The sequence below is a fragment of the Eulemur rufifrons genome, chromosome 2 (assembly GCF_041146395.1).
Source record: "Eulemur rufifrons isolate Redbay chromosome 2, OSU_ERuf_1, whole genome shotgun sequence".
In the NCBI taxonomy this organism is placed as follows: Eukaryota; Metazoa; Chordata; class Mammalia; order Primates; family Lemuridae; genus Eulemur; species Eulemur rufifrons.
Window position 1 is genome coordinate 28,975,626 of NC_090984.1, and position 135,667 is coordinate 29,111,292.

General features: G+C 51.4%; 1 protein-coding gene and 1 pseudogene across 1 annotated transcript; both read right to left on the bottom strand.

Moving 5' to 3' along the window:
• Positions 1 to 20,615: 20,615 nt before the first annotated feature.
• On the bottom strand, positions 20,616 to 37,007 carry LOC138397859 (mitochondrial proton/calcium exchanger protein pseudogene; annotated as a pseudogene).
• A 9,011-nt stretch (positions 37,008 to 46,018) lies between these two features.
• Positions 46,019 to 120,302, bottom strand: SMAD6 (SMAD family member 6). Its single transcript, XM_069458570.1, has 4 exons — positions 118,467 to 120,302; positions 110,885 to 110,941; positions 107,015 to 107,095; positions 46,019 to 47,890 (listed from the first exon to the last, which is right to left on the bottom strand). The coding sequence occupies exons 1-4, from the start codon at positions 119,287 to 119,289 to the stop codon at positions 47,349 to 47,351; spliced, it is 1,503 nt and encodes a 500-aa protein (XP_069314671.1). The 5' UTR covers positions 119,290 to 120,302; the 3' UTR covers positions 46,019 to 47,348.
• Positions 120,303 to 135,667: the final 15,365 nt, after the last annotated feature.

Sequence of the window (135,667 nt, forward strand, 5' to 3'; positions counted from 1 at the left end):
TGTAGATAATGGGCTCAAGCTCAATCCTGGAAAATATAAGAGGTGCTAGATCACTGTCATTTCTTATAATTGAGTAATATTCCATTGTATACATACACCAAATTTTAGTAATCCACTCATGAATTGATGGGCACTGGGTTGTTGCCACATCCTTGCAATAGTGAATTGTGCTGCCATAAACATTCGGGTGCAGATGTCTTTATTATAGAATGACTTTTGCTCTTTGGTCTAGGGACCTCGGTCATGCCCTGATGACTTGGGCAGTGGAGCAGGCAATTCTGTTAACAGTGCAGGAAAGGTTTCTGATCATTCATTCCAAGCATAACCTAGTCCAAACCAAGACTACAGCAATCTTCCTAATCTAGTTCTTTCACTAGAGTTAACCACACCCCTACACCCTGTAAATTGCATCCTTGAGAGTGTCCACAACTATCATTTTCATGATCTGAGGGGTTGTCATCAGGGTAGTTATCAACTATTGATAGGGCTCTTTTAGCCTTGGGATGTGAACCAGATGCTCCCAGAGTTAGGGTTTTAATACTTGTGGTGGGGGCAACGACTTGACCCAGAAAGCAAATGCCTGCACTTTCCCAGGACCTGAGATAGGGGTTGGCAAATTTTCTGCTAAGGTAACTGCAGCCAAAAACATAGCTTGGAGGGGCATGCAATTGCCCTAAGAGTTTATGAAAATTCAAGGAGCTGTTTAAAGAGAGAGGGTACGTGGTCAAACCAAGTGCTAGTCTTAGGTAACAATGGAGTGGTGAGATGGAGCTCACAGGCTTGGGAAGCCATGGAAGAGGTACTGGCTGTCAGGACCTACAGGAATACTGAAGAAGGCGCTACAAAGGTCAATAGCTGAAAAGTATTGGCTTTCAGGGGCAACATTAGAGAGTAAGGTACAGGAGTCGGGAAGCACTGGGTGTCAAGGAATGACTATGCTAGTGACATCCCTAAGATCCTGCACAAATCGCCATCCCGTATGAGGATGCTGAGGGTGTCACAAGGGCTGGGGCAAGGGACAGCAAGTTTCTTTCATATAAAGTCGTCCATTATGGGTTGTATACCAGCCAGCGCCTCTGAATTTAGGATGTGTTACTTTAATGTTGGGGAGGGGCTTATTATGGTCTACCTGGATCTTGATCTGAGGTGCTGATGTGACCAACATTGGTGTTGGATTGTGCCCGAAGATGCTCAGGTAGCTCTTGGAGAGCCAGGTGGGTAGTGAGGCTAACTGAACAGATGGGAATTTGGGTAAAGGCTGTTTCTGTGGCGAAAGCTCCTGGTGAAGGTAACTCAAGCATTATTTCCCCTTTTTGGAAGAAGAAAATATGGGCTTGGTAGGTTTTTAAGAAGTCCCTTTCCAAGAGGTGTATGGGGCCAACAGGACAAGCAAAAAGCAATGACTGCCAGTCAATGGTCCTAGTTAGACAGGGATAGGTAAGGATTTAGGACCCATGATAGGTTAGTTGGCTACTCCAACCATCTGGATGAATTTAGAACCTTGGGGAGGGAACATTTAAGTGTGCCAGGGTTAAGGACAGACAGAGTAGCCCCAGTGTTGACCAACACTCTGACTAGTTCATCCCCAGTTCTGATATCTAATTCACCTGGTTGGTTAGTTTTAAGAAGGGGGACTCCCCTGAAGGTCCCCAGAGCATCCTTAGTCTTGACAGGGGGAAGAAAGCAGGCAGACTTTATCAGGATTTAGTTGTAACCAAATATTGGAGGAAATTCAGAGAATTCAGAATCTAGTCCAGTCTACTATAGGGAGATAACAAGGGCTTGAAAACAATGCACAGGACTGCAATCTAATAACAGGTGTACTTTCGTTTTCCCCAGAAGCATCACTTTTCCCCTCCACATCGATCACATAGGATAGTTCAGATGTGAGAACCTCTTGAGGCTAGGAAGCAAAACCAAGGCAGGCTTCAGATTTTACTTGGTCTTAGTCTTAAGATTCTTAAGCCTTCTAAGAAGCGACAGTTTTTACTTATTCACTGTAAGGCTGGGAACTCTTGAAGCCAGGCATTTCATTCACATTCTTAACTATGACATTTCAGTCAAAACCTTGGTAATATGACCAATATTTCCAATTGTATCATGCTTACAAAGAGAGAGCAGATTTTTACTGAACTTATATAAATAAAATAAGAATACTCATGAATAGTTTCTGCATTTAGGAGGAATCAAGTAGGGAGAAAAAGCAAATGCTTCTACCTTTGTTCACAAATGGATACTTTACCAAATTATCGTAAACTGTAGATAGCTTGGGAAAGAAAATTTCCTTGAATCTGGAAAACAAAATACTTAAGTAATGAACCAATAATGTTTTAAGTAAAAGTCATAAAAACATTATCCTTATCAATTACTTAATTTCATGTAATTAATTTTGTTTTGCTGAGTCTTGATTAGCAGTGCCATGGAAAGCAATTTTGGGCTTTAGCCAATTGCAAATGCTTCCAGAGAAGAATTTACAACAATAACTGTGGATGACAAAAACCCAGAACAGCCATAGTCAAAGATTTGATGAGAGATTGCAATTGAGAAGAAAATTTAAGTTTTTCTGTGGCATAAAACCATTTAACATAATCAACATAATCATGACTCATAACACAATACCACAACCCATCAGAATTTTAGGAATCTCATATAATTTTGGAACACATTTTAATAACACATTTACACAAATATAACTCCAAGAAAGTTAAACCCATTTCTTATTTGACAATGCTTCCTGCATGATTTACCAAGTAAGCCTAATTGCTTAATATCTCTACAAGATCAAAAAGACTTAATTTGGGATTTTGATCCTAGGGACACTTGCCAAAGATGTCAAATGTTTCAAAGTACTTGATTAAACAGAATCATAGGTCACAGTCTAATAATATTCACTTAACCAGAGTGAGTATCAAAAGACTTCAAAAATAATACAGAAAGTAACATGGATATAAAAACCTTAACCCCTTTAAAGCTCCGTTTTCCTAAGTAATCAAAAACCTAATAAAGACAACATGAAACATAGGAAATTATCTTGATGAAACCCAGAATCTTTGTTTCCTACGCCAGTTACCTAAAAGGCAAAGAAAAAAAAATCTATAGTGTGATTGCTTCTCCTTAAGGAAAGCTCATTTAGATAACCTGGAGGTTAAACCTGATTGAAAAGGGTACTTGAATTTAATCGGGCACAAGGACAGTGCATCCAGGGTTGGGAGTGTATACTATAATATAAAGGAACATAAACAGGAAAACTAGGACCTTGAGCAGGGGAATACACGGTTCTTAGTGACAACATAGTAAGTACTGGTGACACGGAACAATTCAGACACATGAAGAAAAGCCAAGAGTACAGAATCAAGCTGTACTGGAGTAAAACAGTACTTTTCTAGACCTCCAGGATAAACTTTAGTGTCAGGCCATTAACAGCAGAGTTAGAATGAGCAAAAGTTATAGGAGCTCACAGAAAGGTTGAAAGAGAGTCATTATCCCAGCCAAACAAAAAGATACACCTTTTTAAGGGTAGAAAGAAGGAGGCCTGAATTTCCAACCTAAAACCAGGGAAATTAGACAGTTCTCAGGTAGAAATGTGGCCTAAATAGAAATCATTTGTAGTACGGATGATGGCTGTTAATGAAGGAGGTTTCAGAATTAAAACAAAAGCCTCTTGCAATTTTACTACGAGCAAATCAATATTTTAAGAAAATCTTGTTGGGCCAGCCTCATGCCTGTAATGCTAGCACTCTGGGAGGTAGAGGCGAGAGGATCACTCGAGGTCAGGAGTTCGAAATCAGCCTGAGCAAGAACGAGACACAAGCTCTACTAAAAACAGAAAAATTAGCCAGGCGTGGTGGAAGACACCTGAAGTCCCAGGTACTCGGGAGGCTGAGGCAGGAGGATCGCTTGAGCCCAGGAGTTAGAGGTTGCAGTAAGCTATGATGACACCACTGCACCCCAGCCCAGGTGGCAGAGTGAGACACTGTCTTAAAAAAGAAAGAAACAAAAACAAAAACAAAAACAAAAAGAAAAGAAAAGAAATAGAAAAGGAAAAAAGAAAACCTTGTTCTAACACAGGGGAAGAAAATTTTAAGTTCTGTATCAGTATGTTTTTAACATCAAACAAAGTTCAATCCCTAGGAAGACATGTAACAATTTCCTTCCAGTTATAGCCAACCTGATCATACAGAAAATCCCTTTTTATAAATATTCTTTTCATAAACCTTATTGCGACTTATTTAGACCATTTATGAAATGCCTGGACTTTCTGCTTTGTCTTATACTTCCTCTTTCTTAAATAAGTGAATACTTCTTTACTCTAGGACAAAAATTTACCACACAAAATTCTTTCTCATACAAAATGATTACCTTTTCTTTTTGACTTTCCTTACCAACAAATCCTACCCTCCTCCTCACCCACTTGCAAACAGAACTGTCTTCCTCATCTTTAGTAATTTAATCACATACATTAATTACAGTGTTAACTCTTAGCAACCCCATTGTCAGTGGAAACCTAGGAGGCAATTGTTAACCATCAATCACGTACCAACTACCCATGAATACAAACTTTACAATTTCCAGAGACATAGGCCTTCTACCAGAACTCTTTAATATAGAACAGGACATTATTACTAACAGACCAAATCACTTTGGTTCCTCTGAAATAAGAAGCCAAAAGCCTAAACTCATATTCAGCAAAGTCTCAGCACGACATCTTATCTGGAAATGATCTAGACATTCAATGACTATCCATCATTTAATTTAGCTTAGCAAAACTCTAAGGGTATAATTACTAAAAAGATTTGAGAAACCTTCCCACGTAAACATATTATAAAACATAACCATTACTAATAGTTCATTTATAAACTTTTATCCTGTCCTCCTCCACCCAATCCATTCATTCTTAACAATTATGCCTGGAAAATTTCCTGAGACATCAGACGAATCTAGCCATCTTCCCAAGCTAAACTTTGTATCAACTGGTTTTATATTACTGGGGGCCAGGCAAGTATCATAAAGGTTATCTTAAAGTTATATACATGCCTATTTTGCTGATAATTCAGAAGACACAGCCATTCCCACCAAATCAACAATTTTAGAATAGCCCCATTCACCAAAAGATTATTAAGTCCCATGAACTTGAAAAGCATTTGGGCTTATTTGCTTAATTTATGAATACTCATTTATTTATAAGCCAACTGGGTACTGTAGACAATATATAAACAGACGTGTATACACATGTATACACAAAAATACAAACACAAATAAAAATCTTGCAGTTTTAATTTTAAAACTTTAACCATGAGTCAGGTATAACTCATTGGTTTAAAAGGACAGTAGGATTCAAACTGAGTCTCTGTAAACGGAACAGGCTGAAATTTATCTGTTCCACATGGCTGAATTACCAAATTTTAGAGAAAACCGAGTAGCCAATTTATATCTCAAGCACAGAGAGAATTCAAGCTTCTTCAAAAAGTAGTACAGGTGTTTTAGAGGAGGATCAAAAACGGATGCCAAGCCAACGCGAAATCACAGGGATTCACTGCAGGATTCTACAGGAAAACACACAGATGAGTCCAGAGAAAATGTAGAAACCTTTTCAAAATAATCAGGTGAAAGCGAAAGAGGAAGGAGGGAGTTAAGGGTAAAGCACAGGTGGCAAAAAAGGAGCAGACAGGCAGAGCAGCAAGAAAGAGGGGACAGTGGGAAAAGATTCTCCCAGAAAGGTTTTTGCAGCTTCGGTTTTAGTCTCACAGGCCCTAATTTCTCTTTCTGTTTCATTAAGGTGCTCGCTCATTTTGGAATTATTTTCTCTAAGAGAGGCAATGGTAGCCTCTTGATTCTGTTTAGAATTTTCAAAGAGCCAACTGAAAAAGGCTTCCCATGGTCTCTGGAAGGTTCAGTATTTTCTTTGTGTGCACAGGCAAGTTTTGGAATTTCAAAGGAGTGCCACTTTGGCCAAAAAAGTTGAAGATTATCCTGGGTAATTTTCATCCTGAGGTCTAGCCAATTACAACTCCCTGGACCATAATTTTTGCTCATGAAGCCAGCTAGAGTGACAGAAGGTGGCTGATCAGCAGAGAAAAACCTAAAACACGTGCTACCCATTGTACTGATCTGATGAAGGCTTCCCTGACCAGTTCAAATGGGAAGCGCCCCCCACCCCAAACCTGGGTCCAACTGGGAGGGTCCACTCTGGAGTCTGGATGGAGGAGGCCAAGTGGGAAAGCCCTCCCCAAACCCAGGGCCAACAGGGAATGTTCCTTCCAGGGTCTGGATGGAGGGAACCAAATGGGACTGGGAAGGACCCCGCCTCCCCGCCCCCGCCAACCTAGAGCTAACAAGAAATGTCCCCTCTGGGATCCAGATGGAGGGAACCAGCTGGAAGGACCCCCCCAAGCCTGCAGCAGAAAGGAAGGTCCCCTCTGGGGTCCAGACAGAGGGGCCTACAAGGAGGGAATAAAGTCTGCAGGACCTCAGTCAAAACACTGGGGGTCCGGATTGAAGAGGCTTTACCAGATCCCCCTCTCTAATGCTGCGTAGACAACTGAGCCCAAGGGGCTTCTTGTAGGGGCCAATGTGTTGGTTCAGGATAATGCTGGGAGGAGAGTTGGGGGTTGCTTTGAATCCCATTTCTGACACCAAGGATGTGAATAAAGGTTCTCAAAAAAGGAATTTGGAGGAAAAAAACTTTATTCCAGTGAAGTTTGCAAACAGGGGCAATGCACCTCTAGCGTAAAATGAAAGTGTGCTCCAGAGAACTAAGGGAAGGCTCAGGTTTTATAGCAAAAGTTCCCTCCCAAGTTCCCAATTAGGTCCATTTATGCAAATGAGATATTGAAACGTGCTTAGTTCTGATTGGCTGACAAGCTGAGTCCTGATTGGTTAGTTTGGGTAAGCTCTGAATGTCCCAAAGATGAAAAAGTGCCAATCTTGGAGGAACTTAGAGTACTTGTGTGACCCCCCAGTCAACAAATGGCTGCTTGGCTCTATTTTAAATGTAGGACCTGTTAGCCACTTGGGATCCATCTTGAAGGATTGGCTCTTTCAGGTCCACATTTGTTCACACTGTTATCTAATATACTGTCCATATGCAAATTTACTCAATTATCTCAATAATGTCCTTAATAGCGTCCTCATACTATCCAAGATCCAGTCAAGGATGACTCTGTATCCCTTTTAATCTAGACTAGTTTCCCAGACTTTTTCTTCAGTTCTTTCATGCCAAGGCCAGTGGCTTTGCAGAATGTCACTGTATTTGACTTGTCTGACACCCTCACAACTAGATTCGGGTTCAATATTTTGGCAGGAACCTTGGTGCTTTGTGCTTCTCAGACAGGTTCGCCCCATTACCAGTGATGTTAAATTTGAGCACTGGGTGGGGTCCACCAGATTTTTCTGTTGGAATAATAGATTAGGTTTTTAATGTTCACCTTCACTTCATTTTGCAGATGAATAACCTGAAACTTAGGGAGGTGAAGTGACCTGCCCTGGGCCACCCAGCTAGAATGCTACCCCATTCTGCCTGACGCTTAAACACTAGGCTATGCTGCCTCTTAGCAGGTAACACATAATAGCTGTTGAAAAATTAGAAAATACAGGCCGGGCGAGGTGGCTCACGCCTGTAATCCTAGCACTCTGGGAGGCCAAGGTGGGAGGATCGCTCAAGGTCAGGAGTTTGAGACCAGTCTGAGCAAGAGTGAGACCCCGTCTCTACTAAAAATAAAAACAAATTAGCTGGACAACTAAAAATATATAGAAAAAATTAGCCGGGCATGGTGGCGCATGCCTGTAGCCCCAGCTACTCAGGAGGCTGAGGCAGCAGGATTGCTTAAGCCCAGGAGTTTGAGGTTGCTGTGAGCTAGGCTGACGCCATGGCACTCACTCTAGCCCAGGCAACAAAGCGAGACTCTGTCTCAAAAAAAAAAAAAAAGAAAAGAAAAGAAAAATTAGAAAATACAGAAAAGTTAAAATTTAAAAAAGAAATCCACCAGGATTCCATTACCTGGAGATCACTTTTGTTAATATTTTGGAGTACTTTTCTAGATTATTCCTCATGTGAATATATACATATAAGTACATATTTATTTTTATAAAAATGGGATGACCTTGTTGTCCAATCTTCTGTTTTCATTTCATACAACACAGCCCAAGTAGGGAAAGCACCAGGATCATGTTTATCACCCGTTCTGCCTGTCACTCCCCTTCTAGCGTGCCCCAGAAGCATCAGACACTAAACATGTGCCTGAAAGACCCCAGGAGGGAGAGGACTGGGGAGGGTGAGCTTGTCCCAAAGGTGGCTCCCAGGAAGACTCAGGCCCACCAGCTGCAGCGGGTGGAGGGTCAGGAACACCAACGCCAGCTCCCCAAAGCCTCTATCTCGCCACGGCCCCAGGCACTTGGGCCTGGTGTCTTCCTCTCACTGGGGTCTCAGTCTGGTTACCCAAAGTCACAAATCAGCTAACTCTCCTCAGGCTTCCAGCAGCGCCTGGTGTCATGAGGGCAAAAACCAGGCTAAGATTTTACCTGGTGAGCTGGGTAGGGCTCTGCCAGGGTAGCAGAGACCTTGAACAAGTCAGGTGCCTCTGCCTTCCTGCAGTCAGGCCCTGGCTGGGCGCTGGAGAGTCCAGATGACCCAGTGATTGAAATCCAGGGGAAGTGCTGAGCTGGAGGCAGGGGAGGGTCCAGGGTGTGTGGGTCCGAAGCTTATACAATTTACAGGCTATTTGTACAAAAAAAGGATACCAAATTCTAGAGGCTGATGCGAATGAGGGGCCTTAAGGCTTAAACATCTTTGGCTTCAGGGTAAATTCACCTCTGGCAGGAAAGATTCCATAGAGAGGGGGGACTTTCCCCAGAAGCCACCAGGTGCCAGCTCCTGCCTAGCACCCCGCTGCATCCCACTGCACTGGGCCCCACTCACCTTCACTCTACCTGGGCCTCTAGCTGGGACAATGTGGAATCGTAACAGGGGAGCTAGACCCTGGAGCCTTGTCTGCCTCCAGACTTTAATGAGGATATTGTTACTATCTCTCTCCCTCTGTTTGCTGTTGGGCGTTGGTAAATATTTCTGACTGTTCTGGATTCCTTCATGCTGCTTTATCAGGAAGGGCTGCCAGTCTGCGTGTGAACACTTTCTACTCTCTGTTGAGAGAATGACTTGGTTTCCCTCCATCTCTCACTGTAAGGAGCACTGTTGGTGGAGTGCCCAGTGTTGGCCATCCTCACATTCCTGAAATAAACTCATATTGGGTCATGAGGTATTGGCCTTTGAATTCAGTGTAGTGCTACATTTCTTTTGCTAATATTTTACTTAGAATTCTTGCATCCAGATCAAAATGAAACCTGTCCTGAGTTTCCCTTGGGCTGTCCGTTGTATAGACTGTACATGGCTGTGTCTATGTCTGTGAGTCTTCCCTGAGCTGCTAGGTCCCCTGCGACCCATGGTTTCCCAGGGCCCAGCCAGTGCTGGGTCTCCTCTCCCATCCTGGAGTGGCCACGGGCCAAGGCCCGTCCAGTCCCAGTTTTGTCCTGCATGGCTCTTCAGCGGGAGAACCTAGCCAACGGCTCCAGAGTCCCAAGATGTGACCATGCCAAAGTCAGCATCAAGGAGAACAAAGGAAAGAAGGTCCCAGCCACCTGAGCCCTGAAATTCCTTCTGCAGGAGGTGGCCTTAGGCTCAGGGTCATGGGGAGGAATGCTTCTGTCCCAGGCCTCAGGGCCGGGGCAGGACGTGATGTCAGCCTCCTCAGCTGGCTGGCCTGGTTTGGAGTCGTGGCCAGGCCACGGGTGGGCTCCCCGTGGGGCCACCTCCAGCCCAGTGCTGAAATCGTAAAGCCTTGGCTCCTTCTCAAGATGTCCAAACCTACCAAGTAGAATAGAGTCAAATAACCCGGAGGATCACGGGCCGTGCACGAGGCCTGGCAGACACAAACCCTTCCAGCAGGGCAGGTGAGTCAAGGGAGGAGGCCCACAGTGGCCTCCAGAAGCAGCCAGCCCAGACGCAAATGCCTTGTCCACTGTGTGACTCTTCTCACGCTGCGCAACCTCTTTGGGCCTCAGTTTTCTCATCTGTCAGGCAAAGATGGTAACAGTACCTACCATCGTACAAACTTAAGGAAACCATGCGGCTGAAGCAGCTGGCTCAGTGCGTGGCAGCCACACAAAGCTAGGTCTCACCGTGCTTTTCTTTGCGCCAGGCAAGGTTGTTTCATTTGTATGCAACAGACACTCACCTCAACTAGCTATAGAAAGAAAAAGAAAAATGTTGGGGGGAGGGACACGGAAATTATTGAAAGGAGCCTGGGTATCTCCCGGAGTCCCAGACCAGCTGGGATCCCTCTCGCTCTCACCTGGCTTCTCCCTGCTGTCTCTTCATTCCCCTCGCACAGCCCCCAGCTGTGTCCCCTCGGCTGCTCAGCAGTGGCAAGCACGGCTGTGGACAGCGCTGGGGTTGACGCGGCCTCCAGACAGGGCAGCCAGGCTTAGCTGAGGCCGTTTGGCCCCGATTCCAAATTCTCTGCGGAAGGCACTGATTGGCTCAGCCCGGGTCAGGTGCTCACCACCTGGGCAGGGAGGGCGGCTTTGATCAGAGGAGGCAAATCCTGCTGGAAACCGGTGGCTGACGATGGCGGCGAGCAATTCCTGCAAAGGGACAATGCTGGGCAGACAACATAATAGGTGCCTCGTGCACGCACTGGGTCCCGCTCACCCAGTTAGACCCTGGACCCCCACCCCAGCCTCCGTCACAGAAGGGAGGCAGATAGGCCTTCTCCTCCCTTCCACGTTGGCTGATTTTATCTGTTTGCAAAAAAACATGTCCCTCCCCTCATCCCACCCCCAACACATACAGAGCAGACATTTGGGATTGGGGAAATAAAATGCCTCCAACTGGTAATTCTGCCTTTGAGTATGGCGCTTTGAGCCGAGTGTATTAAAACACTTCATTTGCATTGAGTGGATACACACTTCCCAGTCTGGCACAGGCTGCCCGCCCTGGAGGCTGCCATGCCCCTGGGCCACTTCACACATTGGTTGCGTCCTGGTCCCTGTGAGCGGTGGGTCCTGCCTGGGTGAATATTCACTGTGGCACTTGGGCTTGCTAGCCTTCCGGGTCACCTCAGCCCAAGTCTCCAGGATCATGAAGTGTTGGCCTGTTGCAGGGTCAGGGATGCTGACTAGAGTCAGCCCTGGGAGGGCTGTGCCTACCAGAGCACACTTTCCATAGTCTGAGGACCTCAAAGGCTGGGAGGTGTGGGCGGGGATGCACAGGTGGCCAAGGCGGCTCCCTGAACGGCTGAGGCCCCAGCTGCACCCTATAAGTGAGGCCAGACTGCCCTTGTCGAAAGCCCCGTCTGTGAGGATCTGAAGACAGGCCGCCCCGTGGAAGACCCTTCTGTGTGGGAGACCCTTCTGTGGGAAGCCTCTGTGGTGACAGGCATGTGCACAGCACCTGAGCTCTTGCAAAGTCCTTTCCCGTCAGTGATCTTGAGCCCTCCTTATGTCCTGGAGAAGCAGAGTGCCACTTTACAGATGGGAAAACTGAGGCTTCAAGTCGCCTAGCATGTCTGAAGTAGGACTGGAGTACCGTGCCAACGCCCTGTGCCGGGCACATCTCCCACCCTCCTGCCTCCAAGCCCAGAGTTGGGGCTGGGAGTGGCGGCTGTGCTTTCCACTGCCCACTCCAAGATCCCGTGAGGCATGAGCAGGAACCTCATTTTACAGATGAGAAAACTGAGGCACAGAGAGGTTAACTAACTTGCCCTAGGTTACACCGGTAGAAATTGGCAGAGCTGGGACTTAAATCCCAGGAGTCCGACCGCAGAGTCCGAGTTCTCAGCTTGTCATTCTTGTCATAGGAACGCCATTAACTAGTCCTAGGAGCTTCATCAAAATGGGATGTGGGGAACCACACAACTCTGTTTGCCTTGCCCAGTGAGGAGAGAGAACAAAACAGGAAGAAAGCCCTCGCCAGTTGCCTGGGAACCATGAAACCAGGGCTCAGGGCCTACGCCTGTTTCATCTGCCTGGAATGCCTGCTCACTTCTCCTTCAAGGTTCAGCTCTTGCGTTAACTAACTGTGCTATGATGCATTCCCTGTCCTCTTGGTTCCGAATTCATTGTTCCTCCCTTGCTTTGTGCCAGCCACCAGCAGAGCCCTTGTCACATGCTATCTGTAGTCAAATGTGATGCATACATGTCTGTATCTGTCATTGATCACCTTAATCATGTGGCACAACAAATAACCCCAAACTACAGTTTCAAACATTCATTTAGCACGTGTAGCATGTGTGGGGTGCAGCTGATCTGGGCTGGGGGTCTCTCATGTGTAGGTCAGCTAGTTGATCTATGATGGCTCAGCTGGGATGCCAGAGGGGACCTGTCCTTCAGCACGCTAGCCCAGCATGTTCTCGCGACAATGGAAGAAGAGAAAGAGCAAGAGGGGAAGCGTGCAAGTGCTGTCGTGAAGCCCCTGCTGTGCCAGGTCAGCTGCCACCCTATCCGCCCGAGCAAAGTGCAGAGCTGAGCCCAGAGACAAGGACTGGCAGAACAGCCCACCCAGGGCAGGAGCTACTCGGGAAAGGACGTGGTGACCGGGACGGGGAGGGATTCCAGGCCCCGAAGGCAACTGATCTACCACAACGTCTACCTTCTCCCCTAGACCATACACTCGTTCCCTAAGGGCTGACTTATCTTCGCTGGACTAATGCTGTCTCCGGTTCGTTGGATTTTGATGAGAGGAGCCATTTCCAATCTCTATGACCTTGAGAAAAACATTTGACTTCCTCTCCAGGTCTCAGTTTCCTCATTTGTGAAAAAGGAAGAGGGAAGCCTGCCCTCCTAAGTCACAGAATTACAGGGAACAGTTGAGATCTGGGCTCTGCCCTGGCCCTGGGAAGTGTGTGGCTGTGCCGGGTTAGCGATTCACCAAGGTTCCAGGCTCCCACCCCCAATCAGCCTCCCGCTCACTCAGGATGGACGCAGGCATCCCTCAAGGCCCTCGGGGCCCCACTCCTCCACCTTCCTCCTCTGTCTTCATCCATTCCCTCTTGCTCGCCTTTCCCTCCTGCCCGCGGGACCCAGGCCCAAGCTACTCCTAGTTCTCCCTTCCTCCTCTTCCTCTGGCCAACCCAGCTCATCTGCCAGGTCTCAGCACAAGGCCAGTCCTTCCAAGAGCTACTCTCAGTCTCCCACTCCCCAGGGCGGTGCAGCTTCTGGGTGAAGGGTTTGGGTTCCCGTGCCAGGCCACACCGCGGCTCCAGTCTCCTAGCTGTGGATCTCGAGCAAGTTTTTCCACTTCTTGAGCTTCACTTTCCTCATCTGTAAAGTGGAGAGAACCCGCCACGGGGGACGTGGTGAGGATGCAGCGAGTTACCATCAAGGCCCAGGGCACGGCCAGCCACAGAGTGCGAGCCGGCCTGCGGGAAGCTGGGCCCTCATTATTCACTCTCCTAATACCCCATTCTTTTCCTTCCCAGCACTGGTTACATTTGGTAATTTTGTATGATGTGTGTGGCTGTTTGTTTAAGGACTTCCTCCCCCATGTGGAGTGTAGGCTGCATGTAGGCAGGACCCATGCTCAGCAAAAACTGGATCCCCAGCGCCCGGCACATACAGGGTGCTTGAAAGTGTTCGCAGCATGAGTGAGGGCATGAATGAATGGCGGGTGAGAGGAAGGCTGGACTTTGGCTGGGGAGGGCACAGATGGAGACCCAGTTGGGGGTCTGGCAGGAGCAGAAAAGGCTTCATTATCTTTGGCTAGGGTGGCCTGACTATTACAAGGTGCGTTACCAAGTCTAATCTAGTCCCATCCACAAACCTTAAAGTAACAATAACTGGCTCCACCCTCCCCCAGACCCTGGGCCAGGGGATGTGCCTTTCCCCTGGGAGCTGATCACCCAGGCCAGCAGCCCGCTCTGCACCCCCCGTCCTCGGCACCCTGCAGGCTGAGGTCTCTCCCCACCACAGTGGGAAGGATCCCATAACCAAAGCCACTGTCCACGCTCCCTCCCCCTCACAGCAGCCTGCCAGAGAGCTAACATGGCTACTCTTCCCATTTTACCAGGAGGAAACTGAGGCTGCTAAGTGACTAAGTCAGTCCTGCCCTCCACAGAAATAGCTAAGTAACCAGCCCAGAGCACCCCAGGTGACTGGACGCTGAGCAGAAGGAAGCTTGAGGATCCACTGCCTTGCCGAGCCTTCACTCTGGAGAGTGCTGGGGAGAAAGAGCCTCAGGCTGGAAGGGCCGAAAGAGATGGGCTCAACTCTGACTCCACCCTTATGTGCCCCCATGATGGGTCCCCAGCATTCAGAGTCTCACCCCAACCATCACGCAAGCCCAGAGGGCCTGCACTCCCCAAGCAAGCCACCAGACTGCCGCTGCCTGGCCCCCAGCCACCCCTGGGGGGTATCTTGGCTATTTTTGCCAACCACAAGTGCTGATGGGCAGTTATGATGGTCTTGGATTATTTAGAAATCGGAAATGAGGATTTAATCATCAGTGTTATTCAGGAGTAGCGCCGACCTGCCGCGACCGAGGCTGTGCTGGGCCCCTTCCTTGCACATCTCATAGCCCCGTGGGGTAAGGCTCAGTGTTTCCATCAGGCAAACAGGAAATCTGAGGCTGGAGATATTAAATTGTTGGCCCAAAGTCACCCAACTAGGCAGCGATGGAAGTTGGGGTGTCTTAACTGTCAGTGACTTTAGAATCATTTTCCACTCGTCTGTGCAAATGTAGTTGCTTAGGTTGCCGTAGGGTGAGGGAGGGGTTCGTTCCCTTTCAACAAAATTTTTCTTCTTCAAGGATTAGTCTGGCAGATGTAACGCTCTCAAAATGCGAGCTCTCACTGGGGGGTAAGACAAGTGGTTCCGTGGTGGGTGTCCAGCCCCGGCACCAGGCTCAAGTCGCCTCTGTCAGGGCCCCTGACCTTTGTGCCCATGCTCGGGTGACAGAGATCCCGCCACCTCGGAGCTCACTCCATTCTGGCTGAGCACGCTGGGCTTGCCCTCCCTGGGGCTCCCACGCAGTGTCCCACTTGGGGAGGCAAAAGCGTTCGCCGCGGAGCCAGTGGCCTCGAACCTGTCTCTCATTTTCCGAGGCCAGTTCGCTGCTCTCGTCCCAGGGAGATCATATGTGCTCGAGTAATGGGGCTGTGGTTTCCACTCCAGCCTCTGAAGCCAAACTCCATGGAGTTTCAAATATCCCCAAGGCCTCCGAGGAGGAAGGCCGCTGAGCATGTCTGGGGAAAGGGCTGCATCTGGTCTGCGTTATCCAGTAGCTGCCGCTGCCTCAAACCCTGTCAGGGAATGGGGGCCCGGACCTCAAGGGGAGACCCAGAGGGAGAGGTCTCAGCTCCCTCCTAACCATCCTCCAGCTGTCCCAGCCCTTCCCTTAGGACCGCAAGCTGAGGAGGCCCTTTGCCGACATTGAGAGCAGACATTCCATTTCTCAGGGTGGACGCTGAAGTCGGAGGTGGCACCGGCAGCTTTGCAGCAGGACCATGAGGCATTCGGAGCTTCTAATGTGACACCAACCAAGAGTTCTTTCCACTGCCCCACGCCAGCTGCTTAAAACCTGGCAACTGCAAGGCAGGACCTCCTCTCTGGAGGGGGACGCTGCCTTGCAGCCTTCCCAGCAGCCACGCTGCCTCAAGATGGCACAGGCAGGCAGCTGCTGGAGGCCTGCCTGGGCGGAAGAAGAAATTGGCATTAGGGGTTTACATGACTTCAAGATGAGATGGGGGAAAAAAACACACCAGTGCTGCAAGAAGAAGAAGTGATTCACAGAAGCATGTACTTCCCAAGCCAAGAACAGAAAGGGTTTCTCAAAACACACGCTTTTTGACCTGCAAAAGCTCCTCTCCACCCCAGGCCCATCTTCACACACGGGGCTCAGCCCACACCTCCCGAGCTCCTGCCCAGCCTGGACGTCTCCGCCCCTAGTCCCGTGTTTCCTCCCAGTGGGTTTTCACAACAGCCCCATGTCACAGAAGAGGGAACCAAGGCCTCCCCTCTCTGGGCAGGGCCCCTGTGCCAGGCTGGGGAGCAGCATCACAGGCCTGGTCGTGGGGGGCTGGCTCCTTGCTTCCTTGCACTTCTGAGCCTACGCCAAGGCATGCAAAGAGCGCCCCTCCTGGGGTTTGCTGGCCTTGCTTCCTGGTGCCCCCAGACCTCGGTTCTGGGGCTCCATCCAGGGTCCGGCTGGGAGAGGAGCAGAGAGCAGAATGGTTATGACCTGATTTTGTTTGTGTGCTTGTTCTTTGGCCCCCAAGAAGCCTCCAGGACAAAGTTTTATACAAACAAGAGAGAAAAGGGGTGTATTTTGGGGAAATAAGTTTTCTAATACCTCCCTATCCACACCCAACAACCTAATGATTTAACCTTTTTCAAGTTCAAAAAATTGTGAGCCGTGCTGGAAAAACTTAAGCAATGCTCATTCAATTGTCCTCACTTTCTGGCAAAAAATAGAGGGAAAAAGGAAGAAAGAAAGAATGAAGAAAGAGAGAGGAAGACAGAAGGAAGAAAACAAAAACCAAATGAAAACTTCCTGAGACTCAGAATAGAGAACACAAGCATCAGGAAATGCTGGTGTTGTCCTGTTCAGGTGGCATCTTGGGGATACAGAATTGCGTGGGCTCCTGCTCCACTACAGCGTCCTCTAAGAAAGTGAAGTCAGAGCACATGGCCCAGCCTAGCATTAATTCTCTAAACCTTTGGCTATATATTTTTTATTTTTCCCTACTATGCTTCTGAAACAAAATTAGAAATACTTGAGAAAATTGGCAAAGTAAATTGCAAATATCCCTGCCGTCATATTACAATCGCACACACCATTCAGTGTATTTCTCCCTTCACTTAGTAACAGACCGACAGACCTCCCTTCAAATCCCAGCTCTGGGCAAGTGGCTTCACGCTGCTGTGCCTCAGTTTCCTCATCTATAAAGTGAGGGTAACAGTCATGCCATAAAGAGCATGTGAGAGTATGTGGGAAGAGCCTGGCCTGTAGTAAGTGGCGCATTACCGATTGCAATTATGAATGCTGTCGTCCTGGACGCTGCCTCTCCAGTGCCCCTTGTGAGCTCCAGGGGACTCAGATGACTCCCACACCCTTATTGATTCCATAGCCACCTAGAGGGTGTATGCCCTGGGCTGAGCTCTGCACTGGGTGGCAAGGGCACAGAAATGAATGTGACCAGGTCTTGCCCTCAGTCCAGAGGTCTCAGTCTGGGAAATAAGGTAGACACATAAACCAAAAAGTGACAACCTTGGGTGACAAGGGTGATATGATGGTGGCCACACAGGCAGGTGCTGTGGCCTGAGTCAGGGAGCTACTCAGACTGCAGAGGACACAATAGAGCATCCGGCTCAGGAAAGAAGAGAGAGAGGTTTGTAAAACAGACACATGGGAGGACACTTCAAACACAAGAAAGAGCAAATGTAAATGCCCAGAGGCCTCAGAGAACACGGCCCTTCCTGGGAACGGCAAATCCTTGACTCTGGCTATAGCAGATGATGTTGACAAGAAACAGGGCTGTGGAGTCTCAGGCTTGAATGACACATGGAGAGGTTTGGGGTTCATCTTCATACCAGCAAGAATGCTTTCAGCTGCAAAGAACAGAAAACTCTGATATAACTGGCTTAACAAATAAGTGGTGCAAGATCTCACATGTTAGTGAGAGGAGGGGGCATCCAGGATTGGTTAATTCAGCGGCTCAACCACATCTTCAAGGACCCAGTTAATTCCCTGCCTCTACTCTGCCATCTTCAGTGTGTCAGACAAGCCTCAGACTTGTTCCCTCATGGAACTAAGGTGGCCGCCATGGTTCTGACATCACATGCAGACACTACAATGTCCAGAGGTAGAGGAGTGGCTGTAGCCTGTTCCTTTGATCTCTCCTTTCCTCCCTCTTTCTTTCTCTTTTACAATCAAAAACTATTTCCATCCAGGCAGGAGAGCATTCACCTGTAGCCCCGGCTACTTGGAGGCTGAGGTGGGAGGACTGCTTGAGTCCAGGAGTTCTGGAATGTAGTGCACTATGCTGATCAGGTGTCCGAACTAAGTTTGGCATCAGTATGGTGACCTCTCAGGAGCAGGAAACCAGCAGGTTGCCTAAGAACGGGTGAGTGAAACAGCCCGGGTCAGAAATAGAGCAGATCAGAACTCCTGTGGTGATCAATAATGGGATCGTGTCTGTGAACAGCACTGCATTCCAGCCTGGACAACATAGCAAGACCCCATCTCTTGGGGAAAAAAAAAAAAAGGAAAAAACTGTTTTCAAAATTCTCCCAACTTCCCTCCATTTCTAATAGGCCAGGAGGCATCACAGGCCTGTACCTGAACCAATTTCTAGCAAGAAGAGTAGACTTTCATGATTGGCTGAAACCAGTGAAGTGTCTTCCCTGACACTGGCCCCTCCTAAAGCTCCAGCTGTGGGATAAGGGGGATAAGGGAACAGTGTTGCTGCTCTGCCAGCAGGAGAGCAATGCAGGGGGAACGTGGAAGAGGCAGTGAGCAGTGTTTGGGAAAATCCTGAATGCAATGGAGAGTCATTATTTTCTCTCTTTGTGCCTCAGTTTCCTCAACTATAAAATGGGAATAATAGTACCTACCTCAGGGTCATTTTGCGGATAAAATAACCCTTGTAAAGCCCCTAGAAATAGTGCTTAGCACATATTGACCCATTTGCAAATATCAGCTATCATTACCACCATCATTAAACTACCCTTCTCCTTTACCAAAACTCTCATTCTCCGAGTTTATTAGGTCCCAAGATGAAAACGAATCTAGCAGTGTGACAATTGGGAGGTCTCTTCCTTTCTCTCTGGGCCCCAGCTCCTCATCTCTAAAGTGAGATGATTGGGCCAAGTGACCTCTGCACCCTGCCCTTTCCAGCCTTGATTCTCTCTGGGGTCAATGATGTGCACCAGACCACTCACCAGTCCCGGAACAAACCATGCTTTAGCCACCCTCCAAGTCTTGCTCAGGCCATATTCTCAGCTGGACCCCATCTTTGGGGACCTATCTCTAATGCCCCATCTCAGAGTCCCTTCCCAGCCTCACCCCTCAGCTAAGCCTGCTTCACACTGCACTCCGTGTGCAGGGAGTCAGTGGCCTCTGCCCCACAAGGTTGGTAGATTGGTAAGTGTAAGAGTCTCTTAAACAATGAGCCCTGGAGGGGAACTGATGTTTGAGCTTCTGAGTCTCCACTAACCAGCAGGGGGTGCTGTAGAGCAAGGGCTCAGTACTGTGTTCATTATTCTTACTAATATGAGCAGGGAATGTTTATTGTGGCCTTACCTCTAGCCAGGGAGTATTCTGAGGCACTTTCCATGGAATGTCTTCAAATAAGAAATATCCTTCTAACACCCTACTCACAAGGCAGTTACCATTATTGTCTCTACAGATGAGGGACCTGAGGCTCAGAGAGGTCAAGTGACTGACCCAATGTCACACAGCAGGTGAGTGACGGAGTCAGGATTGTATTACATGTCTGTCAGGCTCCAGAGGCCCTGTTCCCCAAACAAGGACTTGATCTCTGGGGAAATAGGCACCAAAAGCCCACCCCCAGATGTTGCCCAGATGCCAAGTACAGGCTGTGGTCATTGTGTAAGGGAAGAGCTGCCTTGCTGTTTTTTTTTGTTGTTGTTGTTGTTTGTTTGTTTTGTTTGTTTTTAATGAATAGTCTTTATTCTTTAAGAACAGTTTGATTTAGAGAAAAATTAAGCTGAGAATACAGAGTTCCAACATAACTCCAGCCCCCAGTTTCCCCTATATTAACATCTTGCATCAGTGTGGTACATTTGCTGCAATCAATGAACCAATATTGATATATTATTATTAACTAAAGTCCATAGTTTACATTTTTTCTTTCATGGATCATACTTTCGATGTATCCAAAAACTCACTACCAAGCCAAAGTGATCTAGATTTTCTCCTAAGTTATCTTCTGGGAATTTTATACTTTTGTTTTATGTTTAGGTCTGTGATCTACTTTGAGTTAATTTTTATGAAAGATGTAAAGTTCTGTGCCTAGATTCATTTTTTGCATATGGGATGTCCAGTTGTTCCAGCACCATTTGTTGAAAAAGACTATCTTTTCTTTTCCACTGAATTGCTTTGCTGCTTTGTCAAAGATCAGTTGACTATATTTATGTGGGTCTATTTCTGGGTCCTCTGTTCCACTTCGTTGATCCATTTGTCTATTCTTTCATCAATACCACACCTTCTGATGACCATAGCTTTACAGTAAGTTTTGAAGTCGAGTAGTATCAGTTCTCCGACTTTGTTCTTTTTCAGTAATTGTGCTGGCTACTCTGTCCATATCCATGAAATAACTCACTGAAATTTTATTAATAATTGGGGTTGCATTGAATCTACAGAACAAGTTGGGAAGAATTGTTATCTTAACAATACTGAATTTTCCTATCCATGAACATGGAATATCTCTCCATTTCATTTTTTTCTTTTTTTAATGGAAGTTTCTGATTTATTCCAGACAAAATATTAGATTTGCCACCAAGAATCACCTCAAAGCAATCACTGTTGTGGTCATTACCACAGCAGCTGGTACAGTGGAGGCAGGCACGTGCAGGGCCATCAAAATGCCTGAGAGCCAGGGCCAGCCTTAATTCTTCACTTCTGCAGCCTCCTTTGCAACCTTTTCCTTAGCCTTCTCCTTCTTTTCCACCTTCTCCTCCTTCTCCAGCATTGCCACAATCTCAGCCACCTGGCTGGGAGAGATGTGAATGTCTTCTTTGTCCACCAGCTCAGTCATCTTGATGAGGCTGTTGATATTGATCTTGCCATCCTTATTTTTATCCAGTGTTGTGGCCAAGATGATCAGCTTGTTTTCTGGGATGTGTTTGATTTGCTTCATGACACTGATGAGGTCAGTGATCCTCATGAATTTCTCTTCAGCAGGTGAGCCCTCCGCTGGGCCCAGCTTGCCAGCCTTCTGATCCGTCTCCAGCCGCAAGATCAAGGTGTCTATCCGGGGAATCATCTGTTGCACTCTCTTTGTCGGTCTTTTGCTGGCTTTAGATCTTTCCACATATTTTTCCTTGCCGGTCTTTGAAAGTTCCTTCTTTATCTCTTGCAAGTCCTCACTGTAGTCCTGAACATCTTCCTTCAGTAGCTCCAGCTCCTCCTTCTCCTTGGTTAGGGACTTCTTTTGCTCTTTCAGTTTAGAACAGGCATCACTGAGTATGTCAATATCTTCCTTAGTTATTTCCTCTTCCTTCAAGACCTCCAGCACAGGGGCAGTGTCTTTCAGGGCTTCTGATGTCAGGATCACATCAGGCACGTCTGGCTGCTGATCGGCCACTGGCCTCCCAGGGGTGGCTTCTGCCATTTCCTTTGCTGCTTGAGAGAGCTTCTGCAGCTGCTTCTCCCGGTGCTCCTGCTGGATGGCTGCCTCCTCCTGCAGTGTGGCCTCCAACTTAATCTTGTTGTCCACCTGCTCACCCTCAATCTTGGACACATTCACCTGGGCTCCCTTGACCACGATCTCTGGAAGGGTCTTCAAGGTGGATTTGAGCTGGTCAGCAGGGGAGAGGGTGTCTGGGAGGTACATGGCTCGGGACAATAAAAGCAGTGATGTGGGGATCTCCTGATACAGGTGCAGGTCCAGCCACTGCTTCAGCTGCCCCTCAGACGGTCTTCTGTGACTCCAAGGGCCCGCCTGCCTCGAGCCCCACATGCAGACTGCAACTCCCTGACGCTCAGGCTGTCCACTCCTTCCTCAGCAATCAGTTTGTCGTCAGCCTTTATGGACCTCAGCCTCATGGTGAGCTGGAAGCGCAGGAAGTTGTCCACACCAATGGCCTGGAGATCCAACAGCTCACACAGTGCCACCAGCTGGGGCCGTGTTAGGTTATCCAGGGTCAGCTCATCCTCAAATAACTTGGAAAAACGCATGATTTCCTCATTGCTGGGTCTTTCTCCTGTCTCTCGGATGTTCTGGAAAAACGCAGAAAAATCTCTGGTGGCACTCCCCTCGGCTGCCTTGTTCTTCAAGGCCATCTCCTCGAGGGTGTCCTGGAGAAACTTGGCCATCTCCAGCTTCCCCCGCAGCTGCTTCCTCAGCCTCTCCCCATTGATGGACTGGGTTTCAAATGTGGATGGCAACATGGTGGGAAAGAGCTTCACCGCGATGGGCAACAGGAACTCCATGAATGGTACCACGATGAAGACAAGGAGGTGGACCAGGCGGAAGAGGTCAGCACAGACCCGGACAAACTGCCTGTGCTCTCGGCGGGTCAAGGTGTGTCCTCCGAGAATCCTCCTGAGCATGCGCGCGGCGATCTTGGTGTCTGTCCAGAGCAGGCGGAAGCCGTGGTCATAGTGCTTCAGCCCGTCCAGGACCCGCCGCCAGATCGGCCTCACCGGCACCGCCGCGGGGGCGCTGTACACGCGCCCTCCCTCCTCCAGCTTCTTGTTCTTGCCCTTGGGGGGCGTGGGGGGCTTCAGTACGGAGTCATCGCCAAGAGGGGACGAGGAGTGCCAGCAGCGCGCAGGAAGGCCCCGAGGTCCCGCGACAACCAAACATGGCACTGTGGCCACAGCGCACCAATGCTCGGGCCTCGGAGGCCAACCGCTGAGGCGACGGAAGGAAAGGCACACAGGGTGGACGGGAGCGCTGCCGCCAAATGGATCGTGCACACGGCTCACCAGCCTCACGATGTCGGTACAACGGAGACCAGGGCGGGCGCCTGGGCGTGACAACGCTGCAGCAAGACGGACGCCATGGCCGTGTGCCTCCGCCGCTGCTGCTTCCGCCGCCGCCGCTCCACAGCCTAGCGCCTCCGCGGGGCCAGCGCGGACGGTGGACAAACGCGGTTGGCCCTCGTCCAGCTCCAGGACCTGGTACCCGGGCTGCCGAGTCCAGGTGCAGGCTTCTGGGCGCGCACTTCCGGGCACGCACTTCCGGGCACACACTTCCGGCGAGGTGGCGGGAGGGCGGGGAGGAGGAGGGGCAGCCGGGCTGCCTGTCCCTTTGGGCACTTCCGTGCCTGCGCTTTCCGTTTCTTTAGAAATTTGTACCGTGCAACCTCGCTATAATCACTAGTTCCAGTAGGTTTTTTTAAAGTTCTGTGGGATTTTCTTCTTAATCATGTTATCTGTGCATAAGGATAGTTTTATTTCTTCATTCCCAATCTATATACCTTTTATTTCCTTTTCTTGTCTTATTGCATTAGCTAGGATTTCCAGTACCATGTTGGATTGCAGTGGTGAGAGGGGACATCCCTACCTAGTTTTTGATGTTAACAGGAAAATATCTAGTTTTTCACTATTAAGTATGATGTTGGCTGTAGGTTTTGTCAATATTATTTATCAAATTGAGGAAATTCTCCTCTATTCCTATTTTATGAAACGTTTTTATCATCATGAATGAATGTTAGACTTTGTCCCTTTCAATCTATCTGTGCCTTTATGTTTAAAGAGTGGGCTTCTTGTAAACAACATAGTTCTTTTTTAAAAAATTCCCTCTGGCAGTCTGTGTTTTAATTGTTGTATTCATACCATTTGTATTTAAGGTGATTATTGATATAGGATTAGTTGGATTAGTATCTACCATGTAACTGTTTTCAATTTATTGTACTTCTTTCTTTTTTTAATCTTCCCCTTTTTCTGCCTTCTCTGGTTCCATTTTTTCCCCCTCTCTTAGTATATCAATCACCCTTCTTTTTAAATTTTTTTAGTTGTCCTAGAGTTCACAATATACATTTGCAGCTAATCTAAGTCCACTTTCAATAACACTATATCACTTCATGGTACCTTATAGCAGAGTATTCCTAATGCCCCCCTTCCGTTCCTTATAACATTGCTAGTATTCATTTTACTTACGCATATGCTGCAATCACCCAATACATTTGTGTTATTATTACTTTGAACAGTTATCTATTAAATCAATTGAGAATAAGAAAATATAAATTTTTTATTTTATCTTTATTATTTCTTCTCTGATACTCATCCTTTCTTTATAGAGATCCAAGTTTCTGACCTATATAATTTTCCTTCTCTCTGAAGAACTTCTTTTAACATTTCTTGGAAGGCAGACCTACTGGTGACAAATACCCTTAGTTTTTGTTTGTCTGAGAAAGTCTTTATTTCTCTTTCACTTTTAAAGGATAATTTCACTGGATACAGTATTCTAGGTTGATGGGGTTTTTTTTTTTCCTTTCAATGTTTTAAAATTTTCACTCCATCCTCTCCTGGCTTGTATGGTTTCTGATGAGAAGTCTGTTGTAATTCTTCTCCTGTTCCTCTGTGGGCAAGGTATATTTTTCCTCTGATTTTTTTCAAGATTTTCTCTTCATCTTTGGTTTTCTGCAGTTTGAACACAAACTGCTTCAGTGTGAATTTTATGGTGTTTATCCTGCTTGGTGTTCTTTGAGTTTCCAAGATCTGTGGTTTGGTCTTTATCATTAATTTTGGAAAATTCTCAACCATTGTTAACTTCAGATATGTCTTCTGCTTCTTTCCCCCTTTATTCTCCTTCTGGTATTCCCACTAGGCACATGTTACACCTTCAGTAACTGTCCCACAGTTCCTGGATATTCTATTCCCCACCTCTCCCCATCCCCATTCTATTTGTTCTCTTTGCATTTGAGCTTGGGAAGTTTCTATTGGCGTATCTTCCTGCTTACTGATTCTTTCGTTGGCCCATCAAACCCATCAAAGAAATTCTTCGTTTCTTTTGTTTTTGATTTCTCACATTTCCTTTTGACTTTTCTTAGAAATTCCATCTCTCTGCTTACATTACCCATGTGTTCTGCATGTAATCTACTTTTCCCACTAGAGCCCTTAAAATATTAGTAATTATAATTTTAAATCCCCTGTCTGATTAATTCCAAAATCTTTGTGATATCTGACTCTGGTCCTAATGCTTACTTTGTCTCTTCAGACTGTGTGTTTTCTTGACTTTTAGCATGCCTTTTAATTTTTTGTTGAAAGCAAGGCATGATATATTAGGTTATATGAACTGAAATAATTGGGCTTTTAGACTGAGAGGTTATGTTATTCTTGCTAGAAGCTGGTCTGTGTTTAATGTTTGCTGTAGCTGTAGGTGCCAGAAGCTTTGATTTCCTCTAATTTCCTTGTTTTATTCCCGCCCCCATGGTTGTCTTTGGGTTTCCCTATGAATTCCTACTTAAAAAGTCTGTGTCTTGCAGCTCTTTCAGTTGTAATCCACTGTTATTATACTGAAAACTTGTTGTGGTGGGGGTAATAAGATGTTGGGGAGGGGAGGCATTCTACATTCTTATCATTTAATCTTAGTTTTTCAGTTGGCCTGAGTCCCTGGGCTATAACCTTAAGGAGCATTCCTTAGCCCCCTTTGTTCCTCCCCTTAAGTGAGACAGACAGGAAGGATAGAGGGCTGGAGTTGTCTAATGCCCTTCCCTCAGGTCAGATAAGGCTCTGGTACAATAGTTTCCCTGGAGGGTAGACTTTTATTACAGTGGGGGTGTTTCAAAATGGTTATTTTTCCCCCCTCTTTCTGCCTGAAACAAAGAGCTTTTTTCTCTAATCTTCCTCAAGTAACCCTGGTGAGGTTTCTGGAGGTAAAACCTGTTTATTGAGAGGGGTGCTATAACTGGGCCCCTAGAAGTTTTTAGTTTTTAAGCAAGTCCACATTTAGCTTCCGTAAGTTCATCAAACTTACCATTTAAGTGTTCCCAACGGTTACCGGCTCCAGTGGCTCTGCTTCAGGTAAGCTGGTCTTGGCCGTGATTCTCTGGCTTCACCCATCGCCCCAGATTTCACAGTGGCGGTTTGCCCTGTGACCTTAATTCTCTGATGAAAATAAGAAAAGTTGTTGACTTTCAGTTTGTTTGACTATTTTCTTGCTGTGAGGATGAGAGTGACAACTTCCAAGCCCTTTGTAAATCAGAACTGAAACCAAAAATCCCCCTTACTGGGGGTTTAACACATCTGCCTCCCAGTCAGGGGACAGAGGGACAAGGAAACTGTGCTGGGGAAGCAAAGCCAGGAGCAGCCAACCCATGGCAGGTCCATTCGGCAGACCCCACTGCCCTGCAAGAAGGAGGCACCACCCAGGGGAGACCGAGGCCCTAGGGAAGGAGCCACAAGCCACGTCCTCAGGACGCCTCAGGCTCCCTGCTCCTCTGCCAGCCCTGGCCTCTGGACCCCCCTCAAGGGGTGGGGCTGGGTTGTAGTGGAGACGGAGGCATGGGGGCGTGCGAGGGGGGCTGAGGTCAAGCTGGCCAGGCAGACCCCACCAAGCACTAGCTCCACCCCTCGCTGACTGCGAGACCTTGGGCCGGTCATTCCACTTTGGGGCCTCACTCCTCATCTGCAAGATTAGAAAATAACAGCACTTTCCTGGTACAACTGTGGAAAGGAGGCCCATGCCTGGCACTGAGCTGTGCATATCGTGGGTGTCACACAAACACATTTCCCTCTCTCCCCTACAGGCATCATCTCTAACCCAGTGTCCCTGCCATGGCACTGCCTTCCCTGACTCCTCAGAGGTCAGCACCACGCCCTCAGCCCAAGGGCCACCCAGAGGAGAGAAAGAAGGAAGACTGAAATAATCAAGCAGCTAATGTTAATGCAGTTATGTGCCAAGTCCTTACTGTTCTAAGCATTCTATATGTGTATGCTGATTTCATCTGCACCAAAAAATAACGTATGCTGTAAGAAATAGTTACCCCTGTTTTACAGAAAAGGAAAATCAAGCCACAGAGAAGTTTAGCAACTTCCAGGATCACAGTCAGTAAGTGGAAGAGCCTGGGTTAGAACCCAGAGCTCATATTCCAGGAAAAGACCGTAAAGGAAGTGAAGTCCTCACCCTGGGAAGAGGCAGCTCAGTAGGGTGAGAGCATCTACTCACTACAGTAGTTTGGCTGTGGGGTTTTAAGGGCTGGAGGGTGTCTCCAGTGCCCTCACATTCCAGGGTTTACCGAGGGGATGCTTGTGCTCATGAGGGAGCCAGAGCCCCCATTACCTGCAGTAGGAAGGGGCTCAGGGGTCTGCCTCTGTGCCCTGCCCCATGCTCCCTGAACTTAACTGTGCACGCAAATCCCTGGGGATCTTGTGAACGTGCAGATTCGGATTCAGTAAGTCTGGAGTAGGGCCCAGGATTCCGCATTTCTCGCAGGTTCCCGGGCATTGTTGGTGCTGCTGGTCGGTCCAGGACCCATGTTAGCAGAAGCAAGACTCTGCGGGACTATGCATCTCTCCCAGGCCTCGCTCCTCTCCTGTCTCCTCCTGCTTCTCTCACTCCGCTTGCCTCGTTCCCTCGTATTCCCCAGTTCCGAGTGAGGGTTCTCCCCACCCGGCCACCTCTTAGGTAGCAGGACAGCTTGCGAAGGGCATTTAAGGAAAAGCTACCCAGGGAAAGGCCGGGCAGCCACTAAATTAGTTACCCAGCACGGGCCAAATCTATGAGTCCAGCCCAGCATCTCCCATCACCTCTGAGGTCCCAGAACCGTGGCTTCTGGAAAAAAAGCAGCACTTATCACCTGTGAAATGGAGCGGTGATCACAAAACCCGACCTCAAGGGGTTGCCGGGAGGATTAAACGTGTTAGCACGGGTAAGGCAGTCAGCTCAGGGCCCGGCACTCAGGAAGCACTATCGAGCATGGGCTCTCACTGTGCTCAATGACTGTCCAGCAGACGTGGTTTGAAGTGGACTCATGGGTCATTACATGTCGTGGTCCTCAAACTGGAGCGGGCATCAGAATCGCCCGCAGGGCTTGTTAAAACAGATTGCTGGCCCCACTCCCAAGGTTTCTGATTTAGTAGGTCTGTGGAGGGGGTAGGGTGCAAGAATCTGCATTTCTGACAAGTCCCCAGGGACCAACTGGTGCTGGTCCAGGGACCCACTTTGAGAACCTCTGATCTAAGGGCAACTCCCGGCCCTGCCCTGTGAGGACCTTGACGGCCAGTGCTGGCCATGCTAGGCTAGGTCATGTCAGGAGTTAGGACCCTTACCAGCCAGGTGTTCTGGGCTCCAAGGACACCAGAGAAGGGCTCATCTGAGGCCCAAGGCCCTTGTACAGGCCTCTCCCACAGGCTTGCTGCCTCCTGCCTGGCCCAGCGCCCTGGCCCTTGCAAGGCCCCTCCACCCAGCTTTGTTTGCATTCCTGGAGCCTGCGTCAGCCTGGGCAGCAGGCGTGTCTATGCGGGCCGGCCTGGCGCGGGCCTGACGGCTGGCCCTGCGCTGCAGGCCTCCTGGGCTGGGGCCGCCGTGGCCATGCAGGGCTCACTTAGCAGGCCGGTGACTCATGCTTCCTCCCGGATTCCGGGAAATGCCTTCCTGCTGCCGCTGCTGCTGCTCTTTTCTTGTTTAATGAGAAGTTCTCTGCAGACTTCCATGGCAACCTCAGGATGAGAAGGCAGGGGGAGGATAAGGCCAGATCCATTCCCAAGAGGGGCCCCAAGAATTCCTGTCTCGTGCACAGACACACACATGCACGCGTGTGCACACACACATGCCCCATGCACACTCCCACCCTCTCGCCAGTCCCGGCATGAGCCCCCAACCCACCATGGAGCTTTGGTCCATGAGGGCCAGCCCCAGAAATGCTTGCTTTTATTGAAAAGGAATGGCCTCACAAAGGCACGACTGTAGGAAAGGTTGTAATTTGCCCAAATAAAACTTAATTTGATCCATGAAATAGCTGTGGTTTATTGTGTAATAGATGTGCTATGTGTTTCAATTTAATAGAAGCCAATATAATAGGGGGCCAGTGGGGGCCTCCAGAGGCGCCCCCCTTCCTCCACTCACAGTAGGGCCACACAGCCCGCCCTGACGGGGGACCCTCCACCAGGAGAGGCTGGAGAAGGGCTGGCTGAAGACCTCTGGCTCAGACCGTGGAGGCTGGTGGGAGAGACAGCCCAGGGACAGAACGAGTATGAGTGCTTGAAAGAAAAAAAAAAGGAAAGAAATGAAAACCACCCTTTTTCCAAAGCAAGGCTGCGGGTATGTGAGTCTGGGGAGGGGGCTGTGGGGGCTGAGTCACTTTCCTGTCCGCTGCTGGTGTTGGGGGGCCTCTGCCAGGGGCTGGAGGAGAAAGAGGGGTCGGTCTGTCACCTAGGGTGTGTTGCGGGGTCCCTCTGGAAAGCCTTCCGGGATGGTCCCTGGGGCAGCGGGCAGCCGCCTCCGCCCGTAGAGCCTGTGCGTGCAGCCCGTGCCCGGGCTCAGAGGAAAGGCAGTACAGGCCGGGGTTGGGGGAGCCGGGGACAGGGCTCACTCTGGTACGGTGAGGCCCCCAGAGATGGTCCAATTCAGCATCCCCTGCCCCCAGCCTGAGGCCCAGAGAGGGTGAGTTGCACGAGGTCAAACAACCAGAGAGCAGCTCAGCTGGTTCTCGTTCCGTTAACTCACAGTACACACTGGTGCTAGGTGAGGGATCGGGAGTAGGGTGGGATGCCAGGCTGGTTTTACAGACCCCCCTCCCAAGAGTGTTGACGGAATGACAGAGACCAGTAGGGAAGGGAAAGTGGGCATTTCTCTAAGCATGTCCTGTGCATTATCTCATTCAATCCTCATAGCAACTCTGTACGGTAGGTATTGGTGGCCCCATTTTTCAGATGAGGAAACTGAGGCTAGGGTGATGGCTTGTCCAAAATCAGTTACCCCTCGACCCTCTTCTGCCTCCTGTGAGTGGAGACAGTATCCACGTAGCAGCCCCCACTTCCTTTCTGATTCTGGGGCTCTGATCCCTGCACCCAGGTTGCTCCCGATTCATTCTCCCCACTCAGTGCTTTCCTGAAACAGCCCTTTGTTTCCCTCAGTGTGATCTTAGACAAACCTCTGCGCCTCAGTTCTCTCATTTGCAAAATGTGGAGAATTACACGTATCCCACTGAGTCTATTCTGAAGATTAAATGAGATACCATGTGAGAAGCACCAAAGCCAGGCTTGGCATTTAATATTAATAGTAGGTACTCATTGAATCCATCTCTTTCAAATAACCTTTATTGAGAAGACCTTAGGCTAGGCAAGGTCAGGATGTTAGTCTGGGAGGGAGAACGACCTGGATTCGAATTCCAGCTCTGCCGTTTACTTACCAAGTAGCTGCACAGGCACTTATCTTACCACTCTGAGTCTCAATTTTGTCATCCGTAAAATGAGCATAACATTACCCATCATAGGAATGATGGGACAATTAAATGAGATAATAGATGGCACAAAATAGGTGCTCAATGAACAACAGTTGTTATTTCATCATTGTTATTACTACTGTCTTTCTAACCTCTCTTCTGTGGCCTGACCAATTGTGTATGACTGACATGCCCAGTGTGATGCTTCTCCCATAATCTTGCTGTGCTGTTCCCCTCCCTATACCACCCTCCCGGGATTTTTTTAGTCTACCTGTGAAGTGGGGTTTCTGTACTGTGGCTCAGAGAACGCTCTGTATCCCAAGTGCCCCAGAAACAAATCACACATGAAGCCAGTAAGTGAAAGAGAGCAGAAAGCATTTACCCCGGAAGCATTTGCAGGACTCGATCTTCTTTTTTGTTCTTCCAAGGAAGTGTCACCCCATTGCCAAACCCACTATCTGTGGGGCATCAAGAGTAGCCAGAGCCTTATCAGTCAAGACAGGGTCTTCTAGGGACAGCAGCCAGGACGCCTTCTCTGAAAGCCAAATGGAAGATGAAGTGCATCCCACTAGCTTGCCAGGACTGTGGGGTGCTCGTCTCCTCCCATGGCCTTGCCAAACCCCACTGGTGTCCACTGCACCACGGGGAGCCCAGGAGGCCCCATTAGAAAGCTGCAACATGGGGCTGGGATGAGACTGGAGCCCTTGAGGACTGGACTCGTCCAAGGCCATGGGAGACGTGTGTGTGTGTGTCTGTGTGTGTGTACTATTTCCACCATGCCTTATTGACACGTAGCTCCTCGCAGGGGAGCTACAGGGATGAAGGGAGGTGATTAAGGGTGGCAATATACTATCAAATGATACAAATGTGAGGATTCATTTATTTTCATTTGATACAGTCAAATTTCAATTAAACAGAACACTGGCAGTTAGAAATGTTTAATTGAAGTTTAACACCAGATCCTTTTCATTCAACATTTATAGTGGAGAATCTGCTTTTATAATTATAATTTATAATATACTTTAATATAATAAAATAATATATGATCTGTATAGAAAATTTGAAAACTCTGGGAAAGTATAAAAGAAAAAGGGTGCAAAAATCATCCCAATCTCTAGAACCCAGATATATTCACTGGTTATATTTTATATTCGTATATGCATGCATTAATATCATAGTATCAATTTGTGTGCATATATTCAGCACTTTATTATGCCAGGGACTGAATTCAGTGCTTACTGCATTACCTATGTATGTATGTATACATCAAGTATCACATTACAAATATGTAGGCTGATCACTGCTTTTCTGCTGTTCAGCATGGGCGTACCATGTGATAAAGCACACAGGCCAGGCTGTGACTCCAAGCCTTTGCTTATGCTGTGCCCTCTTCCTACAGTGCCCTTCATCCCTCCATTGTTTAATTATCAGAGTCCTTTCTGTTCATTTAAAATAATGATCCTTATGAATATTTAATGTGTTTATTAGGCTATATACATACATGGGCAAAATGGCATGTAGTGCGAATTGCTCCTCCCACCCAGGCCCAGCCACCCTGATCCCCATGAGCTGCATGTCTGTTGTGTGCCTTTGTCGCTTTGACTATATTGGCTTCTCAGGGCTCCCACTCACCTGTCCCTTCCTCTGGGCTTTCCCCTGCCTGGCACAGGTGAACCCTGCCTGCCGGGTCCTCCCCGAAAGCTTGTGCGGCAGCCAGACACCCCGCCTTGTTCCAGCAAATGATCGTTTTTCTATATAATTAAAAATATTCTAAAATATGATATTTTTATTTATAAAAATAACACAGTGTATGGTAAAGAGTCCAGGAAAATGGAAAGTGGAAAGGAAAAAAAACCCAGTCGTGCTTCCATCTCGCCTCCCGCTCCCCAGGCACCATTACCGTTCACAACTGCAGTCAAGTCAACCTCATTTTTAAAGGCTGCATAATATTGTCACAAAGATGTACCATCATTTCTGTAATTCCCTATTATTGGACATTTGGACTGTTTCAGAATTTTTTCTGTTATAGAAAACTGAATATTTCTCAGGAAAGATCCCCAGAGGCAGAATTGCTGGAATAAAGGGCATAAGGCTTTTGATCCACATTGAGAAACTGATTTCCTGAAAGCCACCCCGTTTATAGTCCAATCCACAGGAAAGGAGAACGTGCATTTTGCTCACCAAACTTTATCTCAGCCCCACTGAGCACGACTTTAAAAAAAAAAAAATTTGTCCAAAGTGATAAGGGAAAAATACCATCTCCCTCCTTTAATTGCATATTTTGTTTTCTAATGAGACTAAACATTTTTCCAAATATTCAGTCACGTAAATTTCCCCTTTTGTTGATTTTCTTTTTATAGCCACTGCCCATGTCTTCCTGCTGAGGTTTTTAGATTTTTTTTTTTCTTTTTGATTTTCAAATGCTCTTTACATATTTCTTTTTATTTTAATTCTATTTATGGTGTGTTTTGATGTACAGAAGTTTCCAATTTTAAGTATACAAATATATGCATCTTTTCCTTTATAATTTCTTCCATTACTGCTATGCTTGGAAGAGGCCCTTCCCATCCAGAGATCAGAATCATGAACATTTCATGCTAGTTATTTTATGGTTCCATTGTTTTCACATTTTACAGTCTCATCCATCTGGAATTTATTCTGTTCCATGGTGTGAGGTGAACATGTAGCTATTCTCTTCCTCCCCTGTCCCCTCCACCGGCTCCTCGGTTTCCCCAGCGCCACTTATTTCCTCTCTGGGGGATTTCTGTGAAGAGCAGCAGCTCCAGGCCCCCTGCTGTCACCATCCTAAGACGCTTCAATCCTCCAATGTCACCTTTAACCTGTGTTTACTGAGCCCCGTGCCAGGGCCTCACCTCCCACTGGGGACACAGAAACCAACACCACACAGTTGCCACCCTCAAGCAGCTCCCAGGCTAGGGAGAAAATAGGCCTATAAACAGTCACAATAAAATATGCCAAGGCACATTTGCTGGAACAAGGCGGGGTGTCTGGGTGCTGCGCAAGCTCTCGGGGAGGACCCAGCAGGCAGGGTTCACCTGGGCCAGGCAGGGGAAAGTCTACAGGAAGGGACAGGTGAGTGGGAGCACTGAGAAGCCAATAGAGTCAAGGAAACAAAGGCACACAAGAGGTTGGGTGCAATGGCTCACACCTGTAATCCTAGCACTCTGGGAGGCCGAGGCGGGTGGATCGTTTGAGCTCAGGAATTCGAAATCAGCCTGAGCAAGAGTGAGACCCCATCTCTACTAAAAAATACAAAGAAATTAGCTGGACAACTAAAAATATATAGAAAAAATTAGCTGGGCAGAGTGGAGCATGCCTGTAGTCCCAGCTACTTCGAAGGCTGAGGCAGGAGGATCGCTTGAGCCAAGGAGTTTGAGGTTGCTGTGAGCTAGGCTGATGCCATGGCACTCTAGCCCTGGAAACGGAGTGAGATGCTGTCTCAAAAAAAAAAAAAAAAAGCACACAAGGAACAGGTAGCCCAAGGGGATCAGGGTGGCTGGGCCTGGGTGGGAGGAGCAATTCTTACTATACACCATTTTGTCCATGTGTGTATATCGCCTGATAAACACATTAAATATTCATAAGAATCACTATTTTAAATGAACAGAAAGGAATTTGACAATTAAGCAGTGGAGGGGGGAAGGGCATCCTAGGAAGAGGGAACAGCATAAGCAAAGGCTTGGAGTCACAGCCAGTAAGGCCTATGCAAGGAACATTACTGGTTCAGCCCAGGGAGGGTGGGTGCTGCAGGCCCCGAAGGGCCTTATAGAGCTTGGTCTTGGATGGGCAGCCAATGGGCAGCTTTGTACAAGGGAGTGACTTGGCCACGGCTGCATTTTAGGAAGATCCATCTGGCTGCGTCGTAGAGAGAGGAACAAAAGTAGCTCCTGAGGCAGGTGGAAGGACCCAGGCTGAAACAGCTATGGCTCCGTCACAGAGAGATCACCATGTATCAGAGCCCTGGTGGTCTGGGCTGCCCCTTCCAACCTGGAAGCCCCTCCTGGAAGGAGGCCAGCCTGTGGGCACCTGGCCTTCAGGCACTTTGGGATCCCTCCATAGGGGAGGATTCTGGGTCTTCCTTGGCCAGGCCCTAGCCTCAGTGTGCTTGGTTTCTCGGGGGGTGACAGCCAAAGGTATAAAAAACTAAAGAGCCCTCAAACAACCAGTCTCCGCAGCCAGAGAGCTCAGTCCAAACCCTGACTATCCCTTACCTCCCATGAGAACTCAGGTGAATTACTGAGGTCTTCTGAGCCTCATTTTCCATATCTGTCCAGTGGGACACGAGGGTTAGTGTGCACGTCAGTGTAAGTATTTCATTAGAGAAAGTCTGTGAGGTTCCCGGCACGTGGGCTCCATATATTACATGTCAAGTCCAATCCTACTGCTCTAAATAGGGTGAGGGTTTAAAAGGAGAACCCAGGAAAGGTGCCGCTCACCCCAAAGCCATGTCTGGGACTTCAGGCACAGGAAAGAGCTCAGGAGGGAACCCTGGCCCAGACCCTGACTGGCCCTTTCCACTCTGCTCTTTCCCTCCCGGGCCCTCTAGCAAGCCCCTCATTCTCTCCTGGCCCATGTCTCAGACACATCAATGTCCACAACTGGACAACTTCCCGTTTTCCAAAGCACCTTTCTGCTCCTGAACTCATTTGGTCTTTACAACCCCGCTGTTGAACAAAGCAGGTCTTAGACCCATTTCACAGATAAGACAACTGAAACCACCATATGGAGAGGGAGTGGTAGGGGGCCCACAGGCTGCTCCATGCTCCCTCGGCCTTCTAAGCCTCCCAAGTGTGGTGTCCAGAACCAAGAGAGGTGAACTGCCACAAGCCAGGGACTGTGAGGCCCACGAAAAAATTCTTGCACCTTGAAGGAGGGAAAGCTAAGGAGGCAGAACTTAGCACTAGAACAGGAGTCAGGCAGACCTAATCGCAACCCAGTGCTGCCACTGGCTGTGTGACCTTAGGCAACGGCCTGACTTCTCTGAGCTTTTGCTTCTCTGTAAAGCAGGCATCATCCCACAGAAACAGAAGCATTAGCGTGAGCATGAAATGAGAGACCTGATGGTGAGTTAGTTATCTCTGACTGTGAAACAAATTATGTGTTTTTGGAGAGCGAAGAGCAATTAGTCCAATCTGTCCTGTTTGTCCACATCCCCAGTTGGGTCGCATTTGTCAGGCCCTGGGATGACTGAATGCTGGGAGTAGGGCAGATATCCAGGGGTGTTGGAAGGTGTTTGGCATGGGAGGTGCAGGAGCTGGGGCTATCTCTTACTATTAAGATTTCCCATAACTTCTCAGTTTTTCAGAAAGGTTAAGAAAAATGACAGTCAGATGATGGTCAGAGCCGTCTGGTGGCGGGGGGCGGTGCCCAACACAGCAGCCAGCTAAAGTTAAGGCACCTGCAACAGTTTCAGAGAGCTGCACCAGGGCCCGTGCCATCGCCAGGAAGGCTCCTGCGATCTAAGGCGTTCGCTTCCCAGGTGCTGGAGTGTTGCTCTTCCTCTATCAGCACAAAAGCAGTGTGTTCCTTTCCAGTGCCTATAACCTCACCTTTTTCCCAATCATGACCTACTTATAGCCAGACTTTTCTTCCAGAGGGGACAGGTATAAGAACAACAGGATATTTTTATAAAATTTAACCAGAATTCAGTCTGAATCCCCAAGATACCCTTTTAGTCAGACTGCCAACTATAGTATGTATCAACCAGGCTGGCCATTCAGGGAAAGTAAGAAGTATTAACATAAGGCCCAGGATTTTTTAGGGCAAAATCTCAAATTTTCAAAATTGGTCTATGTATAAACCCCACCCCTTTCATCTTGGTCATTGCCCAGGAAATGGCCAAGAGTAGATGTTTCCTTTCTGGGGACAGCCACAATCAGTGACCAGACTGCCTTACTGAGGTATGTAGACTAGGAGAAAGTAAGAGAGAGAGTTGGAAACTTTGACCCAAGTTTTTGAGGGAGCCGTTTCAACCCCCAACAATACTATCCCTGTGGATGACAGGGAGCATGGAGAGTCATTGAATACCTTGATGGTCAGCCCATTGTTGAGTTTTGTGATCAAAGGCACACCATTATCGGACTGTAAATGGTCCAGAAAGCTGAAAACATGACACAGATTAGTTTCAAGGACCACAATGTTGCGACTGGAATTGGCTGATCAGACTGGAACGGCAGCACCATAACCTGAAAAAGTATCAAAAGCAGAGAGGCAACCAACAATAGCCACCAGGCAGGGTCAGAGGTCCAAGGCAGTCGATCTGGCATAAGGAGGCAGAGGCCATGCCTGCCGAGAGATACCCAGGTCAGCTTTCGGCAGGAGTCACCGTCTGGCACGCAATGGCAGAAGCACGGATTCCCTTACTTCGTCCAGGTCCACGAGGTAGGGGTGTTGCCATGTGCATCAGAGAGCAGACCCTGATGATGCGCACCTACAGGAGTGACCCAGGCAGTCCAGTCCAGTTAGCAGCCCCAGTCGTTCCCCCAGGCTGTGACCCCAAAGGAGGATGTCTTTAATCTACCAGCCTCTAGCTTTCCAAGTGGCAGATGAAACAGCCAAGCCATTGGCCATGCCCAAGAGTCAGTAAAAATATCACAGGCTCCATCCAGGGCAGCGTTGGCCAGGGCAGTGAGAACAGCGTGAAGTTCTGCCCACCAAGCAAAGTGACCACACTCATTTCAGTCCTGCAGAGCCGGCGCTAAGGTTGAACAGCCATGGCAGCCCGGGGGACACCATGTGGGCCCAGCTGGACCATCAGTAAACGTGGCCGAGGCACGTAGAGGAAGCTCTGCGAACCGAGGTCCACACTGAGCCAGCAGCTTTGCTTTGGTGGGGGGCGGAGTGTGGGACAGTTTTCCCCAGAGGGACGTGAAGCCAAGCTGCTGCTGGGACAGGGCCAGCATGCTCTTGGGCGCAGTTTCCATGGGACGACGGGAACTTGTTGGGACCCTCCCACCTTGTCAGTCACTGAGTCTAAGTTGACCCACCCCAAATGGCACTATCAGGCCACATTGTCACAACGCCTGTGTTGGTTAAGTGTTCAATTTCAGTAAGAGCTGGTCTCAAGCTAATAGCTGCTTTCAAAAAGAGTGTACCCGGTAGTCATGTCAGGGAAGACATGACCCCCAAACCCCAACGGTGCCTCTGTGTGGAGGACGCCTCCCTTTAGCCAGAGGCTTCCATCAGCAAAATCATCTGTCGCTCATCACTCTCATAGCTCAAAGGGGTCACTAGGGTTGTGGGGGCCCCAAAGGTATCAGCACTTCTCTATGGGTGGCTTTTCCCCATTGAGAACCTCCCATGGCTCTTATGGGACAGGAAAGTACAAGTGCATAATCAGCCCATCAGTCATTTAGATGCAGAAGTCACAACAGCAGTACATTGACATGGCCCAAAGGATTGTGTTAGTGTCCCCTCCCCATGATGAACCCTACTCAGCACCCCCTTAGCTGAACCCAGGCTCCCCTCCCCCACGGGCAGGGTGGAGATTTGGGTGCCCGTCTCCAGGAGACCTAGGAAAGTTTGTGTCCCTCCCCTCTCCAAAGCTCCTCAGTGTCCTTGGACAGCAGCAAACTTCAGCCCCCTTGGGGACAGGAAGACTTTAGCCTCACCCCAATCATCTTGCTCCTTAAAGTAGCTGAGGCTAGGGTGGCAAGGGAGGGAGTGGCCGGGGGCTGTGGAGGGAGAGCGTGGCTCCGTGACAGTAAGCAAGGTGCCTTTACTTCTGGCTGTGGCCAGCACAACAGCTGCCTAGGGCTCAACCAAGCAGTGCACACCCAGCCCTATTTTGTGTAGTATGGTCATCGTTGTTGACACCGTCTATCTCAGTTTTAGAAATAATTTGACTGAGCAGCCATAGCCACATTGCTTTCTGCTGGGGCCACCGGATTTATGCCCCTAGGCTAAGCTGGGCCTGACCCATAGACAGGGCAGAAACTTTTTAAAGGAGGCCACCCTAACCCAGGGCATCTGCTGCCCCATTACCAATATGGTGTCTAAGTTTTTACGTGGTTTCAACCTAAGGACTCAGGGAGTTTTCCCGGGTGGTGGGGTACATGGCAAGAATTGATCTAGATTTGAGTCAGTTTCCCATGCTCCGGTGGGTCACCATGGGTATCATAAACCCAAACTGAAGCAGTAAGAGACCTAATACCAACCAATTCTTCATCTGTGGTTTCCTCTGGGACCTTGTCTGTCTCAGGGAAATTTCCCTAAACAAGCCAGAGTCCCTTTCTATTCTCTTATAGCAGCCAGGATCCACTGTAAAACACACAGTAAAATAACTCTGAGACCTTTCACTGTCGTCTCCAAATGGATCTAAAGTTGGCGCAGTGGAGTGCAGGAGCGGCTGACATTGTCATTCCTCCTTCACAAGCACCACGTGCCCCACCCTCTCATGCCAGGTGAATCTGCTTAAGTTCTAGACCCTTCTGGTCTCTGCCCACAGCAGTAGTCAGCTTCCCTCTGGGGCGTAAGTGGCCACTTCTGTAACTGCCTCTGAAAGGCAGCGGCACCGTCTGCCCGGCCAGGACAAATCGTAGTGCTAGTTTATTCTCCACCCGGGAAAAGGGTTATAACAACCAGGGCATCATTTGGCAGCCGTCTTTGACCCCACCTCCCAGCACGCAGCCTGCAACTGCCTTCCCAGGTCCTTCTCATTGACAGGCAATAACAGAGAGCCACTCACTGCCACTTGACCATACGGTGTGGCCAAAATGTTTGCTGCTGATTTCCACGGACTTCCCACACGTGGGCTTGTGAGACCCTCATCTTTCCTCTTCTAGAAAGCTGGCTCTCTGTCAGCATCACATGCTCGTCACCAAAACTGGCAAGAACTGGGAACGATCTGACATTTTACCTTATTTATAAGAAGTTAGCTTGTCGCTGTTTCATGGATGCGGGTATGAAAGATAAGACTGGCTCTGACTCCTGGGTCAGAGACAAAGGACTTCTGTTACTCGTGGCACAGCGTAAACATCACGTTTGCACTGGTTTCACCTGTGATGCAAAGAGAGACACCTGCACATGCAGTGGGGTGTTTTATAGGAGAGGAGCACTGAGCTCAGGGAACCCAAATTTTTTTTAATGGGAAGTAAAACACGCCTGTCCCTTGCACCAGAGGGAGATACTATGCTGTCTTCCAAGGCTGTTTGCTGCCATATGTCCTGAAAAGACAGTCCAGAACAAAGGCGGTCAGTGCCTCTGTTTGCAAGATTCGCAGAGAGACCACGGAGGATGCTTTCTCATTTGATTCCTACGTGGTAGAGGGTGTCATCCCCCCTTTATATGTGAGAACACCAAGGCCCCCAGGGAACACATGGAATGCCCAAGTTCACACAGACCAGAAAATAGTGGAGCCAGGATTCAAACCTTTGTCCACTGGCTTTCACTGCTCTCTGAAGCTGGCCCCTCTATCACGGAGCAGGTAGGGAAATCTGTCTGTTCAAGAGTGGTTTTCATCGACTCTGTGGACTTCTGTTCCCTAGCTTCTCCTCTACCCCAACATAAAAAATTCAAGAAGAGACTCACCTCAAAAGCCCGTGGCTTCTCCTGATCACTTGGGAGCGCACCCCCAAGGCCTAGAAACCACCACAGAAGATGTCTAATGACAGCTCCTGCTGGGGTAGGGCCAGGCCAGCTGGAACCCTCCCCTGGAGGAGCACCCAGACAGAACAAGGCTTCCCACACGTAAGAACTGACAATTCCCCAATTTAAAACTCCGTGTGGCTCACAGTTGGTTCTTTCCTGCAAGCTGTGACAGGGACACCCCTTATCATGGCCAGGGTGTAGCAGGGATCCTGGCTGGGGGCCCAGATGGAGCCAAGTGTCCCCAGGGGCCAGACCTCAGAAGCCTCGGGCCCTAGAGTGAAGCAAGCCCAGAAGCCACCAAGGCAGACCCAGCACCACTCAGCTTTCTGGGGATCTGATGTGGTTTTTGACATTCATTGACATTATATTTTGGGCAGCACAAAGCAGGGAATTCTCAAGGAGTCAAAATAGTTGTCTTTAGGGCCAGGAATGGCAAACATCCTTGCTCCATTGGTACAGAAGGGAAAGAAAGAAGGGGTGGCAGAGAAGTCGCCATTTCCAAAGAGTCCGCTTCCAATACACACACTGTACTTAGAAAACACGAAAATGCTGCCCATTTTAGGCAACTTAAGGAACTTGGCCAACATTGAATGGCCTGTTTTGGAAGAGATTTTTTTTTTTTTCTCTCCTCTACAAAAACTCATGAATAGATGTGTTTCTGTGAAAATGTTAATGGAACTGCATCTTGGACTGGGTGCGTGTATGCAGTGGTGTTGGTGTGTGTGTTTTTCTAGGCATTCCAAAAGCTCCATTTTGTTCATTGCTCAATCATGAGAAATAGAAAGCAAAACTATTAAAAATAAACATTTCCAATTGATTTTCTAGTTCAAACAGAACTGACAGTAAAAAAAAGCTGACTACAAACATAATATTTTTAAAAATTCAACAGATACTAAATGCCTCCCATTGTGAACCAGGCCTTGTTCTAACTGCTTCACAAATACTAATTCATTTAATTTAATCTTCCTAACCATCTTATGAAGTAGGTACTATTCTTATGCCCATTTTTAACAGATGAGGAAACTCAGGCTCAAAGACTATAAGTAACTTGCCTAAAGTCACCTAGTTCCAGGCAGAGCTGAGCTTGGAGCCCCAGGACTTGGCTCCAAAGCCTGTGTGCTCAGCAGCTATGGAAAGTCAAGTTCAGAAGTGCTGCCACCAGCAGGGGGTGGGGATGGGAACACCAGCTCTGGAAACAGATCTAAAGTATGAGTCCCAGCTCTGAGACTTACTAGCTGTGTGACCCTGGGCAACTTACTTAACTTCTCTGAGACTTATCTGTAAAATGGGGAGGAGGGATGCAATGAGATGATATGAAATGCCTAGCACACAACAGGCCCCTCAGTAAATAATAACTGCTATTGTTATTACTAAATAAAGAGTTCTGTTGCTAGCGATTGTCCCAGCTCCTTTCAGCAGGTTCAACATGAAAGTCCACCTTGCCTGCCTCTCTTGGGGCATTAGATTTTTGGGTGAGGGGCAGGGATTCTCTAGAGTCCCTGGGCTCCCCCAGAAGGCACCATCAAATGATCTGGTTTACACCTTTCATTTTAAGGGGAAATTGAGGCCAGAGGTCTGGGGGGCTCTTCCAGCATTGCTCAGCCAGGTCTCCCAGGGTAACCCCAGGGAGTCCAAGGAGGTCAAACTGAAAACCGTCTCTCTCCTCTGCTCAGACTATGGACTCCGGATCTCAGGCTCAGAAATTCTAGGCACTTTTTCGAAAATGGTCATTGTTTTGAAAAATGGTCAGAGAGGCTACGAGGCTGTTTCAGCCTATGTCCCTGGTGACGGTCAGCCTAGACGGGAAACTCCTTCCCCAGTACCCTCCCCAACCTCCTCAGCTGCCTGCCCCAGCCCCCTACCTGAGCCAAGGTGACGTACGACATCCCCTCGGGTCTCAGGGCTGCTGGAAGTCCGCAAAGGCTCAAAATAATAGGGTGGAGAATTTAAAAACATTGTCTTCATTTGCCTTTCACTGAGAAGCACAGAGAACACAACAATGAGAATGTGTTAAATGCCACAGAACTGTGCACTTAAAAATAGTTAAGAAGGCATATTTTATGTTATGTATATTTTTCCACAATAAAATTTAAAAAGCACAGAGAAGATGAAAAAGTCCTGGAGATGGATCCACAGTGATGCAAATGTGCTTAATGCCACTGTTGACTTAAAACATGGTTAAAATGGTAAATATGGTAAATTTTATGTTATATATATATTTCACCACAATTAAACAAAACACACGATCTACACCTTCACCCTTCTTGCCTCTCAACTGCTTTGCTCAGGCAGATGCCGGCTCCACAGAGGCCTTTGCAGCGTCTCTGAGCGGCTGGTCCTGGAAGCAGCTTCAAGTCATGTGTTGGCTTCATCTGCTACTGCCTTGCTGTGTGACCCTGGGTGGCGCCCTGCCCTCTCTGGGCTTCAGTTCTGGGATAGCTATGGAACTAGATGCACTCTGAGGGCTTTCCCCGTTCGGAGGTTCTGAGAGTCTGTGTTCTAATCCATCCAGTGGACCCCTCCACCGCCACCATCCCCCCCACAAACCAGGAGTCCTTGCCACCAAACCCCTAGAGGTGTGGTAGCAAGACAGACAGAATAAGGCAGCAGGACACCAGTCCCCCAGGCCTGAGGCTGGGGGAGGGGCGAGTGCTCTTAGGGGCCTGGAGGGAGAAGCCAGCTGGGGGTTGTCATGGAGACACATGATACTAATAAACACACCCCCTCTGGATGCCTGCTTGGTCCTTCGGAGTTTATAAAACACGCCCACAGCCATTACCTCTGTGACCCTCTCGTTCCACAAACATCCAGGGAGTCCATCCTCTGTGCCCCGCACTGGGCTGGCCCAAGGCCACGGGGGCCAGTGGGATGTGAGACACTCCGAGGGAAGAGAGGGGGGCTGTGGTGTGGCCAGAGCTTGGATGGGGCAGGCTGGGGGACAGACGAGAGGAAGGGACAGCTTGGGCAAAGGCCTGGAAGAAAAAGGGAGGGGCAGAGAGAGAGAGAGAGAGAGAGAGAGATGGATGCACGTCCAGAGTGTGGCGTGGAGGACGCTGTCAGATCTGGGCGCAGACATCGCTCTGGGTGGAGAACAGAAGGGAGGTGACAGGAGAGGGCAGGAACTGCCCAGGAGAGGCCCTGCGGTGCCAGACTAGGGCCACTGCAGTGGGTCATTGACTCTACTTTCCAGCCAAGGAAACAGGGGTTCACACAGGTCACCAGCAAGTTAAGCGATCTGGACTTGGGTCCTCACACTTGCTGAGTCTCCAAACCAAAGCTTTTCTCACCCCCTGAGCTGTCTTCTGGGCCCTACTTGCTGGGTGCTTAGTCCGTGCCAGTTCTGAGTGCCTGTCAGGCATGAAATCACTGAATCTTCCCAACAACCCTGGGAGGCAGGTACTCTTACCATTATTATTCACTTTAACAGATGAGGACACCGAGACAGAGAAGTCGAGCAACTTGCCCAAGATCCCATAGCTGGTGAGTGGCAGAGTCAGGATTAGAATAAGGCAGCTGCAGCCAGAAGCAGCTGGGGCTTGTAGACCCCCAGCGGCATGTGGGATGGGGGCTTGCAGGAGGGGAGGGGTGGGTGGGGATTGTACTATGGAGGTGTGGAGCACCAGGAAGTCCCCAGAGATGAATAAAGGGTGGGCTTTGCTGTGTGACCTCAGGCCACGCACACCCACTCTCTGGGCCTCTCTCACCTGAGACAGGAACACAAAATCTCCAGGTTCCTCTCTCTCGAATCTGCTTCTCTCACTCCTAGGCCAACTCCTCCATCCCCACCCCCACAGACACCTGGGTGGAACTCGAGGAAAGGCCAATGCGGGGAGCTAACCCTTCTCCAAAACCCGAGCCGATTGCAGGAAGCCCCCTGGAGCATTGCCCTGGGTTTGGGGGCAGAAACTCCCATCCGCCTCGCTTCCCAGGGCCTGCTCCCACCGCACTCTCCAGAGACGTGGCCTTGTTTAGAACGTGTCTCCTTTGCAGCCTGAGTCACCAGATCCCTGGGTGGTCTGGGGGAAACCGCAGAGTTACTGCTGAGCACCAGGACTGGGACAGGAGGGAGAGGGACTGGGCCGGCCAGTCCTGCCACGGCTGGTGAACTCGGCAACTCCGCCAGCTCCAGGACTTGGTTTCCCCATCTGTAATCTGAGGGGCTGGACCTGGACTCTCAGATCCCCAAGAAGAAAGGCAGCCACAGAGCCTCTCCCTGACACCTGAGGGCACCCAAGGAGCTCAGGACAGATGGCTGCGAGGTCGATGTCGCTGGGCCCCCAGAATTCAGCCCTTCAGGCTTGTGGATTGTCCCCCGCAGGACAGGGCCACTCCCGCAAAGCCAATCGCAACCAGCACGTGGGCTGAGCCCCCATATTGAGGGTTTCTTCTTTCCCCCATGGAGCTTGGGCAAAGACAGCACTAACATAAGCATCAGTCTCTGTCTGTGAGGGCTCACAAATGGTGAGGTAGTGCCATTGTTTAACAGTTACTGCTCCAAGCTCACCCTCACAGAACAGCCTCCCGTGCTCAGTGCTCCGAGAGATGGCCCAAGGCCTGGGCAGTGCAGGGCCATGGGGGGACCAGGGGACATGGGGACTCCCACAGTCGGCTCAGGCCTGGGGGTGGCGGCGTGAAGGGTATAGGAGTTGGGGCTGGCAGGGGAACTGGGAGAGGTTTCTCCTTGCAGGCCAGAGTGGCCAGTGAGGCTCAGCGCTAGAGAGAATCAATGTCATCTGCCTGGCTGGGCACCTTCTGGGAACCTGGGAGACAGGAGTCTGTCTGTCTGCATGGAGTAGACTCTGGGGCGGGAGCCAGGAAATGTGGGTGAAACCCCAGCATTCCGTAATTACAGGCGTGAGGTAAGCACTTCCCTGCGCTGGGCCTCGGTTTCCTCATCTGTAAAACGGGGGCATCAATCCCTGATGATGGAGGATTGTGATCACCCCTGGCACACCCAGGCATTGTAGGGTGACTGCTTCTTCCTCTAATGGCAAAGAGCCCCTCTGAGATCAGCACTGGTGGGCACTATGCTCTGGGGAGCCAGCATAGGTTCAGGGCTCAGGGGCCCAGGTCCTGCCTACAGCCTGGTCCTCCTAGGATGCCACTCCAGGCCTTTAAGCCCCCTGCAATGACCTTTAAGAAGCCCAGGTTTTCTCACCTCCCTGGCCCAATCAGAAACCAGCCCACCTTCCCCACTGCTTCCTGAAGATCACCCAGCTCCTCATCTTGGTATTTGATTCCAGCCCTGGCCCTGTGTTAATAACTGCTTCTATGCAGACCAGCAAGCTGGTCTAACAGCTTGCTGATAGACCAAGGAACTGCGTGGTATGCTTAATTCTCCCAATCTGCACCTGCGTCTGAGGTGGGGACAATTTTATTCCCATCTTAATGGATAATAACACCAAAGTATGTTAAGAGGTCAAGAAGTCACTGAAGTCACTCTAAGTGGCAGATCTGGGATTTGAACTCAGCCAGCCTGGCTCTCTAGAGCACAAGTGTCTGAAAACTCCCTTCTCCTGCTTCCTGGTCTTTGCCACCCTCAAACCCTTTGCTGCTGCTCCCTCTGCCACCTCTAGCCTGCCAGCCTGCCACTCATTTGTCCTGTGAGGACCAGAGCTCGAGCACTGAGCCCTCCTGGGAAGCCCCCCGATTCCTCCCCTCTGTACTCCACGGAACCGATTTCTTACTCCTTTTTGGCAGGGCACCTGCTAACTGCCCGTGAACCTGCGGTGCCTCCCACCAAAGACAGAGCCCTCTTAATGCACCGGTCAGACAGGGCAGGGCTTCAGCGTGGAGCACCCTGGCATGGCCAGCTGTGGTCAGGCCAGAGGCACCAGTGTGCCTTGGTATGGAGACGGAATTAGCAGGGGTGGGGACGGTCTATGGGCAAATAACTGGGAAACAAAGTTATATGGTGCTATTGCTTACAGGATGTGGCGGCCATGATTCCTGCCCCTTGGCATTCAGAGCCTTGTGTAGCTCCTCCCACAATGTAACAGGGATGGTTTGTATGATCAATAGAATATGGCAGAAGCAATAGTATGTCACTTCTGAAATATGGTTCTAAAAGACAGCAGCTTCACTCTTGGTCTCTCAGGAAGCCATGCTGTGAGTAGCCCAGTGGAGACGCTCGCGTGGTGGGGAACTGAGGCCTCCTGCCCTCCTGCCAACAGCCACAAGCAGGTCCCCCCGTCATGCAAGACTCAGATGACCGCAGCCCTAGCTGATGGCTTGACTATGAGGTCGAGGGAGATCCCCAGCCAGAACCACTTGGCTAAGCTGCTCCTGGATTTCTGACCTGAAGAAACTGGGAGATAATAAATGTTAGTTGTTTTAAGCTGCTCAATTTTAGAATGATTTACTATGCAGCAAGAGATAATACACAGGACTTCTCAGAGCACTTATGTAAATCTCTAAGAAAGAAGATATAGAGTGTAACATTCCCCTTAGGAGATCTGGCCAAGGAGGCTTTCTTTTTGAGAACATTCTTGGGAAAACTCTGATCTAATGGAATGGCACTGGTCCTACAATTAGATGTAACCTCTAACCTTGATTTTGTCTCATGAGCTAGTGATTTATCCTTTCAGAACCTCAACTTTTCCCTCCTATAAAGGAGAAATAAACCATCTGCCTTTACATAAATTAATACAGCCCCAGATGGGCAGATTCTGAGCTATTTGGTGGTGACGGTTGGTGGCAGAGCAGCCTGTCCAGGTCCTAAGAGCAGCCTCACCTTGGGACTTTGGGTGGTTCTACAAGGTGGCAGGTAGACCCAAGGCCCACCACCTCAGTCTTCCTTCCCTGGGCTGTTTCTCCAAAGTGGGAAGAAATAGCATCTTCTAGCTTGTGCATAGCTCAGAGAGGGGGGCATGGGCCTGGGCCCCTCCAGGCTGAGGCATGAATCTCCCCATCAGACTGGGAGAACTTGCCCAGGACAAATGACCTGTGTATCCTCCCTTCCCCCACCCTGTCTCTCTCCAGTGGACACACCACAGCTGTGAGCAGGAAAGAACAACAGAACCTTCTCTGATTTACTTAAAAGTAAACGTGTCCTTCCTTTCTTTTCAATTTGTTCCCTCTACACTTCATCTAGTGAAAGACTGAAGTCAAGTTTCAGAGTGCCTGATGGGTCAGAAACCCACTGAAGCCCTACGTGGCCCTCTTTGTAAAAAGAAGACAGTTTAAAAACAACTATAATGCGAATACTTTATTATCAACGAGTGACTGGTATTAGCTTTTTGTCTGGGCATTAATATTTCAAAAACCATACACCAAACCCAGGCTTTTCCACCTAGCTCTGCTGTATCATTTTCTTAAAAAAACAATAACAAAAACAAAAAAACATAAAGAAGAGAGAAAGGAGGAAAAGAAAAGAAAATATATCTGTATTGAAAGAATTATAAGCCAAAGTGCGTCTTTCTTGTTTTTGTCCATATACACACATTGCACCATACATAAATAATTACATTGTAAAAATGACTCCATAATTACAAGTATAATATATATTTCCATATAATATATAAAACTTTATATTAAATCTAGGTAGATGATATTTGGGGGGTTTCGTCCGTGGGGCTGTGTCTCTGGGCCTCGGCCCCTCTCGAGGTGAGCAGGTGGCGGTGGCCGCGGCCTCCCCGCCCGCCCCTCCGCCGGGGCCTTCGCCTCCGCGGCCACCGCTATCTGTGGTTGTTGAGGAGGATCTCGAGCCAGCAGGGGCAGGAGGTGATGAACTGCCGGGAGTAGCAGGGCCCCCAGCCCTTGGCGAAGCTGATGCGGACGCTGTTGGGGTCGTAGGGGCCGTCGGCGGCGTCGGGCTCGGGCCCCTGCTGCAGCAGCCCCGAGCGCTCGAAGTCGAACACCTTGATGGAGTAGCCGGGCGGCACCTTGCGCACGACCAGGGCGCGGCCGCCGGGCGCGTCCAGCGTGGGCGAGTTGACGAAGATGGGGTGCTCCCCGCGGTTGTAGGCCCACACGCCGTCGGGCTCCTTGCTGAGCAGGATGCCGAAGCCGATCTTGCTGCGCGTTCGCCGCACCGACTCGCTGCGCTGCTCCAGGTTGAGCTGGCCCAGGCAGAAGCCGCTGCCCTGAGGTAGGTCGTAGAAGATGCTGACGGCCTGGTCGTACACCGCGTAGAGGCGGCCCACACGCGTCCGGTGCTCCCAGTACGCCACGCTGCACCAGTGGCTCGGCTTGGTGGCGTCCGGAGACATGCTGGCGTCTGCGGGGCAAGCACAGGGAGCGGCGGGTTATTCGGGGTGGGGAGGTGGGTGGCAGAGGGGCGCACCGGTGGGCAGCGCTGTCCAGGCAGAAGGAGCTGGGTGAGGTTTCTAGCAGTCAATGGTCATGTGAGCACCTACTGTGTGCCCAGCTACTCTCAAGAAATTTAGCACACCACAGGATGTCTCTCTCACACACACACAACCTCACGCAAAAGAGAAAACAGGTTATGAACCCACAGGGTGCAAGCCAGGGCACCTACTGTGTGCTCAGTGCTGTGGCTGCAGACAGGAACCACACCCTGCACACCCACAGTGTGCCAGGCACTGAGCACTGTGCTTCCCACGCTACACTCCAGGCCCCACTTGGTCCTCACCGTCACTCTAGAAGTAGGCCACCTTCTCATCCCACAGATGAGCAGCTGCACAGCTGTTGAGTGGCCTGCCAAGATCTGAACCCATCAGTCAAACCTCAACCTGACAGACGAGGGTTAAGCTACTAGGGAGTCCAGGTCTCCACTCAGGGCGGGGACTCTAGCATGGGAAAGTGGGGTGGGGGTGGGGGAAGGTGGCCCCCAGGATCCCTTCCAGCCCAGAGCTGTGGGATTCCTGCGCTGGCTTGTTTGTTATAAATACAGCCTTGGTCTCCGCTGCCCCTCACTCCCCAGCCCCAGCCTGAGTTGGCTTTCTTGGCCGGAAATGCAGGTTTGCACTGGAACTGCAGCCACCTGTGTATGGTGGAGGGTCCCTAAGGGCCAAAGAAAATGGCTCCTCAAGGGTTTTGGAGCTTGTCAGCTCTCTGGGGTGTGTTCTGCTCCTCTCTGGGCCTCAGTTTCCCCACTGTATAGCAAAGGGGTGGCCCAGGTGTCACTGAAACCCCTTCCCATTCCAACCTGGGGCATCTCTGAGTGTCTGGAGGAGTTTAACAATTTCTGAGAGCAAAACTAAGATGAAACCCAGGCCGAGGCCCACCTTGCAGGGCAGCCCTGTGCCCACTGCCCTTATGTGTGGCCAGCTTCTCAGACTCTGAAGACTTCTGACATCTGGTCAGAAGTCTGAGAAGTGACATGATTGCCACACCTGTTTCCACACAGGTCCCTGGACAGGGCCTGCACACAGAGGAAGACGTCCTGCGTGAGGCCCGACAACGAAGCAAAGCCCTTTATGGCTCAGCTTCTCCGAGAGAAACTGATCAAAGTCCTGCCAAACCTGGGGGAGACACACTTCTAACGACTTCGTGTGGGAGCTTGAGTGAGGCCAGCTCTGTCTGCCTTCATCCCAGCCCTGCCTAGAAGCCCCAGAGGAACAGGGTGACAGGGCCCCTGATGTCCTCTTACACACTGGGAAGCCTGCCTAGCCACCTAGCAGGACACTGCCTTCCTGAGGGGGCCTTGGGCTGGGCACAGGTCCCATGAGCGTGCCCCTTGCCCTCTGCCTGGCACTGAGGTCCTCACGCCAGCCCAGAACTCGGATCATTTTCTTCACAGTCTCCATCTAGGCCCCCGACGGCCCCAACTGATGGGCAGGAGGGAGGAGGAAGAGGCCCTGCTTCCTGCCCTGGGCTGACCCACCCCGTAGCCAGTGGGCAGAGACAGCTCAAGCCCACGGCAGGTGACACGGCTGCAGGCACCAGGTCAGTGCCAGCAGGTAGGCAGTGGGAACAGCCAGACTCTGAGCTCCAACACGCCACCCCATTGTCCCTCTCCCCACCCATCCATCTGGTGCAGGTCAGAAAAGCAGCACTGTGCCAGCCTGGCCCCGAAACTCCAGCACCAACGCTGCTCACCCATCAGCAAGGATTCCATGAACGCGCCAGGCACAGCGAGGTGGGGAAGCCAAGAAGTGGTGCTGGAACACGCTGGGAGCTGGGAGGGGCGACGGCATCACCGAGTGCCTTCTGCGAGTTGGGCGCCTCCTCACAGCAGCCTGGTGTCCCCTCCATTAGCACCCAATTTCACAGGAAACCGGGGCCCAGGATACACACCAGTGAATGCCGCGGCCCCAGCTCTTTTCCATGCTCCAGGCAGAGTTCTGGGCAGGCTCCTCCCTAAAACCTGTGCACTGCGCAGTCCCCGCCGCTTCTCCAAGCTGCGCTTTGCCTGCCTGAAGCCACGGCTGCTGTCATGGTCTATGGGTCCCAGTGGTGCCTCCCCACAAGCTGCAGAGTCGCTAGCGCCACCTCCGTTGGAGTGACTTCACTAGCTGGCTGAGGGACGGGTGACTGCTTGTCCGCCTTTACAGGTAAGGCTCCAAGGGGGCCGCCTAGCTGTGAAGGGGCAGCTCTGGCCACTCCACGGTCAAAGGCAAGGAAGCCGTTCAGCCGGCAGAGTGGGCCTGGGAGGTCATGGGACCTGGAGGGTGGGGTACTTTCCCTTTCCTAGCTTCCAAAAAGCTTCTCAATTCAAGGCCACGTGGGACTTCCTATTCCCCTCCTCTCAGTTCCCCCAACCCCAGCCAAGCCAAATGCCCCCTCTCCTGTACCTCAAGACCCAGGTCCACAGCCTGGCCCCAGGGCCCGGCACAGGGCTAGTACTCTGTGATGGGAGATGAACTCCACAGAGCTGCCCTAGAGCCCAGCCTGCCCCAGCCATCTGGCTTAGGGACACCCAGGGCCCGGGCCAGGCCCCATCCCCTGCTGCTTCTTTGGTTGTGCAGACTGGGTGACACCTCATCAGGCCTGGGCTCCTGGCCAAGTCTCCCAAATTCCAGGAGATAGACTGCCACCTCTGGGAAGCCCTCTCTGGCCTCTCCCTCCTGGGGTGCCTTAACTGCAGCCCCTCCTTTAGCTTGAACAGGTGTCTGTGCTGCCAGCCAGTGCCTCCCAGGGGTCTCCACTCTCTGAGCAGGAAGGGGTGGGTCTCAGTCTGCCCCGAGGCTGCACACATCCCCAGGACTCTCCCACTCGGAACACGGAACACAGGAAAAGGGAAGGAGGAAGGGAATAAAATACATCCCAAGTATCTGCACACTGCCCCCCCCCCCACTGGGGTCTGCCAGCAGGTGGGCCGATGGCCTCAGGCCTGAGGGCAGTGGGCAAGGACTCAGGTCTCAAGTCTGATCCTGGGGGTGAGCCGCCTGCTCTCAGCCTCCCCATCCCCAGCCACTCTCGGTCTTGGGACTGCTAATGGAGTCCAATAACCTTGTGCCCCAGAGATGGTGTCCCAGGACTGTGTGGAGTGACTTGTCTAAGGAGGTGGCAGAGCTAAGGCCAGAACTCCAGAGCCCAGAACCCTTGCTGCATGATCCAAGAGGTGTCAGAGGGAGACAGACCTAAAGCTGCCACCATGGACTGGATGGACGGCCACAGACAACTGCTGAATGTCCCCAAGCCTCAGTCTCTTTTTTTGTAAAATGAACTGGTTAGTAATTGAGTGCGTCGCTCACACAGTCCATCTTTGGATTTTCTGGCAATTTCAGCAGCAAATCAATTGGTTGCAGAAAGCAGCAGCTGCCTTGTTCACCGGCTGCGGTTCTGTCCTTACCCTTCAAAGGCCAGGGATCCTCAGGGATGTTGGGGGTTGTGGCCCAGGGCCACCACTGTGGAAGGTTTCAACAGGACAGTGGGTGACAATGCCTTTGCAAACTGTAAAGCACTTTACAAATGTTATGAGTTAGCTCCTCGCCTGGCACCTGCGGTGAAAGAGGTGCTCAGTGAGTAAAGGAAGAATGAAGTGATGAGTATCTTACTGTCTAGAACAAAGACGTGCCCTGCCGTGGCTACCTTTGCACACACATGTGCAGGCACACTCCATGTGGCATGTCCGACACAAGCTGACACGCTTTCTGCGACACCGGGAGAAGGCAGGTGCCCCCTAACCCGTGTTCCCCTCTGCACTTCCCACGCTGCACAGCCCCCACTCTCCCTGACACCTCACGGCCACAGGCTGGACTGCCACTCAGGGTGCGAGAGGACGGTCTCTTGCAGGAGGATCTTTTTCTCCTCGTGGCTCCAAGGCAGTGGTCCCGCCATCTCCCACAGCCATCAGCCTAATTAGGAACCAGCTCTTTAATTGCAAATAAATACCGGGGAGTCAGACCCGAGTGAACAACATCAAAGATGACCGAGCTCTGACCGAAACTCCCGCTCACTGCCCCCTGCTCAGGGCCTGGCCTAGTTCCCAGCCAGAGCCTGGGTCCCGCTGGGAGCATTCCAGGGGGAGGGCGAGAGGTGCTGTGTCTGGGGTGGATCTGGTAGAGCAGCACTAGCCCAGGAGACGGGAGTCCTCCCTCCTGGCCCTGATCCAGCAGGTCATCTCCCTTCTCTGGCCTCAGTCTTCCCATCTGGGCAATGAGATCATTACTTTCCCCACCTCTAAATTCCTGTGAGGTAGTGAATGCTCACCGCAGCTCTGGTCAAAATCACTCAAACCCGGAAACCAGCTCAGCTCTCCACCAGCAGGAGAAAGGATAAACAAACACTAGGCACATCCACCCAGTGGAACACCACTCATCAACAGAAAGGAGCACACTTCTGAATCTCAAATGCACCCTGCTGAGAGCAGCCAGGCACGGAAGAAGATACGCTGTTTGTTTCCATGGATGTGAAATGCTCCGATAGAAATCAGAACAGCGATTACCTCTGGGGAGTGGGAATGGCTGGGAAGGGGCACGAGGGAACTTTCCAGGCTGATGGAAATGTTTCATATCTAAAACAATGGGAACGAGGGTGTATGTGCTGTCCAGAGTCACGACCCACACACTTAAGAGCTGTGCATTTCATGGTAGATATGATATCTTCGAAAAAATTAAACAGAAGAAAGTGGCAATGTCCTGTGACTGTCCTAGAGTGGCCTCAGCAGGGCTCTGCAGTGGCCTGGGGGGACAGCCCCTGTTCCCTCCCGGTGGTGCCCACATTCCTGCCACCAGAGGGTGGTGGCTGCTTGCACAGGGCAGGAGGCGACTGGCCCCAACAATAGGCCTTCTCCCCTGCACAGAAGCCAGCCCTCCGATGGCTGGCATTCCTTCTTCTTGGCCTCTCTGCCCAGGGGTGGGTGCTGCAAGCCCAACGTGTAATTTTGTGGGGGCGCTGGGGCACCGAGGGGGCCGACTGCAGGCTGGGGGAGGCGGGGAGAGCAGAAATCCCAAGAAAAGCCTTTAGCTTCTTCGAATCAGCAGTTTTCTGTCAAAACAAAGGGCAGGGACGTTCCTGTGTGCGCCCCCATGCGCTGCGTGCTCCAAAGCCTGCGCGCACACTGCAGCTTGTTTTCCTCCTGCTTCCCCCTGTCCTTTTGGCCAAACTGCCCTGGACTCGGCCATCCCATGAAGGAACCAGCGTTGTGCCCAGATTAGATCTGAAGGCTCAGAGCATCCACAGGAGGCCCAGCTGAGGCCCGTGCTCCTCCACGTTTCAGGTCTTCACTGCTGCTGCACACCCACCTGGGCCACAGCAACCTCCCTGCCTCTCCCGGGGCTGCACGGACAGGGCCTGCCCAGCCACGGGTCGATGATCCTGAAACAAGGGCAGACAGGCCCAGGCCCCACTGAGAGCTGAGAAGGGAGACTTGAAGTCTCAGAGGCCCCACGAGGTTAAGTGACTACCCTGGGGTCACCCAACAAGTTGGTGGCAGAGCTAGACAGGAGCCTGGGGCTGGCTTTTCCAATCTCCTTTTTCACAGGGCTGCACTGGGGCCTCCTGCCCTCCTGGAAAACTCCTTTCTTCTGTCCCATGTCATGCCTGTGGCTTCAAGTTCCCGTCCAACCGGCAGCGTTTCATCTGTGGCTCCCAGGCCTGGGAGTAATTACGTGGCCCTGCATCTGGTTAACCTAACACCCCTTTTAAAGCCTTGTTTGCCCATTAGATAAGTAGTTTTTGTTATCAAACTTAGAGGGAAAAAAGGAGTTTCCACTTAACCCTCCTTTGTCGTTTTAAGCTGCAGAAATGGCTTCAGGTTTTGCAGCAAGTGTAGAGATGCAGCATTAATTAGAGGCCCTTTTTTTCCTTTGTTAAGGGAGGGGAACACCAGTCCCTTATCCGCTGGGCTCTGGCAGTAAAAGCAGAGAAGGAATGTGCACAGGGCCACGTTAATGGTCAACAGCTTAGAACGAGCCTCTCTGCTGAACGCTTGTTCCAAAAGCCGGCCCAGCTGACAGGAGTTTCCTCTTATTTGCTCCTACCCCCCTCCCTGCCCCCCACCTTACTCCAGCACCTTTGGCTCCTAGAGGAAGCCGGGCTTCCAAGAGGAAGTTCCTAATCGGTCATTACATCACGGGCGGTCTGGCCACCACCGCAGCCTGCCTGCACAGGGCCCACCTCAGGGGCTCTTTCAGCCGCTGGTCTCTGGGCCCAGGACTATGCTGGCCACCGCCCTCCGGACAGCACTCAGCTGGTCTGCTGGGGTATGCATGTGTGTATTGGGGGGTGATCCCCAAGATAGGGAGAGTGATGGGAGCCGGAAGGGAGAATGACAGTAGGAAGAGGAGGTAGGCTGGGGAATATGCAGTCCACGTGGCCCACGTGCAAAAACTGAGGCCCCAAGAGGTAAAGTGACTCGCCAGGGTCACGGCGGAAACAGTGATATGGCTGGGACCAGTTGGGTGTCTCCGCACAGGACTGGGTCAAAAGCATAAGCTGCTTGCCTATGAACCCCAGTTCTGCCACTGCGCAGCTGTGAAATCTTGGGCAAGTGACTTCACCCCGCTGGGCCTCAGTTTCCTAACCTGGAACATGGGGATGCGATCAGTGGTTATTTCATGGGGGTGTTGGGATTCATTTCAAGCGGGTCAAATAATGCCTGGCTCAAAATAAGCACTCCATATATTAACAAACAATATTATTACCAATGTGCCCCCTTATCTGCATATATTATTTATATTAGTTATATAAGAGAGAGTGACTCAGCTGGAAAAGTTCTAAGGGCCTTCGTGTTAGGTAATGACACCTGCAAAGATAAGATGTGCCAACCGAGTTGAGAATGAAGGGGAAATAATCATAGTAGTGATGATATTAGAAACCAACCCATATTTCAGAAATCTTTACCAAATGCCAGGCAGAGTATGAAGCACTTTAGATGCACTACCCCAACATATGTAAGTCCTATTTTAAGATGAGAGGGCTGAGGCCTGAAGGTCAGGTAGCATGCCCAAAGTCATCAGCTAGGAAGTTGCAACACTGGGATTTGAGCTCTCGTCTACCTAGGCTTAGAGACAGAAGACACTCTGCATTACTCCTGTGGTTGCAACCTCTGGCTGCAAAATCCAGAGGACGACAGGGTCACGGCGCAGGGAACATGCTTTCATAATCCAGCCACGTCCACGCCACGCCGTCCTGTGGGGGCTCTGCAAAGACTGAACATTAAAAGGGTCCTAGATGTGGCAATGCTAACGCTGCTGCCCCACCGCATGCTGTCTACCTTGCTGGGGGCGGGGAGTGGGCTTTTCAAGTACCGCTCACTGTAGCTATGGCCCCTGTGCCCCCCTGCAAACACACGGACTTTTGGGTTTTTCAGTACAATTTCTCCCTCACACAAATACTCTCTCCAAAATACAAAGCGGAGCATTTTCTACATGTGCTGCCACAATGAACAGTGATCTTGGGAAAGGGCTGCTAACCCTGGCTGAGTCCCCAGAGGGTGGGGGTGCTCTGTGCTCTGCATTCATTACCCCTTTCAACCCTACAAGTCCAGGAGGTAGGATCAGCCCTGTTCTCACCACAGACCCCAAGGCAGGAGGCCTGACCCTGAGCCTCGCCTCTTCTCCCAAGGCTGGGCCCTCCATGCTGTCTCATCCGCTCGCCCCGGTCTTTGGGGTGGTCCACAGAGCCCCCGCCCCAGGAGCTGGGCTGTACCTGGTCTTCTCGAGGGCGAGAGCCCAAGGGGCCTGCAGAAGGGCCTTTCTTTCCACCTCGGCGCCCTGACCACAGCCTGCTTGGCTCCCCTGTCTCTGGTGGAACAAAGTGGCGGCGAGGGCTGAGATGGGTAAGGTTTCCCTTCTTTTATCTTGTGCAGTATTCAGACAAATCCTGAAAAGACGAACTCATCTTGCAACCCTGACACAAAACAAGCTTTTGCCCAGGCTCTCACACACAGGCCTGCCCGGTGCGTCCTCCGTGGATGGCTTCCCCAGGAGCTGTTAGGCCCACGCAGGGGTACAGACCAGAGGATGAAACCTGGCGCCCCGCCCCTGCCAGCATCCTGCCACCTGCCTCCCACCCGCAGCTCCTCCCCCCCGGCCCCCCGCGAGACTGTTCGGGTTCCCTGGGCTCAGGCAGCGTGCCTTTTCTCCCAGTGCCCAGGGCTCTGTGGGATAAGCCCCCTTGTTCACAGCACTCTCTGCCGGCAGCTACAACTTGGAAGAGCCACACTGGGGCTGGCATCGGAGCCATCCCCTCAGAGGGCCGATCCCCCAGACGACACCAGAAAGAGTAGTGCTAGTGGTACCCTCCTCGAGGAAACCCCAACAACCTAAGCCTGAAACGAAAAAGACCACCTAGGAAGCAAGGCAGGGAACCCCTCAGGCCCCTGGGCAGGAAATGAGCCAGGGGAGGGACTCTGGTTCCCTGCATCCTGGGAGGGGAGGACAGTGAAGAGGGGGAGACGGAGCAAGATAAGCAGCTTATAAAATCTGCGTTTTGAGAAGGAACCAGTTTCTGCAACAAAAGCCTCTGAACTTTGCTCCCATTCCAAGTCCTCTTTTATTTTATCACAAAGTCAGACTCTGGAGTATGTTTGTTTGCTTTCTTACTCACAGACCACCTGGGGCGGGAAAGCCGTGCTTTTATTGCCCCTGGAAAGATTCTAAAATAACACTATTTGTGTGAGATAATGAAGCTGGGTACTTTGGTCCCCAGGAAAGAGGTGGCAGTTGTGAGAAGGGAAGGCGGCCCCCGAATCCTCCCGGCCTGCAGGTGTGCCCTGCCTATGGCCGAACCGCCGAACTCACACAGAGATCAGGATTCTCGCCGGTCTTATGCCAGGCTGAGCCTGGGTTCTCATCTCAGGCCTGAAGTGCCCAAGTCCACCAACGGAACCCAACCCTGACTTCCCCGGTGAGTCTGAGAACCGGAGAGCAAAATCGGCCCTTTGGGGGTTCGGGTAGGGACAGCCTGGACGTGCGTTAGAGGTGCAGGGAGGCCGGTTTGTGGCAGATGGCGGGCGGTGCGCTCCAAGGAAGCCCATCTCTGGGCACATTCCCCATCATGAAGTTTCCCGGAGCTAGAACTTGGGGCACCTTCACTTTTCTTTTATTTCCCAAATACAATTTGTGTTTGAATGGCAAACCTCCTGCCTCAGACTTCTACTTGGACCCAGTATAAAGCCATAAAAGCAAAGCAACTAAAAACTGCGCTCAGCAGGTGCCCACACCGGCGCAGACACATGGGGGGGGTGGGGTAACCAGGTGGGGCACGCGCCCGGCCTCCTCAGATCCCTGGCCTTGTGTCTTGCACCGGGGCTGCGCAGCTCCCTGTGCTTGGAACACCCCATTCAGTGTGGACTTGCCCTTCCCGCTCTCTCTTCATCTGGAAGGCTCCCCAAGACCACAGGTAACAGAGAGGCGAACTGGTGCGAATCCTAACACCTATGTTACTGCGCACATCTCTGAGTACCAGGACCCGCTACATAATTTGGGGGGCCCAGAGCAAAATGAAAATGCAGGGTCTCTTGCTCAAAAATTATTAAGAATTTCAAGATGGTAACAGCAGAGCATTAAATTAAGTGGAGAGCCCTTCTGAGCAGGAGCCCTGGGCAGCGGCACTGGGCTGGGGTCCCGCCCTGGGTGCTGGGGTCCTCTGTGAGATTGTCTCACTCTAAGGGGTGGAGGGGGTTTAGAGGAGGGTCTAAGAACAGCAACTGGCACTCAAGGACTGTGAGTTTCCTTCCCCCTTCCCCAACGTTTGTCAGAACCTTGCTTAACCCATCCGGACTCCAATCACCTCCTTTGGGTCTAAACCACACACCTCTCCCCTGTGACACTCTAATTTATGCTGTCAACGGAAGGGATGTGCCTCCAGCCTACTCACCTATGGGGACAGGCTCGCCTGGGATTGGGCTGGCCTCATTGCTCCTCTCCTCCCCGGGGACCCGGTACTGTGCGGCCAAAAGGGGTGCTCTCAGCAATGGGGTGCTGAAGGGAATTTTACACTCAAGGCCTGGAAGGGCTGTTGGGAAATCACCTGTCTCCTCCCCTACACTGCCCTACCCCTGGGTTTGAACAAGGCACAGTGGCAATTCTGTTCCCATTTAACAGATGATACCACTGACACTCAGAGGCCAGAACGTTAGGCAGTGGGGGAGACACACTGTCCCCACCTGTGACCCTCAGGATGCAGCCCGGCTAATGGAATGCTAAATGAGCTCGCTATGTGTAAGGCTTGTTAAGTGGCTCAAAAAAAAAAAAAAAGCCTAAAGCTTACAGTCATCTTGTCTGGCAATGAGAGTGGATTTAATTTCTCTGGCTTGCTAAGGCTATGAGGGTAAAGGGATCAGGGAACAGGACTTTGAACAGAAAAGCCAAAGAATGAGGTGAGGGAGCTGGTTTTCTTATTTGCAAAGCTCTCAAAAACGAGCCTCATCTAACACCAGCCTGTTATTTACCAACTAGATAGTATCATGCAACCCTTGCCAGTCAAATATACCTGCCTTGATTTACGCTAAAGATGCAGCTTGGGATAATCACTCCAAAATTAAAGTAGCAGAGGTGGAACATTAGATAATAATTCTTGCATTAAATCCTTTCCTTTAAAATATCCCTTTATAACACAAAGATACACAATCCACGCCTCTTTGGTGAATGCAAAGGCCTACATGCTGGATTTTCTTAAAGTGAGGGCTGCCTGGATCACTCTTGTATGTTTCTGTAACAAACAAGAGTGCTTTATAATAAGCAAAAAGCTAATATTGACTGGAGAGATCATTAATCCACAATTAAACACTAATATTTGCTGTAGAGAATGCAGTAACATGAGACTTAAACGTTCCCTACAAAAATGTTGCAAAATGACCTGCTGGCTTAGCAGCAGCTCACAGCTCTGCCGTGGCCACCGTCTAAGCTTTGTGGCTGTGCTACTGTGCAGGCAGATTGGAGCTGCCTGGTGCCGTCCATGCCTAAGCTCCCAAGCTGCTGGAGGAAGCCGGCTTGTTTGATCAGGGGTAGGGGGTGCAGAGGCGGGAGGGGGACAACAAGTATGTCCATTCAACCAGGCCCCACGGAGACCCTGGGCCCCACGCCTCAACCCCAAGTCCAGGACTGGTTTCCAAGGCAGGAGGCCAAGCTTGGTTCTCACAGCCCCTACAGCCAGGCCAAGAAGGTGGCTCTATCCCCATCGATGGTGAGATAGTGGGATGCTGTTTTTCACTGTGGAGGGTTTTCCAATTCCGCAAGCCCGTTCATAATTGACCCCATTTTAGGTTATGGAATATGAAGCTCAGAGAGGTTTGGTGACTGCCCTGCGGTCCAGAAGGTTAATGACGAAGCAGGGGATGCTCCTCTCGCTGCCACCGCCTTCCACCAAGCATCCTGGGAAGGTGGTGAACCATTATCTCACAACAGTTTCATGTTTCTCAGAGTAATTCTTTAGCCCGTGTCTAGATGCACACGGTGCACACTGCGTGACTAGAACCAATGCAGCAATAACGTGAGGACGTTGATCATAACTGTCAACCCTGCTCCTATTTGGTCTTCTGTTCCCAAGGCTGACTTTTCAGCTAAGAGGGTCATGCCTTGTTTCCCATGCTCCAGTTCATAATCCGGGATTTCTTCTAGAAAAGACAAAAGGCCTAGAAAGACATCTGGCTGAACCTGACTGATGGCAAGGCCCAAATGCCTTCTAGAACTGTCTCCCCCTCTGGAGGGCTGTTTGCAGCCCCAGGGACCTGTGTGGTAGATAGGTGGGAGGAAGGGGTACCTTTCCTGAATCTTGGGAGAGCCTAAAGGGGCTCTTGCAGGGCCTACCCTAGCTAGCAGCGTATACCTGACACGCAAGGACCCAGCAAATGTCAGCAGAGAGTTGCTAAGTAACGATGCTGCTAGACTGCTGCAGGTACCCTTTGTCATCGCTGGGTCTGGCTATTATCTCCAGCTGTCCTATGGGAATCCAGTACCTACTGAGTACCCACTGTCCACATGTCCCATCTCATTTAATGCTGAGAACAATCCCAGGAGGCAGGTACAATTTTACAGAGGAGGCTCAGAGAGGTTAAGCCCCCTGCTTAAGGTCACACAGCAAATAAGCCAGAATCCAAACCCAGGGCAGCCTGACTCCACTGCCACTCCTCCTTCCCCTCCTCTTCCCAGAGTGCATCCTGGAAGGTGCTCAAATTCTGACCTGTACCTAGTTCCAACCGGCAGTCAGCACAGTCCCACTCCCTGAGGTCTCCCACTGGTGTGACCTGCGCCAGCCTCCGCCTCCTCCATGAGGCTGGCGCCTGCCCTGCTGCCCCCCCCTTCCCCATGGGCACAAATGGCCCTGCAGGCCGCCAGTGTCTGCATTCCTAGAGCACATGCCCAAGTCGGGCCCACTAAGGAGGATCCTGAGTAATTCAGCCCATAAATCACGGCCATTGTGAATTTCCCTTTTAGCCACAGGCGAAGTCAAACTTTTCCTTCCCCCACTGTAGTTAACCACCCTTTGTTCACTGTATCTCTCTCTCAGCTCCGCTTGGCTGGGGGCCAGGTCTCAATTATTAATTAATCTGGGAGGCGCAGGTTGCATTCCTGGCCACCTAACCACTTCCTCCTCGGTGGGGAATTCGCAGGCCAGGCCCTTCTAGTTATAGCAAGCATCTCACAACATCCCAGCCCTGTCTTGTGGCCACTGCTGCAAGAAAGGACGTTAAAAACCAGAGCTAAAAATAACAGCAGAAAACCCAAATACCCAGAAGCCTCCTTTCCCAACTCCAACCCACAGCACCAAGCCAACCTGCGCGCGGGCCACCATCATCGTAACGCCACAGTGCGCCTCGGTCTCGTCCGTGTGATGGGGAAATGTTCCCCGGCCGTGCAAGGCTGCTGTCCGTGTGTTTGTGCAGGAAGCAGGTCATCGGCAAGCCCCCGCTCTGGCAATCTCACCAGCCAGAAAGGGAGACACAAGACCGAAGGCTCAGAAACAGTCCTGAGGCTTCTGACTTCGTTCACTCGCTCTGTCCTCGCCAGGTGAAGAGAAGTGTCAAGCAGCTGGGTGACAGGAGAGCAGCAGAGGTGAGAGCTATGATTCAGGCTTATTAAAATCACCAAAGCATCTTCAGGGGTGTCAAGGAAGAGGGTGGAAGTGTGAGCCCTCTTGGCCTGGGTCAAGTCTCTGGGAAACCTTTGCATGGAGGAACACCCGAGAAACAAGGTGACCAGCCTTGGTGTGAAATGTAGCCCTAAGATGGTAAAATCCAATGGTGAAGTCAGAGCACAGTATCTAGAATTCCTAAATGTGATAAAGGTCTTTCCCTCCTTTATGTCACAAAGAAGAGTGGGCAGTGGGCACTCCGTGTCAGCAGTAGTGCTGAATGGTTCTTGCTAGCTGGATGGAAATCAAACTTAAACCGTGAGACCAGAAAAGGACAAAAATGATAGCAGCAACATATCGAGTCATAGGCTGGGATAAACATTTGTTACTGCTGGTAATTGCCATAAATATCCTTTTGGTCTTCCTCCTCTGGCCCATACACGCCCACAGTATCTCAACCTTACCCAGAGTGTCCACAAGCCAGTCAACGGTGTGCGCCAAGGACCTAACACCTTAGGGTATAGTCTAGGAAAGGTCTGACCCTCAGGCTTTATGTACTCCATGTTATATCTGCTTTTGATGTGATAAGACAGATGGTTTGACCCCAAATCCTCATGGAAAATTGCTACTCTGGGAAGGAAGGCACACTTTTGTCTTTTGGCTTCCCTTATCCTACGCACTGAGGCTTTTGGATAAAGCACGCATACTACCAAGATAAATTATTGTGCACATACAATAAAGAGCCATTAATTAGGACTCATAAACCCGGAGTTTGTAATAATTCCGAAAGCAGCTGGGCCAAAGTTTAAAAAAAAAAAAAAAGTTTTGATAAACAAATGCAAAAATATAAATAAGGTTCAGGAGAACTGTTTATCCTACTAGCACTGTATAAACAACTGGCATACCAATTACACATCGCTCTTATCTGTTGGCTAAAGCAGATCTCCGAATGACCTCTAACAGGAAACATTATCCGGTTAGCATCACAGTCTGCGGTATTTGGAAATCACAAAACCTGCTTTCTTAGACCCATCACCCACCGCCCAGTCAGCCTGAATTAGTTTAGTAAAGCGCCCCCTGAGTTGTCAGTGGTCTCTTGCTGTGATCTGGAGAGGAAGTCCCTTGGACGGCCGGGCCTCCCTCGGCCTGACTCTTGGTAGCCAGCGGCCGCCTGGGAGGGAGCGGCAGCCTTGGCCTTGGCGTGCCAACATGCCACCCAGTTATCTCTGTGCCCATCTTAAAGCAGCAGCACTTCCTAGGGCACTGGGCCAGGGGACCCTGCCAACTCCGGCGTTTCCACGGGAGAGCTGGCAGGGGCGCCCCACCCCTGTGTGGAAACCCCTCAGGCGTCAAGCTCAATAGGTGAACCAAGGACAGTCTGTGGCTTCCTCCGTGATTTGCAAATTAGCCAGGCCCCAGGTTTCCCCTGGGGGTAAGCACAGGTGGTCAACAATAATGCAGGTGAGGGGCCCACAGATAATGGAGGAGGTGTGAGGTGGCAGATGCAGGCCCCGGGTGACCCGTCAAGCCAAGAGGGTGCGTTGGTCCTGGCCCGAGAGGGACAGACTGCAAGGCCCCAGAGAGATGGGCAGAGGGCCAAGCTGGAAATACCGAGGGCCGCTCCAGTTCGAGGAGATGGCCCTGCCAAGTCGGGGAGGTGGCACTGACGGGGGAATGGCAGGTTCCGGCCGGGCCTGTCCCCAAGGGCACCAAGTCAGGAGCAACCGCCTGTGTCTCTGGGCACGTGGGGGCTGGAGCCTTGCCAGGAGACCTAGAGCCGCCAGTCTCCCTGGGGTGCCCCTGTCCTGGCGCTACCCGCAGCCCGCCTAGGACCCGTGAGGAATGTAGAGCCCCTCTGAGTGGTGCGCTGACCTTGGGCAGAGTGTCAGGCCCAGCCTGCAGGCCAGAAGGTTGCTCTTCTCCCCCTACCTTCCGTCTCCCGGCTGCGGAGGTGCTCAGCAGAGCACACCGGGCCCACCGCCCACGGGGAGGGGCCCTGCTGCTACTTCCCTCGTGGGCATTTTGGACACCTTCTGGCTCACCAAGACCCTGAGTGCACCCACTGGGGGAAGGAACCAGACTCAGAGGGGATCCCAAGGCTGGCAGGGGCCTCTCTGCTGTGTCCATCCTTTGGGGCAGGGAAGCCAGGTATATCGGTGGACTCCTCGTTCTCCCTCCCCTACCATCTCCTCTGCACCTTCCCCCTGGACTTCAAGAACTGCTATCAGGTTAGACCAACAAAACACGAGGTTGGAGCGGCCACAATGCATGCATCCTGCCACCAGCTGGACATCTGCCACAGATGCCATGGGCCCTGCAGTCGGCCCTTAATCAACCGTGCAGTCTGATCAGAAGACTTCTTCATCTTTAAGTTCGGAATCCGAGCAGCCACTTGCTTCAACCCTCTCCCCGCTCAGGGCACGTACCCTGAAACAGGCAGACCGACTCACTTATTTGTACAGACCCACCAAGAACCACCTCCTCACGCGTCCTCCTCGCTGGAGTCTGACCACTTCTGCCTTCCCGAAGCGCCCCTCTCTGACCGCTCACTCCCACCCGCCAGGGACAGCCGCCTGCCAGGCCTTGCCCACACGGAGCTCCACCCAGAAACCCTGGAAGCAAATTCCCTGAGGGGAAAGAGTGGGTAGGATGTTTTCTAGAACCACTCATTGTGGGTTTGGGTTCCGGCCAACAGAAGTCCCACTGAGATGCGAGAAGGGCATTTGCTCGGGAGGCTGGGCTCCTCTCGCTGGCTCTCGAGGCGCCTACTGTGTGCGGGGACACACCTGCACGGGCGCACCGCAGGGGTTCGTGGTGCTGTGCCAAGAGGGGCTTGGAGCCTGGAGTGAGGAGAAGGTGACGCGGGTGTCACGGGAATCGGGGAGACCCTTGTTTCTGCAAACATCACTCCTGGTCAGTTCCAGGTTACTGAGTGGGCTACACACGCGTCATTCCTTCCCTCCCTCGGACTGGAAGAACAGTGCTCACCCGCCAGCGAGCCCTGGGAAAGCCCCACAGCTGTGAGCCCTGAGGGTCACCGTGTCGCCGGGGGAGCCCGCCCACCTCCCCACTGGGGCATGCGATTGTCTCGAGAGGAGGGGACCCAGCCACTCCCGGACTGGCAGCAGCTCTGGACACCGTTGGGTGCTGTGGAATACACCATCCAAGGGCAACGTCAGGCTCATCGCACAGAGAAACTTGGAGGAAGTTCGGGGAAGGTTCTAGGGAATGTCAGGGCCAGAGAGCTTTCAGCTCAACCTCCTCCCTTTATAGAAGAGGAAACTGAGGCTCAGAGAGCAGGATTCACTTGCCCAAGGTCATCCAGGTGGGTGGGGCCTCACAGCCAGGGCCCCTGTCTCTGAGGAAGGACCCTCATCCTAGACACCACCAGGCCGGAGGAGCTGAGACATATAATGCCGTGAGTCCAGCCCACATGAATTATTTTTGCAAAATGGTCTGTTTGTTTGTTCTTGTGGGTAGCAGGGAGAGAGTCCTTCCTCGCGTCGCTGTCGGAACGACTCCCTGCCTGTGCCTGAGAAGTGACCCGCCCCGGCTGGCCGGCACCACCGCCGACGCTCAGGCAAAGGATGTGCGTTGCAAAAATGGGGCAAAGTTTCCTATTCTGAAGATAACATTGTAAGACACAGGAAGTCTGCAAGCAGAGCCTGCGTTTCCAGAAAGCCTCTGCACACCCGTTCGCAACCACGTCCATTGTAAGGGGTTTCTAGAGATTCCGAGGCTGGGGGAGGGGCGGGAGACAGCGGGGTGAGAGTCAAGAGAGAGCCTTTCCCAGCTTCCAGGCTCGCTGGGCCTCCCGGGAATGCAGACCCCTCTGCAAGTCCCAGCTACTGTGACAGAAAAATACAAGGGTTAAAAGAGCCGGTGCTTCTCCTACTTTGGGCCCTTGTGTCCAGATTCCCAGGCCCCGCCCCTGGAGATTCTGATTCATGGGTCCTGGGTGGAGCCCGGGAATCTATGTTTTTAACAAGATTTAGGAGGCCCCTTTTCTGGCTCTGACATGTCATGATCCCTTGGGAGGAGGGCTCAACGGCCTGGCATGGCGGTGGGAGAGCTGGCTTCCTCCAGGGAGGAATGACAGGGGCAGGAAGGAGACCAAACCAAATCGACTTCCTAGCATTGGATGGACGTGGTTGGTCCCAGCGCCAGGCCCTGGAGACTCGCCGGGAAGGCGACACTCTGGAGCCACCGTGGACAGCCCTGACTCAGTGTGTCTGGGTGTGTTTGAGGACAGGCCCTTGAGATGGTATACGCCTCCCTGTGGGATTTGGCATCAAGGACCTCAGTTCAAATCCCAGCTCTGCCCCTTCCTAGCTGTGTGTCTGGGCCCCAAGGTCCCCATTTGTGAAATGAGACCAAGACGCATGACAATGAATCGTTGGAAGAGGACTCATGCCAGGCACACCTAGTTCCAGCAACAACCCTATGGCACAGATATTGCGAACGGTCCCTTTTCAATGATGAGGACAGTTTACAGAGGAGGAAACTAAGGCCTCCTGACCCATCCATGGTCACCCACTGGTGAAGGGGCGGTGCTGGGGTTCACCAACATCCAGTCTGACCACTCCTCTCCAGCAGTGTCAGCTGGCAGGGAGGCCCGCTCCCCACCGGGCTGCCTGCCGTCCCCTTCCCCCAATTCCACAGGCACTACCTGTGCCTGTGACAGACGTGACAGTGTTCTCACGGGGTGCCAGGAGACAGGACACGTCTTTGCCTCAAAAGCTCCAAGTCTGATGGGAAGAAAGAGCATCATAAATGAGGGGCGGTGAGGCAAGGCACAGAGGGACATCCCACCCATCTAGGGGAGGAGGACAGCTCACCACCAGGGACTTACAGGCGGAGCGCGATGGTGGAGGGGTGTCAGGGCAGGCAGGGACAGCGGCACTGCAGGTGCGGGGACTGCACAGGCAGAGGCACACAGGCAGAAGACAAGGCTGGCAGAATCCCGTTCTACCAGACCACCGAACTGCACAGGGGCCAGTGAAGGAGAGTCTGCAGAGGCCGCTGGGACCAGACGATCTGAGACTCCTGTTGTGAGCACAGGGAGCCAAGGCAAGGTGTTGGGCAAGGAGCGTCACGACAAACCACTTTCCCACCGTTTCATGAGTACACACCCAACAGACCACTGGCTCATTAAGGGTGGGGACCCTGCCTCACGCTTCCTCTGGCTCCCACCAGGTGCCAACAACTGGATGTGATTAACACTGGAAGACAGGTGGGCTCTGTAAATGCACACTCCAGGACTGTACAAAGCACCCAACACTGAAGATACAGAGCTTTCTTCCCTGGTCTCTGTCAAGGCCATACAGAGGTTAGACAGGCTACTCTAGTTCAAAAACTCCAAGGAGTGAATGAAGACCCAGCATAACCCAGTGGGACAAGCATCTGTAAATACATGCATATGCAGATCATTAAGTTTGCTGTGTTATTCATGATTTTTTTCCCTCTCCCTCTCTCTACTGGGTCTGTCAACTTCTGAAAGCACTGTTATAAAGCCCCACTTTTCTGGACGTTTATCAAATCTTCTTTTTACTTCTATCCATTTTTGATTTAGATATTTCAAAGCTGTGCTGTCCAGTATACACAGATGCTTGATTATTTTATCTTACTGATCCCTTTTAGCTTCCATGTAAGGGGTCAGCGAAAGGCAAATTTGGTCTGCCATTTGTTTTTGTAAATAAAGCTTTATTGGAATGCAGTTGTGCTCATTTTTTTTTTAATATATTGTCTATGGATGCTTTTGTGCTACAATGGCAGAGTTGAATAGTTGAACAGACACCCTATGGCCTGCAAAGCTAAACTGTTTACTATCTGGCCCTGTCGAAAAAAGTTTGTCCCTGATCTATATAAAATATGCTTCTTTGTTTCTTCTAATGCTTTTTTGCCTAGAATTATATTACCTTGTATTAATATTGCTGCACTTGCTTTGTGTATCTTTTTTTCCTATTCCCTCTACATAATTCCTTCCTACATAATTTTGTTTAGGTGCATCTCTTCTAGATTAGCATGCACCTGCATTTATAAAAACATCATCTGAGAGCTTTTATCTTTTAATAGATTATTTTAACACATTCATATTTATTGTTAGCAGTGTTTGGACCTGCCATACCATTAGGTTTTTGGAATTTACCGTGTTTTGTTGTTGTTTTTATTCTGCGAAGTTTTAGAGGGGTCAACTCCCAGGAGAAAAGTGGGATGGGGAAAAAAGGAAGACTTCTGCTTTATCAGTGTGTTTCTAATTTTATATAAAGAGAATATATCACTTGTGTTATCACGTATCACTTTATATTTAATCATAAAAAGAGAACTTTTCAGAACCAAGAGTCACAAATATACAAGGATCTCTGTGATGAATTCTTGGGTCAACAAAAGTTCCAATCACACTTTCCTTCCCGTTGCCTTCGCCCTCAGACACAGAGACAACTTTCTATAAGTGGAGGAGACGTGGAGTTTGCTTCAGGAGGGCCCCATAAGCCACCCGGTCACGCTGACAGCAGCCGCAGGCTGTCCCTCCCGGGACCCACCAGGGCGTCACAACCACGTCTGCCCAGAGCCTGATCCCCAGTGCCCAGGCCCATGGCGATCGCGTCCCGCCCGCTGCTCTGTTGTCCTGCCAGCACTTTCTTCGCAGCTCGCGGACATTCCGGAGTCCAGGGCGTGTGTGCAGAATGCAGCGCCCAGGGCAGGCCCCGTCGGCCCCCTCTGAGCACTGAACTGCTGCCACCCGGCCTCTCCCGACTGGCCCCCCCCTCAGAATTTCCTTCAGCCCTCTCCAGAGTGTCACAGCCAGGCAGGACCTCCAAGAGACTGAGGGACAAGGCCCAGGAGGGGCCAAAATCCAGGCAGACCAGCCCCAGCCTGGGGAGTCAGGCAAAGGCCCAGCCTGAGGGGTCCACTGGACGCCCCTCAGGAGCAACCCTGGGTTGGGCTCTGCGCCTGACAGGTCCCACACGATCTCTGGGCCTCTGCTTGCTCCCCTGGGCTAAATGATGCGTCCCCTCTCTCCCGAGATCATGAGAGCCTCTGTCATTCCAGGTGACTCCTTGTCAAGCACAGGTGGCCGGAGGAGGAGGAGGTCTCCAGTCGAAAGGGAAGGGGCATTTCCTGCTATGCCTGACACGGGCCCTGGGCACCCCCAGACACCAGGCTCCCCCCTTCAGAGAAGGCCCAGGGTGCACACCACGCCTCCACTCGAGCCCTACCTGAGTTGACAGTTTGTGAGGATTTTAAAAAAACATGCCCTGAACACCTGCTGTGCTTCAAGTGTCCCACCCTAGCCCCTTCCATCGCATCCTTACGACAGTACCAGGAGACAGGGACTATCGCCTACACTGGACAGATGGGGAAACTGAGGCTCGGGGAGATTAAGCAATATATTCAGGACGCAAGAGCTAGTCAGGAATACAAGCCACCCCCCCAAGTATTAGGACCCCCGTTGGGGTTTTTCGCCTTATACTACAACTGCCCCAGATACATATGAATCAGAACCTCCCTCCCAGCACGTGAGGGCTGGCAAAGCTCCCTGCAGAGGAGAAGGAAGGTCTCTTCCTAGGGAGGAGAAACAGTCAAAACAGCCACAGCGCGAGCCCCCCAGCCCCCATCTCACCTCTGCCAGGGGAACGCAGCTTGTGCCTCCGATCACTCTGCTCCTTTTCCCCTGTGTGACTTTAGGCAAGTTACTTCCCCACTCTGGGCCTCGGTTTCCTCAAACCAAAGGGGACGGACCATGAGAGACGGTGTCCCTTCCGGCTCCACCGGTCCAATTCCACCGGTTACTGAACCGGACTGAATCTCCACTGGAAGATTCCTCCATGGGAACGGGACCCTCCCCTTTGCGGGATGTGGGAGAGGGGAGGGCAGACAGAGCGATGGAAAACAAATATTTTCAAGGGATGGGAGTAAACACCAATGTTGGCATGGCAGAGCCAGTGGAGTTGCTGAACTAGAATCCTGAAACCGTTAAAAATAGGAAAAGAAACGGTACAGTTCACATATTTTGCAAAGCTAAGTTAAATCAACATCTGCAAAAAATATCCCCGTTAAATGGAATAGCAGGATTTCATTAAGTAAATTGCAAGTTGGCAAAAATTCTGAAAGAAAGGGGAAAAGCCACGGGCTGGCCTGTAATTTAAACCTTATTTTAACCGTGACAGCATGACTGCAAAGGGCTCCATTTCCAAACGAAAGGAAAAAAATAAAATAAAACCTAAAAAAATTTTTTTTTAAAAAAAGGGCCTCCTGCACTCCCAGGCAACCCCTCCCCCCAGCTTCCACGGACCCACAATATTTTCAGTAATTATAATGTTACCTAGTTTTCCCATGGATACAACAAATGAGGGGCAGAGAGAAGGGGGAGGTGTGGGGAAGAGGGAGGAAAAAGTGAACACACAGACAAAGTCACCATTGTCACCTCTAATTAGGTTTTTTTTTTTTTTAAAACCAAAATGGCTTGAAGCATAGAACTCTGGGAATCTTTTCCTTCCTGCAGGAGGCCTTTCTGTTTAACCCCACTGTGGGTTCCCCTGGCTGGAAGCCCCATACGAAGGTGGGGCCAAGCGCAGTTCAGCCAGGAGAGGGAGAGACTGCCCCCCTCACTAGCTGGGATGACCCTGCCACTCACCTCGGCGGGGGGGGGGGGGGGGGCTCCTCCCTCCCTGAGCCTCAGTTCCTCATCCCTAAAATGGGGTGACAACAGCAGCTGATGCCCAGACCCTGGAGTGCCAGCAGACCAGTGGAGAGGCAGTTGGGAAAGCACCTTGTAAAACACGGAGCGCCTAAAAGCCCAGGGACAAGCTGGGGGCTCTTGTACCAGGAACCCAGGTAAGCAGATGCCTGTAGTGGTGATGTCATGGCCTCGTAGGCAACTACAGACACAGCCTTCCACACTCGAGATCCTGCCCTACATCTTCTAATGAGCACCCCATCTTCTCTCCTTACAGCTGAAATCCAGGGCTCCCTGTATCAGTCCCTGGAGTGTCATCCAAGGATGGCTCAATACCTAGAACGTTCTTATCAAAAAAGAAACTTGAGCAGAAGGGTTCATCTACTTGGTTCTTAAAAATTTGTTTTTGTTTTTTTTTTATTTGTTTTCTTACTTAGCACTCACCTCTCTCCCCCATAAAGAATGTTACTATTAATCATATCATCTAAAATAGATAAAAGTACATCTAGCCCATCCCTCATGCTCTGTAGCAGTACCTGCAAGAGTTTGAAAACCACAGATCCAAGTTATCTCCTCTCTCAGTACAAATGGGGAAACTGAGGTCCAGCAAGGGGGAGTGACCTGGGCCACGCCCCCATGGTTTGTTGGTTTTGAGGTGGAGTGGGAATTCTGGGAAGCGGGGCCCTGTATTCACACTGATGGGGACTGTGAGTCCATGAGGGCCTGCCTGGCACTGTCCTGTGAGCAAATAGAAATTTCTGCTGGATCCCCAGGTTGGTGGTGACTCCTGAACATGGCAGTGACCCTTTGAGCTGGGCGATGACCCCTGCTCCTCCCTGAGACCTTTATGAAACCTTTGAAGGATAAAGAACACTGGAACCAATAATCGGCTTCTTTCTGAATACAACTGATCTGTTGCCAGAGTTTCCAGAAAAAGCAAAGTTAGACTGCATTAGTGCACAGTAATTTATAGGCCCAGAGAGGGAAAGGTACTTGCTAAGGTCACACAGCAATTGAGCAGCAGAGGAGGGATTATAGATAAGAATAAAGCAGCCTATCCCTTAGCCCCTACTGGATCTTAGCTCCTTGGCATGGTGAGACACACAGAACCCCAGCACCCCAGCCCAGAGAGCCTCCCCTCACCCGGTTCTCCTTTGCTACCTCTCCCAGGAGCCACAGAGACTCATCCTGCCCTTTGCACTGTGTCTGAAATGGACTTCCAGCTCCTACACTGTTACCTAAAGTTGACATGTGCCTTTTCTCTGAGTCTCAGTGAACCCACCTGAAAAATGAGGATTGTAATTAATGATACCCCCCACTTCTGGAGGGTTATAAGGATTCTGGGAGACGCTCTATGTGAAATGCCCAGTCTGTGCTGAGCAGCTAGCAGGCCCTCGTTCTGCACAGTAGGGCCAGCACAGAAGGCACTCAGAGAAATCACTAAATGGTACGAAAATGAGAGCAAATGAATCCCACCCACCTGGTGGTATCAACGGTGAGGGATAAATAAAATGGGCACGTGCACGTACTGAGCCCCTACCAAGAACCCTGCACACGAGGGATCTGGGCGAACTGTGTGTGTCCATGTGAACGGCTGCCTGGAAGCAGCAAGTACATTGCCAAGTGCGGTCCAGTCCTCCCCCAGCACAGGGAGAGCCTGCCCATTCCCCAGCAGTGCCTGGCCACGCTCGGACCCTTCTGCAAGTGTGCATTTTAGCTTGGCTAAAGGAGAGCACAAGCAAGAGGTCAGTCCACTTGGTCAGAGTGGCAGAGGCTGAGGGAGTCGGCAGAACACAACAGTCAGATGGGGAAAGGGGGGAGGGATGAGAAATGCCCCCTTGTCTCCGAGGACCAGGTAACAACAGTATCCATTTATGAAGCACTTACTGTGTGCGTATTAGGAACTCATTCCCCTGAGATGGGACGTTTACAGAGGAGGACAAACGAGCCCACAACCACCCACCTACATGTCACTCACGTAGGGGCTGAACCCAGAACTTGAGCTCCCAGGCGCCCCACACGCTGCCTTTCGGGGCCTCCGATGGTGAGGGCAGCAGCGCCAGGAAGCTGGCGAGGAAGTCAGGCCTGAGTCCCCCAGCGGGAGCGCCCCTGAGCCAGCCCCAGGACCCAGGTGTCCTGGCTCCCTGTGGCAGCTCTTTCCCTCAGCAAGACTCTGTCCCTACAAATCTCCAAACCAGTGAGGAAACCCTGCAGAAGAGGAGAAAAAAAAATTTTTTTTTTAAGTTTCCTCTTCCAGTTCAGTGAGGATCTTTGGGGTGGGGAGGCCCGAGGTGTGCACGGTGGGGAGCAAGTCCTGGATCCCATTACCCACCTCGCGAGTTCTGCACGTCCCTAATACCGTGTGACTTTGGGCAAGTCACTTCCCTTCTCGAGCCTTGGTTCCCCATCTGTGGAATGGACACTTGAGCTGAGTGACCCCTGACGTCTCAGGCCCATGAAGCAGGGCCCTTCACAAAGGTTGCTGGGGGGTTGGCAGAGGAGCAGGTGCCTCGAGGCCAGCCTGGCCACTCTTGCTTGTCCAGTGCACGTCGAAGGCCACCCAAGGGAGTCAAGGCGGGAGGTAGGGACAGGAGATGTGCCCAGAGCGGCGGTGCTGAGTGTTAAGGGAACAAGGAGGAGGCACGGGGGCTCTTTGGAGGCGGCCCGATTCACAGAAGACCCAATCTGCCCAGATCCCCACAGCTGGTGACACAAGGTGGGCACCGGGATCCCCACTGCTCCCTGGCACACCCTCTTACAGGACACCTCAGCCTCATCACCCTTCCCAGACCCCAGATCCCAAAAGTGCCGGGAAGGGCTGGCCAGGCTAAGGGCCCTCATGGGAGATGCACGGGAAGCCACAGACAAGAGGAAGGAAGATGAGGGGCTTGAAACCCGGCCTGTGGGACCCCAGACAAGCGATCTCCCCTCTCTGGGGTCCACTGATCTCACTTGCAGAGTGGCAACAATGAAACAACCTTCCCAGGGTTGTCTGTCATGAGAATTCAACAAGCCAGTGCACTGAAAGCACACAGCACATGGCACGCCTGTGGCAAATGCCACCACCGTCCCCCGCGCCCTCTCCCTGGGTGCCCCTCACTGCCCTCTGTGCCCAGGTCAACCGTCACCTCCTCCACGAGCCTTCCCATGCTCACCCAGGGAACTCCCGCGAGGTTCCCACAGCAAACAGCTCAGATCTATAGAGAGCTTTCTGTGTGCATCTTTAAATCAGGAGTCTGCTTCCATGAACCTGGGAGCACTTCGAGAGCAGAGGCGAGAGTCGTGGATAACACGGGGCCATCACCCCCGTGGAAGAACTCAAAGCACCGCCTGACCTCGAACCCGTGCCTCCCGAGACCAGCCCGGGGCGCTCTCCCCAGAGGCTCTCCCCCAGCGAGGTCTGCAGTCTGTCAGACAGCGGGGAGGGCCCCTCAGAGCCAAAGCTCCTAGCAGTGGCCCCGGCCGTCCTGACACAGTCGAGCAGACGGCAGAGAGAGCATGTCCTGGGAGTCTCAGGACCCGGACAAGCTTCCTGCGCCTCAGTGGCTCCAGCTCAGCAACGGGCAATGCCCACGTGTTGTCCCCCAGTGGCTTTCCTGAGGAGCAAGGGAAAAGCTGGGTTGTAAACAGCTGCAAAAAAGAAGGTGCCATTAAACGTAAGGGATTTTTATTATGTTTATAAACAACTATAATAAAACATACTTTACATAGCAGCTTCCTACGGAAGGAGTAGGAGGAAAAGCAAGCTGGCTCCAGGGCCCGACTCCAGTTCTGATTGTCACCAAGTCACTGTGTGACCTGGAGAAGTCACCGGTGTCTCTGGGACTGTTTCCTCTTTTCAACAAAACTAAGGTTTGGTCTGGCCAGTTGCCAAAGCCCCTCCAGCTCCGGCCTCCCACGCCACGCCTGGCACCGTACGGCTGCCTGGGGTACAGGGCAGATGACTTGGGTTCTACCGAGTCTCAGCATCTGGCACGATGACCCTGAAGACAGGGTGAGGGCTGCAGCCAGAGAGTGTGGCCAGTCAACCTCCTCCCCGTCAACGGCTTTACAATTTGCTTTTACCTTGACACACATCTGTCATGTCAGGAAAGCAGTGAGGAACAGTGGCTCAGGAGACAAGGGTTTCAGACTTAGTTTCCATGACTCAGTTTCCCATTGTGGAAGAGGCAGCAATAGACCCCACCTGGCCTGCCACCTCACGGCATGTTGAGAGGGCCACGGGAGGGCATGCACCATCAGCTTGTAGGGAAGGGAGTGCGAATGTTCATTTCTTGAGCACCTACCATGTGCCAGGCACCAGGCAATGCAGCTGGTGCCTGCCACATATCATTTAGGGCTCACAATGGGCTGGCAAGTAGGTTCAGCAGCTTCCCCAGGGCCACAGGCTAGCGAGAGGCCGAGCAGGGCCTGGCCCTCATCTTCTGATTCTGCAGTCAGAAGGAAAACGCCTTCAGGTCTGAGCCCGCTGTGCAGAGCTGAGATGATCACCACCATCCCCCTCTAACCCTGCAGGACAGGACTCCACCTTCTGGAAAGCACTTTCACCCAGAGAACCTCAAACACAGGGCCTGTCTCAGTCCTTGTTCTCCAAAGGACAGGGGCTTGCCAGGCTCTACTCTGCTTAGCACAAACTACGGCTCTAGGAGACTGGGGGTGGCATCCCTGGGCCACCACGGCCTGGTACACACATGGAGGCCCAATAAACACTGCTTGAAGGAACTGCACAAACACCTCTGACAAACTCTGCTCACATCCCCTCAGCCCTCACCAGCTTGGTGCAACTGCAACACCTGCTTCTGTCCTCGGACTTGCCTGCCTGCCAGGGGCCTGCTCTCCCTGAGTGCTGGGACATGCCACAACGGACGCCCCAGGAGCGGTGGGTTAATAGCCCAGCTCCCTCAGCCCTAGGGTAAGATAACCAAGGCGAGTCCTGTGTTGTTTCCCAAAGTGCCCATGGAGGTGACTGGCTTGGTAATGCTGCCTGTCCTGGCCTCCTGCTCTTCCCCTCCCTGCCCCACTCACCTGCTGCTCTTTCCTGGGTCAACTCCCCACCTCAATAAACTGGGCACGGGAATTTTTGTCTCAAGATCTGCTCCTGGGGACACGCAAAATAAGAAAACTTCCCCTCGGCACCAAACACATCAGACCACAGCCAAGCCCAAGTTCCCCGAGAGATGGGAAGGGCTGTGAGAACAAGGGTGGGGTCTCGTCTGCTCCGTACCCCACACTAGGCACAGGGCCGGGCTATAGATGGAGCAAAATGAAGTGAGGATGAGTCACTCAGTGAGTATTCGTGGCCACGTGGAATGTCCCAATCTCCTGAGCATACAGAACATTGTCCTGGTCCTCAAGGCATCCACGGTCTAACTGGGAGGCAAGACATGGAACAGCTCATGAAGACACCCACAAAGAAAGAGGGTTTGGGACCGAGGGGTTTTTCCTGGGTGTCTAGATCTGACGCCTTTGTCTTGCTGAGAGGTGACTGGCCCAAGGTCCCATGGCTTTGCTGTCTACCTGTGAAAACAGACTTCAAGCCCCTCCAGGACAGGGTTGCAAAGAAGCCCCTCGGTGTCCCCCACGGCAGCTCGCAGGGCAGCCTGGACACGGCAGGCAATCAATAAAGGGCCGCTGGTTATCGCTGAGCAAAGAACACGCACGCGAGGGGCAGTGTGTGCTTCCCATGTGTCCACATTAACCCCGAGGGACAAAACCTGGCCAAGGCTGCCAAACGTGCTGCGGACACATGATTCTTCTTCTCTCTCTTCAGAGCCAAACTCGATCTGTCAGCAGGCTCTGCTGTCCCGGCAACTTTGAACAACTGTCCACACACAAAGACTAAATTCCAGCTCCCAGAAGGGAAAGTGTCACGTGGGGCCAGGCCTCCTTAGGCAGGTATCAGCCCAGTCTGCCCCCAGAGATTAGAGTCACAGAGTCCCCGGACCCAGGAGGATTCAACCAGGTACTTTCCACCAAGCACTAAGCATGTGGATGGCCCCAGGAAGTGCCCAGTGACCACCATGTCTCTGCCTGCTATGTTCCTAGGCCTGCAAGGGCTCTCGGAGCTTCTAATCCAGTAATTTTTAACCAAGAAAGCACAACAGAAGCACCCGGGGAACCCACTGAATCAGACCGGGCGCCAGGCTAAGGGTATTGTGACAAAGTTCTCCAGGAGCTCGATCCAATGGCTCATCCTTTCACAGCGGAGAAACTGAGTCTCAGGGGCGGTGACTGATCTGGGATTCCACAGCTAACGCCAAGTCCCAGCAAATAAAGCATTTCACGAAGCACATCTCATCCAAGCCTCTCCCTCCCTTATAGCTTTACAGGGAAACTCCCGTCGAGTCTCCTTTTCCTGATCATCTTGGGCAAAAGCAAGTTAAGGAGCAACAGGGAAGGGGGAAACCTGGGGAGGGACAGGAGAGTGAGACCCCCCCTCCCTGAAAGAGCCTTGCTTTCTTGCAATCTAATGAAGCGGAGAGAGAGAGTCAGGTGGCGGTTCAAACGCTAACGTCTTAAAGATGAAAGTATGCAATTCAATTAAATGTTTAAATAGTGTTTTCTCATACTAAATCACTGAAACGTTTGTGCATTCCTTGAATTTCTCAGGGCACTGTTCATTTTTATTTATTGTTGTAACCCAATGCCCTTAGCTGCGTGAATGGTGCTATTCGAAGGGAACTTGTTTTGCAAAGGGGAAAGTTGTCCCAGGTCTCTTAAAAGGTTCATTATATGCGTGGTAACTCAGCTCTATTAATAATCCTGGACTATATAGGCAGGGTTTACTTTCCATTTAGCATTATATTTTCCACAATTCTGTAAACAACTCCTCCACACAAATTCTTTTGATATTCAATTCCTCCCTATTTTTCTGCCTAACCACTCCTCTCTGGGCCTACTCCTTATTAAAAGAAAAAAAAAATGGGAAGAAAGAAATCACCAAGCACACATATTTTTTCAATTAAGCTATGCTTGGTGCCAAAATATATGGATGCCACTAATAGCCATAAGTAATCTTAAGGTCTTTTCCCCAAATATTTTGATTATTTTACAAATCCCCCAAGGAATGTGCTCTTAGGGTGATTTATGGAGCACAGGGAGGCTCATGATTGGGGGAGGTTGCAGTGGGGCAAGTTAGGATGTGGGGTGGCACCCCAACCACTGCCTCGTGCCAGGGCACGAGAACAGGGGATCCAAGGGGCTTTCAGGGGGGACAGCAGGCCACCTCTGTAGGGGTGAGAATGGCAAGGATTAGTGGGTCCTACGCAGGACAGATGGCTGCAGCCAGCCTCTGAGGAAAGGTAGCTGGAGCAGCAGTGACCACCACAGATAACCCCCGATGTCCGACAATCCCCACGTCACTTGTGCTTGCCTTGCATGCTAACGTCAGGTGTTTTATTCAACCGCTATCAAATTTATGCCTCTCATTTTTCCACTTTTAATAAGTATATATGACCGAGGGGAAACCACGGAGTCAGTGTCAGAGGAAAGCTAACTGGGCATTCAAAACTACCTAGGAATGGTCTTCAGGTGAGAAGCAGCAATTCCAGTAGGTAGGTGGGAGGTGCCAATGGCCAGGTGGGCTCTGCAGTCAGCATCTCCCAACCTCCTACCCCGCAGCCCCCCCAACCCCCCAGGGGACACCCAGAAGCGGAGGGGGCCAAGGGCGTGCAAAGACCAGCCGGGCAAGCAGGCTTAGCTCCTCACAGGGAGAAGAGTGGCTGGAGTTTCCCACTGACAGAGGGAGCCTGAGTCAAGGACGGGCTTGTTAGCACGGCGGATAAGCCGCTCCCAGGGAAAGGCAGGTGCGGTGGGAAGGCCAGCCTTGGCGGCCAGAGGCCCACAGCCCACTCACTCCAACCACGCAACCTCCTGCCAAGCCTCCTTCTCCCCATTTGCCAAGTGGAGATAAGAATTTCTATCCTCCTGGCTGGATCCTCTCAGGGAAGATCAATGGGATCAATTAGATTATTTGGATTATTCTTTGTACAATGAAAATCAGGCCAGAAGGAATTTTGTGTGTTAGTGCTATTATACCAATAATTGACATACTCAACGTCCAAATGCACAGCATCCCGGAAAGTGGCTTAAACATACCCTCCCCTTATTTCTACTTCGAAACAAGATTAACCCTTCAGAGCCAGTAACTTTGCATCCCTGAATCGTGTCTCCCCAGCTCTGGGGGATTTAATTCCTCACAGTCAACTCTGAATTGAACATTCATGAATCCACCCAGGGGAGCGGGGAGGAGGTTCCTGCTGGATTCACTTGCGGGTCACCCTAGGTGTTCACGCACAGAAGCCCGCGCTCTCCGCACTATCTCCGTCAGCTACTCTCAAATCAAACCTTACCCTTGACCGGACACCTGAGCAGTTTAAAGACCACACCCACCAAGGGCACCAAGTCAGCCACAGCCAGAAGTGGCCCAGCCTCAAGATACAAAAACCCAGGCAGTCACCGTCTCAGCCTCCTACACGCAAGAGGGTGTCTCAAAATGGCATTTTCTCTGAACAGGCGAATGGCTTTCAATAAACAGGTAAGCACGGAGCCCACTCCCAGCCCCCACCACCAACACCAGGAACCACCACCACCCCCAAGCCCAGTGCAGATCCAGAGAGGAACTTGGAGCCTCTGTGAGCAAGGGGAACAATAGGCTGAAGTCAGGGTCCTTGAGGATGTAGAACAAAGAGCTGGCTCCCTTGGGAGGGAGACCTTTAGCTTCCAGACCTTTAAACCACACGTCCCATCTCACACCTTGGCCCACAATCTCACACCTTGGCCCACAATCGAGAGGAGAGCCCGTGGATTATACGGCCTTTTGAAGGTCCCAGGTTTGCTGGGGCCAGAAAGCCCCATCTCACCAAGGATTAGCAGGGCAGGAGACACCAAAGTTGTATGGCTGCCATGTCCCTTTCTCTCAGCAAATCTAGCATTTGTCATGAAACCCTCCCTCACCTGGGCAAGAGGGCTTGGGGAGGCCCCCAAGGGGCAGGGAGAGGCTGGCAAGCCCTGCTCCAGCGTGCCCCATCGCCCCCCCCACCCCAGCACCCTCCAGCTGATTCTCGGGGAACCTCAGGGAACCTCAGCCTCTTATCAGGGCCCGCCAGTCAGGCACCAGCACATGTCCCCACTGGCCGCACCTTCCGCCTAGAGCAGGCCTTTGTCTCTGGCTCCAAACTGGCTGTGGGAAGTGGGGCGCAAGGCGGGGTGGGGGTGCCACAGGGCCTCAAAGGGACTGTGAGGGGCCTCCCCGCATGACACCTCGAGATTCTCACCTAGAGATAGAGAAGGAGACGTGGAAAGAACTCAGCACATCTACCACCCACCCACTTACTCTGTGGATGAGCAAGCTGAGGCCCAGAGAGGGAAAGGGACTTGTCCAAGGTCACACAGCAAGCTGGCGGCAGAGGTGGGGCCGGAGCCAGCTCTCCTGGCCTGACCCTCAGTCCTATGCCAGGCCACTGCTACGCCATGTCCCCTTCTCCCACTTAGTGTCCTCATCAACAAAATGGATTCAGTACTCAGATCTTGAGAACACCAAGACGTCTAAGGTGGGGACGTGTTTGCCAAAGTAAAAGTGTCCTCCTGGAGCAGGAAGCCCTCCTCCTCCTGGCCTGAGGGGAGTTGTTTAGGGAAAGGAATGGAGGGAGAAGGGACCCACGGAAAGCTGTTTTTAATGTGGGGCCCAGGAAGGGGGGTATAAGGAGAGTCCTCCTAGTGTTGGGGGGCATCTGGAGCTAAGGGAAGAGGGCATGCCAGCTGGGGGCTGCAAAAGAGGACGGGGACGCCCACGGCCTGGAGGGCTAGGCTGGAGCTCTGGATTTTAAAAGCAGGATGTTTGACTGGGGCCTCTCTTCTCTCACATAAACAATCCACAACCTTATTCAAAACAGAGGGGCACCCGGGGAAGCTGAATCACCTTATCTCCATACTCCCTGGGGCGGGTGCCACCAGTAACCTTTGAGGGCTCTTGGGAGGGCGTGGCAGGGACCAGGGCTGGGCAGCAGCTACCCTGGGGCCAGAGGTCAGCTGGGGGACCCAGGCTTGCCAGACCTATGGGGCCAGAGTCTTGCTGACTGACACTCTCCTGTCCCTATCCTGGCCACAGGCACCCAGATTCTTGGCCTGAGAACCAGAAGGGAGCCCCCAGGAAGTCTAGCCCCTACAGAAGACTGAAGCTCAGTGAGGCAACTGCCCAGGTCCCACAGGAGCTGAGACTCCCCGTCCTGCGCTCCCTGGTACCTACTAGAGGGGCTGGCGCTGAGGGGTGCGGGCAGCACACTGGCTCATGCTGTTTTCCTGCTGGGATCTAGACGACTCCGGCACGTTCTTAGATTCTTTGTCCCACGGAGCCTTCATTCGGTCGGCCAATACTTATGGACAATGACAAGGTTCTAGACTTAGGGGTGTAGCCAGCCATGATCAAGACTCAATTCCTATGGCAAAGAGCTCCCGATCAGCTTCTGTGGGTAACATGCTGCTTTGTGTTGTTCAATAAATGTCTGCCGCGCCGCTGTCCACACAGCGCCGAACAGATGCCGAGGACGGAGGGGAGTAAAGTGGACGGGGTGGCCGTGGCCCCATCCTCCGCCGGGACTTGTACCTATCCTGGGCTCCAGCTGCCTTCAAGGTGTTTGCCAGGTGCCCTGACATTTGCCACTTCCCCTTCCAGGCAGATGGGAAGGTCCTGAGGACACAGACCTGGTCTTGCTCTCCAGCATGTTCCCAGACGGCCTGACCCGAGGCAGGCCGCAGAGTGTTCACTCAAAAACTGGGAGTGGACTATTTACCAAATGCCTCCCTTCCTCTGGCAGGAAGTCGCTCCCAGAGCAATGGTGTTTTTTTTTTTTTTTCCCAACTCTTTCTGGGCTCGTGGTTTGGAAATAGCAAAGGGCTGTGAGTTACAGGATCCGGCCCCTCTCCTCCACGGCTGCTGGGAGAGAAAACGGATACAGCCTTTCCGGACGGCACCCGGTCCTTAAATGTGCATGGCCTTTGACCTAGCAATCCCATTTCTAGGAACGTGTCCTAAGGAAATGACCGGTGAGGCGCACAAAGACGTATGCACGAAGATGCTTGCAAGTGGCAATGTTTATGATGATTTAGAAAAAAAAAATCGCTGCAACAAACTAAATATCCAGCCTGGGGGGGACTGGTTAAGTGAATGTGGCACGTCCAGGAGATGGAATACTAAGCAGCCATTAACAATCACAGAATACGTGCTGAATTAAGAAAGTGCTGTCAGTCTCGCTAAGAGAAAAGGAAGGAGCTACAAAACAGCTATATGTACTTTTCATAGGTCTTTTATTTTCAGAGAGAGAGAGAGAGAGAGAGAGAAACATTTCTTCCCATTTTTTGCTAAGAATAATATTCCAAATAATTTAAAAAATAATAACATAATTATTGTCTTTCGAGTGGGAGTGTTAAGGGTAGTTTGTTTTACTTTTGTGCTTTTCTTGTTTTCTAAATGATCTACATTAATCATGTATTACTTTAAAAAAAATACAGGCCGGGCGCGGTGGCTCACTCCTGTAATCCTAACACTCTGGGAGGCCGAGGTGGGAGGATCGCTCGAGGTCAGGAGTTCGAGATCAGCCTGAGCAAGAGCGAGACCCCCCCGTCTCTACTAAAAAATAGAAAGAAATTATCTGGACAACTAAAAATATTTAGAAAAAATTAGCCGGGCATGGTGGTGCATGCCTGTAGTCCCAGCTATTTGGGAGGCTGAGGCAGAAGGATTGCTTGAGCCCAGGAATTTGAGGTTGCTGTGAGCTAGGCTGATGCCATGACACTCTAGCCAGGGCAAAAGAACAAGACTCTGTCTCCAAAATAAAAAAAAATAAAAAAAAAAAAATACAAAGAGGAGATGCTACTGGGGCGAGGCGGCTTGGGCCCCAACTCCTTCACTAACTGCTTGTATGAACAAGCCATTTAATGTCTTTGGGAGCCTCTTTTACTCATTGTATAATGAGGGCATCAGTGACAATAATAGCTAGGAAGACAACACCTGCACAGGTGTTGGCATACATGATCTCACTTCACATTCATAAAAGCCCTTTCAGGTACATACCCATTTAACAGATGCAGAAACTGACTCCATGCCAGCTCAGAGGCCCCTGCTCACCATCCAAGCCCTGCCACCAGCCACCCCAAGAGAACAGAGCTCAAGTCAGCCTTGTGGGATTGGTTCGGGGCAGGGGACCCTGGGAGATAATGACCCAGCAGAGAGCCCCCACCCTTCTAAGAAAGCAAACTCTCAGCTGCTGCTCTCTCACTGCAAACTGCAAGGAGTTCTCAGAGTCCCACGGGGAACAGGCACTGGAGGCCTCTGGCTGGTGGGAGTGTCCATCCACTCACTTCACTTCCCTGGGCAGCTGCCATGTCAAGGGCAGGGGTCACACACAGAGGGGCAGAAAGGACCTGTCATTTCACAGATGTGGAAACTGAGGACCACAGAAATAAAGGTCACACGGTCAGGGCATGGGCCGCCACCAGATGCTGACTGTGGAAGGGCAGCTGTCCTTGAATGCCAGCCTCCAGGTGGGGGCTCCAAGGAAAAGATTTCAGGGCTGAGGATTCAGGCAAGAACCCAGTAAGAGCACCCAAGCCTAGAAAAGCCAGGACTCGGACCAGAGAGCCCAGTAGGCAGTCTGAGGGGAAGGCAATGTACGCCAGCGGACACTCGGCTGGCTGGGTGGGAATGGGTGCTGGCTACGGACAGGGTCAGAAATGCCAGTGGAGACCCTAAGAACCATGAGCTTCACCACGACGGGGCACAGAGCCAACCAGCCACCCTTTCCCCAGAATACAGGCTAATCAGCCAGAGCACTGTGGCCAAGTCCCATTCTTGGGGCTGCCAACTACCATCCATGGGGGTGCTGGCTGGGCACCCCACAGGGCCTAGAGACTGCAAACACCAGGGCTGCAGAAGACCTTGTGCAGGGTATTGCTGGCTGGAGAGTCCCAACGGGGAATGTCTTGGCCAAGACCACCACATACCCTCAGCCAGGGCAGGAGTCTCTTGTGCCATCTGAGGGGAGCTGAGGGCACTTTGGGAAAGAACCTGTCCCTTTCATGACAAGGTGGGAACTAGCATAACTTGTCCCCCCACCTCAAGACTCTGAGATCCTCACAAAGGCCTGTCTGTTAGGAGGGGAAGCTTCTAGGTCCCCAAGGTGCTCCGAGGGAAATCTGTGGAGAGCGGGATTACAAGGACCAGTGCCTCAGTCCCTGGTGCCTAGACGAAGGGTCTTGTTCAGGGCAGCGAGAGGACTCTGACACCCATGACAGCTGGGCTGAGCAAGGGGAGGGGGTATCCCTGTGTCGTGGCTGTGAGCTGCCCAAGCTGCCCCAAGAATCCCAGGCTGGGGCTTTAAGGGTCTCACTCTGAGTGAGTGACCACGCCCCAGCTACAGTTGTGGGTGTTCGGGACAGGGAAAGAGGCAGGGCCTGGGCTCTCCTGGAAAGTTGTCGGGCAATCTCTCTTCCAGCCTGGCCTCCTCCTCTCAGAAACTTCTCGTATCAATTCACGAGGGTCCTGAAAACCCCACCGGGAGAGCAGCCTCACCGCCTTGGTGCCCCCGGGTCTGAATCAGTGGCTCAGGACACGCTCCTGCAGAGGGCCGCAGAGGGACAGGCCCCATCGGAATTCCCGAGGCATCTGCATCAGGCGGTGGTGATGGCTGCAGAACACTGAGCCCTACACTTCAAAATGGGGCCTTTTATGTTATGTGAGTTCAATCTCGATTTTTAAAATTGCCCCCAAAATGTACACTCCTGGGCCCTGCCCTAATGACTCTGATTCAGCAGGCCTGGGCCTGGGACTGGCATTTAACACGAGCTGCGGGGGATGATGGTTTCCGGTCAGGGTGAAACCCTCAATCCCAGGACTCCAGTTTCCATTTAACATTGGGTCCATAAATGACAGGTCCTCCCAGCCAACCTCCTCCCTCATTTTACAGATGGGGAAACTAAGGCCCAGAGCAGGAAAAGGACCAAAGTTCTTGGAAGAGCCTAATGAAATGGGAACAGTCCTCCCCTAGCTAAGAGCAGGGTCATCTACAGAGGGTCCCTCCAAAGAGGAGCCCCTTGGCAACCCAGCTCAAATGGGGTGCAGTGGCCTGGCCTTCCGGCGGATGAGGTGAGGGGGACGACCTTTCCTGTCTGGCTGCTCCGAGCAGAGAGTTTACAGACCAAAGCCATCCACCATCTCCCCACCTGGGCCTGAAGAAACCAGAAGGCCAGAGGAGATGGAGATTTTTTTTTTATTATTGTTATTTTTTAAATACGAATTATTTCCAGCCGGAAGGCAGAGGGATGAGGGCCATGGAGGCCTCTGGCCGCCGGCACCCAGCCAGCCTCGTAAATGTCTGGCAGCTGGAGGGAGACTCAGCTCGCTGCTATCGAAATGAGGTTGTTACTGCTAATTTCCCTGGCTCGCCAACTGATGGATCCAGTGTGTTCCTGAATCTCCAAAGACGTTTCCTAAGCCACCCTCAAAGGGATCTGAGAGAGTCATAAAGTGTAGGTGGAACTTCAGGGTGGCCTCAGTTTCCCCAACCAGAGTGTGGGCAGAAGAAAAGGGAGCGCAAGGTCGTTCATTCAACTACAGTTGAGTCAGCTATGCAGTTCAGGTGAACCTTCACCCACGGGGCTGCTCATTCCTGCGGGTGAAAGGGGAGCCAACAGGATGATAAGATCCCACCGCTGACACTTGGAATAACCGCACCCCTTAGCAAGCACCACTCTGTCCCCGGCATGGCACTTGGCACCCGGCAAATAGGGCATGATTATCACACTCAGTTTACAGAAGAGAAACAAAGACTCAGAGAGGTTAAGGACTTTGCCCAGAGTCACGCAGCTAGTGAGTGGCAAGGCCTTACTCTAAAGCCAGTACTCTGCAAAGAAAGCAAGAAAAAGGGGCCAAACATGGCAGGGACAAGGCCTACCACACCATCTAGGCAGTATGTACTGAGGATCATATGCGCCTCCTTCCTGGGAGATCAAAGAGAGGAGGACAAACATCCACTGGCCACCCCATGCCAGGGACCAGAGTGGCCTCCTGGAAGAGCCATGCGATTCATACCCAGGGCTGCAAAAGCTCAAAGCAGGGAATGGGTAATGCCACCATGCTGGGTGTCCACTGGTCAGGGCAGGACGTGGCACAGCTGAGTGGTCAGAGAAGTCTGTCGGGGTAAGGGTACCACAGCCTGCACCCTGGGCAGATCCCACCTCCCATCTGGGGCACCTCTTCCCACTTGGGAATCCAGGTGTCCAACTCAGGCACTAGGAAGCCAGCCTTGGTATATCCACAGGCCAGAACAGAACGCGGCCATCAAAAACAATGTTTATGATGTTAATGACATAGGAAAATATTTATATAATGCTGAGGAGAAAAGTCAGGATGCAAAACTGTATTTCTTAACAGAAAAAAACTTAAAACATCCAGGCGTGGTAGCTAGAGCTTTTATAGTCCCTGCTACTGGAGAGGCTAAGGCTGGAGGATTGCTTGAGCCCAGGAATATGAGGCCAGCCTGAGCAACATAGCGAGACTCTTTCACTAAAAAACTTTAGAAAACTAATTAGGAAAAAAACACCTTAAACAGAATAAGGTAAATGTTAACAGGGGTTATCTCTGAAGAGCCAGATTATGGGGGTTCCCTCCCTGCATCTCTTTGCATTTTTCTATGCTTTCCAGCTTTTCCATAACAAGCCACATGCTTCTTGGAAAAACAAAAGCTAACAGGTGTGTTTGAAGCAAACCAAAAGGATGCCACTACTGGCCTCACCTGCCCCCTGCATCCCTTGCACACCTGCAGTCCCTGAGTGGATCCTACCTCCTGCACCCCCCCTCCATGCAGGACAGAGGGGCACTACACTGGCAGTCAGAAGGCCTGGGCAAGGCTCTCTCCCAGAAGCCCTGGGAAAACGGATTCATAATGCTAGACACACACTGGCCACCCCTAGTGTCCAGAAGCCTGCAGGGTTGAGCAATCCATACCTGGGTTCCATTTGCAGCCAGGTGAGGGTCTCAGCTACCTTCGGGTGATCAGGACCCAGAGAAGGATGCCTGTGAACACACTGCATGGACTCACAGATGCCACGTAAACAGTCTCAGCTTCCACCATCCACAACCTTGCTCCAAAAGGTGCCCACAAGCTGCCAAAGTATCCCTCCACACTCCCCCTCCATTTCAGCCCACCCATCTGAACCTGCCCTCTGGCCCCAAATGCAGCCGCCCCCACACCCACCCGTCCTCTTGGAGGGGATTTCGTAGTAAATACCCTCCCTGGACAAAGCAGGGCTATTCGCAGACATTTGGAAGCCTAGGACTGCAACATGGACAAGTGTTGAATGTGACCTTAGATGAGGGGGGCAGAAAGGAAAATTATCTCCTCTGCTACTGCATCGTGACCGAGTAGAAATATGTGCATAAGACAAGAACCTGAAGGACAGAGAGGAAACCGAGCATGGCAGTCATGGAACAGGCAATATCTTTCTATTTTCCAAACTTCCTGGATTATCGTGACTTCTTTCACGCACCACTTCCCATATCCATGGTGACACGAGCAGATGCATTTGTCAGAGCGGTGGGTGTGCACATTCCCCAGTGTCCTACTGGGAGCCTGAGACCAGAGTGTCACCTGCTGCACGCACCTGCGCTGTGCCCCGCCGCCCTCTCACTGCAGCCTCCCTCGGCTCCCTGGCCCGTCTGCCCTGGGACTGTCTGCCCACAAGTGCGAGAGCGTCCCCAGGGCACGGGGCTGTTTTCATTATCTGTTTCCCCAGCCTCGTTATAAAAATGACCTCTCAGGGTACATTTTCAACAGGATAAAATACGAGGCCCTAAAACACCATGCTCGTTTTGCAAGATGAAGAGAGCTCTGCAGACGGATGGTGGCGACGGTAGCACGACAATGCAAACGTACTCGATGCCAGTGAACCGTATACTTAAAAAGTCGAGATGGTAAATTTTATCATTAATTTTTTAAAAAGCTTTTCTGTTAATATCATAGGAGCGAGTACCCTAGGGTCCCCTCTCCTAACCGGGGTCCTCGCTCCCTTTCCTCCTCTCCAGCCCCATTTCAAAAGGGAGGAGGCTGCACTCCTAACGCCCATGCTTATCCACAGTAAGTCTGGGAAGGAGCGGCTGGGGCTTGGCTCCAAGGCTCTGGGTTTGCCATAGGGACCTTTTCCACCTACCCAGGCCCAGAGCTGGCACTGCACGACTTCCTGGCTCCCCTGTTGTTGTTTTTTTTTCCCTTTTTCTCCCAAGTTGTTATAAACCTGTTTACCTTTGGGCTGCAAAGGGCCTGAGCTGCTGCAGGCAAACAGAATGCAAGTGCCAGCCGGGAAAAGGGCCGGTGGGAAAGGGGGACCCTCCCAGAGGCAATGGGGTGAGGGGGGAAGCTAGGACCCCACTCCCCCAAGAAAACCCTTCCTCCTCCCTCCAATTCAGCACCCATTTGCCGAGTGCCTACAACATGCCAGGCACCGCTGTCACACGTGGGAAAATACCCCGCTACTAGTGAACGGGAAGATCCTTCCCTTCGTCTCGTCTGCTAAGGTGTAGAGTGCCATTGCTGAAGTCGGTCCCTTAGCTGACGGAGGATGGAGGACCCGCTCTGCTGTGGGGGTCAGGGCAGGCTCCAGAGAGAGTGACATGTGCGATGGAACTTCAGAAAAAAATAGGAGGAGCTAGCTAGGTGGACAAAAATATCCTGGCATCATTGGGCGCAGTGTAGTGTGCCTATAATCCCAGCTACCTGGGAGGCTGAGACAAGAGGATCACTTGAGGCCAGGAGTTCAAGACTGGCCTGGGCAACACAGTGAGACCCCATCTCAAAAAAACAAAAAACAAAAAACAAAAAATCCCAACTACAAAAACAAGCAAACAAGACAGCCTGGCAGGGCATTCCAAGTAGAGGAAACAGCAAAGGCTTAGAGGCTATGAAAGAGCCTAGCGTGTTGGCAGTGTGGGGCAGGGCCCGCGTGCCAGGCTGAACTTGGCCTGCTGGTGGCGGGAGCTGCAGGAGGATGCTGAATGCAGGGATGAAGCAAGCTCCTCAGGGCGCCTGCGCTCCCCGCCTTCCCAGCACAGTCCTGGGCCCGAGCAGGGCAGGGGCTTTGGGCACCTTCTAGGTGTCACAGGGTTCCCTCTTGGTTTATTCCTTCCCACATTCACAAACAGTGACAGCCAGCAGCCCAGGCCAATGATTCCTGGCCCTGGTTGCATGTTAGATTCACCTGCAGAGCTTTAAAAAACAACTAAGGGGGAAGGGGAGAGTGTCCAACAGAGACTGATTTGACTGGTCTGAGGTGCAGCCCAGACACCGATATTTTTTCAAAGCTGCCCAGATGATTCTAATGAGCTCTGCTGTCGGGCAGCACCCTGGCAAGCGAAGGCCTCCAGAAACCTTGTCGGTTCTGTACCCATCAGGGTTGAAAGCCAGAAGCTTTGGTGTCAGCCAGCCCACCTGAGCATGAGTCTCAGCCCCACCACTTACAAGATGTACGAGCTGGGTAGAGTCATCAGATAAAATACAAGATGCCCAGTTAACATTTTAGTTTCAGAAAAACCACTTTATAACTTTAATTATCTTTAGTTTCAGAAAAACCACAAATAACTTTTTAGCATGAGTACATCCCAAATATGGCACAGGATGTATTACACTAAAACTTCTACTAAAATTTTGTCATTGTTTATCTGAAATTCAAATATCAGTGGGCATCCTGCATTTTTACTTGCTACAGCTGGCAACCCTCCACCCAGGGCTGGTTATTTCACTTCTCCGAGTCTCGATTTCCCCGTTTGTACCAGTGCAAGAACTGAGGCGGAAGAAGGCAGCGAGATGCTTGGCATGAACCAGCACTCAGTGGGTGGCTTTTCCTCCTTCCTCTCAGAACCTTGTTTCAGCAGTTGTTTTTTTTTTTAATTATGAAAAATTTCAAGCATACACCAAAACTAGAAAGAATAGGAACAATAACCCCCATATATCCATGTAGTGGATGCTGCTGCATGCCCCGCCCGGGTCCTCTTTATCTCTAGCTACTGGAAGTTTTGTGCTAATGGTTCACAGATGTCCCTTTATCAAGAGAATTGTCCTGGATTAGATGATTAAGCCCCCCCAACATGGTGTAGGTGCCTGCTACAGCCGAGGACTAACTGGGGAACACACCTCCAGGTGTGACCATTCTGAGGGGCAGCTCCTGCCCTAGCGTCCCCATGGGCTCAGGCCAAGCTCGACTCCAGCCGGGACGACACCCTTGCTGCCCCATCCTGCTCCCCTCACGCCTTCTCCTGAGAACATGGCCCCCAACCAACCGCATCCACCTGAGTCCCCATCTCGGGCTCTGCTGCTAAGAAGCCGACCTAAACTCACTCTCACTCAGATTCAACAATTATCAAGATTTTTGCCACACTTGCTTCATTTAGCTCTTTTACTTAGTTATTTGCTTGTTTGTTTTGCCTAAAGTACTTCATATTCCCCTACATCCTTCATGATGCATCGCTAAGAAAATATGGGCAGTTAGGTTTTGACTTCCTTCCCTGATTTCCCTCCCAAAGGGGAAGGCTCTTATGGGGGAAGAGTCAAAACTCCCAGCAGTGCCAAGGGATAGAGACCAGAGGACAACCAGGTGGGCACCTGGCCATTGGCTCTGGCTCCCACCCAACCCTGGACTATGGCGTGGCTTTGGTGGCCAGCAGGCCATGGTCACCCCAGGTCCCACCTCTTTTGTGTGGACCAAGAGCTCTGGGATAGTGTCCTGGCATCTTCGTGGGGACGCTACCAGGGCCTAAGTTTGTCTCTGCCCTGACGGCAGGGAATGGCATGGAAAGGCCAAGCTGGCTATGGCTATTCTGTTGGCCAAACCCCTGCCCACCCTTCTGCCGGGACGCTGGGCAGTCCTAGCAATCGGAGGTGCAGCGACGAGGGTCCACACTCCGCTGTACCACAGAGTCTGAAATGGCAGGAGGCAGCATGGATGGCGGAAGGAGCAAAATAACTTTAAAGAAAAAATTATGGTAAAAGACACATAACAAATTTACCAACTTTTTTTTTTTTTTAAAGACTGGGTTTCAGCCTGTTGCAGTGGCATCATCATAGCTCACAGCAACCTCAAACTCCGGGGCTTAAGTGCTCCTCTTGCCTCAACCTCCAGAGTAGCTGGGACTACAGGTGTGCACGACCACCCCCAGCTAATTTTTTAATTTTACATAGAGATGGGGTCTCACAATGTTGCTCAGGCTGGTCTGAGCTGGCCTCAAGCGATCCTCCTGCCTTGGCCTCCCAAAGTGCTAGGATTACAGACGGGAGCCACCACACCCCACCCCTCTTAGCCTTTTTAAAGTGCATAGTCAGAGGCATTAAGCACATTCACAATGTTGTACAACCATCACCACTATCTAGTCCCAGAGCTTTTTCATCATCCCAAATTACCTGTACCCAATAAGCAGTCACTCCCTGTTCGTGCCAGCTTTTGAGTTCAGAAAAAAATTGAGGTTCAAATCACAGCTTTTCCCTTGCTCCCTGTGTGACTCCAGTAGGTAAGCAAAACCTCTCTAAGCCTCAGTTTCTTCATTCGCAAAATGGAATAACTCACAAGCTGTGAAAAAAAATCAAAGCTAAAGGGTATTAACTGTTTAGAGCTGTTCCCGGCACGATCGCATAAAAGCCAGGCTAGGGCCTCCACGGCTGAAGAGGCTCTTCCCCACCCTCGACCTCTGCTCTCTGCTCTGCACCCCTTCAGCTTCCTGGGCTGTCTGCAGGGACTAAGATAGAGTGGAGACTGCTTCCCTCTCCCAGAGGCAGGGCGACTGGAACGGGCACTAACGGGTTCCAGCGTTTTCCCCTAGCCATGCCCAGAACCCAGTTCCAAACCAAAGAGTTACAAAAGGCTTTAAACTCCACACTCAGTACCTCAGGGTGAGGTCAGCCAAAACCTGCATTTCCAAGCACAGTGCTTTTAGACTTTGAAAACAGCCAAATGTGAACTGGCAGCTTCTGAGGGTCAGAGCTCCCGGAAGAGCCTTGGGCCTCCTGGCTGCAGACACCGATGGCTGCCTCCCCAGCCTCTCCCTCCCTCCCGGCTGTGGAGTCACCTCCCAGTCACTGTGCCGGGCTGCCTTTCCCAGTCCAAATCCGGGGGTCAGGCACAGGAGACCTGTCCTCTACTCAGCCACTGTGCACCCCTAGGCAAGTGTTCTGCCCTCTCTGGTCTGTGAAATGAGTCCTTATTCCCATGACAAGGACTCAGCTCTCCTCCAAACCACCCATCCTGCAGTCTAGGTGGACATCAGCCTCTGAGCTGGACAGGACCTCACAGGTCTTCGGATCCAGTTTTCTCCACTGCCTTCCCCTTTACAGACGGGAAATTGACACCCAAAGGCTAAGGCTACTTGCCCAAGATGTCACATGTGTTTCAGTAAAACAAATTCACACTTGACTATCTTAAGGAATGTCATGGGACAGAGGCAATGTTCCTGGGAATCCAGGAGAAATAAATTCTCTACTTTGCAACCCTTCCCCTGAAACATGGCCCCCAACACCACACATCCAGGCCATTAAAGAAAGTCCTATGCATACACAGCCAGTATAGAAAAGCCAATTGTATTTCTATATACTAGCAATAAGTAATTGGAAAATGTTATAAAAGTAACCATTTACAACAGCACCAAGAAGCACAAACTGTGTAGGTACAAATTTAACAATAATGTTGTCAGATCTATACGTTGAAAACCACAAATCATTGATGAGAGAAATCAAAGACCTAAATGTATGGAAAGATATACCATGTTTGTTGACTAGAAGATTCAGTATTGTCAAAATGACAATTCTGCCCAAATTGGTCCATAGATTCAATGCAATCCCAATCAAAATTCCAGCAGGTCTTTTTGTAGAAATCAACAAGTCACTATAAAATTTATACAAAATATAAATGTCTAGAATACACAAAACACGTTTGAAAACAAACAAAACTGGATGACTCACATTACTTTATTTCAAAACTTACTATAATAAACTACAGCAATCAGATAGTGAGGTGCTGGTAAAAGAACAGACATACAGACAATGAGAGAGAATAAAGGGTCCAGAAAGAGAATCACACATATATAATCAGTTCAATTTATTTTATTTATTTTTATTTTTTATAGAATGGGGCCTTGTTATGTTGCCAAGGCTGGTCTGGAACTCTTGGCCTCAAGCGATCCTGCCACCTTGGCCTTGCAAAGTGCTCAGATTACAGGCCTGAGCCACCACACCCAGCCTATAATCAGTTGATTTTTAGATAAAAGTAATTCAAAAGAGAAAGGGTAGTCTTTTCAACAGCTGGTACTAGAACAACCTCTATATGCAAAAAAAAAAAAAAAAAAGGAACCTAGATCCATAGTCACACCTTATATAAAAATTAACTCAACATGGACTATAAACCTAAATGTAAAACTGAAAACTATAAAACTTCTAGAAGAAAATCTTTGCAACCTTGGGTTTGGCAGAGTTCTTCATATGACTGACACAAGAAGCATGAAAAGAAACAACCGATAAACTGCGAAATTAAAACCTTCAAAAACACTCCATTAAAAAAATAAAAAGAGAAGCCACAGACTGGGAGAAAATATTTGCAAAACACGTTATCTTTCAAATGGCTGATAACCAGAATATGTAAAGAACTCTCAAAATTCAAAAATAAGAAAACAAACAACCCAATATAAAGAAAATCTGCAAAGATCTGAATACCAAAGAAGATACGCAGAAGCAAATAAGCACATGAAAAGATGGTCAGTATCGTTAATCATTAGGAATGTGCCGCCCGCCCCCTCCTGCCTCTCCTGCCACAATGATCCTGGAATCTCTGAGTGACCAAAAAAACCACAAAAATAAAAATAAATAAATAAATAATAAACAAGCAAAACCACACTGAGATACCACCACACATCTATTAGAATAACTGAAATAAAGACAAACTGGCCATAGCAAGTGCTGGTGAGGATGCGGAGTAACTGGAACTCTCATACACTGCTGCTGGGATGGCAAAATGGTACAACCACTTCGGAAAACAGTCTGGCAGTTTTTTATAAAGTTAAACACACCTTTAACCATATACTCAGCAATTCTACTCCCAGGTATTTACTCAAATGAACTGAAAATTTTGTTCACACAAAAACCAGAACACAAATGTTTACAGCCAAAGAACACGGAAATAACCCAAATGTCCATCCATCCAACAACACAGATGAATCTCAAAGCAGTACGCTGAGTTAAGGGAAAAGGTACAAAAGGCTACATTTGTGGGATATTCTGGAAATGGCAAAACTATAGAAACAGAAATCAGATCAGGGATTGGCGGCAGCTGGGGTCTGGGGTATGGGCTGACTATAAAGACTCACCAAGGAGCCCTTTGGAGGATGAAAATGCTCTGTATCTTGATTGGGTGATAATACTTACCTAACTGTCAAAATTCATACAACAGTACACCTTAAAAATTTTTTATTGCATGTAGATTGTATCATAGTAAACCAAAACAAACAACAATAACAAACCCTATGCAGCTTCATAAGGACTCATTTTCTTTCTCCAACTAGTCTGTGAACTCACTGATAGAACGTGGGGGCTGTTTGGCCCAGACAGGTAAAGTGCCTTATCCAGGGACCCAAGCTCTGGAGTCAGGCAGATCTCGGTTCAAACCCCAGCTCTGCCATTTACTTGCCACTTACTTCCCCCTGGCAATTTACTTCTCCCCTCTGAGCCTCCTGTCTTCTCATCTGTAAAGTGGAGGTAAGTAACAACAGAAATTACTTTGTCGGTAGGACAAAACGAGCTTAAGGAATAAGAAACAGCGAAGTGTCTGCCACATGTTTTGTACTCGAATTTTAGCCATTATTACTACTCCTACTGCTGTTGTCCTTGTTTACAGTGAAAGGGCCAGGACTGAGACTCAGGAACTACTCCAAACCATGTCCTCCTGCAAGGTGGGCCATGCCAGGCACCAGGGCCACCGGTTTTCTGGTTACATCCCCAAGAGGCAAAGGCAGACACGTCTTGCCCTAAAGCCATTCGCAGTCTGGCTGGGTGAGTAGATACGCTCAGTGCAAAGTCAACCCGCTGCAAGGGAGTACAGAGATGAGAGCCCCTGAAGGCTAGGAAAAGACAGAGGCCACTGTGGGCTGTGCAATCCCTGAAGTCTTCCTGGAAAAGAAAGGCTCTCAGTGAGCCTCAAGGACAAATCAGAGGTAGTAAAATGAAAGGAAAGGAGCTCCCAGGAAGGGAGGAACCAGAAGATCCCTCTACCCCTGACTTCTCTCCCACTGCCCAGCCCCCATCCTTCCACCCATCTCTGGCAGAAGGCAGTGGGCAGTCCACATCCTTGGCATTTCCTTGCAAGGAACAGCCCTGCGCCAAGGGGAGGTGTGGGCATGACAGCAGAGAACCCGGGCACCATGCGCCAGCCGGGCACCCACATGTGTCCCCACATCTGGGCAGGAGGGTCTGATGGAGGGTTGGCCTGGGATCTTGGGCTTTAACTGCCTCCCCGCCTTTTTTTTCCATGGACTTGAATTTGGGTTTGTCTGGGGAGTGTTTTCTTAAGCCCTAGTGTTTTTCCTGCAGCCCAGGCCCGCCCCCTCCTGCCCCTCCTGCCGGCCCTGGCCCCGGCCTGCAGCGGAGCAGCGGGCCCAGCGAAATGCTGACTGGCCGGCCACGGTGCCGCCTTTGATGCGCACCACCCTCCAGACTTCAATGTCGCTGTGTGCACGGCCCCTTTAATAAGTTATTTCCGTGGAAAACCCTGGTAACTCGGTCGTGAATCAAGCCTATAAACACCTCAAACCCATCAAAGCACCCAAGAAAGGAGGGGGCGGGCCGGTGAAGAAAATCCCTTACGGTAACTCACACAGGGCTCCCTCACAGGGGCCTGGGAGCCCCCTCATCTGGGGCTCGGCCAACCCACCGAGAAGATGACGATGTCCCCCAGAAATCCAGGAGCCAAAGCCCCAAAGGACACTGCCTGTCTGTGTGTCCCCAGGACAATCCTGCCCCAACTCCCGGCAAGATTTACAGCCCAGAGAGGCAAACCCGGCCGGCTGCTCCCGGGGTACAGGAATGTAATGTTTTGGCTACCGGTGAAAGGCCCAGTTTATTGGAAACACACTTCTTTTCCAATGTTTAGTTTCCTTTCACTCTTTTCTCCTTTTTGTTTTTCCCAGAGTGCACTGCCCAGGGCCTGAGGACAGGATACAGAGCTAAAGATCCCGCCTCGGGGGAGCTGGGGGAGGCAGGGGGACGGGACCCAGTCTCCTCGGAGTGGCAAGGACAGGCGCTGCCCCCTCTCAGGGCCCCATGGGTAAGGGGGTGGAATGAACCAAATCCCCACCCCCCCAGGGTACTTCTGACACAAACGCTGTGGTCCTGGGAAACAGCCTGGCAGAGCGTCTAACAAGGCCGGCCACACGTCTAACGCACAGCCCAGCACGCCACTCCCAGGTTCGTGCCCAAGAGAAGTATGACCCTGTGTCCACAGAAAGACTGGTACAGGAATAGTCACTGTAACATCAGGAGTAGGAGCCCAAAACTGGGACCTGTCCGTAAGCAGGAAGCACCAGTAGTAGAAAGGACACGATTCCCACGGAACCCTTCCCACAGTGAGGATGAGTGACCGACGGTCACACACAGCAGGGACGGATCTCACACACCTTCTGCTGAGCTAAAGGCAGACACGGTACGCGCCTCCACGCGCATCAGGTTCAAAACCATAAACCATCTATGGTGTGAGAGGCCGGGATAGACCGCAGTGACCCGTGGGCAGTGGCTGGAAGGGGCCATGAGCGGGGGCTTTTGGGGACACGCTCTGTTTCTTTATCTGGGCTGTAGTTACACAGGAATGTTCTTTGCGAAAACTGTTCACTTGTGATATGTGTGCTTTTCTGTACATATAATACATCATAAAAAGTTTATATTAAACTAACAAAATAAAACTCTACGTTCTGGGCCATACAAACCTAGTCTCAAAGGCCACAGTCCTCCATCTATCCATCAAAAGTAGTTCCAGGATGCCCACCCCTGGCCTACCACAGAGAAGCGGCATTCAAGGCTCTCCCCATGGGCCTCACTTCTTACAGCCCTGCCAGGATCACTCCCCATGCCCAGAACAAGTGTCCTCACGTCCCCCTGCCTTTGCCCAACAGTCCCCTAGGCAGGGATGCCCTTTCCCCTCATGGCCTGGTGAAATCCTCCTCCTTCAAGCCCAGCTCTGACCCCAGCCTCAGCGGCAGCTTCCTCCCAGCCCACACCGTCCATTTAGGAAGCTGCATTTGCCCGGCCTCACTAGGAAGGGATTTTTCCCGAGTCTTTCCTATTTCCCCTTTCCTGAGAAGGCCCTGCCTCCTGGGTATCTTCTGCTCCTCACGAGAACACTTGATTCCCAATTCACTTCGTTCCCATTCACTGAAAATTAACTGTGTGTCAAGCACACTGTCATCTGTCCCTACGTGATCTCTATGACGCCCCAGGAGCTGCTGCCGAGCCCCCCAGTCAGAGGAAACGCAGCTACAAAGGGCAGGTAAGCAGGGTGGATGGCGGGTCTGTCTGGCCCCAAGGCCTGGGCTCGTCACCCCTGCCTTCTCGGGTCCCCAGCCTTCCTCAGCCAGCGCTACCCTCCACGCTACACCCCACCTCCAGGTCTAGAAGCAGGCTGTGGCAGAGCCCTGTGGCCCTTATTAATTATTAGTTAAGCTGTTCAGACCCAAGGGAGGCACCAGGGCACAGAAGGTGCCAGGGCTCGGGTGGGGCCGGCCCAGCTCTCCCGGGTGCTCACAGAGCACCCACCATCCTGCACGAGGGGGACAAGACAACATCCTGACGCCGGACGTGGGCAGAGGCTCAGCTTTAGCTGAGTGTCTCTAAGTAAATGTCACCGTAGCCACCCAGATTCGGTATTCTCATCTGAAAACGGGATGTTTCAAAACCGGCTTCACCAGGCTGTGGCAAGAATCTGACATGCCTAGCACTCTGGGAGGCTGAGGCGGGAGGATCGCTCGAGGTCAGGAGTTTGAGACCAGCCTGAGCAAGGGCAAGACCCCGTCTCTGCTAAAAATAGAAAGAAATTAGCTGGACAACTAAAAATATATAGAGAAAAAATTAGCCGGGCATGGTGGCGCATGCCTGTAGTCCCAGCTACTCGGGAGGCTGAGGCAGGAGGATCGCTTGAGCCCAGGAGTCTGAGGCTGCTGTGAGCTAGGCTGACGCCACGGCACTCTAGCCTGGGCAACAGAGTGAGACTCTGTCAAAAAAAAAAAAGAAAAAAGAATCTGACACATAAGCGCCCGGTGACACTCAGAGGGATGGGCAGACGTAACCTCACCGATGCTCTCGCACGGCGAGCCCCCAGGACACAGATCCCAGCTGACGGGGCCAGCGCCAGGGCAGCTCACAAATGGAACAGGCTGTCTTAGAACACCACATGCGCCCATGCCCAGAAGCACACATCGAGGGCCCAGACACAGAAGGGACTCCTGTCCTGTGGGGAAGATGGCCTGGGTGCTCTGGGTCCCTTCCAGGTCCATCTCGACCTGGGTCCTTAACTAGACTGCATGTTAGAATCACCTGGGGAACAAACAAAAAAACAAAACCCAATGCCCAGTCCAGCCCCAAGCATTTCTGGAATGGCGTCCGAGCTTCTCAAAAACTCTTCAGGGGACTGAGGCACAAAGAGGGTTAAGAACCCCTGAGTTAGACCAAGTGACCCATCTGACAGATGGGCAGGCCAAGTGGAAGCAGTCTGAGACTACCAAGAGATGTGGGACAGAGTCAGGACTAGGACCTGGGTCTCCTGGCCCCCTGGCTTCGGGGGTGGGGGGCACTACCTTCAGACTTGGAGGAAGGCCCTGGGGCCCTCTCTGGCCTTTGCCCTGTGAGGGAGAAGGCAGGCAGCCAGGTGGGAAGAGATGGGGGCTGTCTACGGAAGAGCCTGGGACCCCTCCACCCTCCTCAGCTCCTGTCTCAGCTCCAACAGCAGCGGTAGCCCCAGAGACCCCAGCCCCGGCCCCCCAACCAAGTCAGAGTCTCCTTGGGCCAGAGACCGACAACATGAGCTGAGACAGTCTGGGGGTGTGGGGAAGCCACAGCCGCTCTGCGAAATCTGTTCTGTTCTGCTTTGAACCTGGGAGGGGGCAAGGGGAGTGCACCCCTCTGTGAATCACAAACACAATCCCTACTGCACGCCAGGCCCTGAGCTGGGCGCGGGGACGGGGAGACTCAGGCCCTGCCCTCAGAGTCAAGCTCCCAACCCCATTCCCAACATCTGCCCTCTGGGAGCAGCCTAGGGTCCTCCCTTTGGAAGCAGTGCTCCCTCTTCTCCAGCGATCCTGTTGGGGGGAGGCCTGGGATGGACCCCGCACATCCCTTCGGCCCAGCAGCCCCCTCGGTCTTCAGGGCAGAACCTGAGGTCTAGAGCAGACATGTGGTTTCAGAAGACCACACAGCCGCTGAGTGGAGGGCCAGGACTGGACACCTGGGCTGGGGACCGTCCCTTCAGTGGCACACATAAGACAGTGGACAGCAGGGCTGAGGAAGGTGAATGGAGATAGGCTGCAGGTCGGGGAGAACCAGTCTTGGGGCACCCTGGGCACATGTACCCTGAGGGGCTACGTGGCAGCCTGTCTGCGGAGGTACCTGCTGGACACCCCATTTCACCCCATTCCGCCAAAGAGGATGGAGCCCGAACAGCTGTGCCCCACCCCAGTCCCTCTTCCAATGATCCTCACTGGCCACATCCGCCCAGCAAAACCCCTCACCTTAGCTGCCTCCCACGGCTACTGAGACGCCCAACGGTGTCCCCAGCCCAGCCCAGCCTGGCCCCTCCTGATCTCAGGCTGTGTGACGGGGCCAGCTTCCTCTCCCTCTGCCCCGCCTGGCACGGAAGGCCCGAAAGCCTAGCCTCTGCCTGCTCTGTCCAGCACTGGCACTACCCCGGCCAGCTCAAAGGGATCAAAATGACTTCCAGGCCCCTATCTGTGGCTCCCACCTCTCCTTTTAGAGATCAATTAAAGCCTTGGCAACGATTCACCTTGCAATCTGGGACAATGGCTTTGATGTCCACTCCAGACATAAGACCTCTGTTTCTCCAAACCTAGGAACTGCTACCACACGGTGGGGGTGGGGGTGGGGGTGGGGGTGGGGTCCCTCCCTCAGGCCAGGGCAGCCCTGCTTCGAGTCAGTGCCAGCCCGAGGCCTTACCCTCTCTGGTGGGAGGGTGCCAGGCCCCGACTGGGGGCATGGGGAACTGGCCCGTGAGTGTCAGGAATTCTTTCCACAAAGGGCAACTGGAAAAGCAATGCTTCCCTTGGTGGCCAAGGGCCAAAGAGGGAAAATGTTTAATATAAAAACATCTGACAAAGTGCCTTCAGGATATATTTTCTGCATCAAAGAAGTAGCTCTTGGCAACAGCCACTCTACCCTGACAAGGAAACTTTCGAGCGCGGCTCCCGATTGTTACAGACGCCTGTGGAAAGCACGCCAGTGGCGACAGGAGGAGGGCGGGCTGTGGGGCCAGGCAGACAGATGGTTATGATTAGGCTGGATGGGACCAAAGACATTTTCTGGAATTCCAGGTCTCCTCAGAAAACCTGCCGGTTCCCCCGATGATGCAGGCCACTGAGGTGCAGTGAGGGGTCGGGCTGTCTGCCACCAGCTCGGAGCTGAGCAGCCCTGGAGGTGCCTGACACCCCTCACCCAGCAGCCTCCTCTCAGAAGCCCACCCACCCACCATCTCTCTGCTCGCTCGTTCATTCACCCACCAACCAGCCCACGAGAGCCACCCAGGGGCCTGGCTGACAGTTCATGCTGAATCTTGGGTACCCAGGGACAAAGAAGATGCTCATCAGACACTGGGGAACCCAACAGGTGCCAGACTGCCTGGGTTCCAGTCCCAGTTCTGCTTTCTAGCTGGGTAACCTCAGGCAAGTTACTTAACCTCTCTGAGCCTTAGTTTTTAGCCTTTAATTTGGCTAATAAAAGTGGCCACCTGATAGAATTGTTGGGAGTATGCCATAAATGAATATCACAGGGCTCTGTGCTAGCTGTGATTATCAAATATGTCTGATGATCTGTCTGTATTTCTATGTGCTCTCTCGGGATCTCTTTGCCTTAGCCAAAAATTCATTAACTCATTCATTGATTTCACAATGACCCCCTGCTAAGGGGTAGGCCCAGTGCTAGATGCCAAACAAGGTCCTTCACGACCAAGTATATCCCAGGGTTCCCTGGTGCCCATGACCATAATCCCTCTGTTCCAGCTCATTCCTCCAGTGTTCAGGACAACCTCTCCAAACTCATCTTCCTCCATTCCCCCATCTCTCACAAACTCGTAGAACATACGGTGCTATTGCATGCCTCCTTGCCTTTGCACAAGCTATTCCTTTTACCTGACAAGCAATCTACAGCCTGTTGTCCTCTCCGTGAACTCTTACTCACTCTACAAAACCCAACTCTAAATCACCTTAATCTCCAGTAAGCTTTCCCTGAAGACCCCCATTCCCACTCCAACAGAGCCCCTTGCCTTGATTCTGTGCTAGCGCTTAGCCTTGGCCACATCTCTAGGGCAGCACTTAGCACAGTCATTCACCATTCTTTGCTTCCTGTCTGCCTCTTCTTCTAGCCCATCAGCACCTAGAGGGGAAGGTCCAGGCTTTTTCCATTTTGTATCACCTGCCACTGGTATGCAGTAGGTTCTGAATAAATATTTAATACATTGACTTGTCACTCAAAAGCTTACAGTCAAGAATCACAATGGCCCTTGAGGTCCTCTGTCAGAGGTCCCAGGGATTCTGAAAGCTGTGTGACCTCTAGTGAGTCCGTTGCCCTTTCTGGGCCTTGGGTTCTTCATCAGTCCAGTGTACCCCCACTCGAATGTCCAAGGTTCAGTGCCCTGGGAAGAGGGGGGTCCAGGAAAACAGTACTCTCCCTCTGCATGGCTTTGTGCCTGGCCACAGTTGTGATGATAAAAGAAGCTAAGATGCCCCAGGCCAGAAGCCCTAGCTCTCTGGCCACCCGCCAAAGCCCAGGAGCCCACAGCCCAGAATACAGCGGCACCAAGGGGGTCTCTGAGATCACTGACTCAGTGGCCCCAATATACAGCTGAGCAAACTGAGACTCGAGAACAGGGATCTGTCTGAGGTCGCACAGCAGGGAAAGGGCAAAGCCAAGCCCAGAACCCACTCTGGCGCACCGTCCATCACCCCACATTGCCCCCTGGCAGGCCCGGCTGGCTGGACGCCCTCCTCAACTGCCTGGTCCCCCAGGACTGCTGCAGTCACCCCTGCTACTCCTGCCCTCTGCCCCTCATACCTCTGCCCTAGCCCAGGAAGAAGGGGTCCCTCTCCCTCTGTGAGGTACTCAGGAGGTTTTAAGGTGGGAAGATTTTTTCCTTCCCTTTGGCTGATCAAAGCTAAAAAGACACATGGCAAGGGCCTGAGGTGGGTAGTGCACACTGTCGACCTCGGATGGGAGCCCAGTGGCTCCCCCCGCCCCTGCCACCCTGCTCAGGGGAGGCGAGGAGGTTGGGGCCATTTCTGAATTAGAAACAGCAGGCTGGTCCTGGCCAGACTCAGCGTCAGTCTGGCACCCTGTCCCCCGCCTACGCTTGGGCCTGAGCTCCGCAGATAGGCAGAGTGGGCACGGTCATACCCAAGAACCACTATTAAATCCATGGGGATGGATCTAGGTTCAAGTCTGATTGTATCAGGGCACCATTCACCACAAGCTCCACGTGAAACGTCCTTCCTGCTCTCCAAAGCCAAATGAAACCCTCTTCTATCCCCTGCCCTCCTGCCTTCCCTTCCAAACCACTCAGCATGCAGCACCCCAGAGCCAGGCAATGAGCGGCGCCATGCGGCAGCAACGTTACCCAGGCGCCATCACTCAGTCGTGATCAGTTTGTGAAAATTCACTAAGCTGGACACTTATATGTGCACTCTGTATAGTTTAGTAAAAATGTTTCAAAAAATCTTACCTAAGCCCTGGCCTTCCCCCGCCTCATCTCCCACCAACGTCAGTGCTTTGCTTCCCAATCCCTCCAGACTCCATTGGTTTCTCAACATCAAGCTCTTTTCACACCTCCAGGCCTTTGCACTTGCTATTCCTTCTAACTGGAATGCTCCAAATCCTGCCCCTTTGGTAGACTTCCACTCATCCTGTAAAACCCAACCTTGATACCACCCCTCTCAGGAAGCCTTCCAGGGCTGCCTTCCTACCATGCCAAGAATGCATCACTAATCCCTTCTTCCTCTAGAACGCCTCTTGTTTCTTTTTGTATCTTTACCTATCTGGGAGTACCTTGAGGGCAGAGATGATGTAATTTTCATCTCTGCCCAACCCCCCATGCCTGGAATACTGTAACGGCCACACCCACCACATGCAATGTGCTAGGTCTTGGCTAATTCACAGGCATCACCTCATTTAACCCTCACCACAAGGGACAGGCTGTTATTCCCATTTCACAGGTGAAAAAACTGAGGGACAAAGCAATTAAGTGGTTGGCCCAAGGTCACACAACTTACAAATGGCAGAGCTGGGGCTCGAACCCACTGGTACAGAGCCCGCCACCACTGTGAGGGCTCTGTACACACTGATTCGACTGAACTGAGTACCTAGGCAAACAGAGCTCTAGAGTCTGCGTTACACGAGGGTGTCTAACAAGAACATGCTTAGGCCTACGATCAAGGACACTACAGGAGCGACACTGCACACATACTCCTCACCCAGCTGCCACAGCACTGACAGGGCACCCTGAGGGTCCGCTGAGTGGAACGGGCAAAAGGGCAGGCAGTTCCTACCAGGTGGCAGAGGGCAAGCAGCATGGACCCACCTAGGTTGCCACCTGGCTCCACCTGCTTATGCTTGCTGTGTGGCCCTCAGCCAGTCTCCTAACCTCTCTGAGCCTCTGTTCCCAAACTGTCAAGCTATAGAATGCAAGAATCTACAGAATGATCTGTGCCCTCAGGGAGCCTACACTCTGGTTCATGGAGGAAAGGCATCCACATCCAGTTCAGCCCCCAACTCTCCATGTCGTCTCTCGTGGCTCCCTTCCTTCCCTGGGCCTTCTCCTCAGTAAAGTGGGGGCCTTGCTCTAAAGAAACCAGCATGCTGTGAGGACGCAGATACCAGCACATCCAGCCAAGATCACCGGAAAGGACTTGCCTGATCCCCATGATGGGCAGCATACACCATGCCTTGCATACAGCAGGTGCTTAATAAAGCACTTGAACAGTTATCCAACAGGCACTAGAATAAGATGCCAGAAAGAAGCTGCTGGTCCTCCAGAAGCTGGTGCCCCATGCCCTGCCCCACAGCACGGAGTGAGGCAGGCAGCCCCACCACCTCAGGCTCCCGCCAAGTGACCCAGAGCTCAGCCAGCCCCACCTGAGCTTTATGTCCTCACCAGGACATAAAGCCCTTGTGTCATGCTCATTCTGTTCTTCTAGGCTAGAACAGGAGATGGGGGGAGACCCCGCCCTCCCTTCCCAGCCTGCCTCAGAACCACCATCCCCACGTTGCCCTTCATCCTGCAATTCTTTCAATTATGGCATATTCTACTTTTAAGTTGCAAAAGAAAGGGTTGCCTACCGGCCACTCACACTTTAGTATGAATTTCTTTATTAGCTCCTCTTGCTTTCCTCTCCAAAATAAACTGAAATTAAGGGAATGGGAAAGGAATGGAAATGTTGCAAACAAGAGAATGGCCTGAGGGGCCTTGGACAGTCAGGGGACAGCAGCTCAGGCCCTGTGTTAGGCCAGGAAACCAGAGTGCCAGAGTTTTGAAGTCATCCCAAAAGGGACCTCTAGTTTCTCAACCTTTCCCAAATCCTACTGAAGACTCCAGGTGTAAGGGTCTTCAGATTTGGTAAAATCTCCATTCTAACACCCATCCCCCAACGCCCGGAGTATCCTTGCTGAAGTCACCTGCCCCCTCTGAGCTTCAGTTTGTCATCTATTTAGTGGGGGTCACGTTTCCAAATTTGGAGGTGGTGTAGACAGCAGATGCGAGCGTCCTGTCAATTATTCAGAGAGCTGAAACAAGATTTTCCTGCTGCCCTCGCCCTGCCCACCCATGCGTCCTTGCCTGCCTGGGCCTGGGACTGAGCCTCAAAATCCCCACCATTCCCCACAGTGGCCTCAACAACTGGACAGGAAAGCAAAGCAGAGACCTTGGAGTTGGATAAAAATAGACAGCTCCAGGCCAGGCACTGGGATTGTCATTTTGCGAGACAAACAAGGGCGGTCTCAGTCCTGGGGCTACAGACACCCTGCTGCCTGTCCCCAGACAGTGCCATGAACCAGGCTCCCAGGGTCAGCAGCCCCTCAGGACGCAGGGGGAAGGAGTGGGTAGGCAGTTGGCTGGTGTGATCTCTGGGTGGTCTGCTAGATGTGCCCAGCGGAGGCCTGGAGGCCTGGATGAGCACAGATCCCTGTGCCCTTTCTAGCCTCTCACCCCCACCCTGGGATTTAAATCAAGACAGGCTGCCCCCAGGCTGCTTTGACTGGTCTACTTTGCCCCCACTGGGGTCTGGCTCAGGGAGGGGGATGGAGACTCTGGCTGTGGACCACTGGGCAGAGCCCTCAGGGTAGGAGCTGGGCAGTCATGCCGCCCAATCTCACAGCCCAAGCCTGCCACTTCCAACTGGGGCAGGCGGCCCAGCAATGAGCCTCAGTTTCCTCATGTGTAAGGTGGGGAGAATCGTACCTGTCTCACTGGGTTGTGGTAGAGAGTCAATGAAATGGGAAATGCTGGCATTCAGTGAAGTGGCTGGCATGTCATGAGTGTCAGTAAACGTCAACTGCTGTCATCATCAGCACCATCATCATCATCTGTCCTTGAACAACAAAGGGCCTGGCCTGGCTCAGCACACTGTGCCCACCTCTGCCCCTCACCTTTCTGAGGTCACCTCCCACCCTGCCCTCCTGCACAACCTTGCATTCCATCTTTGCCTTCATCATCCACCAAGACCTGTCGCCCATCTGAGCGTTCCCTCCTCCCCAAGGCCTCCCTTCCTAAGCATGTCCTCCAGCGAGACAGCCAGCACAGCCCCAAGTCTGTGAGCTCCAGCAGGCAGGGGGCAGCTCTAACCCATACAGTAAGCTTGAAAATATGAACAGCGAGTCCCCCGAGGGGAGGGGACACACATCATCCCTGGAAGGAGCCAGCATGACCATAAAGGAGAACTCCACTCACCTACTGAGCCCACCCAGAACTCAGACCAAAGCCCATCAAGACCTCATCCAATTTCCTTGCCAAAGGAAATCCCAAATTTTCTCCCCAAATCCTTCAGCCCCTTAGAATTCCAAGCCACTGGATGCAAAACTGTCTCATGAGAGCCACCCAACCCTCATCCCCAGTAAAGAGCAGCAGGGACCTCCTCACTGTCCAGTACCAAAGACTCCGCTCTGGGACATCTGGGCAGAAATCCCAAATACAGGCCCACTGGGCCCCAAAGCCTAATGGCCTGGGGCGGGGGACCTCCCAGCCTCCAGAGGGTGCTCTCCCCTAAGAACCAGAGTGCGCGGGGCCTCCTGCAGGTGCTCTGGGGTCTGCTTCCAACCCAAGCCACATGCCAGGCCCCCTCTGGGATGACTGAGATCAAATGAGACCATGTCTGCAAACACCCTGAAACTGTAAGGCAGTTAGGTACACACAGGTACAAGAGTTTCCATTAACAACAGGGGGACAGGGGATGTTAAAAAAATTCCCTATCCATCCAGACAACTAGTGCCAGTGCAGTCCACCTAAATCAAATACGCTCTGAGGGCTGGCAATGACACAGAATCATAAATTCAGAAATACTTTTAAGTCCCTTGCTTCAAAATTATATGTGACTTCCATCCATGTAGGTGAAGAGGAAAAAGAATGGATTGAAATGTTAACTTGCGTTCATCCGTCTGGGTCTTTGCAGGAAAGAGATTATAACCAAACAGGGTCAAAACACAGAGAAGAGAAGGGAGTGGCCCAAACAGAGGGGCCACCAGAGACCAGAAAGCAGACTGGAGTAGGACCCAGGAGACCGGGACCCCAGTACCAGCCGTGCCACGAGCACCCTGCTTCGGCTTCCACGCTCCCCATCTTTGAAAGCACCGTACTGTCGAGGGCTCCCGGGGTTGTGGTGACAATAGGGAGCAGATGGGGACGGGCTCATGGCCAGGCAGCCGTGAGCAGCCAGCACTGTCACCTTACAGTCATGGGGAGAGTATGACAAGGATGACAGACAGAACACTTTGTGGGAAATACATTTATCAAACGTACATTTGACCCTTGCAGAGAAGTGGGGGACAGAACAGTAGTGAGGGGTGTAGATCCTGGAGATAAGCTCTGCCTACCTTGTGACCCTGGGCAAGTCACTTGACCTTTCAGTTTTCCCAGCCCAGGGGCTGACGACAGGGCCTGGCCCAGAGTAAACACTCAATAAATGCTATGCTGTTGTCCTACTGCTATAGTGGCATGGACGTGGGAGGAGGAGGAGGGCTCAGATGCAGACAAACAGCGACCCATTCGTGCCCACTTGGGTCTCACTCAGCACGGGGCCCGGCCACAAGCCGCAGCACACCTCCAGGCCGTGCTCCCACAGAGCCCCGCAGACCTTGCCACTGGCCAACATCGACCTCTCTGTCCTCAAGGGAAGCCTGATATAGATAGTCCTCCAAATGCTGGGGTCCCTATGGCCAGCTTTTAATTACAGAGGCTGGGAGGCTCCGAACCAGCGTTCCGTTTCCTATCCCAGCGTGCGCTGCTCAGAGAGACGCAGAAACCACTGGCCTTTGGCAAAGCCCTCACTTGCCAGATCCTCCCTGCAAGCTCATGCTCCCCGCTCCGTTTCTCCCCTCTCTCCTGACCCTTCACGTCGGTCCCTCCCCCAGAGTGGGGACAGGACGAATGTGCCACCCATCCACTTTGCTGCCTCTTACAGCTGGGGATGGGGATCCCTTGCTAAAATCGGAGCTGGAGAGCTGTGCTAGGTTTTTATCGTTTTTCCATGAGAGACAAGGTAGGGACAACTGGTTAAAACGTGGTGGACAGGCACTTTCAAAGTTAGCATCCTCAGCTTTCAGGCATACATACAGACTGCTCTTAACCCCACCAACACCGGCGATTAGGACACTGGCAGTCCCCCCATCCAACAGGTGGGAGGAAAAGGAAAACAATAAGAAGGGGGAAAACATAAAGACTTGCACCACCCGCCCTCCCCCCCCCCCCACCGGTCCCCTTGGATAAAGTTCAACACAACAGCAACACACACACAGAAAACACGCCAACCTGAGAATTCACCCGGAGCAGTGGTGATGAGGGAGTTGGTGGCCTCTGTTTCAGTGTAAGACAATGTGGAATCGGACAGATCTGCGGGAAGAAAGAGAAAGAGAACTTAGATGGCCGTGGGGCACCGCTCTTGCCTTCTTTCTCACGCATCCGTGTGTGTGTGTGTGTGTGTGTGTATGTGTGCGTGTGTGTATGTGTGCGTGTGTGTGTGTGCATGTGTGTGCCTGCAACGGGCAGCGTGTCCCTCGCAACCTTCTGGTGCCATTCTGTAACCCCATCCCAGCATTACCTGAGACCAGACCAGCCAGCCCAGGGACTCTTCTGGAAAATGCTGCGAGCCTGGCACCTGAAAAGGTTCCAATGGCTCTGACCACAGAAATCACCCAAGTTCAGGGGGCCAAGCAAGTAGCAACTTGGAGCCTCCCTGGGTAAAGTTAAATTAAGCCCTAAACAATTCTCAGTTGCTGTACTTAATTACAACCATTAAAATTCTTGAAGCTGTTCCTTCTTGCTTCCTTCCTTCCTTCTATCCTTCCTTCCTCCCTCCTGCTGGAGCTGGGAAAACTTTGTTTTAACAAGTCACCAGCCATCCTCACTCTGTCCTGCTTACACCCCTCTAATTAAGGGCTCAGGCGTTTGCTCTCAGATTAACTTTGTTTTCTCTCTCCCCTCCCCCACTCCCTAACATCCAAACCTGCTCACAGAGCAACTTCCAATGCCTGCTCTGCTTTTCTTAAGGCGTTCATTTTTTTTTTTTTTTAAGTAGTTTTAAGTGCTTCATATGGCGTGCATTATTTGTTTTCCCTTGTCTGCAGTGCAGTTAGACAGGAAAGGGAAATTCTTTTGCACATTTCTCTTGAACACTGAGCTGCTAGCTTGACAAGCCAATGCCTTTTGGGACAGGCAGACTTGGAAAATTTTTCCTGGGCCCGTGCCTCTGCTACCAGCAATGGGTGTTGTCCCCGTTAAGGGACAGGCCTGTCCAAGAGTGGGAAGGCATGTTCCCGGAGGCCTAGAGCACATCCCTCCTCTTCCCACCCAGCACAACCCAGGTCTGGCTCAGCCAGCCCCACCTGGCCCCACCTGGCCCAGCAGAGCCACTCCAGGCAGGGGATTCCTGGGACAAAACCATTAGCCTAGGTCCTAGCTAGCTAGAATTCCATTCAATCCTGCAGGAATTTCTTCCTTTTACCACATGGCTTGGGGAGTGGGAAGATGAAACATTAACCAATTTGGCCTTTTTTTTTTTTTTTATTTTTTTATTTCCCACTTGCCAGATGCTGACTGGGTGTTCTGGGTTTTATTTTGTTTTTTGGTCTCATGTGATCAAAGAGGCTTAGAAGTGAACTGGCTTTTTGTTTATGAAAAAGCAACAATGCAAGGAAAAGAAAATAATACAAAAAAATAACTCGGACTATTTATCAGGGCATGAAAAAGTTATCTGCTGGTAAAATGTGTTAGAAGACAAATAAGGACACACAGAAAGTCTTTCAAAACAAAACAAAACAAAACAAAAGAAATGCTCAATGCCTAAGTGAGACTTCTTAAAAGAGTTTTGCTTTAATACCTAATGTTCCCAAAGTGCTCGAGGCCCAGACAGAGCCCTGCTGCCATTTCTCATCTGAAGCAGCAACACTGCAAGCTGAGTCCTACTTCTTCATGAACCGCCGTGGAGCCCACACAGGCAGCACTGTGAGGTTTCCAGAAGGATCCGAACGACAAGTGGTTTCCACCTTTCACAGCTAGTAAGTCCTCATCGCACCCTTGCCAAACCGTCACATCCAGTGTTTCTAGTGAAGCCCGGTGTCGCAGTGGCTGTTGTAGAAAAGAATGTCCCCGACCTCCATCCCTTCTGAAGCCCCAAGGAGGGACCCTGTCTGCAAACTGGAGCCCCAAGATTGAGTCCCACCTCCACTATCAGTCGAGCAATGGCAGGGGTCACCAACTTTGCTGTAAAGAGAGCACGTATTTTCAGCCATGTGAACCACGCACTTTGTTACAGCCACTCAGCGCTGACGCCGTAGCTCGGAAATAGCCACAGACGACACAGAAACAGACACGTGTGGCTGTGTCCCAGTAAAACTGGACTTGCAGATACTGAAATCTGAATTTCATGTCATTTTTCACGTGTCATGAAATATTCTTCTTCTTTTGATTTTTTTTTTAACTGCTTAGAAGAGAAAAGCCGTTCTTAGCTTGCAAGCCATGTTAAAACAGGTGGTATGCTGAGCTATGCGACCACCAGCAGGTGTCACTTCCTCTTTCTGGGTCTCAGGTGTCCCACTCATAAAAGAACGGATACCTGTTGGTTTCAGAATGGTCACCTGCGGGGCTGGGTGGCATCCCGGTTTTGCTGCTGTATCACAGGCTGACTGACAAGCCCCCAGGGCAACCATCCGTGCCTGCCATTCACACTGAGCTGCTACATGTACCAAGAACTTTCGAGGGCTTTTTTTTTCCCTCTAATGGAACTGGTACAATTATGCCAACTTCGGAAATGCTGAGACAGGCCTGCAAAGGAAGGATGGGGAACCACCAACCTGAACGGGGGCTGCTCTGGGTTTGTGGCTCAACCCTGCTGCTCATTAGCTGGGCAGCTCCTCCCCCTCGCTCAGCCTGATTCCTCATCTCTTAAGTGGCAGTGTCCCAACAGATGACATCTCCAGTTCCCCAAAGAACTAAAATTCCACCATCCATGGGATGATCATACTTCTGGAACAAACAATGGGGAAGCCACGATGGTTTAGCTACTGACTCACACACCCTCCTGGGACAGCCACTGCCCTCCTTGCTGGGGGAGGTCTCCTGAAGGGACCTGGTAGGCACTTCTGACTTCACAGGGGGTGCGGCCTGGAAGGAAAACCCGAGTGGATGCCTGAGAGTCTACAACACTAAGAAGTCACCTCCCAGATGATACTGACGTGATACTGGAAGGAGGCATTTACCAAAAACAAAACAAAACCCACTTTTTGTGGTCACTCGGTGGAATGTTTCAGCATCATTGCCACGCCATCTGACTTTTAAAATTTGAGTCCCACAGAAACTGCCCGGGTCACACGGTTGCCCTCCTGGTACTGTTAGAGACAAACTAACTCGCCCCACCACCAGGATTCTACAGACTCCATCACTTCTCTGGCTCCAAACCCGTGCTCTGAATCCCCACTAGCAGAAACAGAGGGCCGGGCCAGGGAACAAGCGATCTCTGCTTTTCAAAACCACATGCATCCACCCCAGAATATGGGCTGATCATCTAGGCCCCAGGTTTTACAGAAACACACTCTGCCTCTGCATGGGAGTTGTAGAAAATGACATTGCCACCTCCACTAAGCTCACCCGGGGGATAGGCATGCCGGGGGCTTTGTGTACCCATAAATATTCTTTCCAAACACTGTAATTGTTGTTTCTGCCCAGGTGAACACCTCAGCTTAAAGAAGGGGGAAATATACAGCCTCTCTCAGCAAAGACCTCACACCCGATCTATCTGTCATGCTACTGATTAATACACACTAAAGGGAACAACTCAAGGCTGACGGAGGGAGAGAGAGGAAAAGAGACACAGAAATACCAACCCACCTCCAACGAGATGCTTAAGTCAAAACCCATTCATCTCCCACGGGCCCATGTTTAAAGGTCACAGAGAGGTTAATGATGAGCCCTGGAATTTCAAGACGTAAATCGCCTGCTGCAGAGGCTGGGTCTGCTTTGGCCCAGTTGTGGGAGTGTTTGTAAAACTTTACCCCATTTCAGTGTAACCAGCGTAGTTTCCACCCCTCCCCTCCAGCCCTCCAGCACTGAGGCCAGACGGAGGCTGGGCTGAAGAGGAGCCAGGAATGGACACATCTCTGCAAGGGTAGGAAAGAAGGTACTTACCCAGTGGCTTGTACTCGTCGCGAGGAGACAGCCGAGAGTAGGGGGGTGGCGGTGATTCTGGAAGACAGGAGACAGCATGTCACTGTTGGGGTAGGGGAGTTCACACCTGGGGTTCTACATGCTTTTAATTATTGGTTTCCTCAAATAATAAACTCATCCCCCAGGAAGGCTTCCTTTTCTCCTACCACCTCTGCTGCCCAAATCCATTAAAACAGTTAAAGCCACAGGCTTGGGGTGCAGACGGACCTGGGTTCAATCCCTGCCCTGCCACCTTTGGCTGTGTGACCTTAGGAAAATTACTTCACCTCTCTGAGCCAATTCCTCAGCTCTAAAATGAGATACAGATCTCCCAGGTTTGCCAGGACAATGTATGTAACTTGGCACTGTAGAAAAATACCTCCAGTATAGTAACAGTAACTATTATTACTATCACAAGAGAAATGCAAGTGCAGGGGAATTCAGAGCTAGGGTTGCCAGACAAAATACAGGACGCTCAGTTCAATCTAATTTTGGATAAACATGGCATAATTTTTTTAGTGTAAGTATGTCCCTTGCAATATTTGCGACATACTTATGCAGAAATATTATGTGTTGTTTACTTGAAATTCAAATTTAACTAGTCATCCTGTATTTTATTTGCTAAATTTGGCAAGCCTACTCAGAGCTGAGTGCAAAAGCCCAGACACAGAAACTCGTTTGCAAAGGAGTTGCATTAGAACTAATATTCTTGGGTACAGGGAGGATGGTGAAACTGGTTGGGAGCCAGAAAGCCAAACCCAGCTCCGACGCCTCAATAGGAGGCCCTAAACCAGTCCCTGCCAGCTCTTGGCCTCAGTCCCCCACTTTGTGAGGGGCAGGAGTGGAACACAAGCTCTCTCCAGCCTTCCAGCTCAGACTCTGTGATTCCTTATTGTCTATGGTATTTTTCTTTGGGTTTCCTTTTCATTTGCCTAAAATACTCCTCCTTAAAAACATATACTTTGCCTTCAGAAGAATTCCTTAGCCTCTTGCTTTACTGGAAGTAACAATTTGCTAAACTAAGTAACAATTTGCATGAGTAAAATGACCCTTCATTTTCTGTAAATGAAACTAAACACAATCAAATCGCAAACTAAAACAAACTCTCAGTGGTAATAAAGTGGTAATAACTATTATTAGGCAGGTATCAGTAATGACACAAGGGGTAATAAGGGTTTTTCACAATTATAATAAGGCACAATTAGTTGCAGGAGCATTTGTTTTGCTCCATACACCCAACAAGGCTCCATCTCCTCCCCACCCTGGCCTTTCCAGCCTGAAGTTACTTCAACAAAGTGAAGGCTCTGAGGTCCAGAAACAGGGACTCTTTTGTGGACAGGGGTTAGGGAGAAGAAAAAGTGAATCACGGAGCAGCCACTGGGAGAGACACAAACATTTGCTCGATGCCTAGCCTGTGTCTTGCTCCATGCCATGCACCTCCCATTTTATTTACTGAATTTTATTCCTTTAGAGCTCAGGAACAGAGTGGTTAATCATGGTTGTCAGGCACCTATTTTTATTTAATCCTTTCTCGAAAATAAAGAAATAAATAAGATGGCATTATTATTCCCATTTTACAGATGAGAAAACTGACTTGTCCATGTCCCCCAGCCAATCATGATGGAGCTGGGACCTGAGGTCCAGGCCTGACTCTGCCTACAGTCCAATGAGATGGGGAGTCAAGAGGCACCCTGACTTACACCCTGCTTCACCCCTGCTGGGTCCAGCACACCACCTGCACAGAAAGTGCTTGCGAAATGGGGACAAAGACAATAATCATGAATATAATGATAAAGGTGGACGCATCTGTGGACAAAGATGTGGAGAAAGAGGACCGAGGGGACCCTCTGGCCAGCCTCCCAGGACAAGAGGCATGACACAGGAAGGGCTGGAGCTCCACGGGGAAAGAGAATTAAGGCCAGTCCTTCCACTGCACAGAGGAGGAGACTGAGGCCTGGCAAGTGGAAGTGACTCCCTCAGGAGCTGGGTGTGAGCCAGGACCAGAGCCAGGTCTCTGTCCCAGCCTCACGCCCTTTCCACTACTCCCAAGAACTTGGCAGAAAGCCTGCAATTCCTCTATTAGGGTTACTTTTGCAAAAATCTGATTGGATTGGCTGAGGCCCAGACTACACATGGCACAGAACTCTGGACAGTTGCCCCCATCCCCCAGATTTGTCCTCAAAAGTGAAACTTGGCAGCAATGGGCAGTGGCAGCTGGAGTCAACGCCCTGTCACCAACCCGAGCATCTCTTCCAGGGGCTGCTAACATGGGACCCAAAAGGTAGGGGGCAGGAAGGGCTCATGAAGTCCCCCTGTAGGAGCCACCTAGGCCTTGAGTTGTAACCCTTGACATGCCCAAGTTGGGGGTTTTAATGTCATGAGTGAGACAGAAAGAAAATCCATGAACCTAAACCATCAGGCACACCAGCTAGTGAGGAGACTACAAAGCTTTCAGGAGGGACCTCACCGGGCCCCCATTTGTTCCAGCAAAATGGTTTGCACAGAATTCTTTAACCACAGAGACTGAGAGCTATCACTAAATTCCATTCTAAACAATAAAAAAGCATGAAGGCTTATAGACTCCATCCCACAACACAGGGATTTACAATGTTAGAGACAGAAAGGGCCTTAGGGTTCACCCAACTCGACTCCTTTTACTGACAGGGAAACTGAGGTCCAGCCTGGCAAAGGACCTGTCCGACACCACACCTGAAGGTCGCTGCAGATGTTACTCTACTTCAGCGAAACTAAAGGGGAGGCCAGTTAGAGGCTAATACCAGGTAACCCTCTTTTCTGTTTTTAATGGGAAATAATTTCCACACCATAAGAAACACTCTTTTAAAATATACAATTCAGTAGTTTTTAGTATATTCATAGAATTGTGCAACCATCACCACAATCTAATTACAGGACATTTTCATCACCGTGAAAAGAAACCCTGTCCCCATTAGCAGTCACTTCCTATACCCCCTCGACCCCAAAACACTAGGCAGCCAGAAATCTACTTTCTATCTCTACAGAGATGCCTATTCTGGACTTTTCATATAAATGGAATCATACAATACATGGCCTTTTGTGAGTGGCTTCTTTCATTTAGCATGACGTTTTTAAGGTTCTTCCATGCTGTAGCACGTCTCAGTACCAGACACCATTCTTTTTTATGGCTGAATAATATTCCATTGTTTGGATGTACCATATTTTGTTTGTCCATTCGTCAGCAATGGACATTGGGTCGTTTCTACTTTTTGGCTGTTAGGAACGATGTGCTAGGAACAATACCGGGTTAAGTCTTAACTGCCACTCCCACTCTAGTCCCACGCGGTAGGGCCCCACAGATCTGGAATAAGGGAGTCCCAGGACATGAACTCAGGTAGACAAGGTGGGAACTCAAGTGGGACACTTGGTGGGTGAGACAAAAGGTCAGAAGAGAAACTATGAGCTGCCACCAGGCCCTCTGTCCACTCTCTTCTTAGAAGTTGTCTTACTACTTGCAAAAGTGTGTTAATTTTAAAATAATAACCAATATGCTCTAAACTTTAATGGGAGAACTCCTAGAGCTTTGCAGGCCCGGCTGAAAGAAATGGACATGGTAGAGAGAAAGAGAAAGAGAGGCAGAAACAGAGAGACATCAGAAACTCCAGCCCCCTCAGACATACAGCCTGGGGCATCAACTTCAGGAATCTCCTCCAACTTCCTTCAGAAGCAAGAGCAGTCAGCCAGGGGCCAGTTCGCCAGAAGGCTAGCTCTCAGCTCAGCCCAGGCATGCCTCTGGTTAGCCCCCAGGGGGTACTTAGCCTTTTGGGATCTAGACCCAAATTCTAAAGCCAGAAGAGAGTTCATAGCCTCTCCCAGTGCCTGGCAAGGTTTCAGTTTGGGACATTACCTTCCACCCCCATCTCTGCAGCTCAGCATCTTGCTAAGGAAAAGATCCACATGCCTCCATGGGCCTCCAAGTTCCCCCCTCCCAAAGGGTGGCCATAAGGGGAGGGGGACCTCCCCAGTGCCCATCCTTTCCGCCCCTAGAACCTAAAGGCTCAACCCTAAGCCCCAGGACGGGAGAGGCAGAAAAGGAGCTCCTGGCACTTTAAGGCCGGCTGAGCCTAATTGCCCAGATTCCCCTGGCAGCCAGATAAACAGCACAGCCGGCTGGCGCCAGCAAGAGGCAAACTGCACATTATCACCCCTTCCTCACCTCCAGGAGGAGAGAGGAGGAGCAGACAAGCAGGCCTAGGGGCCGAGCAGGCCGGGTGGGGGCTTGGAAGCCCAACTTGAAATTGATCTCATTTCAAAGGGATAATGCCAGGCCAAATAAAAGGAAAACTTTCTAGCCCGTTCTAATTCCTATAGTCCTGGCCTGGGAACCCTGTGTTTTCCTAGGCGGCCTCCTCCAGTCGTTTAGAAGTTCTCTCTCTCTTGCTGTCTCTCTTTCCTGGGCGCAATTTAGATAATAGTAATTTACTGAATATAATTACAGAAAAAAAAAGTGGTGAAGCAAAGAGCAGGAGATTTATTCCAAAGTTAATGGATACTTTCAGGAGAAAGGAGCTCTATAAACACAGGTTAGAGCTGTGATTAAAGTATTTCTCCACATTTCCGTCCACATAGGCACCCACGGAGCTCAACGAACTGGCTTTTCCTGGGACAGAACGACACGCAAGGGAGGCAGAGCTGGACCTGACTACCACAGGCAGGGAGGACCCCAGTTTCTGAGACAGACTGGCAGGGCACAGGGAGGGGAGGAAGGCCTGCATAGGCCCTCAGGGATTCTGTCCAAGCCCCCTCACTTCACAGAGGTGAAAAGAGGCCCAGAGAAAGGAAACTTGCCCCAAGGCCCGGAAGCGCATTGATGGATGGACCAGGACTGGCTCTGAACAGCAGGGGTCCACGCTGCCAACCAAGGAAGGGACCTCCTGCCACTGGGGCCCGGTTGGGAGGCTGGGGTGGCTGGTGCCAGGTGGGTGTCCCTCCTCAGTGCTGGGCGTTCCAGTGTACTCTGCTCCCTAGCTGTGTGCCTGCTCTGTGTGTGTCTGTCTGTCTGTCTGTCTGCCCCATGCCCCAGCCTCTCCCCCAGAGACCTCGAAGGAGCAGCTTTCTTATCAGGACGAGCACGCACGGCTGAGCCCCAGCTATGCACCCGCCCAGCTGCCCGCCCAGCTAGGGAGCCAGGCTGGCGGCCAGGCGGCAGGGGTGGGGTGGGCAGCAAAGGGTTCCCCCAGGTCTCAGTCCCAGCCACAAGAGGGTCAACCTGACACATACTGGAAACTCTTCCCAGATCTTCGGTCCCCCCAGCTACCCGCTAGGTAGCTGAATGGGGGCTCCATAGGCCAGCAGCTGGCCAAGAAGCAGGGGAACAGACTCAGGGCGCTACACCCCCTGCAACAGCACCTCCTTCTGGGGGAAGGAAGGAGTCAACTTCCCACACTAAGTCCAGAATCAGATGTGGACAATGTTCCCAGAGCCACCCCCACTGACGGGTAAAGTGACTGAGAGGAGAGGTAATTCATCCAAGGTCGAGCTGCAGGTTACTGGCTGGGCAGAACCTAGGACCAGGCCCATGGTCAAGAAATGTGCTATTGCAGCTTGCAGGCCTCCCTCAACCTGTGCCTGTCCAAGGCCACCAAATTCCAACCAACACCCAGACCAACTCCTACTCCAAGCAGTAGGCACAGGAGCGGGTCCTGTCTATTGTCTCCAACTTTTTCACTCCTCCCCTTCCTGCCCACCACCTGAGCTTGCCTGGCACCCTGACTCTCCGCTTGCCCTCTCCTTCTCCTCTGAACCATCATCCAAGGCCCCATTCCGGTTAGAGCTGCAGGTGATCTGATTACACACACCCTCCCTACCACTTCTGGTAGTTCAGACCCACTGACCCAGCCCTGCCCACTTCCCATCTCCCCCATCTCTTCCCCATCTCTCCCATGGGATTATGCTTCCTGAGGGCACAGATCCTATTTCCATTCTGCCAGCTACAGCACCCAGCACAGTGCCTGGCTCAGAGTAAGTGCTCAACAAACATTGGCTGGCACACGGACATGGTGAGAGAGGAAATACTCACTAGGGCCTTCTAGAAGAGTGGAGTGGGCCCCACCATCCATCTTCCACTAAAAGAAAAAATGACCAGGGACGAGAAAACCACAAATAGGGCTCCTTTCCCCACAGGCAGGGAGGAGATAGGGGTAGCAGAGGAGAGAAAGCCACTTCCAGGGGAAGCTGTCAGGAAGAGGAAAACGGCAAAAGCCTGGCACAGGCCACAGGTCAGGAATTGCCCAAAGCCCCTAAATCCTCAGGGTAACATGAGGGAGGCACACCCTCCCCACCCCCACCCCATCAATGCCCTCTATTCAGGAACCACCACTGAGGGGAAACTTCCTTTCCTCTCTTGCCACTACCCCACACACAAACAAGACACCTGGGACAAATCCACGACCCTAGGCCCACCTTCTCCTTCCATACCGACTCAGGAGACCTGTGATCTGACCTGTATGCGCCCCCAGCCTGGATGCTGACTCTCTCCAAGGAGGTCAGAATGGAGGAACTCAAAGCCCTCCCAGACCCAACAGCCTGTAAGTCCCTGCCAGACCACCCTCCCACCTCCCCCACCCCACCACCTCCTGGCAAAACCCTCAATGCTGCCTAATAGATCCACATATCTCCCTCAGATGATACCTACACGATAAAAGGTGTGTTCCTCCCCACACCCTCAGTGCAGAGGTCACAGCAGGGGCACTGCAAGCTCCCGATCCCCCTGGGGCCTCCGCCTGTCCTCACCTCTGCTCCAGCACCCAGGGCCTGCCCAGGTAAGCACGGCTGGGGGCGGGGTGTATGCAGGAAATCCCAGGAGGAGAACAAAGAAGGGGGGCAGTTCTCAGAGCTAATAAAATACCTGGCTTCCTCACCTACTTGCAGATACCTCCAAGACCCTCAACTCTATAGAAAAGCTGAACACACGAATTGACAATGATGATGGTGGAGGACCCTGGCATTTGACATCCAAGGGATGCTGGGAATAATCAGGGCAAGAGAGTGGCCTCCACTCCAGAGATGGGTTACCCTGCAAAAAGTTTGCTCCAAAATATACAAAGGCACAAGTGGGACATTTTACTAACTACGATTTGTCTACACCCAATTTCGCAACGTATAGCTCCCCGGATATAGGAAAGCATAACACATACGTACGCACATGCATACAAATGGTAGAAGCCTGGGCGCAAACTGGGGTAAATTCAGAAATTGGAATGGGGAGAAAGAGGGGAAAGCCCATTTCTTTGGCTTCTCCTTGGGCTGCCCTGCCCTTTCACCGCGAAGTTCATCACGTCCCTGAAGCTGCACACAGAAACTCCAACCTGTGCCCTTTAAAGTTTGCCGAAGCCTTGAGATGCAGCTGCCGTTTGATGTGTGTGCTCGGACACCCACTCCCCCAAGCGGGGTGAGGCGCCTCCCCGGGTGCCCCCACGCTTCAAAGGCCCCCGCACCTGCGCCCGCCCGCAGTGTCACCGATGGAGAGAAAGCCGCAGAAGAGCGCGCAGAGGGGGACCCGCGCCCCCGCCCCGCGCGGCGCGCTCACCTGGCCCGCAGAGCCGGCTGAAGTGGTAGGGGTTGCAGCACACGGTAGGGCCGTCGGCGGCGGCGGCGAAGCTGTGGCAGCCGCACAGGGGCTTCAGCTCCACGGCGTGCTGCAGGTCGGGCCAGCGGAAGAGACGGCCGAGCAGCAGCTGCGGCGGCGCGGGCTGGCCGCCCAGGCGGAGATCGGCGCGCGGCACCAGCACGCAGCCGCCCGGCACGCCGCCGCGGGACTCCACCGCCTCCAGCAGCGTGTCCAGAGAGCGCTCCTTGAGCCGCTTCAGCAGCGAGTACGTGACCGTTTTGAGTTCCTGCTCGAGCAGCAGCAGCCGCGAGCGAGCTTCGCGACTCCGCCCGCCGCCCGCCGGCTCCAGGGCCGCCCCGGCCAGGGGGTCGCTGGCGTCCCGCGGCGCGCCAGCGGCGTCCCGCTCCGAAAAGAGACAGCAGGTCACCGTCTCGCAGTCACTCTCCGGCAGCCAGCCCGGGCCTCCCGGCTCCGCCACGTCCAGCAGGGAGCCCCCAGAGCCGGCCCCCGGCTCCGACATGGGCCTCGGGGGGCCGCCCGCGCGCCGGCGCCTCCCCGCGCTCTGGGCGCCTCGCTGTCCCACCGCGTCCCGGGGCCGCCTCGGGGCTACCGGGCGGACTTCGGAGCGGCTGCAGCCTCCGCCCTCTCGTGCCCGCGGGGCCGGCTCAGCTCGGCTGCCCAAGCTCCCATCCTCGCCGCCGCCGCCGCCGCCACCGCCGCCGCTGCCGCCTTCCTCCCGGTCGGGGACCACACGACTTCGCCAAAGTCGCCGCACCAGCCCCGAGCGTTTGGACCTGAACATACGATATCCTTTGGCGCCGGGGGTGGGGGGGAGGCGGTCTCCGGTTACCGGGGGTCCGTTCCCTCAGCGAGGCGCCGGCTGCGCGGGCCGCAGCCCCACATGAAGCTCCGCCGCGGAGCGCCGTGCAGACCGCGCACAGCCTGTCGTCGAAGGGGCGCCGCAGGGCTGCAACATGAGGGAGCAAGCCGGGCGGGACGGCGGGGAACGCGCGCACCGAGCCGCAGTCCGCGGCGGGCCAGCGGCTACATGGACCGCGGCGGCTGGGCTGCTCAACAACTCCAGCCCCCGCGCTTCCAAGGGGCTGCAGGCGGCGCGCCGCCAGAGAGACCCCGCATGGGCCGGCGAGCCTTCAAAAGTTGCGCGGCTGGCCCATCAGCAGAAAGTGCTCGCGCCGAATCCCGAAATGTGTCTGGGAAGTCCTGCCTTTAAAACCCTAGCGCAAACTACATGGGCTTTTCCTGCAGGATCCAAAAGGCAGGCTTGTTGATATCCTCAGCTCCCTTCTTACTCCCTGCAAAAAGAAGAAAGAAAAAAAAAAAGGAAAAGAAAGAAAAAGAAATCCCAAACAAAACCCAAATCCCTGGATTTGCATGCACGAAAGGCCAACTCCGTCTCGGGTCCCGGGAGCTAGATGCACTTGGAGCGAGTTTCTCCAGAACGCGGTGTCAACACATGAGTGGAAGCTGTAAAAATCCCAAAGAGCTGCTGGGAATCCTTAATTAAAAATGCAATCCACCGAGGCAGAGGTCGCAGCCTGCCCCACGCTGCGCTCGGACGCTCCGGGCGCCGCGGCTGCCGAGGTCTGCCCCCCTCCCCCCTCCACAAAAGTGCCTCCCCGTGGCCCCGCGGTCCCTGCGAGGTCTGGCGAGGCAGCGCCCGGCGGCTCTTTCTCTCGGCTCCGCTCCCTCGATCGCTCCCCAGCTCTGCTCTCTCTCTCTTTTTTGTTCTCCTCAAACGCACACTGAGGGCCCCCGGAGGAGCGCCGTGGAGTCATTGGCTGCCTCCCATCATATGCCAGTCTAGACACTTTGGCGGCTCCGCGGCGCTGATTGTTGCGCAAACAAGGTTTCAAGTTTCTTAACTCTTAAAGGAGAACACGTCCCATTGCAGGGCCGGAGGCTCCAAGGGGCCGGCTCCCGGGGCGGGCCGAGCCCGGGCCCCCGCCCCACGCCCGCCCCGGCACCCCCGCCCCGGGCCTGACAGCGCCCGCGGTCGGCTCTCTGGCTCGCGTTGCGCCCGGGGCACGGATGCTAGCGAGCACACGCACAAGCACGCACACACACACACAAACACACACACGGTTACACAAACCACGGGCAGGCGCGCGAGGACTCGGCGGACCCCCCGAGACTCGGAAGCAACCGGGACGCTTTGACTCCCCCTGGCTTGTGCACAAACTTACAAACACACATTGCACTTTAGGGTTGGTCCAAACCCCCATCCCAGGGAAGGCTAATAGAAATGGGTGTGCGTGTGTGCCTTCCTGGATTGCGTCTCTGGGGAGCAGGGGGTAGCTATATTGGGGTAGCGGATCTGGCGTGACGGCATGAGGGCTGTACAAAGTCGGGGGTCGCTCTGCTGGGCCAAACGGGGAGCGCGGGACGCTGCACGCACTGGGGCTCCAGACTCGCCGCAGGCGAGGAGTTGGAGAGGGTGGGGTGGAGGCAGGGAGTGTCTCCCCGTTGGCTCCTTTCGGCCACCACAGCCCTCCCTCGGAGCTAGGCGGGCCGCCGGAGGTCCCGGGCCCCCCTCGAGGCCGGGCACTCCTTCCTCCCCCTTCGCCAGTTTCTCTGCACCTCGGAGAGAGAAGGCTGTGGGTGAGGGGTCGAGCTTTCCCTAGCGACGTTCCCCTACGAAAGCGGGGGTGGGTTGGGGGCGCGGCGGCGGCAGCCGGACGCCCGGCGCGGGAAGGGTTAAGGCCGCTCCTGCCCCTGGAGCCGGCGCGGCGGGGTACCTCCTCGGGCGCGCTAGCTCGTCCGAGGGTGGCAAAAGTTCAAGCTTGTAAAGTCGGGATTGGTCCCGCGCGGAGGGGAAAAAAGGCCTGGTCCCCCCTCCCCCCCCGGTTGCGGCGCCGATTGGCCGGGGTGCGGGGCCGGCACCGCCCTCTCCCCGGCGCGCGGCGGCCCCACCCCCGGCGCGGCGCCCCGCCCCTTTCCGGGCTGGAGCCGGGCCCCGCGCTGAATGAAAGAGATTCCGCTGCGCTCATTGGCCCGGGCTGGGCGCCATTCCCCCGCCGCGGCCGCGGGGCGCCGGCGCGCGGGTCTCCCCCGGGGCGCCCACTCGTGGGGCCGGCCCTGTGAGCGGGCAGCGGCGCGAGTCCCCGGCCGGCCGGGAGTCTGTGCGCGCCGGAGGAAGGGCAGTATTTACAGGAACCATCACAACTATTTGATGAGCTTTACCTGGAGTCAGGTACTGTTCGCACAGCGCTCTCCCCAAAGAAGAATCAGACTGAAACTTCTCCACACTCACCCCCTGCTCCTCCTCTGGCTACATGAAAATAGCTGTCCTTGCCTGTTTCTTGTTTGCAAGTGCGGATGATGATGCCTGCCTTTCATGGCGTGCTTCACAGAGCCATGAAGGTCCTAGGAGACCGTGCATATTAAGTGCATAAATCTCAAGTGAACAGCAGGATGAATTTTCATAATTGAACAAACACACCTGTGTCACTGCCACCCAAAAAGCAACGTGACCTGCACCCCAGAAGCCAGTCTTGTGGCCCCTTTTAGTCACTTCTCACCCCTCGGGAAATTAATCCATCTTAAAATACAAATACTTCCATGTGAAATATTTCCTTTTATCGGGGTATTTGCTCACTTGCCTGTGGATTACAATAATAATAGCTCATGCTTATTGAGTTCTTACTACAGGCAAGGCAATGTTCCAAGCATTACCAGGACTTAGTTACTTAATTCTCACAACAACCCTGATAGGTACTACTATGATCTGTATTTACAGATGAGGAGAGTGAGGCACGGGAACTTGCCCATTTAATTTGCCATTGCAACAAGGACAGTGTTGAGAGTGCTAACGTGTAAAACCAGAGGGGCATAAACCAGCATGTGTGCTCACCCCCAACAGCTGGAAATAGTGAGTTGGTCTGCGTTGCCAGAGCACAGTCTTCAGGGCAATGATTTTCAAAATGTGGTCCAAGGACCTGGACCACCTACATGGACCTGCTGAATCAAAGTGTTATGGGTTGAGGCCCCAGACTCCACATTACACTTTGGGGATGGGTATGGTGGTTACCACCATTTTATAGATAAGGACACTGAGGCACAAAGGCTTGCAGAAGGTTACCTGCACAAGCTTGTAGTTAGTGGCAGTCAGGATTTAACCCCAGCCAGTGTGGCTGGAGCGGGGGTATGTGTGTATAGTGGAAAGCAAAGGGAATGGGCAGCAGGAAGGAGAAAGGTTACCTGCAGTTAGTCGGAAGAGAATCCCCTCCCAGCAGGGATGAACACGCTTCCAAAAATGCTCAGTGCATTTCCCTGGGGGCAGATATGTGGCTTCCTTACCCCTACGCTTATCCCCATACCTCCCTGAGGTTCAAAGGCATCCCTTTCTGCAGAGCTCCTGGGGGAGCACCCAGAAAGATGTCAGGCCTATGCTCCCATGGCCTCCAGCCAAGGAGACACTGAAGGGGGACGCTCATCTGTAAAGCGGGAATAGAAATCATGCTGAAAGTGGTTGCTAAAATTAGATGACAAGAGGACCCAAAATCAGCCCTTGTTATGGGACAACTGCATCTGAACGGAAGGGAAGGGCAGGGACAGTGAGTCCCAGTGTCCTCGGATTCCTAAACCAGTCCAGCCTAGTGCCTGGCATGCATGCTGGCCACTAGAGGGTGTGTGTGACGGACCCAGCAGGGCAGGGCCCTGGCTACAGCCTAAGAACACCCTTCCTTCTGGACTGTCATACCCAATCCCCTAGGGATGCGGGGAAAGGAGAGAGAAAGTGGGGTCCCAGCATGTGTCCCCACCGAGTTACTCACCAAGTAACTCACAAAGTAGTAACTCTGACCCCTCGGATTCAAATCCGCCCCCAATCCACCAGTATTTCCCCCAAAGCACTGTAAGTTTCCTTTATAGGGCTTGTTACGGTCCATCACCGCGTCATTCCTTTTCTGTTCTATGCCTTGGGAATGTCAGCCCCACAGGGGCAGAGATGGTAAAACCATCAGGCACAGGCCACCATCAGCAGTGTGGAGGGAGTTGAGTCACAAACACCCTGTGCCACCACAGAAGCTAAATCACACAAGACAGTACTTGCCCCATTTCTTCTTCCTGGTCTCCAGTATGCCTGTCACACAGTGGGCACTCAATATTTGTGGGGTGATTGAAATAAAACCCTCACTTAACCAAGCTCCATGCTCATCCCCATGCCAAGCACTTATATACACTATCTCATTAAATCCTCCCAGCAACACAAAGAAGGTCTTATACTTCCTAGACCCATTTTTTTAAGAGAAGGAAACAGAGAAGTTAAGTAATTTGTCTCTAGTCACATAGCCAGTAGACAGCACAGTGGAGATTTGAACCCAGGGCTGCTTGAGATGAGTGTGTATCTTCTTAACACCTGGTCCCAAAAAAGAAAACCAATCCTTTACCCATGGGAAGTTTCTATACTAGCTGGGAAGGCACAAGGTATGAAATAGCAGCAATCATGCAATGCAGAGCTTGCTTCCAGGTGGTGGGAGGAGGCAGGATCTACGGGCCCCTGCTTATAAACAGAGACATCACAGAGGGAGTGTGGGCCACCTTTCGCTATGGGCAGATAGATTGGCAGGGAGACTGACTCATTGTGACTCACTTCACAAGAGACTGATGGATAAACCAGGGTTCCACTTATTAACTCTTAAGGAAAACAACTATAGGCCCCAATTTTAGAGACCAACTATAGGCCCCAATGGCTAAGTGATATTGTCTGCCCCTTCGGAAGGCAAACCTACTTGGTCAACATAGCCCCAAATTGGGGGGGGTTGGGTCACTCTTGGGCAGTGGTAAACAATGCTTCTAAAGCTCTGATGACCCTCTCTCCCTTGAAAAATGCACATGTGTATGAATGGAACTTTGTGTTCATTCATTTGACACATAGTTATTGAGCTCCTACTGGGTGCCAGGGCCTCTTCTAGGTGCTCAAGATCCTGCGGTAAGCAAAACACAAAATTCCTGAGCTCAAGGAGTGTAACAGGAAGAGAGACAGACCATAACAAAATAATCAGAGTAACAATGTATCAGAAGGTAAATGTGCCAAGGTCAAAAATAAAACAGAGAAGAAAAGAGAGGGATGCTAGGAAAGGGTAGGTTGTAGTTTAGAGAAAGTGGTCAGGGGAGGTTTCCCTGGGAAGGTGACATTTGGGCAAGGTCTTAATGGTTGTGGGAAAACTAGCTATGACACTATCTGGGGGAGGAATATCGTAGGCACAGAGAACAGCAAGGACAAGGGCCCTGAGATGGGAGCCTGCCTGGCATGTTCCAGGACTATCAAAGAGGTGACGAGATCAGAGAAATACTGGGGGTAGACTGTAGGTTCGTATAGGCCATTGTTGGGTCTTTGGCCTGTGCTTTGAGTGACCCGGGAGGTTCTGAGCAGGGGAGGGACAGAATCTGCCTTCTCTTTCAACAGGCTCCCATAGACTGCAGGGGCGGAGGTAGGAGCGGGGCCTGGTAGGAGGCTGTGGCCGTGGTCCATGCCAGGGGCCATAGAGACTTGTACCAGGGTGGGAGCAGTGGGGAGGTAGGAGAACAGCATTCAGATCCCAGACATTTTATATACCTGAAGATAGAACCAGCATGATTTGCTGTCAAATCTTTGGACGTGTAAGAGAACATCTGAACAGTACAGTATACCCATGTTATTGACGCTTAATCTTTTAAATCAATTCACCACTTTTATTTAGCCTTGTCGTAAGCAGTAGTATCCATGAAGTCACAAATTTGCTAGTTACATTTATCACTTTAAAGTAAAATATAGATCTTTTTACATATTAAATAGATAAATCTGTTTATCTGTGCATCACCTGAAATTATCTGGGGACCACCAGTATACATGCAATGTTGGGAATACGGGTGTAACCAAGGCCTAACTTCACCCTCTTAGGTTTTTTGTTTGTTTGCTTGCTTTTCACTACTTTTTCTCAGAGAATGATTTTTCCTGGTCCTGTCTCTAAACTGTGGCACATCTTACCATAGCCCCTCTGAACTGATTGCTGATTTTATGATAGCCACCCCAGGCAGCCTGGCCTTGGGCAGGAATGATGAAGAACTTGGGCCACAGGGCCTAACAGACCTGGGTTCAAATCCTGTTTGGGCATCTCTTAGCTGTGGCCTTTGGCAACTTCCTTTACCTCCTACAACTACCCCCAATGGAGTACCAGTATTATTCCCAGGTTATAAACTACAGCTGGGGAGCCTGAGACTTAACTGATAATAATAATAATAGGAGGTTGTTTTGAAGGTCTAAATGCTTAGCACAGTGTCTGGCACCTAGTAAGTGCTCAATGAATGGTAGCTGTCATTAGTGAAATGAGCACGGAGCCCATCCATCATTACCAAGTTAAGCCACTAAACTAACAACAACCCTGCAAACTACTTAACCTCTGGGACAATCACTTTCCTCATCTGTAAAATGCACCACCTTGACCAAGGTGGGAGTTAAGTGAGTAAAGTTCTGGCACACTGTAGAACTCAGCGGCTTAATGAGCTGATTAATAAGCTTACTAAGCATAAGTACCCACCTCATCCGGTCATCATGAGAGTTGATTGAGATAATATGTGCGGAGCAGATAGAGCTGCTATTGTTATTCTGTTCCTTGAGTATCCACAGGGGAGAGCAACACCCCGCGTGTTATCCAGTGAATGAATGAATGGATGGAGGCGTGAATGAGTGAAGTGCAGTGAGTTTCATGGTTGTTAAAGGGGTGGAGGCAGTTACGCAGACGCCAGGGAAAGGCCGTGGATTTGCTGCAGTGAACCTGGGTTACCTGGATCCATCCTCCTCAAACTGAGCAAATGTGGGGCCTCTTGAAGTCAAGGGATTTTTCTGGAGAGCTAATCTGATTCATAGATGTTAAGGAAATTTAATTTTATATTATATCTGTAATATATTCTATTTTTAAGATGAGAGCTAAGCCAGATATACCAGGGAATAGAATGCAAAATCATCATGAGTTTTTGAACAGAGATGGGAGACTTCTAAAGAATGTCATGGTCGCTGTGAACAGCATCAAGACCAGGACCCCAGACTGGCGCAAGACCCGAGCCCAGCACCTCCTGGTTGGCTCACTCCCCCAGCCTTCAGGAGAATGCAGAAGCTCTCAGTGGAGAAACAGTGCCCAGGGGCATGCACATTTTGGTGCTTGGCCACAATTCAACAGACAGAGCATTTCTACTGGAAACTTATTATAGGCCAAAGACATTTAGTGCAGAGAGCCCTGCCCTTCAGAGACTAGGAGTTTATTTGAAGAAATGTCTGTATTCAATCACTCCTCCTCACCGTGGCCAGAGAGAACTTTTCAGCATTCCTCTGTGACCTTGAGGCTTCCAGATTGAGAACCTTTCAATGGATCCCCATGGCTAACGGGTCAAAGAGGAGTCTCCTGGCCCTGATAGTGCAAGTCTCACTTCATCTCCCCCTCCGCTACATAGATCTTGAACACGACAGTGGCTGCTCTCTAGAACCCTCCGAAGTTCCCCACCTATGTCCTGCTCTCTGACACCCCAGACTTTGCATACGCTGGTTCATCTGCCTGAAATGTAATGTGCTTCCTTCTTTTCCTCTGAGCAAATGTGTTTCTGTCTCTCCCCCCTCCCCCACCAAGGCTATAGTCCTTGCACTACCCTGACGTTTGTACATTCCTCCTTCCCAGGGCTGGAGATGATTTGTCCACATCGGAGAGACCCTCAAGAGCAAAGCCTGAGTCTTCCTCATGTCCCCACCCCCACACAGCACCCAGGAGATGCTCCAGAAATTTGGGGGGAGAGGGGAGGCAGATTTTAACTTTTGATAGATATGGCCAAATTGGTCTCCCAGGAGTTGTATCAGCTTCCCCTTCCTGCAACAATGCTCACACCTGTTGACCCTGTGATTCCAGCTTATATATGTGAACTATATAGATGCATGTGAGTGAAATGATACATGTATATGGTTATATGTTGCATAACTGAAGTGGGGAGTTATGCTCCATAAGGTTACTTTACAGTAAAAAGAAAGAGATTGGAAGCAACCTTAACGTTATCAGTAGAGGATCTAGTTAAAGAAATGATGGTATATCATCCAGCTGTTGAAAAAAAAAGAGGCAGCCCTCTGTATAAAATGATCAAGGTATTAAGTGACTAACAGCAATGTGTACAGTCTGCTACAATTTGCAAACATTTTTTAAAAGCTTATATGCTTGTGTACAAATAAAATATCTTTGGAAAGATACACAATAAGCTGGTAAAGATGGTTGTTTCTGGGGAGGGGAACAGAGGGGAACAGAGAGACTGGAATCTGGGTGAATTAACTTTTCAACCATACCCATCTGGTTCTCTGCTTGCTGGCTTGTTTTAATTTATTCTAGTAAATAGGTAATACCTGTACCCAATACAAGATCTAAACAGTACCAAAAGTTCAGTACAAAAGAGGCCTTCCTCTCTCTCTTTCCCGCCTTCAGCCTTCTTGGTGAACATTCTACAGTACCTTCTGAATTTTTGCACCATGACTGAATTACCCATTCAAAACCGATTAAGTCAGAGCCTGATGCATTGGCACGCGCCTGTAGTCCCAGGTACTTGGTAGGCTGAGGCAGGAGGATCGCTTGAGCCCAGGAGTTCAAGGTTGCAGTGAGCTGTGATTGTGCCTGTGAATAGCCACTGCACTCCAGCCTGGGTAACATAGGGAGACTCTTTTTCTAAAAGCAACAGCAACAACAAAAAACAATTAAATGTTTAGAAATATCAAAATATTAAATATTTGTTGAAGAAAGGAAGAAATCAACAAAAGAATTGTTGACTGAAGAATTAAATACACGAAAGAGTTCAGTAACCTGCAAAGCAGGACACTGAGTAAGTGACAAATGAAATGACAAAAACAAGAAGAGATATAAGTAAGAAGTGACGACAATCGGAGCGTTGCATCCTGTCCTGTCTTGCTCTGGGTTTCCTGTGTGTACATCTTCTCTTCCTAGCCACACCAGGACAGGGCTTTCTGCCCTTGTTTACTTCCCAGAGCTAGGCATGCAGAAGGTGTGTAATAAACATTTCTTGCCTTAACTCCCACTAGCCTGAGCCAAGCTCTGGGAAGGGGCTGGGGGACCCAGTCACCAGTGCCTCCCAGAACCCAGGACCGTGTGCAGGGCTACATTATGACTTCCACGGGCCTCAGACTCTTTTATTGTATTCACAGGCTCCTACTTTCATAAAGAAAAAAATTTAAAATATATTTTACAAGTGTATTGGCCTAAGGACAAATGTAGCCCAGGCTGGATTTGTTGGTATAGAGTCATTATCATTATTCATTTTTTTCTTCAGATCTTAAAGAAAATTAAAATGAAAACATTTTGTAGGCCCCCTAACAGTATCATGGGCCCTAAACACTGTGCCTGCCCTGCTGAATAGATAAGTCTGCCCTGGGCCTGTGCCTTGGGCATGGCTGGGATTCAATAAACAGGCTGCTTCTAGGAGCAGCCTGGCTCAGGGAAACACACGTTGGCTTTGGAGCCCTAAAGACCTGGATTTGGTCCCAGCTGCAGCACTTACCCTCTGGGCCACTCTAAGGCAATCACTAAGGCTTCCTGAGCTTAGTTTCCTCCCTTCTAAAATGCAGTGCTGCCTGGAGGATTAGAAATAATGTGTGGTGCTTAATAAATGCCCAATTCCATCGGTAGATCTGTCCCCAAGATGGAAGGGGTGCCGTGGAGGTGGGCCAGGTACGTGGTTGGCGTTGGTAACACTGACCACAGCCAGGAATCTTGGCCCCTTCGGAGGGAGAGGCGGAAGGTAGTGGTGGGAGGTGCAGTCACTTGGCCTTCTCTTAGTAGAAGTCTAGAGCAGATAAGGAAAGATTAAAATTCAGAGTCGAGCCTCTGCTCAGGGGTTTTCAGCCTTGACTGTGTGTTGGAATCACCTGGAGTTTTAAAAAATATTAATGCTCAATCCCCAGACCAATTTAATTAGAATATCTGGTATGGGGTCCGAGTGTGTTTTTTGTTTTTGTTTTTTAGCCCCCCGGGTGATTCTAATGGGGCAGGGCTCAGCATCGCCAGGCCTGTACCTGCGGCCGGAAGGAGTGACAGGAACGACCTGCCTTGCCCAGCAAATGGCTTCCCGCCTCAACGACGTCTAAGACCAGGCACTCCTGGTGCTAGGCCCCCTCTCCCCGAAGGCCTGGTGCATTGGCCTGCAGACCCCTAGGCCGTCCCAGGCCCATGGAATCAGCGTCTCTGGGTTAGGTCAGAGGCTGCACTTCTCACATGCTCCCGAGGGGATTCTCATGCACAGTGACACTTTTAAGTTAAGAGAGGACATGTATTCTACATCCTGGTCTGGGAAGGGGTTACATGCTATACATGCATGTGAAAAATCATCAGGCTTCACACTTGAGATGTGTACTTTATGCACCTCACTCCAAAGACACAAAGGTACCAACCTACTGTGTGTCTGGAGCTTTAGGAAGGAGAATTGGGGAAGCTGCCTGGAAGAGGGGCTGTATGAGCTGGGCCTAGCTGGGGAGAGGAGCAGGCAACAGGGCAGAGGGAGCTGGGGGGTCCGTAGGGAGGAGACTCTTGCAGGAATAGCAGTGGGGAAGGGGTGGGGATAGAGAGAGGGTTGGCTCTGAAGCCTTCACAGGCAGCTGCCTCATCTCCACCCAGGAACGGGGTGTCCTCAGTCCCAGGGGCTGCCGTGGTCAGCAAAGGTAGCCCATGTAAACTCCCAACTGGCCTCCAAGTGCAACCAGGTCATTCTCCCCAACAAGACAGCATTGTTTGGGGTTCTAATCCAGGGCAAGAAAAACAGAGAGCCCAATTGTCCCTGTCATAATGGGTATATAATTTATAATAATGTCAGCTATTAAAGGATTTTTAGTAATTAACTGACAGTGGTGTGCTATTTCACTGCATTTTTGCCTGCCATAATGATCTTGAACTTTGCAAGGCAGTTTTGAACTTGCTCAAAATAAGCCCTGAATACAAAGAAGGGCAAAATCATTCCAAATGAAGGGTAAGAAGAGTTGGAAAAAATGGGGCTGTCCTCCTCCCAGGAGGAGGGATGGGTTGTGCAGAGCCAGAGAGGACAAGATCCCCTGTCTTCCCAGGGTGCTACATTTATTAAAATGCCTGCCAGGTCAGAGTGGTAAGTAAAGCAAATCAGCTGTTTCATGATGGTATGCTAAGCTGCACTTTTTTCAACACACCTTGCTTGCATGATACGCAGCTAGGAATATTTTCCTCTTCCCCAGGGAAATATGCTTCCTCTCTTATTTTTCTTAGAACATATGATTCTCTTGGTACATCTTTTGCTTTTTATTTTTAATAAGGGCATAGTAATAGGAAATATTTCTTTCTCCTCTTAGTTCCACTAAGAGAAAAAAAGAAAACACAAGCCCAGTGACAAATGGTAACTGACATTGAGTGTTGGAGAGGCATTAAGGAGTGGTGGGGTCTGTGGCAAATTGGTGAGCTCAGGTCCAGTGTCAAGGGAGGCATCTGCTTCTCCACTCTAAACAATCGGGACTGCAGGCCCTGTGGCAGAGACTGCTCAGTGCCTACGGTGACCTCAATTCTTCTCTTTCTCTTTAATTGCAGAATGATGATTCTCATTTAATTTATTTTTAACTGGACAAATTTTATCCTGGGGAAAAACTAATTTGGCCTGAGCCTAGTCCTATGACTATGCCGACTCTCCCTTGCCCTTGGTATAGCCATGTGACTATTTCTAGTCAATAAGATATAAGTAGCCGCATTGTGTGAGACTTCTGGAAAGGCTGTGTAAAGGGAGCTAACTCAGCTGGGAAACACCCTTTTTTTGCCTTCAACCTTTCCTTCTCTGGCCTAGAGTATAGATGTGATGGCTGGATCCCTAGAAGCCATCATGGACCATGAGGTGACCTTTGCAGATGGAAGCCACGCACTGAAGATGGCAGAGCAGAAAGAGAGGGGAGCTGAAGGCCCTGATGACTTTTAGAATCCACCACTCCAGGCCTGGGCTGCCTATTTATCTCCTGACTTCTTTTATATGAGAAAGAAACATCTGCCTTATTTAAGCTACTGCTATTTTGAGTTTTTCTGTTATGATCTGCCCAACTTAATCCTTATCAAAATAACTGGGCTCACTGCATTGGACTGAATGTTTGTGTCCCCACAAAACTCAGACGTTGTAACTTAATTACCAATGTGATGGTATCAGGAGGAGAGGCATTGGGAGGCGATTAGGTCACAAGGGTGGAGCCCTTATGAATGGGATCAGTGCCCTTATAAAGGAGACTCCAGAGAACTCCCTCCACCTTCCGTGGTCACAGCAAAAAGACAGCCATCTATGAACCAGGAAATGGGCCCTTACCAGACACCCCATCTGCTAAAGCCTTGATCTTGGACTCCTCCCAGCCTCCAGAACCATGAGAAATAAACTTCTGTTGTTTATAAGCCACCCAGTCTATGGTATTTCATTATAGCAGCCTGAGTAGACTAAGACACTGTCACCTGATAGTCCAAACTTCAAATCTAGCCAGATTTACAGATTTGCATGTGACATACCGTGATGTCATAAATGTCGGAAACCATATAAACATATTTAAAACACTGAGCAGGCCAAGCAAACCATGTCTGTGAGCTGCACGGAGCCCACGCGCCCCTCTGGCCTGTACTACTGATGGTGGTTATTGGTCCTGTTGGAAACGGTCGGTCCTCTCATCTCTGTAAGGGGTGTACTTCTCCAGCCGCTTGAACTCAAGTGGGACCGTGTAACTTGCTTTGGCCAACCAAATCTGAGCAGTGGTGATGTGAGACACTTCTAGGCAAAATAACTGAGAGCCAGTGTGGGGTTTGCCACATTCTCTTTTCCCAGCCACCGTCATTATGGACGCATGTCAACGCGGAGCTTCCTTCAGCTGGATCTTTTAGTGACTTTGAAGAACAGAGCACCCTGTTAGCCCGCCATGTAGTGCACAGACAAAAAAGAATCATGGTTGTCAAAAAGACACTGGGATTTGAGGGGCGTCCGTGACCACAGCATCACCTGTGCTGCCCTGATAGATCTGCTCTCTGCACCCCGGATACCGATCACCGGAATTTTACAAAGCCCTCCTTCCACCTTTCTGTCTGTGGGTGGAATGTCCCCATCTCTCTAGCCCTCCTACTCATGTTTTTAAATGATTCCATTTATTCAGACATCAGACGAGTGAGGCAACCCTTCTACGTGCAAGTCAAGCCACTGCTTCCAGGGAGCTCACACCCTTCCTTTGACTGGGTTGTTTCCTCTGCTAATATCCTTGTGGATCTTCCCAGACGCCCTCACATCCAACCCAGCTGGGGAAAGGGAACAGAGAGGGGGTTGGCAGGGGTGGCGGGGTGCAATTCTTGGAGGACAGTCTTTCGTGACTAGGAGATAATATTTGGGCCTATTTGCACCGATATGAATAAAGCACTTGGAATGGTGCCTGGCGCACAGCACGTGTTCACTGGATTTTAGCTATTAACATTGTTATTATACGTATGCATCATGCCTGCCTGACTTCGTAGGTTGCCTGCCTCACTGACCTCTAGTGGAGAGAAGGATATTGAAAGAATGAGACACCAGATGGGCAAGCTCTGAAAATATCAGTCAATATCTCATTTGAAACTCACAGTAACTTTGTTCAGGTAATTAGCATTAGACTCTGCTTTTTATAGATAAGGAAAAGGAATCTCAGACGCTCACGAGAGTTTCCTTGCCCCACATCTAGGAAGGGAGAGTACTGAGACCCAGAGCCAGGTGTGTCTGTCTGTAGCCCTGTAGGAGTTTCCATGACACGACTTAGATGGAGAAGACTCCAGTGGTGTAGGGAATGTGCCGGGCCAGGGGTGTCCAGAGAAGAGGCTGAAGCACTGGAGACTAGGGGTGCAGTTGTTCGGTAGTGGCCACCATACCAGCTGCTGACACCGAGCAACTTTCTCTGTTGAGCCAGGTGTGGCCTGTGTAACAGCAGCTTCCCACCCCATTGCCATCTGGCTCTCCCTAGAGGCCCCCAAGCGATGGCCAGCCTTCCCTGAGCTCACCCTGATGTCCGGATAGAGGCAAGTCCCTGCAAAAAGCTGGAGGGAGGAAGATACAACAGCACTGAGGCTGGGCAGTCCATGCTGGAAAATGGGGCCTGTCACCTGCCCCACAGGGGCAGTCTGTGCTGGTGGTACATGTCCAGACTTTAGCCCTTAAGAGATGGACTGGGAGAACCTGGATCTCCCTGAATGCACCACACCTCCCAGGGAAGTGGGATTATGGGAACATCTTCTGCCTCTCCTCTCTCTCCCCACCACCCCAGAGACCGAGATTAATGCCCTCACTCTCCCCACTGCCTTTGACTGGATTTCTCCTCAGTTTCTCCTAAGTCGGTAGAAGGACATCCCCGTGACCTACTTCTGTCCCTTTCTTTCATCAGAAACTAAAAAAGGATTTGAAGCTCTGCAGTGAATCTGATACAGTCAGTGCAAATTCGTGGTCAACAGAGGAGCACAGGAGAGCTTGGCCCACAGTCCCTGGAAGCTAAGAGAGCTTGCAGGACACGATGCACTTGGACACGAAGAATGGCAGCTATGTCCATGAGAAAGCTTTGGGCTGCAAGTAACTGGAAATCCAACTCAAAGTGGTTCATACAATACGGATCTTTATTATTCTATGAAAAAATAAATCTGGAAGTAGGACAGGCTCTTGAAAGAGCTCCACAGTTATCAAGGAGAACATAGTTCTTTCCATCTCACTACCTTTCCATCCTCAGAGGTCAATTTTGCCTCAAGCTGGCTTCTTTCACAGTTGCAAAATGGCTGCTACAGCTCCAGGCATCACATCGGATACACTGAAGAACATTTCTCCTGCAATCTCCTTTCTAACAGTAAAGAACCTTTCCCCAGAAACACCCTACCAGATTTCCCCCTCAAATCTTATTTGCCAGAATGGGGTCATCAGTTGACCTAGGCTAAAGAATTTACATGTGTTAGGTAGCTAGATATCTTCTGCATGTCCCTCCCCTTCTCCACCCTCTCTGTGTCCTATGAAGCTGATGTATATGGGCTACATCAAGAGGCAACCTTGCCCTCTAACTTCAGATTGGACTCAGCCAGTAGGGGATACCAAGAAGTCCTCACAGAAGAGGAAGAGAGAGAGGTCAAGGTATTTATTGCCCTGGGGTCCTCCTTGTTGGGTTGCCATGAGTCCCCTGCATCTTCTACCCAAGGCCACAGCTTCTGTGGTGCAGCCCTTCACACTCCCCCCTCCTCTGGTTCAGGCTTCTTCTCCCTCCCTTGCCTCTTCAGACCCGGGAGGAGATAGCAGCTCTCCACCATCACCGGACCCAGGCAACTTCGACACCCCTTGATGCAATTCTCAAACCCTTCCCAGGCTTTTGCAGATAGTCCTTTACTCAGTTCTCTCAGTGACCGGCCTGAATGTGCTATTCTCTACCCTTCCCCAGACCTGACCAACACCCCGGGCTGGGGATGAGGCTTCCTTTGCAGTCCTGAGTCACTGTCTCCTGGGCCTCTGCCCAGAAGGTCTCTTTGATACTTGACCCTCAGTCCATCCCAAATAGCATGCATCCCGTACCCCCTATCCTGACTTCCCCATCTCTGTCAACAACACCTCCAACAATTCAGTCTCCCAGGGTCAAAACCTGGGTGTCACCTTCCACTCGCACACTGCCCTGTCCCTGACCCATGCAGAACAGGTTCCATTGGTTCCTCTACTGACTGTCTCCCACACCTCAACCCTACCCAGTGTCAGGCGCCATCACTGCCCAACTGCCTCATGACAGCAGCCTTCTAAGTGATCCCCCTGCTTCCGAGTGATGCCACTCCCTGCGGCCGCAGGAAACTTCCTTGATCATATCTCTGATCATGATCTTATTCTCCTGCTCCCACTGCCTGCAAATTAAATTCCAGATGCCTTAGTTTGTCATCAAAGCCCTGAAGGTTCAGGCCCCTACCCAGCTTCCTGGTTTCAGTTCCTGCTACATGCATAACCCTCTGGCTATACAGGTCAGCTATTGCTGGGTAAAAAAAAAAAAAATCACCCCAAAACTCAGTAGCTTAAAACAGCAGCTTATATTATTGCTAACAAGTCTAGGGTCAGCCAGCAGTTTTGCTGATCTGGGCCAGGCTTGGCTCACTCACGTGTCTGCAAGCAGCTGACAGGAGGCTGGTCTGGGATGGCCT

Excerpts from the sequence above, each read along its gene's own strand:
- SMAD6 (XM_069458570.1), bottom strand. The coding sequence starts at position 119,289 with ATGTTCAGGTCCAAACGCTCGGGGCTGGTGCGGCGACTTTGGCGAAGT. Across the intron at positions 110,942-118,466 it reads CAGCCGGCTCTGCGGGCCAG|AATCACCGCCACCCCCCTAC; the intron begins GTGAGCGCGCCG and ends CCTGTCTTCCAG. Across the intron at positions 47,891-107,014 it reads TGCTCCGGGTGAATTCTCAG|ACGCCAGCATGTCTCCGGAC; the intron begins GTTGGCGTGTTT and ends CTTGCCCCGCAG.